Below are 144,179 nucleotides of genomic sequence, written 5' to 3' on the forward strand. Positions count from 1 at the left end.
TGAGTTGTCTGCCTTCAGGTTGGCCAATCACGCGCTTTGTTTCAAGGCTAGCACAGCAATAATACACGGGAGGTAGGGGGCTTCACAGATGCCTGTTTTACAAAGTCAGAGATGAGTGCCCGCTGTGAAAAGCTAAATGTTCTGTGGAATAAACAACAGCAGCATCGTGGAAAGCTAATTGTATTTAGTGGGAAAAGCATTAGAAACCCCAAGGGCTGAAGAAAGTGCTGCGAAGTGGATTAAAGCCATCTGCACCAGACAACTCTCCCTGGACCAGGCAGTGCAAGAAAGCCTTCAAAGTCCCTGCTGATGTGGCCCTGGAACACAAGTGCTTCGAGAAGGCCCCCATGGAATCACCACTAACTGAAAGGCCAAAATACATACAAGACGTCTGAATTGTATGAAAGATCTATCTGTATGGGACTTTCAATTAATTGATAAATTGCACCTCGTTTCCCCACTAATGTGAATAAATTTCACTCATTGATTCCCCCACCTCACTTACTCAATCAATCATACTGTCATCATTCCGGCCCATCGTCAAATTCATTCATACTCATTATTTCAAAGGGAGACAAGGCAGCCTGAAAGGAAGTCCTTAAGTTGAGGGCCTAAACTATAACACAGTCAATTAAAGGCATTGTCCCCCTACTAATGCCAGTTAGTAGTGGAGAGGGTAAATTCCTGTTTCTTTAACAATCTAATCTCGGGCTCAGCAGCTGCACTGCGAAAACTTAACCTGCTGGACCTTTCTACCGATAAAATGCTCCGCTGCACCATGCGGGGCCTAGGTACTCGCGGTACAGCAGAAGCGATCGATATCCCTCCGTTTTTCTCCCTCCCCATCCTGTTATCGGGGTCTGAAAACGACCGCTACAGACAAATGACTCACAATGCACATAACTACTCTCCATGCAGTCTCTTCACCTCCCCCCTCGCTGATGATATCTACCCACCCCCACCCGCCCCGCGGAGATATTCTATCCGTTGGGAATCCGCGATCGCGAATCGGCAGCTTATTAATTGAGACCATCTGCGAATACTACCTATTCATCTTCACCATTTACCTTTATAGATATGTATATAGCGCCGCAGAATACCTAGGCCCCCCCACCCCTTTTGATCGTTTTCTGCACATTTGTCCCTGGTACGAGTTTTTAATCTCATTGTACATGGTAGCTCCGAGATTAGCTGTTGCCAGAGACTTATTACTCTACAACAAAATGCTGGCATTAGTGACAATGTTTAATGTGTTGTTCTGTGGACTGTCGTCATAGGCCCTCAATTTCATGAATGAATGAATGATAAGTAAGTGAGTGAATGAATGAATTTATTCACATTATAAAAGGGTGCAATTAAATTAATTAAAGTCCATACAGATAGATTTTTCATAAATTCAGACGTTATTACCTTTCAGTTAGAGTTGATTCATAATAATAATAATAATGTTTTGTTTATAGGGACAGTGCATATTAATTAACATTTGCATGTAAATATGCGAGATTGTAGCCAATCAGTAGCTAATTCCCTGGGGGCCTTCTTTGTGTTCCAGCACATCAGCAGGGACTTTGAAGGCTTTCTTGCACTTTAATCCACTTCGCAGCACTTTCTTCGGCCTTTTTAATGCTTTTTCCACTAAATACAATTAACCTGCTGCAAGTTTCCGCGACATTTATTCCACAGAACAACACATCGGAATCTCCAGTAAAACAGGCATCTGTGAAGCCTCCTTAGCCATTATGTGTGCTAGCCTGAAACAAAGCGCGTGATTGGCCAACTGGCAGACAACTCAATGTTAAATGTGCTTTGATTGGACTAAAAAATACCCAACATTTTTCCGTTTTTTCTCCAATTTAATAAAAATGTGCAAGTCTTCTTCATATCGAGTTTCAGGGGTGATTTATATAAAAAAATTTACACAATATGTGAAAATTTCATGTAGTTTGGTGACTTGGGTCACAAAATCCTATTTCTAGACACATTTTTGATGCTCGGCTCACAGCCTATAAGGAGCCTGATGTTTCCATGCTTGTAAACTTGTGCCTAGATCAAAATTGGGTTTGTTTTTAAGAAATGTTATCCACTGGAAAAATCCGAAATTAAAACAATCCATCGCTTTTATTACCGTCATCCATTGATCAAAGATGAACCCATCCATTTAAACTTTCCCATCAACTCCCGCCCAGAGCGACCATTAGTGGCGCACATTTTCCTTCAGGCAGAAAAGAGCGAAACATTTTACACATCATGTTGAAATAACGCAATAGGATAACCTAATTTTAAATGTTTCAAGTGCATGTGGAATGAAGATGGATCACACAGGCAGAGGAGATGAATATAATTTAGCATCAAATACAGCATGGACATTGTGGGCCGAAGAGGCCGCTATATTGTTACACTATACTGCACAGTGTGCTATACTGCTCTCTGTTCTATAAATTGCACCCTAGTATACCGTATACTCGCAATAAACGTTCTCATCAGCTTCTGATGTCCGTCTTCCCCATGGACTGACTGCGAGCCTGGTTTCATCCTATTGGTGAACCTCTGGGCGTTGAGGGACCTGAAAAGGCCAAATCCGAATACGTTCCTAGCAATTGAGAAATATTTCTCCTGCTCATGATTTTTGAGAGGAACTCTCTAATCCCATCAGATGTTTAAATATGCCGCCCTATTCATCCCAAAGCGATGATCCTCTTTCTCTGTGCAAGAATAGCAACTTGGCTTTTAAGTGCTGTAGTTCATATGACACATAGAATTTTAGCTATTGTTGTGACCAACCCGTATTTGTTCATTGTTTCATCCAGATGTTTGCAACTTCTATTTGCGGGGAGGTATTTTTTGCCAGACCCTTCTAAAATTAAGACGCGTAGATAACACACAGGGTTAGAAAAAAAAAATCCAATTAGATCAGGTCATATGCCTTAATGCATGCCTTTCTCGGGTAACTTTAACAGAGTTCAAGTCCCAACAGTTTGCTCAGCTGTCCCACTTCTGTTGATTAGTGGGTATGGTCCACGTTACATAGACATAGACAAAGAAAATAGGTGCAGAAGGAGGCCTGATGATGGCTGATCATCCCCTATCGATAACCCGTGCCTGCCTTCTCCCCATATCCCTTGACTCCACTAGCCCCTAGAGCTTTTTCTTACTCTCTCTTAAATCCACATTACCTGCCACTATTTAAAATATTAAAAACGAAACTGAGAATTTTATTAACATTTAGTTTATCTTGCCAGTGAGATATCAGCCTGAAGAAGGGTCTCGACCCGAAACGTCACCCATTCATTCTTTCCACAGATGCTGCCAGACCCGCTGAGTTACTCAAGCATTTTGTGTCTACTTAGATATAAAAGAGAGTCTTGTGTGTTACGCGGCACTTCAGTGTTCCCCAGTGATACCGCGATGTAATCGGCTGTATACCACAGCAAGGAGTGCTGAGCTTGCAAAAAAAACTCCAGAAGACTTCGTGGGCTGCTTTGACAATTACAGAATGGTTTGTACTGAAAACTCTTCCGCCACGCAACTCACGAAAAATGAACGGATACCGTGTGGTTTGTTTAATTTCAAATACGTTTTTATTTTATAAAACATAATCTTCACCTTTCTACATAACAAGATTAAATATAGAATGTTACAAGTTTCCATTAGCAATACAATATAGATTGCTACATAGCTTACTGTAAGTAATTACAATGATGTGTATAACGTTATACACAATAAATACATCAGAAATAAATATTTCATTTGTTAAGTTAACAAAATGTGTTCTTGAGAAAGTATCACAGTGTCCTTGTGTCTTGAGCCCTTTCCTCATCCATCGATTCCTGGTTTCCCCTCGTCACCAGGTTATCTTTCCACAGTTGAGCAGCGGCTCCCTATCTCCTGAAGGAGGATGAAAAGTTCCCCCACAACCTTGGCCTTACTCGCCTCGCCCAGCTGCAATAGATGAGCAGAAATAACAAGAACATCAGTGACATTCATTTAGTGCAAGAAAACTAAGAAACTGTTCTGCGCGGAGCATCGAGTCAGAAGGGTAGTTACTGAATGTCGTGCTGCTGAACTCAGCTGAGGTCAATTTTTTCCTGACTCTTGGTCTTATCGCAATGGGAAGAGCATCGGGGCTTTGATGCATCATATTCCCGTGTGCACAGGTGACCTCTGACTATCAGAGTATCGATATGACTGTTTTTCGCCTTTAATCTGAGATACAACATATGTATTATTATTTCATGTAAATTACCTGGTCCACTTTCTGCTTCAGTCCGTCAATCTTTTCGTTGGCTTTCGTTTTCTCTTCTGTTTCCTGAAAACAATAAAATAATTTCAATGTGTAGGAAGGAACTGCAGATGCTGGTTTACACCGAAGAGACACAACATGCTGGAGTAACTCAGCGGGACAGGCAGCATCACGGAGAGAAAGAAGGGGTGACGTTTCACCCAAACATCACCCATTCCTTCTCTCCAGAGATGCTGCCTGTCCCGCTGAGTTACTCCAGCATTTTGTGCGGATCTTGTATGCTCTCCCGATTTAGTTCGATCACAACAGGAAACACTTACGCAATCAGACATGTGCCGTTTCATCAGGACGGTGAGAAACTCCTTCACCTCGTCCAGGTGCGGGTACTTGGTCTGCAATTCGGCGGAGTTCAGAACTGTTATAAGATAGAAGTCAATCACTTCTCTGAGCACGTAGCAGCTGCCAGATTCCTGCAAAATAAACCAGGGGTCACTCAGGTATTCCCCAAACAACAACATGATGCTGTGAATTGTTAACTTGTGCTCGGTGACATTAATGAGCGTCGCACCAATGCAAGGTTATACCTCTAGCCCTCGGAATAGCTCCTTTCCCACCAGCCTGGTGTCCGTGTCCTCGTCCTGCCTTTGAGCCTGTGGAATGATTGGTGTGAATTAATGTTATTCTAAAAGCACGGAACAGCAAAAACTTCCACACAGAGTGAAAGACAGAAACATCCACTCACATCTCTAGACAACACGTGGACCTTGTGTCTCATCTGTCGCAGTAATCGTTCTTCAACTCGACAAACCGCATTCGTTCTCTTTGAATTCAAGCTCGGGGCACAGTTGCCCAGGACTGCAAAGCAACCAAGGACCAACACAGCTATAGTGGTGAACGGATGCATTCTGAGAGCAGTGTATCAGACAGATCTGGCCCACTTGCAAATCAAAACCGCCTTACGTCCCTGAACCTCAACTAGATTGAGATAAGGCTGACAACACAAAAGTGAACAGGATGCCTCTACGCTACAAACTTTACCCGCTCTATCTTCTATTCTGAATGAATCGCTGGTGAACATTGTTTATATATCCTCCATAGTTAGTTCAGAAATCTCCCTGAATTACCTGATGACGTATGACATTTGCTGGCTAAAGTTCCGCTGTCTTGCAGGTAATTTGCCGGGTTTTCTGCCGAATGTGCAAATTCATGCCTTTCTAGTAAAGTCAGCGCTATAACGTGGTCAGCGCTATAATATGAAATATGAAGATTCAGTTATCGCCTGCAATTATTTTATTGTTCAACGATACTAACTTCCATAGAGACAAGGAACACCAGATACCAGTTTACAATAAGACAACAAGCGCTGGAGTATGTGATGCCAGCGGGTTATTCAGCATATTTATTCTTTATTCTTTGGAGCGCAGAAGGTTAAGGGGGGACTTGATAGAGGTCTTTAAAATGATGAGAGGGATAGACAGAGTTGACGTGGATAAGCTTTTCCCATTGAGAGTAGGGAAGATTCAAACAAGAGGACACGACTTGAGAATTAAGGGACAGAAGTTTAGGGGTAACATGAGGGGGGACTTCTTTACTCAGAGAGTGGTAGCGGTGTGGAATGAGCTTCCAGTGGAAGTGGTGGAGGCAGGTTCGATTTTATCATTTAAAAATAAATTGGATAGGTATATGGATGGGAAAGAAATGGTCTTGGTTCTTGGTTTCTTGGTCCTCCAAAATATTCCAAATGGAATTTAAACTGGAGGTGGTACCTCATGGTGGTACTCCATCTCCCCCCCCCCCCCCCCCCCCACACCTCTCTCCTCCCCTCCCCCACCCTCTCCTCTTCATCCTCTCCCTCTCCTCAACCCCTCTCCCTCATCCCTCCTCCTCTCCTCCCCCCCCCCCCCCCCTCTCTCCCCCCCCCCCCCTTCCCTCTCTACCCCACTCCCTTCCCTCTCTCCCTCCGCCCCTTACCCCCTACCCCTCTGTCCCTCTTCCACCTCTCCCCCCCTCCCCTACCCTCCTCCCCCTCTCTCTCCCCTCTCCCCCCCCCCCCCCCCCCCCTCCCTCCACACTCTTCCTCCTCCTCCTCCCCCTACCCCGTCTCCCTCCTCCCCTCCCTCTCCCATCCCTCCCCCAGACCTCTCTCCCCCATCCATCTCTCCTCCGGTACCCCACCCCTCTCTCCCCCCTCCCCTCCCTCTCCATCTCCCTCTCCTCACTCCCTCTCCCTCTCCCTGCCTGCCTGTGTCTGAGTGCAGGTAGATGGGACTAGGGGAGAATAAGTGTTCGGCACGGACTAGAAGGGCCGAGTTGGCCTGTTTCCGTGCTGTAATTGTTATATGGTTATCTCTGGAGAACATGGAGAGGTGACGTTTCGGGTCGGGGCCCTTCAGACGAGCTTTTTTTTAATCTAGTGTTCTATGAAATACATCTAGTGTTTTATGAAAGTTTGATTTTACATAAAGGATGATCATGTTCATTTATTATCGCGAGTGGACTGGTCGATCGTCTCGGTCAGTCTCTGGAGCCCCCAGGTGGAAATTAAAAACATAATCATCCTCGACCATTTAAATGTAGAAGATATTGTGTCCATGGATCCTTACAGGATTGGTTTCAGAGTCCGCGTGGAGCGCTTTCCCACAATAGCTTTCCCACAATGCAGGAGCAGGAATGTGGACTTCCAGTCTAAAGAAGGGTCTCTACCGAAACGGCACCCTCCTTCTCTGCAGAGATGCTGCCTGTCCCGCTGAGTTACTCCAGCGTTGTGTGTCTATCTTCGATTTAAACCAGCATCTGCAGTTCTTTCCTACACTATAGACTTATGCCACGGCTTGTAAATCCTAGTCAAGAGAGTCGACAGTTTTTATTGTCACATGTCCTGAAAATGAACGATGTAACGAACTCTTACTTGTAGCGGTATAACGGATATGTAAAATTAGTGCTCTGTAAAAATCCATATTAAACAACATTAAAAAAAAATACATCGCATAGGGAGGTACCAAATTGGGGCAAGGCAGCGGTAGACTTGGTGCCCAGAGACCTGGGTTCGATCCTGACTCCGGGTGTTGTCTGTGCAGAGTTTGAACGTTCTCCCCGTGACTTGTATGGGTATCCGTTTTCCTCCCACACTCCAAAGACATACAGTTTGTAAGTCTGAAGAAGGGTTTCGGCCCGAAACGTTACCTATTTCCTTCGCTCTATAGATGCTGCTGCACCCGCTGAGTTTCTCCAGCATTTTTGTGTACCTTCGATTTTCCAGCATCTACAGTTCCTTCTTGAACAGTTTGTAAGCTAGTTAGCTTTGTAAAATTGTAAAGTAAATTGTCCCTCGTGTGGATAGCGTTCGTGTGCGAGGATCGCTGGTCAGTGCGGACTGGGTGGGCCGAAGGGCCTGTTCCCGCGCTGTATCTCTAAAACTAAAAAGGGTCATGACCCGAAACTTCACATATCCATAGAAACATAGAAATTAGGTGCAGGAGTAGGCCATGCGGCCCTTCGAGCCTGCACCGCCATTCAATATGATCATGGCTGATCATCCAACTCAGTATCCTGTACCTGCCTTCTCTCCATACCCCCTGATCCCTTTAGCCACAAGGGCCCACATCTAACTCCCTCTTAAATATAGCCAACAAACTGGCCTCAACTACCTTCTGCGGCAGAGAATTCCAGAGATTCATCCATGTTTTCCAGGGATGCCGCCTGACCCGTTGAGTTACTCCAGCATGTTGTGTCTTTCCCAGATAAACTAGCATCTGCAGTTCCTTGTTTCTACGTGTTTGCGTGGGAGCATTAGGGAGAGCAAATTGGAAGCAGTTATTATTGGGCCAGTGGGCATCTGACATGTGGGTGTCTTTTAAGGGCAGCTGAACAGGAGCGACATGTTCTGGAAATAAACGGTAAAGGGACCTTGGAGAACCGGAGGGGTCATAAATGTAGGCAAAAATAAATGTACCCCACGTCAGTGGTAGGGAAATGCTTTAAAGGATTCTTTTATGTATATGATATACTCACATTTGGAAGGAAATGGGCTAAATAGGAACAGTCAGCATATCTTTGGTCATGGGAGGTTATGCCTCATGAACTTGATTGGGTTTTTGAGGAGGTGATCCACGAGTGTGGGGCAGTGGCTGTTCTCTACTGGATGGTAGTAACGCATTTGATAAATTCCCTTTGATAGGCTGAACAAGAAGATTAAGATGCATATGATCTATGGTAACTTGGTCATTTTGATTCAGAACTCTTACTCATAGAATATGAAGATTTATGGTGGACAGGTATTATTCTGCCTGGAGGACTGTGAACAGTGTGACCTGCGGGGATGTGTTCTGGGCCCTCTGTTGCTTGGGATATACATACAGTTACTTGGGTGTAAATGTAGGTGGATTGTTGAGTAAATATGCAGAAGACACCAGAATTGGTGGAGATGAGGTCAGTGAGGAGAGCTGTCAATATCTACAGTTTTCAGATCAGCTTCAGAAATTGGTGGAGAAATAGCAGATGGAGTTCATGTTGGGTCCAGGTCCATAGCTCCCTGAAAGTGGCAACACAAGTAGATAGAGTGGTAAAGAAGTGAATGTCATGTTTGCCTTCATCTATCAATGTATTAAATATAAGAATCAGGAACTTATGTTGTAATTTTATGGTAAGGCTGCATTTGGATTATTGTGTGCAGTTTTGGTCACCCCAATGAGGAAACTACAGAACAAGTCCATGAGAGGTCTACCAGGATGCTGCCTGGATTATACAATGTCCATATCTTTGGACACCCTGTGTGTAGGGGAGAGGGTAGGGCCATAGCTGCCCTGGTTGGGTTGCTCCTTGGCCTGCCCAAGCTGGCCATCCGCGAGTCACGGCGCCAGGCGATATGTGCTCTGCCCGAGCCAGATGCCTGCCCCTTTTCCGGGTTTGCTTCTGTGCCCGGGTGGTATTAGAGAGGGACTACACGATGTCCACGAGCTCCCTGGGGGATTTCCGGGACCATTGGGCACCGCGGACAGTGGAGTGCATCCTCAATAAGGATGGGGAAATAGAAATTTAATATTCATTATTTAAGAATATTTGCTTTATTTTGTATTATGGTGGTGGGTTTGTTTGTATTTAAGTTGCTGTACATATAGTTGATTAAAATTACTTTTGGTTAAAATATTTAAAAACAAATTTTAATGGTTGGTAGCAGAGATTGAAATTATAGTGACGCTTAAGAGGATTTTACATGGTCACACAGATATACAGGGCATGGAGGGAGATGGATCATGCACAGGCAGAATAGATTAGTTTAACGTGACATCATGTTCGGCACAGATTTCTGGACCAAAGCACCTGTTCCTGTGTAGTACTGTTCTATGTCCTATGTTCTATAACCCTACAAGTGATCTAATGTGAGCTGTGTAGCCATATGTGTCTCTTAGTAATAGGATCAGAAATCTGCTACTGGGACAATGATCATCAGAAGATTTACAGCTTGTGGCATGGACTTTCTTCTCAATGGTTAATTTGAAATGAAAGAAATACTGCAGTTTCTTTCTGCTGCCCATTGCAGAGCTGAGATGTTTCTTTTAGGATCATTGTTCCTGCTCAGCAAATACTTCTCTGTGTGGCACTTTTGAACATTCGGTTGCCATTCCTATGAACGCCAGTATGGCCACTTTATAGCCATATAGCCTCTTTCCTTTTACAGCCACCGCATCACCTGCCCCATCAACAAAACAAAATCCACAATTAGCTCTCAGTTCTTGGAAACTGTTGCCACATCTGAAACGTTCATTCATTTACAAAACTCCCAAAATGTTTTCTGTGTTTTTACCAGCTGGACCTGTTCTCCAGAGTTCATCGTTTCTCTACACCCAAGGTGCAGTTATTAAAATATTCTTCCTCAAAGGAAATTTCACTGCAAAGCTTTCCTCAGTTTCCAAGAGTAAATCATTAAATGTATAATCCCTTCAATTTAGTAGGAATTGTTTGTTCAATTTCACACAGCGCAAGATGACATGGCGCAGCGAAGATAAAAATTACAAATGTAGTTCATGATAGTTCAATGATATGGTTGTACATTTTTCAACAGGTTTCACAATATATCACAACTTGGCCTTTTCTCTTTACAGAGACTAATTAAAATGTTATGTGTTTCCAACATCGTCTTCTTTGCAATACAGACCTACATAATATTATACAACTTAGAGTATGACTGACTATTATAGAAACAATCTATTACAGTATGTAATAGGACACATTTATAGTGCTTCAGAACAACAGAAAACAGTGGAGAAGTTTGTGACTTTCGATCGCCAATCCGCACACGAGGTTGTCTATTGCAGTAACTATCTTTCGACTATCTCTGAACACCATCCAACCACTTTGCCACTTGCCACGTGGTGTTTCAGCCTTGGACTATACTATGCCTCTTTACTAGCACAGACTAAATGTTCTGATAGATAGCCAGGTCTCAGCTGACAGAATGCTCTGTGGAGCACAGAGACTTTCAGCGCATAAGTTGCTGGCCCATTCCTGTCCTCCCTTCACAGCTGGTGAGTCTCCAGTTGTGCCATCACCACCTGCTGAGACTGCCCTGTGGCAAAATGATCATCTTACTTGCTGGAAGATTGCAAAATACTGAGTATAAAATTGGCTTCCACCACACAGTTGCATTTATCACTTCTGAATATATTTGTGAATAAAGACTTCCTTTTGTCTATCTCTCATTTCAATCTCTGAAAATGGCTTCATAGCCCACACCAAAACAGCCACGGAAACAGAACATTTTTTTCTGGCTTTCCAACGAGATCAAATAGTTTCTCTTTAACTATTCAATAAAATTAATTTATTATTGAAACATACATTCTGCACTTCCACAATAACTCTTTGGAGCATCAAACCAGTGCCAGCACTTCAAAGTGAACGATACTACCTTTATGAGTGTTGTAGAGCAGAAGGATCTTGTACAGAGTTCCCTGAAATTGATATCGAAGGTAGATGGGGTGGTAAGAAAGCTTTTGCATGGTGGTCTTCATCAGTATAGGAGTTGTGAAGCAGTTAGGACATTATGTTATAGTTATACCAGACATTGGTAACACCAAAGGTACACAAAAATGCTGGAGACACTCAGCGGGTGCAGCAGCATCTATGGAGCGAAGGAAATAGGCGACATTTCGGGCTGAAACCCTTCTTCAGACTGATTGGGGGGGGGGGGGGAGGGGGGAGGGCAAGGGGAAAAAGGGAGGAGGAGGAGCTCGAGGGCAGGGGGATGGGAGGAGACAGCTCGAGGGTTAAGGAAGGGGAGGAGACAGCAAGGGCTAGCAAAATTGGGAGAATTCAACGTTAATGCCATCAGGACGCAAGCTACCCAGGCGGAATATGAGGTGCTGTTCCTCCAACTTCCGGTGTTGCTCACTCTGGCAATGGAGGAGACCCAGGACAGAGAGGTCGGATTGGGAATGGGAGGGGGAGTTGAAGTGCTGAGCCATCGGGAGTTCAGGTAGGTTATTGCGGACTGAGCGGAGGTGTTCGGCGAAACGATCGCCCAACCTCCGCTTAGTCTCCCCGATGTAGATCAGCTGACATCTAGAACAGCGGATGCAGTAGATGAGGTTGGAGGAGATACAGGTGAACTTTTGTCGCACCTGGAACGACTGCTTGGGTCTTTGGTAACACCAAACTTGGTAAATTGTGTTCAGTTTTGGTCACCCTGCTTGAGGAAATAAAACATTAAGCTGGAAAGAGCGCAGAGAAGATTTACGAGAATTGGCCAGACTCAATCACTGAGTGTTGTGCCTCAAGGGCCTTACCATTTATTGTGTCTATAATGACTTTTTATGGGGCTGCTCAGTAAAGTGGGACTGAAGGAAAAGATTAACTGTTATTTAATTGAACAGTGAGGCAAACTTGTGGGACTTAATGGGCTACCCCCTGTATGAGGGTTCTTCTTCTTCCTCGTGTCCGGCCATCTTCTATATCACGTCTCTCCGGTCGGTCAGTGACGGTTGACGGTTGGTGGTTGCAGAATTGGCTTCTTCAGTCAGTCACTGTAGTACAGTTTCAGTTGTCAGCTTTGCCCGGGATACGCCACGTGGAGGCTTTCGCTTGCATCCCTGTATGAGGGTTATAGGTATCAGTTCAATGCAACTTGCACTTAACTATTTTCTCTTTATTCTTTCCAAAGGTAAAATATTTTAGCGCACAAAGACTGAAATGGAAGAACCTTGAAGATTCACTAAAGTAAAATCATCTTCACAGGTTTTCTTTGGAAGCACAGCAGCCAAATGAGTACTGTACATGTTCATAAGTGCAGTGTCTTTGCAAGTATGTTGCATTCCGTTATGGCACGGCCTAAAGACAGGGGCCTCCATGTCGAATGCAGAATTCAGTAACATTTCACCAACATGTATTTAATTTAGTGTCATGTAGCATAAATTTAGCAGTAATTTACACAATATGTGAACATGCAAGTCTAATTTGACGAATTGCAAAGAGAATTTAGCCAACACCATAAAGCAGAGGACCTGCTCTGGACATGCTGACAGAGTGAGGACCTAGTCTGTCAGGATTGTGCACGCAACCATTATCAGATTGCAAGAACCAGATTGGAAACTAGGAGGTCTGATAGAGATACAGTTCCACATAATTTTCAAATGTTCAGTAATCATCAGTCACAGTGAATAGACGCAATGTTGAGTTAGTGTAAGAAAGCAGTAATGCTCAAAATAACAAGCTGAACAATGCCTATTTACCCCAAACATTGGTGCAGGTGGAAGTCACTTTCAGAAAGTGATGAATTTTTCTTCATCCAACAGTGATCAGGCAATCATAGGCTGATATCTGAATATGCTTTGAAGATATCAGCCTAGTAAATGTATGCATACTGAAACCACACTTGAATGTCACATTATGCAGGTTGTCATTGATTTCTACACCTTCAAGTGCTGAAAGGTTATCACCCACGTTAAGCAACAGAGCCTTTGCTTTGCATCTCCAGGTTTTAGCGTGGGCTTTATGGTAGTGCTTTACCTGCTGAACATAATGAACTCATTGTGCAATTACCAACATCCATAATCCTTCCCATATCTCAGCCTCCAATTTTACATTTTACTCATCCTCTCTGTTCTCCTGATCTGACATCCTTTTGCGTAGACAAAAGTGCTGGAGAAACTCAGCGGGTGCAGCAGCATCTATGGAACAAAGGAAATAGGCAACGTTTCGGGCCGAAACCTTTCTTCAAACACTTCTTCTTGAGTCTGAAGAAGGGTTTAGGCCCAAAACGTTGCCTATTTCCTTCACTCCATAAATGCTGCTGCACCCGCTGAGTTTCTCCAGCACTTTTGTCTACCTTTGATTTTCCAGCATCTGCAGTTCCTTCTTAAACACCGACATCCCTTTGTCTCCTTTTTTCCCCAAGGCTTTGTCACTTACTCCAAAAATTGATGATAAACAAATATGAACAATATTTCATAGGCTCCTGCAAGTTTTGTTGTGTTGTTTACTGTTACATGTGAAATTGACCCTGTTTCCCACCGATCAACCACACCTTGCTGTAAGTACAAGCCATACCTAACTGCTGAAGTATTTAGAACAAAGTTATTCTTTTAACTATGAACTTTGGAGATAGAAGCTCACGTCTAAGCAATGAGATGTGGTGAATCTTCTGTGATTTGCAAATAGCAAAGTAAAAAATTACTCATCGTGCAGTTAACACTTTCCTAGAATTGGGGCTCCCTGCTTAGATTTTAACAGCTAAAACCACGAAACGTTGGCACATCAGGTTTGCACTTTCATATCACTACAGTTGAGAATGCATATGGATGGCATTATGCAGTTAATTACTGTAGGTCTAAACTGCGAAGGAAATGCCTCAGCTCAAATCAGGGGATCTTTTCACATTTCCACTTTTGGCAAGTCAAAGTACAAGTGTCAAGTGCTGCAGACACCTACACCTCAAGAGGAATAAGGAGCCGTTCTTATCTCCACCAAAGATATGACCAGGAATGCAAACCTGAGAGACATGTATGTGACTCAAACTCAAGCCCATCATGATATTTACCTATTAGCAGCCGTATATCTGAATTAGTTAACATTTAGTGCATTTTGCAGGTGCCTTTTCTACAACACTAAAAGGCAATACATCAGTGTGCCTATAGTTATGAATTTAGAAACTAGCATCAAAATTACAACATTGGTATTGAATGCACAGTTATCCCACATATACTAAAGGCACGACACTTCAAGGGGAAGAGGGACATTTCATATTTCCGCCAAAGGTCATTATCCCTCGATCACTGGGACACAATTTTTCTTATTACTTCATCTCCAATGAGCTTCCCATTGGAGTGGAGCCAATCTACAAGATCAATGGGAAAATATTGAAACTATTGTCTATTCTCCGTTCCAACCTCAGTCATCAAACTGCAGTTCACGATGACACTTGTGTATGTACGCACTGGGAGGCCAATCTCTAGTGCATTATTTATTAATTCTCTAAAATGGACAAAGAATGTGAATTGCAATAAACATCCGGTGGGCGGCGCGACTCTGGTCAGCAGCGGCCTCTGCAGTCTGTCCGCGTTTTATTATTTTCTGTCTGTGTTTTTATTGTCTTTTGTTATTTTTTGTTGGGGGTGTGTGTGGGGGGGGGTGGGGTGGGGTGGGGGGGAACGTTCCAACCCGACCTTTTCAGTTTCCGTCAAACTGGAGTGGCCTCACGATGAGACACTCTGGTGTGTGTACGCACTGGGAGGCCAAGTCTCTAGCGGTGCAGGAGCGCTGCTGCTGCTGCTGCTAATTCTGCTGCGGCCCGACCGGAGAGTCGGACAAAGAGGTCTGGGGAATTGCACCGGGATAAGGGAGACCGCTTTTCAGGGCTCTACAATGGCGACTTCCCCCGTCCGAGTTGCGGGGTTGACAGCTCCTGAAGCGGGGCCTACATCCGGCCCGCCTTTGGCCTTGTCTGCGGAAAACCCGGCGTGGCTTTAATGAACATCAACTTTGACCACAAAGTGCAGTGGAGAGATAAGTTTATTGGCCTTCATGGTCATGGAGAAGGTGGGGTCAATGATCCGTATCCTTAGATCCCCTTCAGAGGCATGGACTAATTACAGGAAGCACCTCAAACACCGCACCTCCTAAAGATTCCAAATCCATTGGCAAGTTGACCAAATCAGACCAAAGTCTCTGCAATGAGGTGCTACATTCAGCCTGTTCCACTAGTGGGTCAGATCATTTGTTTTTCCCAGAACCAATACCTTATTCTGACCTCTAGAACAACCAAAAGAAGCAATTCAAGGATGATCTTGGAATAAACATAACATCCAGGGATCCTGACAGTCCTTTCAGGTTGGACACATGTATCTTCTCTAACATCATCCATTGCGTCCTGATGTGGGCTCCTGTACATCAGCAAGACCAACGTGGACTCCGCGATAGTTTCGCTGTGTGCTTACGCTCGGCCCACCCGGCCTACACGATCTCCCCGTTGTCAATCATATCAACTCCCCTTCCCCTTCCCATACTGATCTTTCTGCGCTGGGCCTACTCCATTGCCAGAGTTAGGCCACATGCACATTGGAGGAATAGCACCATATATTTCACTTTGGTAGCTTAAGCGCAGCGGAATGAACATTTAATTCTCCAATTTCAAGTAACTTCTAATTACACTCCCCTCCCCTCCCCTCCCCTCCCCCCTTGCCCCCTTCCTCCACCCTGGTCATTTTACCAGTTCCGCATTTCTCCACATTGTTTCTCTCTTGAGATCACACCTTCCTGAATCAACAATGGGCCCACCAGGCACCGCCCAGCCTGCGGTCATTTGTGACTAACCCTGACTGGTCTTGTTCTTTTCACTCCTGCAATTCTTCACCAACCCACCCTCCCCCACCCCCTGCTCTGTCTGAAGAAGGGTCCTGAAACGTCATCTACATCTATCTATACATAACTAAAATTCTGATCGTGTTATCCTCTGGTTTGCGCGGTCTTTCTATTTGCGCAAAAACGGTTTGCGAGAGGGCTACGATTTTTCGCCAGTTCACTCACCGTTCTCCTGTGCTGCGAGTGCACCAAGTTTAGATCCGATCGGTTGAATCTCGTAAAAGTTAGCGAGGTTTACAAATCGTAGAAACAGCATGTGCGCAGATCGATCTATTCTCCTGTCAGTCAGCGCCGCGTGGATTGGTCTTTTCCCCTGTCAGTCCCCGGGACAGTCAACCCCTTCCTGCGCCATTGTGTCTTTATTGGAGTTGAGGATGGCCAGCGGAGGTTTCCAATCAGTCACAATTTTCAGAGGGACCCGAAGCAGCCCAGCCCAGCCCCAAGCAGCCCAGCCCCAAGCAGCCCAGCCCCAAGCAGCCCAGCCCAGCCCCAAGCAGCCCAGCCCCGGAGAGTCGGAGCCCCAGCCCGGAGTCGGAGATGTCGTCGATGTCGCCAAACGAAAAGCAGAGATTCTGATCCCAGCAGAGGAGAATGACCAGCGCCTGCTGTGAGTCCCCATTGCACCGCCAATTCCAGCCACTACCCCTCTGGACCCCTCTCCCCCGTGATGCCCCCCTCTCCCCCAAAGCTCTTCCCCCGTCTTTTCTCTGAGCTCACTACACCCCCCCCCCCCCCCCGCCCACACACCCCCCCTGCCCACACACACACCCCCATCAGACATAACTCTTTGTAAAACCAAGCCCTTATCCAGGTGGATCATGCTCAAGGTTACTTCCGGATGCTTTAAATTTTTGCAGAATGGATGTGATTCTGATGGGACATTCCAGTATGAAAGCATTATTTATAATATAATAGCAACATTTCTGTTATCCCAGCATAACCTCTAGATTACAACGCAATGAATTATACAAAGTCAAAAGCCTGAATTATAATGTTCCCCACCATATGCTCAAATACCATGTTGAGTCCCCTTTCAGGATTTAGGTTGCATTTACACCATAACTGAAACTTTAATGCAGATATCCATAAATATTAGGCTAGAACAGTGAGATTTGTTTTGCTTATATTTAAATATGATGCAAAATGTTCTCAGTTCATCCAATTATCAACGTGAGTGTTTTCAAATGTGGTTTTACACCTGAATAGAGTTTTCATGCACTGATAGTTTAATGCAGCGAGTGCCTGACTTTGTAATACCAGCTATTTCCTGATTGATTCAAGGGCAGTTTGAGTTGTGCTGTAAGTTTCACAAAGCAGAACTGGCAGTATAACCACACCCCAATGTGGTCACAAAACTAGGATAATTTTACTTTCGTTTGTCTCTACCTTTCAAACGTGTGACACACAGGAAGTGTCAGATCCAGGTTACTCAGCTCGTTTGAGGCACAATCTACTTCCTTGATAAAAATCTACCCTGGAATAAACGTGACCGACCAGAAGTTTCTGACACATTCATCTGTCACATACTGAGTTTTGGTCATATTTTGGGAATGGGAAACTACATGTGTTTGTCAATATTTTCATATTCATGAAAAAACCCAGCATATGATGAGTTCTAGCATCATAAACATTGAGGTGATTTCATTCTGCAGCTTCCTGCTACTGTCAAGACAGGTGAGTCATGAGTGTTTAATTGTCATATGTACCGGGAACTGAAAAATGAGATACTTATTTGCTGCAGCCTAGCAGGCCCATTAATACTAACAGCAAATAAATATACAATCATAAATAGTTTAGTTTTTTAGTTTAGAGATACAGCACGGAAACAGGCTCTACGGCACACCGAGTCTGCACTGATCAGCGATCCCCTCACATTAACACTATCCTATACACACTAGGGACAGTTTACATTTATACCAAGCCAATTTACCTACAAACCTGTACGTCTTTTAAATGTGGGAGGAAACCGAAGATCTCGGAGAAAACCCACGCAGGTCACGAGGAGAACATGCATACTCCGTACAGACAGTACCCATAGTCAGGATCGAACCTGGGTCTTTGCAACTCTGCAACAAGGCAGCAACTCTACCACTGTGCAACCGTGCCACCCAAACAATACAATAAATTATTTGTACTATTATGTAAAAAGGCCATAAAAGTACGTAGTGCAACCAAAACATTGTACATTGATGCTGAGGTAGGGGTGTGGTTAGAGATGTATAGTGTGCTTCAAGATTCCAATGATTAATGGGAAGAATCTGTACTTGAACCTGGAGGTTATGGTTCTCAGGCTCCTGTATCTTCTTTCTTCTGGTACCAGCAAGATGAGGGCAAAACCAGAGTGGTATGGATCTTTGATGAGGCACAGTGCCTCCTGTGGAACTTATTGATGGTGGGGAGGGCAATAACTGTGATTGACCGAGCAATCACTGGGTTCTGCTTTATAACCAAGGGTTATAAAGACTCATTCATCACAGCTCATCCTTCTGAAATAGAGGAAGATTTAAGCAGAAGATTCTGTTTATTTTAGATTTGCTGCAAAATATGGTTTTCATTAGCTTCCATAAACCAACAAAAAAACTAGTCATGCTCTGCAAAGTCCATTACACTGTAGTCTTTACAAATCTTGTATTTCAACACTTAATCCCCAGAATAGGATAGTTAATTTGGTACATGACACAATTTCATTCTCATTTTTATCCTGGTAGATGACTATAATTTTAAACTGAATATTACCATTTAACTATGTGGTGGAAAACCAGTTTATACAGATGGGTGGGTTCTTCATCATTAAGCAGCAAAATGCTGCAGTTTACGTCAGGAGTATGAGTCAGGAGAGTCGTCATGAGTGTTTAACTGTTGTATGCACCAGGAATGGAACAATGAGATTCTTGCTTGCTGCAGATTAGCAGGACCTTTAATACTAACAGAAAATACATATACAATAATAAATAATACAATAATCTGAAAGTAATAATAGGTAAAAGGAACATAATAGTGTAAACCAAAGTACGTAGTACAACCAAACCTACGTCAATAGTAGATTGGTGCTGAGGTAGGGTTATGGTTGGGGATGTGTAGACTGGGAATGAGATGGGCTCTTCAGCCCATCCGCTCCATGCGCCATCAAACACCCATTTATACTAGCCCCTTTTTAATCTCTTCACATTCCCATCAACTCCAATCCAGATTCTACCACCAGTGGTGAATAGTTTTTCTCTTATAGAGAACGGCGAAACATTTTACATTTTACATCTTACCCTGGTCAGGTTGACATTACATTAATCGGATAATGTAATTTTAAATGTTTCAAATGCAGGAACTAAAAGGGTGTGGATCACGTACAAACGGGAGATTAATATAATGTGGCATCATGTTCAGCATGGACATTGTGGGCCGAAAGGCCTGTTCCTGTGCTGTTCTGTTCTCTGTCTATGTTTTGTGCAACGGACTCCATTACATAATAGCAACAAACTTTCTCCTCAGCATCTTCCGCCAAGCGAGCTTGACTTTATCCTTTCGGTGACCCTGTCATTTCTGGACGTTGGGTTTATTTATGAGATGGAGGAATGTTTCTGCTGGTAATGGTTTTTGTGAGGAACTCTCCATCCACATTAGATGTTCCGCTATTCTGCCGTTTAAAGGCCAAAGCGACGGTCCTGTTTCTCCGTGTGAAAAGGCAGTAACTCGGCTTTTAAGTACTTTATTTGACAGAATACGGTTTTAGTTATTTCTGTGTTATTTCTGTGATGGTAAAACAATATGTGTTCATTGTACCGACCGGATGTTTACTACTTTACCCGCGGAAAAGTAATTCTTGGCAGATCCCTCTAAAATTAAGACGTTTGGACGACAACAAAATAAGAAAAAAGAATCAAATCATTCGCCTTCATGTTTGATTTTCTCGGATAACTTCAACGGAAAGTTAAAATCCCAACTATTTGTTAACCTGTTCCCACTTAACCGTGTTGTATTGGTGGGTTTTGGTCACAAGTTACCAGCTGTTAAAACTATTAAATACAAAATAGATAACTTTTTTTTAAAAACCATTTATGTTATCTAAGCCACCGCACCATTCAGATTTAAAGGGGAGTCTAGTGTGTTACGCGGCACCTAAGTGTTTCCCAGTGACACTCGGTTGGCTGTTTATCATAGCAAGCAGTGCCGAGGTTGCATTAAAACACTAGAAGACTTCGTCGGCTGCTTTGCCAATCACAGAATGGGTTGTACAGAAAACTGTGTAGGAAAAAAATCCAGATACTGGTTCACACCATAGATGGACAAAACTGGAGTAACTCAGCGGGACAGGCAGCATCTCTGGAGAGAAAGCATGGGTGACGTTTCGGATCGAGACCCTTCTTCAGAATGTTCCGCACGTCATTCACAAAAAAAAATGAACGAATAACACGTGGTTTGTTTAATTTCAAATATGTGTTTATTTTATAAAAGACAACCTTCAAATTTCTAAATAATAAGTTTAAATATAGAATGTTACAAGTGCTCATTAACAATGCAATATAGATTGCTACATAACTTACTGTAAGTAATTACAATGAATGTGTATAACGTTATACACAATAAATACATCAGAAATAAATATATTTCATTTGGTAAGTTAACAAAACGTGTTCTTGAGAAACTATCACAGTGTCCTTGTGTCTTGAGCCCTTTCCTCATCCATCGATTCCTGGTTTCCCCTCGTCGCCAGGTTATCTTTCAGCGGTTGAGCAGCGGCTCCCTATCTCCTGAAGGAGGATGAAAAGTTCCCCCACAACCTTGGCCTTACTCGCCTCGCCCAGCTGCAATAGATGAGCAGAAATAACAAGAACATCAGTGACATTCATTTACTGCAAGAAAACTAAGAAACTGTTCTGCGCGGAGCATCGAGTCAGAAGTGTAGTTACTGAATGTCGTGCTGCTGAACTCAGCTGAGGTCAATTCTTTTCCTGACTCTTGGTTTTAATTCAATCTGAGCACAAATTTACAGAATAATTAAAGGCATGGACAGAGTGGATGCGGAGAGGATGTTTCCATTTTGGGAGAGTCGAGGACCAGAGGTCAGAGCTTCCGATTTAAAGGGTGCGCTTTTAGAAAGGAAGGGGGAACTTCATCAGTCAGAAGGTAGTCGATCTGTGGAATGTATTGCCACAGAGGGTCGTGGAGGCCAAGTCAGTGGATATTGTTGAGGCAGAGATGGACAAATTCTTGACTAAAACGGGTATGAAGGGTATGGGGTGCCGGCAGGAAAATGGGATTCGAAGGCCGAGATCAGCCATGATTGAATGGCGGAGTAGACTCGATGGGCCGAATGGCCTAATCCTACTACAATAACTTGTGAATGTTAAGGGCATTGGGGTTTTGATGCATCATATTCGCGTGTGCACAGGTGATCCCTGGCTATCAAGGTGTGTTTACGCCTTTAACCCGATATAGAACATGTGCATGACTTATTTGTAAATTACCTGGTCCACTTTCTGCTTCAGTCGCTCAATGTTTTCGTTGGCTTGCATTTTCTCCTCTGTATCCTGAAAGGAACACAATCAGTTCAATGTGTAGGAAGGAACTGCAGATGCTGGTTTACACCGAAGATAGACACAAAAATGCTGGAGTAACTCAGCGGGACAGGCATCATCTCAAGAGCGAAAGAACGGGTGACGTTTCGGCTGGAATATACTACACACTATACATAATATAGTCTGAAGGGTATCTACCCGAAACGTCACACATTCCTTCTCTCCAGAGATGCTGCCTGTCCCGCTGAGTTACTCCAGCATTTTGTGCGGATCTTCTATGCTCTCCCGGTTTAGTTCGATCACAACAGGAAACACTTACGCAATCAGACATGTGCCGTTTCATCAGGACGGTGAGAAACTCCTTCACCTCGTCCAGGTGCCGGTACTTGGCCTGCAATTCGGCGGAGTTCAGAACTGTTATAAGATAGAAGTCAATCACCTTCTCTGAGCACGTAGCAGCTGCCAGATTCCTGCAAAATAAACCAGGGGTCACTCAGGTATTCCCCAAACAACAACATGATGCTGTGAATTGTTAACTTGTGCTCGGTGACATTAATGAGCGTCGCACCAATGCAAGGTTATACCTCTAGCCCTCGGAATAGCTCCTTTCCCACCAGCCTGGTGTCCGTGTCCTCGTCCTGCCTTTGAGCCTGTGGAATGATTGGTGTGAATTAATGTTATTCTAAAAGCACGGAACAGCAAAAACTTCCACACAGAGTGAAAGACAGAAACATTCACTCACATCTCTAGACAACACGTGGACCTTGTGCCTCATTTGTCGCAGTAATCGTTCTTCAACTCGACAAACCGCATTCGTTCTCTTTGAATTCAAGCTCGGGGCACAGTTGCCCAGGACTGCAAAGCAACCAAGGACCAACACAGCTATAGTGGTGAACGGATGCATTCTGAGAGCAGTGTATCAGACAGATCTGGCCCACTTGCAAATCAAAACCGCCTTACGTCCCTGAACCTCAACTAGATTGAGATAAGGCTGACAACACAAAAGTGAGCAGGATGCCTCTACGCTACAAACTTTACCCGCTCTATCTTCTATTCTGAATGAATCGCTGGTGAACATTGTTTATATATCCTCCACAGTTAGTTCAGAAATTTCGCTGAATGACATAATGACCGCGGCATTTACTTAGTACATTTCCGCTTTCTCGCAGGTAATTTTCCGATTGTGCAAAATTTCTAATAAAATCACAATGTCAGCGCTATAATCTGAAATATGAGCATTCGGGTATCGTATGTAATTATTTTTCAATATTGGTCAATAATGGCAACATCTCTGGTTTCTTATGAAATAGCAGCCTTGTTTAATTTTACCCAACGGGAATATCAGGACCATCTATTGTTTAAAAAAAAACGCGCGATGTTTGACTGATCGATCGCCCCCGCCTAATCTATAGAGCCATCCGATGGACATTTAAAACAATCATCCTGGGTTATCTAAATTTAGATGTGGATCCTTGAAAATACTAGAATTGTTTGATCATGTAGTTAAAAGTTCACGCGGAAGGGTTTCCTATATTAGATAATAATAATAATAATATAATAATAAGAATATAATCGATAATTTAGAGGGATGCTGGACTAGGATTACCGACAATGCATTTTGCGCCACTTCTTGAAAAATCCTGGTCAAGACATCACAGGGAAGATGTGTTTGGACTGGAGAGGATGCAGATGAGATTTACCAAGGGAAATATCCTGCTATGGGGGAAAAAATGAGTAATATGTTTCTTTTTCTTTGATACATAGGAGGCGACGGTGGACTTAAAAAGGGCTCATTACTCAAATTAAATTGATTAAAATTATTAAATTGAGGGGCGTCCTGCATTGAGTAAATGGGAAGATGCTTTTGTCCCGCAGCTGAGGATTTAAATTAGTTTTGTTCAGTTTAGTTTATTGTCAGGTGTACCGAGGTACAATGAAAGGTTTTTGTTGTGTGCTGTCCACTCAACAGAAAGACAATACATGATTACAATCGATCCATTTACAGTGTATAGTACATGGTAAGGGAATAATGTTTAGTGCAAGGTAGAGACAGCAAAGTTTGATCAAGGGTAGTCCGAGGGTCATCAAAGAGGTAGACAGTAGTTCAGCACTGCTCTCTGGTTGTGGCAGGATGATTCAGTTGCCTGATAACAGCTGGGAAGAAACAATCGGTAAATATGGAGGTGTGTGTTTTCACACTTCCATAGCTTTTGCCCGATGGGAGAGGGGAGAAGCGGGAGAGGCCAGGGTGTGACTCGTCCTTGATTATGCTGCTGGCCTTGTGGAGGCAGCGTGAGGTATACATGGAATCAATAGATAGGTTGGTTTGTGTGATGGTCTGGGCTGGGCTGGGGGGGGGGGGGGTGTTAGGGGATAGGGGATCTTTCTCGAGCAGTAAGTAGTATAAATCAGGAGACATGATGGGATCTATCCAAAATTGTTGACAGATGTTAGAGAGGAGTTTGTAGGGGCATTGATTGATTACGTTTTTTGTATCTTCTCTAGAGGCATGATACCTGAGGACTGGGAAGAAGCGAATGTTGTTCCATTGCTTAAGAAGAGAAGGAGAAAATCCAGGAAGTTAAAGGCTGGGGAACCCCACTGCAGTGGTGGCGCAACTATTGGGGAAGAATTTAAGGGTAGGATTTACTCCCATTTGGAAGAGAATGGAATAATTAGGGAGAGCAGCATGTCTTGGACTGCAGGAGGTCATACCTCATCAAATTATTTAAGTTTTTGAGGAGATAACAAAGTTGATCCATGAAGGCAAACATAGAAACAGAAACATAGAAAATAGGTGCCGGAGTAGGCCATTCGGCCCTTCTAGCCTGCACCGCCATTCAATATGATCATGGCTGATCATCCAACTCAGTATCCTGTACCTGCCTTCTCTCCATACCCCCTGATCCCTTTAGCCACAAGGGCCACATCTAACTCCCTCTTAATTATAGCCAATGAACTGGTCTCAACTACCTTCTGTGGCAGAGAATTCCAGAGATTCACCGCTCTCTGTGAAAAATGTTTTTCTCATCTCGGTCCTAAAAGATTTCCCCCTTATCGTTAAACTATGACTTCTTGTTCTGGACTTCCCCACCATCAGGAACAATCTTCCTGCATCTAGCCTGTCCAACCCCTTAAGGTTGAGACTGTTGTCTACATGGATTTTAGAAAGGCATTTGCTAAAGTCTCTCATGGTGGGCTGATCCAGAAGATTAAGGTGCATGAGATCCATGATGACTTGGCCCGTTTGGATTCATAACTGACTTTCTCATGGAAGACTGAGGGTTGCGGAGCAAGTGTGTTATTCTGGCTGGAATAGTGTGACAGTGGAGTTCTGCAGGGATCTGTGTGGGAACCTCTGTTGTTTGTAATATATATAAATGATCTAGTGTAAATGTAGAATGGTAAATTAGAAAGTTTGCAGAAGGCATCAACATTTCTGGAGTCGCAGTTAGTGAGGAAGGTGGTCAAACTATAACAGTCAGATCGAGATTAGCTGCAGAAGTGGACAGTGAAATGGCAGCTGGAGTTTAATTCAACCAATTTCTTCTAAAATGTAGGAATTATACATTTAATGATTTATCTTTAGAAACTGAGAAAGGCTTTGCTGAGACATTTCCTTTGACATTTAAATAACATCACCTTGCAATTATATTGCAGCATTGGTGTTGGGAGGCTGTGAATTGAAGCACACTGGAAAACGGGCCATGTAGCTGAAAGCACAGAATGAGGTGTTGCACTTTGGGAGCTCGAATTTAAAGAGAAAGTATAAAGTCAAGGGCAAGACCCTTAACAGCATTGGTGCACAGAGGGATCTGAAAGTGGCAAAACAAGTAGATTGAGTGGTAAAGAAGGCATTTGGTATGTTTGCCTTCGTGGGCAGCTGGGTGGCGCAGCAGTAAAGTTGCTGGCCTGCAGCACCAGAGGCCCGGGCTTGATCCTGGCAACGGGTTTGTGTCTGTACGGAGTTTGTAGTTTCTCCCCGTGACCTGTGTGGGTTTTAGCCGGGTCTCCACACTCCAAAGACGTGCAGGTTTGGAGTCTAATTGGCTTGGTTAAATTGTTAATTGTCCCATGTGTGTGCAGGTTAGTGTAAGTGTGCAGGGACCGCTGGTTGGCACAGATTTGGGGGCCAAATGGCCTGTTCCTGCACTGTATCTCCAAACTAAACTCAACTAAATTTGTCGGGGCATTAAGTATAAGAGTCAGGAAGTCAATTGCTGTTCTTTTTTTCCTTTTACAGCCCCTGAATCACCTGCCTCATCAAAAATAATCCACAGTGAGCTACCTGTGATGGACAATTGCTGCCCCATCTCAAACATCCCTTCATTTTCAAATCGGCATAAACATATTCTATGCTTTCACCATCTTGTCCCAACACCAACACTGAAATATAATTGCAAGTTGCTGTTATTTATATGTTATTTTCTCAAAGGAAATATCACCGTAAAGCCTTTCTCAGTTTCTGAAGATAAATCGTTAAATGTATAATTCCTTCATTTCTGAATAAATAGTTTGTTCAAGATCATAGCAGTGAAGGATGCACAGGGCAACAAATAGAGTAAGATAAAACCTCACAAATGTCGGAAACCTGAAATTCAGAGAAATCTAATAAAAACAGAGGATTATGATGATTTTGCTTCTGTATCTTTCGACACGTCACATAATATATAACTTGGCTTTGTCCTTTGCAGATACTAATTAAAAGGTTACGTATTTTCATCATCCTTTACTTAGTAATGCAGACCTACATAATATTATATGACTCACTATGAGAACCAAACCTTTATTTCATAGGACATATTTTACTGCACATTCTGTAGTGCTTCAGAAATGACAGAAGATTGTATAAATATAGCTAATTTGTCTACAGTGTGGGGAGAACTAACACAGGGGAGAGAATTGTGACTTTCTCCTCACCAATCCACAGATGAGGCTGTCCATCGCAGTAACTTTGTAGTAACTGTCGCAGTAACAAAGTAACTTCTGAACACCATTAAGCCGCCTGAACTCACTAGTGCCTCAGCCTTGGACCATACAATTCCTTCTAGCACAACCTCAATTGGCTTAGAATTGGTTTAATGTACTTGTAATGCTAGATCCCGCTGCACTACAACACTCCCCAGGGCCCAGGAAACAGAGAGACTAGTGGTGTGCCTCAGGGGTCGGTGTTGGGGCGCATCGCTCCTTGTGCTTTAAATCAACGATTTGTAAGAAAATATATAAAGCATGATAAATAAGTTTGCAGATGACACTAAAATAGGTGATATTATAGACAGTGAGAATGGTTATTAAGTATTACGGAGGGATCTTGATCAACAGGGCATGTGTGCAGAGGTATGGCTAATGTCCCTGTCCCACTTAGGAAACCTGAACAGAAACCTCTAAAGACTTTGCGTCCCGGAGGTGGCAGGTGGTTGCCGGAGGTTGCAGTTAGTGGAAGCAAGTAGGGAGACTGACTAAAACCTCCGGGAACTGCACAGAAACCTTGGGTGGGGCACAAATTCTCCAGAGGTTTCCGTTCAGGTTTCCTAAATGGGACAGGGGCATTAGGAGTTTAATTCAGATAAGTGTGAGTTTTTGCATTTAGGGAAGTCATACCAGAGTAGGACCTTCACTGTTAATGGTAGGGCAGAGGGAACTAGGAGTACAAGTACATAGCTCCTTGAAAGTGGTGTCACAGAAAGATAAGGGGGAGAAGAAAGCATTTGGTTGGTGGCCTTCATCAGTCAGGTAATTGAGTAAGGAAATTAGGAAATTATGTTATAGACGTACAAGATGTCAGCGAGGCTGCGCTTGTGACATTGTGTCAAGTTTTGGTCACCACGCTGGTCACCTTGTTATGGAATGTCAGGTTTCTCACCGCATTTAAAAAAATATTTATTGATCAACTTTTAGGAGAAGAAAGTGGACGTGAGAGTGGATTTGAGGAATGTTAGATCAAACACGATCATGTTGAAAGGCATGAAGGGCTGAATTGGCTACTCTTGTTTCTACCTATGTTGGTCTAAAGGGCCTGTCCCACTGCGGCAACCTAATCTGTGTGTTTAGAAGAGTTTGCCCTCGACTCAAACTCGCAGCATGGTCGACACGAGGTCCTAGGAGGTCCTATGAGGTCACTGGAACTCTCCTTCATGCTCGAGGGAATTTCCCAAATACTCGTAGCCTCAGCTAGGTTGCAGGAAAAGTTTCAGCATGTTGAAAATTTTGTGCGAGTAAAATTTGGTCGGCATGGTTCTTTTTGACCCGTAGTGCAGTGGAGTGGGGTCGCTATTTAGTTACAGGCAGTCAAGGGCAGCCGTCGGGAATCTCCTTCGCTGACCGGGCATTTTGATTGGCTCATTGGAGCTTTTAGGACCAGGGAAAACCGACCGGTAGGTAAAATGCCCGCTAAACTTTATTATACTTCTTAAACGTGTCTCCCCCGCCTCCCCCCCCCCCCCCCCCCACCCCCACCTTCTCCTCCTCTTTCCCCTCTCTTCCCCTTCTCTTCCCCCCCCCCCCCCCCCCCCCACGCTCTCTAAAGGACTTACCACCTTTGCAATGTGTGTGTGTGAGTGTGTGTGTGTGTGTGTGTGTGTGTGTGTGTGTGTGTGTGTGTGTGTGTGTGTGAGTGTGTGCGGTCGGCTGATCCAGCTCGCAGTTTCAATGCGGACGGTCGATCCAGCTCGAGGTTTTCCAGGCGCGTGCCCTCGAGCTTGAAGGTCGAAGGCACTCTTCTTAACTCGTGGATTAGGTCGCCGCAGTGGGACAGCCCCTTTAAGAACATCGATATGATCCCAGGACACCATATGAAGGACAAGGATCCCCTAAAATTTTATGTTTCAATGAGATCACCTCTTATTCTTATAAATTCAGATGTCACCACCTGTTCAATTGGGCAATCAAGATCATGGTTTAATGCTTCAAGCCCTGGAGTTCTATAAATTCCGAATCTTGGACAATATTTATCTCTTAATCAATGTTACTAAAACAGATCTATGGGGCCTTATGCTGCGCACATTTTCTGCCAACCTTTCCTATATTAACTTTGACTGCAAAGTACTTCAAGAAATTCTGAGATGCAATGTAATTGCATTAGTTTTGCTAACTGCAAAACATTGCAAATATGGCAGCTTGTCTCACCTATCACAAAGTGCTGGAGGAATATATTGGGTCACACAGCACCTGTGGAGGGAATGGATAGGCAACATTTCTGGCAAGGACCATTCTTCTAACTTATTGTGGAAGGGGTGAGAAAGCTTGAAAAGAGAGGTGGGGGCAAGACAAAGCTTGGCAAGTGGTAGCTGGATACAGGTGAGAGGGGTTTAATTGCTAAATGGGTGGAGTAAGTGACAAAGACTAGAGATGAAAAGGGGACAAAAGGGTGTCAGATAAGAAGAGTGAACTGTAAAGCCAAAGGGAGGTATAGAGGTGGAAGGTTATAGGGGGAGGGGAGTAAAGGGCAGGGTAGTGGGTGTGCAGCCAAATGGGAGCGAGGCACAGGAAAAAGAGTATTACTTACCATTAGAGAGTTCAGTGTTGATACTGTGTAAGCCACGCAAGCGGAATATGAGGTGATGTTCCTCCACGTTACGTATGGCCCATGGCGTCACTCTGGCAGTGGAGCAGTCCTGGGACAGGATGATTGGAATGTCTACTATTTATCTCCAGCCTTTATCACTTACAGGTTCGATCCTGACCTGTACAGAGTTTGTACATTCACCCCGTGAACAGCGTGGACATTCTCCAGGCTCTCCGGTTTCCTCCCACACTCCAAAGACGTACAGGTTTGTAGGTTAGGGAACTGCAGATGTTAATTTTGTTAGTCCTTGCTGTCTCCTCCCCTTCCTCAGCCCCCCTGCTGTCTCCTCCCATCCCCCAGCCTTCTGGCTACTCCTCCTTTTCCCTTTCTTGTCCCCACCCACCCCCGCCCCCGATCAGTCTGAAGAAGGGTTTCGGCCCGAAACGTTGCCTATTTCCTTCGCTCCATAGGCTGCTGCACCCGCTGAGTTTCTCCAGCTTTTTTGTGTAACCTTCGATTCTCCAGCATCTGCAGTTCCCTCTTAAACACTGTGTATACTCTACTGCGTTATCTCTTCAAGATATGCCCACCTTGAAGAAGTTCTCCTCTTCTCTCCGGAAACCCAATTTTGTTAGTCCTTGCTGTCTCCTCCCCTTCCTCAGCCCCCCTGCTGTCTCCTCCCATCCCCCAGCCTTCTGGCTACTCCTCCTTTTCCCTTTCTTGTCCCCACCCACCCCCGCCCCCGATCAGTCTGAAGAAGGGTTTCGGCCCGAAACGTTGCCTATCTCCTTCGCTCCATAGATGCTGCTGCACCCGCTGAGTTTCTCCAGCTTTTTTGTGTAACCTCAGGTTTGTAGGTTAATTGGCTTGGTACAATTGTAAAATTGGCCCTAGTATGTGTAGGATGGTGATAGTATCCAGGGATCGCTGGTCGGCACAGACTTGGTGGGATATGAAGGGCCTGTTTCCGCACTGTATTACTAAACTAAACTAAACTTACACCACCCATTTACCAATCAAATCCCTTTCACCTGTATCCACCTATCATTTGCCAGGCTTTTTCATACCCCTACCTCTCTATTCTAGCTTTCTCCCTCCAATGCAATCACTCTGGAGGGTCCTGAGCAAAAAGATGACCTGTCCATTAGCTCCACAGATACTGCCTGGCCTGCTTTAGAAACAGGCCCTTCAGCCTCTACTGAGTCCATGTTGACCAGCGTTCCCTGTACACTAGCATTATCCTACACACTAAGGACAATTTACAACTTTTATCGAAGCCATTTAACCTATTAAAAAGCTGGAGTAACTCAGCGGGTCAGACAGCATCTCTGGAGAAAAGGAATATGGGTCTTTGGGTCGAGGCCCTTCTCCAGAAAATACCCAAAACATCACCCGCTGAGTTACTGCAGCATTTTTGTGTCCATCTTCAGTTTAAACCAATATCTGCAGTTCCTTCCTGCATATCTAACCTACAAACATTTACGTCTTTGGAGTGTGGGAGGAAACCGGAGAACCCGGGGAAAACCCACATGGTCACGGTGGAAATGTATAAACTCCGTATAGACAACACCCGTAGTCAGGATCTAACCTGGGCCTCTGACACTGTAAGGCAGCAACTCTACTGCTGTGCCACCATGCCACCGTGCCGTCCTAGCCACCCCAGCATTTTGCGTTTTCCTCAAGATTCCAGCATTTGCAGTTCCTTGTGTCAGAATTGACAATAGTTTTCCAAAACCAGATAATGATGATGAGAGCAGGAGTGGATGGAGTGTAAAATTGTGAGTTTAAAGTGATGTGTTATCATGGTGTAAATGTCCCAGCAACTTGTGATGAGTATAAGGTATCCTAAGAGTTGCGAAACATCATGAATTCCATGATTAATCACTTTGCTCCTCACTATTCCCACAATACTAGGAACTTACTGTCATCCTGCTCATAATCAAGAACTTGTTTTAATGCTGCTGTTGAAACTAAGTAAAACCTACCCAAAAAGGAAGCACGATATGCAGAGGAGCAACAAGGAACTGCAGATGCTGGAATCTTGAATAAAACACAAAGAGCTTGAGTAACTTAGTGGGCCAGGCAGCATTTCTGGAGGGCAAGGATGAGGTGGTGTTTTGAGTTGGAACCCTTCTTGAGACTCAAAGATGTATAATGATCAGATTTCTGTTCCTGCAGATTGATTCAATAAGTGGAAAGGTAACAATGGAAGGTATATTCACACATTTAGCAAGGATCTAGTGACTTTACTAACCCAAGCGACAGTCTTGGACCATTCATCCAGATGGAAAAGTAAATACGTCATTAATTAAAATCTGGAATTTAAAAGGAGTTAGTCTGAGTAGTCGTAATCATGAAAGCACCAGATTGATATTTATAAAAAGTCAGATTTCTAAATTTTCTCGATCGCCAACTGCTTCTTCAGTTCGTGGAGTTAGGAATGCACAGTAAACAATAACATCGCCAGAGAACGCCACAACCTAATAAACATAAAAGTGATAGAGACATTTCCCAAGCTAAGGGCATCATTTTTATCACTATCCACCCACAAAGTGCAAACTCCAGGGGGGAACATTATGCTGGACACGGAAAGCAAATGTACAAGGTAACAAGGCTAAAGGCCCTGTCCCACTTTCCCGAGTTACCCACGAACTCTCCTGAGTTATCCTCTTTTCAAACTTGGAGAATTACGGTTAGCCATTCGTAGATAATCTGGGTTATTTTTTTTTACTAGTGGACATTTTTCAACGTTGAAAAAACGTCCCGACTTACCTGATGCCCTGAGTTCCTACAGCTGGCATTACGAGCCGCTACGAAACATCTACAAACTACTACGGCCTCCTACGAGCTCGCTACCGACATTCCCCAAGTTCGAATCAAGGGGAAAACTTGGGAGAGTTCGTGAGTAACTCGGGAAAGTGGGACAGGGCTTTTACACTTTAAGGCTACTTGGGAACAGCTCCAACCAAGACCACAAGAAATTGCAGCAAATTGTGAATACAGCCCAGACACTCACAATAACCAACCTCCCTTCCATTTACTCCATTTATACCTCACGCTGCCTCAGCAAGGCCAGCAGCATAATCAAGGATGAGTCACACCCTGGCCACTCTTCTCTTAAATCCATCAGTGGCTTGTGCCATTTCATGTGGTTGACTGTTAGAGATCAGGGCAAGTTGTGTTGGTGGCAGTAACTGGCACTTGCTATCACAATTGCAGAATCTGCAAAGCAAATGCCTCTACATGAGGTTTCTTCTGTTGTAACTGATGTGCTCGCAAAAATCAATAGAGTTTTGTGTGACCTCAATCCCATTACATTGTACTAATTTAACTTCTTTGTTTATACTTCAAAGATGAATTCCCTCGTCTCCCCTCTCCCATCAGGCAAAAGGTATAGAAGTGTGAAAACGCACACCTCCAGATTCAGGGACAGTTTCTTCCTAGCTGTTATCAGGCAACTGAATCACTCCACCACAACCAGAGAGCAGTCCTGTACTACTATCTACCTCATTGCTGACCCTCGGACTATCCTTGATTGGACTTTCCTGGCTTGTATCTATACACTAAAATGGCTCGATGGTATGTATAGACTGGTTAGCATGCAGCAAAAGTTTTTCACAGTACCTCGGTACACGTGACAATAAACTGAACTAAACCGTATAAACGCAGGCCTTGTTTCTCACTTTATCTCTCAATAACAGCTTCCTACTTGTCACTCTCAACACGTTGTGACGGGTTTCGGCCCGAAACGTTGCCTATTTCCTTCGCTCCATAGATGCTGCTGCACCCGCTGAGTTTCTCCAGCATTTTTGTGTACCTATCCATGTACCTGTCTAACTGTTTCTTAGACGTTGGGATAGTCCCAGCCTTAACTACCTCCTCTGGCAACTTGTTCCATACACCCACCACCCTGTGACGTTGCCTATTAGCTGGCACCTACAATTGTTTATAGTTTAATTTAGATTCTGTGCTGGATGTGTGACTATACCTTCCATTGTCTCTTCACCTGAGTGCATGCATGCATACACACGTTTGTATCCAATGCTGGCTATTGGATATGGCTCTCAACTACACTGGTGGGAACGAAGCCCCAGAACCGCGTGCGGAGTTCCCCGGGGTCCTCTGGAAATGCAGCGATTCCAACCGAGGTTGCTCTAGTTTCGCGGAGAGGGAAACGTCTATGAAACCGAAGCACATCGTATTCAACCGCTGCCCGCAGCTGCTAGAGGAAACGCCGGGGACTAGCGCTGCTTTCCTGGAAAGTTCATTCAGTATGCAAATCTGCACGGTCATGTGCACGAAAAAACACACACCTATTTATTTTGCGAAATTTGCAAGTAAGCGAAAGCGTCAGTTCTCGGCATAATGTATGTTTGCACCTTTGAGCGACTCCCACGTTTCGAATGTAGACCTTGCCTGTAAGCAGCTGCTGCCTGTCTACTTTTGCCAAAAACATCATTCTATTTATTAGAATGATAAAGAATTGGCTGACTCTATTAAAAAAAAAACAGAACTGGTTATCGTTACAGCTAGTTTATTGTGCAGGAAGAAACTGTAGATGCTGGTTTAAACCGACGATAGACACAAAAAGCTGGAGTAACTCAGCGGGACAGGCAGCATCTCTGGAGAGAAGGAATGGGTGACGTTTCGAGTCGAGAATCTTCTTCAGACTAGTTTATTGTTGTCATTTCTGAACAGTGGAAATTAACTGCACTGCACATCATCTTGGCACTAATATTGCAACTTCCAAGCAGTGCCATTCCTGGATGTCAGAATGTAGATGGTGATACTTGTCCCTATACCTCTTCCCTCGACCGTCCTCACAGTCCTTTCAGATGAGGCAGAGCACCTTTTCCAACCTCATCTACTGTATCCGCTGTTCCAGGTGTGGACTCCTATATTTCGGCAAGACCAAGCGCAGGCTCCGCAATCGTTTCGCTGGACATCTCTGCTCAGTCCACCGAAACCTACAACACCTCTACTCAGTCCGGCTAAACTTACAACACTGCTAAACACTTTAACTCTCCCTCCCATTCCCATACTGCCCTTTCTTTCCTGGGCTTCCTCCACTGTCACCAGAGTGAGGTCCAACGGAAATAGGAGCTACATCACCTCATGTTTCGCTTGGGTAGCTTACAACCAAGCGGTATGAATATTGACTTCTCAAACTTCAAGTAACCCTTGCTTTCTCTCTCTCATCATCCCTTCCCCATCCTAGTTCTCCGACCAGTCTGACTGTACTCCTGATTAAATTTTATCTTTGTATGCTTCATTGTCGCCTTCCCTTAGCTAACAATGATCTATTCTACATTTTCATTGAGCTTCGTCCCCTTGATGCCTCGGTTTGACACCTTACCCTTCCATATCTGTGTCTTCCTCTCCCCTGACTAAGTCTGAAGAACAGTCTCGACCCAAAACATCACTTCCTATCCAGAGATGCCGCCTGTCCCGCTGAGTCACTCCAGCATTTTGTGTCTATCTATGGTGATATGAAGTCTTTGCATTTGTAGAATTGTATGACTCTGGGCTTTGGGATAGCTGGCAACAGTTCAAGAAGATTTCCTTCCAAAAGGTTTCACCATTTTCCTCTAAAGTCAATTCCCACCACAAGCCATCACACATTAGATTCATTGGGTTGCTACACGCCAGCAGTCAGTCATATAGTTTCATTTATCCCAATGGCATTTCCTGAACCTGGACAGGTCTTACCTCGGTGACTTTCCCCGGGTTCCGATTCAGGATTTATGAATTTTTGCAAGTTATTGTTATTTGCATATTAAACATGGCTCTCCTCAGGCTTCAAGCAAAATGTAAAAGACATGATTATTCCAACTATTGGTACCCTGTGGCAGTATTAATGATGTGACTTGAATGTAGACATAGTTGTATCAGCAACTTCTAAACAAGTGCAGTGCAATTGTGCTGAAGCAGAATAGCCGTTGTTGCCAATGTTTGTAGTAGTATTGAATCTATAGTAAGCATCAGGTTCATAAAGTGCTTCCATAATTTAAGTGAAGTGACAGCCATGTTCTGCATTGGATTCAATGAGAGTTGACAGGAGTTGCTCTGCACCATGTCGACTGCATTGAGTGTAGCAGCTTTTTCCATCTGGATCAGCAATGGAGTAAATCATGGAAACCATATCTCTGCACAAATATTCTGTGTAGATTGTTATAGCAGTAGCATCAAGCTAAGAATTAATCTTACATAATAATCCTGATCCATAACACAAATTCATCATTCATGTTTTTATTAAAAAAATAATTTATTAAAATTATCCTGTGGAATTCCATTTTATACAGACATTAAAAGTTAGTAATGTTTTAACTTTATTCTGTGGTGCTGAAATTAGGTTGTATTTTGTGAATCTTTTTTATTGTAAAATTTTAGCAAACACCAAAACCTGAAATGTTCTCAGCATCTAAACACACGAAACACAATAAACCAAACGTTTTTAAATAACAAATAGAAGGGAAAAGTGTAACCTTTATCACATCCAAAGCAAAAATGCGAATTCAAATCTGAACAGGATTTAGTTGTCTGATTAGAAAAAATCTCACACCTTACCAAACGCCACACATCTTTCTTGATAAGAATCACTATCTGAAAGTTCATAGGTTCTTGCCCCAGAAGTTATCTCTCCTTTTCTGAGCACGTTCGAGAACTTGAGAGGCCAGTGAACTGGATGCTGCTGATCGTGCAGATATTTGTGACATTCGATCATCTTCTGAAAGAGAGAATAAACCAGGCTTGAATCGCATGTTAACTTTTTTTTTGTACTGGTGTTGAAGCACCTTTACTATCACAAATTCATGTATGACTGATCTTTGGACAAAGTAGCAGAGTCCTAGCTTCAATAAGCACAATGCTGATTTTAAAAACAAAATGTTGGAGGAACTCAGTATATCAGGCAGCATCTGTGGAGGAGAATGGACAGATGCTGTTTAGGGTTGGGATCCTTCTACCGCATGATGGAAAAGGACTGTCTATCTGTCCATTTCCTCGTCCAATTTGCATTGCTTAACATTTCTGGTATCATCCTCTTAAATATTCTGCACGATCCCCAGTGCATCCACAAGATTTTTTATAATGCAGTGTGACCAGAATAATACTAATAAATGTTGAAAATTGACTGATAGCTCAAAATAAAATGCATACAGGAAATATAGAAACTGCTAGTCAGGCAGCATTTGTGGAAAGAGAAACAAAATTAACATTTTTGGTCAAAGGCTTCATCACAACAGCTTGAGGTCTGAAACAATTTTGGCACAACTTTCTTGCATTTTAATTCTCTTGAAAAAATAAATCCTGATGCCTGGTTTAGTTTAATTTGTAATAACTTTTTACTTCTACGTACACTTTTTAACGATTATTGGATTTCTATTTTTGTTTCTATATTTCTCTACTCCACCACACTCGTTCCTTCTGAGTAATAAGCAACCTACTATTTCCGTTACACTTACTGTATTTCCCAGATACTTGTCCATTCTGCAAATTTATTAATGTCTCCCAATAATGTGTTGCATTTCCCCATTAACGTCGGATGATATAATTTGCAATGTGTATGTGATTTCAGTCTATATCATAAATGCAAATTATGATTAGCAATGGTCTCAGCACTGAAACATTTTTATCTATCTTTCATCGTGAATGGCCACCCTTTAAGTTCCTCTCTCTATGGTCTATTCCAAAGTTAGCTCGCAATTCATTCTGCTAACAGAAAACAAAGTATTGGAGGAAATCAGCGAGTCAGGTAGCATCTGTGAAGGGAAAGACAGATGACATTACAAGTTGGGACCTTTCTTCAGACTGATTATATAGATATTAGAGACAATTGATCTTCCTCTGCAAGAGAGAATAAAGAGAGCTTGAATCACATTAATATTTTAGATATTGTAAAACCCACTTACTTTCCCAATTTCATGTATTACTGGTCTAAGGACAAAATAGCAGTCCTAGTTTTAATAGTAAGATTAAACGAGAACTTATCAGTTTGAATTTGATCTGTATTTTATGAGGAGTTACGATGAGGGATTACGTGAAGAAGCCCGCCACGACGCATGCTTGTCATTCTTCAAAGCAGCGGTGTGAAATCACAGATAACTGTAATGACTAAACATAGTAAGATTAGAGAAGAGATACCAGTTAAGTATATGATCAAGGGTGGGAGCGGAGGGCACGTAATCCCTCATCGTAACTCCTCATAAAATACAGATCAAACTTCAAACTGGTAAATTCTCGTTTAATCTTACTATTTTACTTCGGAGTCACGTGAGTGACTACGTGAAGATTTTAAAGCTCTGTGATTTCATGCCCTGGAAACGAGTCCATGCATCACATCTGCCTTGATGACTGTAGGAGGAATTGTGTCAACATATTTTAGACATGAATCCGACATTGAAATCCATGAATTGATTAACACAAATTATAGCCCCTATTTATGGGGTAATTAAATTACAGAACTTAAATTGTTTCTGCAAATGTTCCATGTTTAATGACTGGTTTATGATAAAATAGTTGGAGTGTTTTTTCGCCTGACCATCCTGCTGCCTTGAGGATTTGGTCCATTGGTACATCCAACTGGATGGTGGAATGAGATTTAAAATATTAGTATCCACCCCAGCCTGTGTTAGACCTGTTTCAGCCATCTTGAGATGGTCTGGACCGACACTTTTTTGTGTGGTTGCTTATGGCTGACTAAAAGTGCCTTCTCATTGCCTCAGTTGATTTTCGTTATCTCCATATATAACGACAAATGTTTTACTATACAGAGACGATCATCTGTTAGGTAAGACCTAAATTCGATATTGAGGTCTGCTGATTCCCGTCTGTTCTGTTTCACTAATTCATAAATATGAAACGTAATGTTTTCAGATGAAGAAGTCATGTTTCCAGATCTTCATTTATGTAATGACCGTACCCTTTGTGCCATGACCAATGCCATTAGCATGACTGTTTTTAATGTCAGTCTATGTAGGGACAGAGCTGTTGCTGGAGACCAATTCCTGAGCATCTTCAGGACAATACTCACATCCCATATTTGGGAGTACCTGGTTCTTGGGGGATTGGTATTAAAATTCCCCTCATTGTTACCAGTGGGTGAGTTCCAACAGAGTGACGCTCTGTTCTTTGCCATAGATAAGTCAATAAGGCACTTCTGGCGCAGTTGATGGCACTATAACTGAGCCCCTCATCATAATGGAGGCCTGCCAGGTATTCCAGAACAGACGGGATGTTCATATCTCTGTAGGTGATGCTGTTTTTGTTACAATACATCTCCCACTTCCTGATATAGACCAGATACTGTTTTTTGGTGGACTGTCCTTGGGCCGCCGAAATCATATTCACTGTTCGGTCCGTCAGTCCCAGCTGTAGTAGAGGTATTCTTAAACTCTACAAATTAATAAATTCAAATAGTTATGGCATGGGTGGCTATCCCTTGTTGCGGGATGAACCTACAAGTCTGGTCTATTCGGGATGGTGATACATGGTTTTAATACCATGTTCATTATCACTGGGAACCATGGTTGAGTAGGCCAATCGGGTACTACCAAAATACCAGACGCAGAGTCCTGCTGTATTTTCCTTAATACCCGACTGATGAGGCAGAAAGGAGGGAATGCATAAATAAAAAATTCCCCCCCCCCCCCCCCCCCCCCAATGCAGCGAAAATGTATCTGTCGCCGCTGCCCCAGGGTCTGGTTCCCATGAAACATAATTTGATAACTGGTGATTAAGCCTGGATGCGAATAGATCGATATTTGGTGTTCCATATCGTGCTGTAATATCGGCAAATACTTTTTATTCAACATCCATTCGGTGTTTTCATTAAATTTGCGTGACCTGGTGTCTGCCACTAAATTTAGTTTATCTGGTAGGTAAGTAGCTGATATCCAAATATCTCTCTGGATACACCACTGCCAAATTGTATGTCAATGAGGTTATTGCAAGCCTCATTAGTAAATTAGCCTTTCCCTTTGGCAAAGTCACCGACATGTGAACCGAGTCAATGGTGAACCCCAAATAGTCCATAGTAGTGGAAGGCGTTAATTTAGATTTAACTGGATGGATAACCCGTTTTTCAAATAACTGTTTTGTGGCTGTTACAGTTTGTTTGGCCAATTCCAAAGTTTTGCCCACAATAAGCATGTCATCTAGATATGCCATGACCATGTGTTTTCGTTGCCGTAGAAACGCTAGGGCTGGTTTCAAAATTGTAGTGAACAGCCTGGGGCCTGATGTTAACCCATTTGGCAGCGCTCTATATTGCCAGTGCTGTCCCATCCAGTTGAATTTTAAGTAACATCTGTGGTCACCTCGTATAGGCACTGAATAGTAAGCATTTTTTAATCGATGCTAGCCAGAAGTAACCTTTGGAAATCAATTGTTTAGCAGTAACAAAGGTTTCCATTTTAAAATGAATATATTGTACAAATGTATTCAATTTGGTCAGATACTATGATGATGCGACAACCACCATCTTTTTTGATTTTGGTAAAGATATTGGACACGAATTCTAGCGGTTCGTGTTGGGATTTTTCAATTACCCCTTTGCGTAAGGCCGCTCCAGTTCAGCCTGCGCTTCTGATTTTTCTTTACCAGAAAGTACGAACATTCGGTTTGGTATATGTTGAACAGGAGGGCTGTACTTGTGTATAAACTCTATTGTGTATCCCTGGATACTGCTTAAGATGTAAGTATCGGTTGTTAACATGCTCAATGCATTCAGAAAAGAGTGTAATCTCCCCCCAACCTCCATGCTCCCTATATTTTGTAGGGAACCAGACCCACCTACCTCCATAGTTACCAGTGGCAGGTTTACTTCTTTTTGTAGGTTCTTCGCTGCTGTTGTTGCGCTGGTGTCTGGATTTTCGGTTTGGTTGGCGTTGGAGGTCCCCGCATCTTCCAAGAAGGCCGGCCTGGGCCATGGCCTAAAAAAGACTCATGTTTTGAATACCGGGCCTTCGAGCTTTCACCAGTTCTGCTGGTGGGTGCGTAGGGGTGCTGTCTTTGGCTGTAGTGGGTTTTTGTTGGAGTCCCTTTTATTAGTCCAGTAGGTTCTCTCGTTCCTGCACCCCTTGCACACTTGTCTTTCCTTCTGCGGATCCCTCTTCCAGGTCAGCCCAGAACTGACCCGCAGTGCTCCCCTCTGATGAGGTAGAAGCACTGTGCAGCCCTTCAAAAGGTACTGCTGTGGGTTTATCATAGGGCCCATAGTGACCCGACTCCATCTCCCGGAGTCTGTCACGTTGGAGCAAATGCTCCACACACCGCTCCATCCGGCTCCAGCGCTCTCGGTCGCTGGCCGCCCGCGGTTGTTCAAAGTCGGACTCCTCCGAGTCCACGACCTTGTTTGTTTTTGTGTCTAGCCTTACCGCCCGGCCGCGTGGATCTGGCCGGTGCGGAGGCGACATCGGGCACAGCTGATCCCACTATCGGTGATCCGAGTGCCGCTGGCTGCTGCTGGCTGCCCGCTGCTCCGTGGTCCTCCCTCACCAGCTTTGTCGCAGACCTTGTCTTCTCCACCTGTAATCAGCATGGGAAAACACAAAAAGACCGCAGTTCTTACCTGCAGGTCCTGGTTTAAATTGTCGCTACGGGGGAACGTCGTTCCACCCCGCCTCCTGCCGTTTTCGACTTGTCAAAAGTCGACGGCCCCATTCTGAATAGTCTCCCGCCCGGCCGTGGTGTTCTGGCCAGCGTGGGACCCAAAAGTTGGCACAGCTGATCCCTTACGGGGCTTGTGCCTTCAGCTGCTGAACTTCACGGTCCTCCCCAGCCAGCTTCACTCGCAGCACTTGTGGACACTATTTTGTCCAGTTTCCCCCCCTGTGTAAAACAGCGCGGGGACAAAAACTACCGCAGAGTAAATCACTTACCTGCAGGTCGCGGTTTCAAACTTACCGCTGCGGGGGAACGCTCCACCCCACCTGTCGTTTCGCAAGCGTGAAAGCGATATGACACGCATGCGTCGTGGCGGGCTTCTTCACGTAGTCACTCACGTGACTCCGAAGTAAAATCCTAGTCGAATGAGTCTGAAGAAAAGCCCCAACCCGAAGCATCACCTGTCCATTTCCTCCAAAGATACTGCCTGACCTGCTGAGTTCCTTCAGCACTTAGTTTTTTGCTTAAGATTCCAGCATCTCAAGAACCAAGAGTATTTAATTGTCATTTGTTCTGAAACGAAACAATAACATTTGTACTAGCACAGCATAACAGATCTGTAAAGACAGTACTCAATGACAATAATCAAGGATAATAAAACAAGCAAAAAAAGTTCAATAAATTAAACTTATAGCAAAACAAAAAAGCCCGAATTCCCAGGGCAAACAAGAGTTTGTAGTTTGGAATCTCTTTGAATTTATTTCATACCGTATATATTGAAATATCATGATTTCAAATGAATTCAATAGCTTTCTTAGAATGCTCGACAATATAATTGACTTCAAATTAGTTTAATTTTATTTGATTGCAAAAGAAACGTGAAAATTAAAAATTCACTTGTTACTTTGTTAACTGAACAATGCCTCATCAATGTAAACAAAATAGTAAATAATAAATATGGAACAAATACAATTTATGAATGTTGAAACATATTGTAACCATCCAGTAGAAAATATATGAGGTATATATACACGAGGTATGAGGTATATATATATATATGAGTAAAATATATATATATTGACATGCAAATCCTCAGGAAAAAGTGAAAAATCAGATTTTATTCATTATTAAGCATAAAACAAGTTGGCATGGGAAATAAATGTAAAGGTCTCTATGAAAGATCTTGTTCCTAACCCTAAAATTAAATCCAGAAGAGATGATTAGTAGATGAATATTTCCATTCGAAATCTGTGATTCAAGACTATGGATGTTAAATGTATTATTAATTAAATAAATTGGAAAATGTTTTATATATATTTTACATCTTTCGTCTTGGATTGTCTACAAAAATTGTGTTGTGCTGCCCTCATGAACGCAGTGATTTTTTTTTCATCTCCTGGTGTTTAGGTTATCCCAATCCCAACTCATTGGCCCAACTCACAATTATTGGCAATTAAAACATATTGGGGGAAAAATGAGGTTTAAATGTAACGATAAGCAAACTTATACTTTTGGTGATTTTATTCCGTTATAATATAGATTTCTCTAATTGGCCTTGTGCTCTTTATGATCTAAAATGTCCCTACCTCCTTCGTATATCTCAATGACCTTTGAATAAGGTGGTGTTCAAAGTAAGAACCCTTTCCATTATACTACATCTAACATTATATCAAGTAACCATCTAACTACATCTATATGTTATACTACATCTAACAAGACCTCAAGTAACCATACTAAACCACAAGGTAATTAAGCAAAATTTCAATAAATTGTGCAGTGGGTTATTTATAATCATAATCATATTTTATTAGCCAAGTATGTTTTGCAACGTTCGAGGAATTTCATATGCCATAGTCATACTAATAAAAATCAATAGAACACACAAAATGCATTTTAATATAAACATCCACTACAGTGACACCTCCGCATTCCTCACTGTGATGGAAGGCGATAAAAAGTTAAATCTCTCCATTCTTTATCCTCCAGCGGTCGGGGGCCTCTAACCTTCCGTTGACAGAACGATCTTACTCCCATAGCCAGCGGTGGGCCTTCCTCGTCAGGGCGATCAAGCACCTGAATCGGGGGGGGAATCTCAGCTCCCCCGCACCAGGCGATCTACCCTGGGTCAGGGCTAGTTGAACGTCGTGTGGCTTTTGGAGCTCCCAACGATGGTCTCAACCGAGACTGCGAGCTCTCGATGGTAAAATCCGCAGGCCGCGGTTGGAGCGTCGATCCCAGGCAAGGGATCGGATCCGATGGTAAGTCCACGTCCCCGCGGTGGGGCACAGTCAGTCCCGAGCAAGGCCTCAAGCTCAATATTGAGCATTAATTTTGAACAATAAATGGCAACATGAAAAATGAAATGAGGAATTCATTGCCTAGGAATTGCTCCAGATTCCAACATCTGCAATCTCTTGTGTTTCCACTATAGTAATATGTCCAAAACAGATCTACCATGTCCATGTTTGATAATAAAAAACACTTTTGTTCACTACCTAAATGCAAATAAAAAATTAAATTTCATATTAATTGTTCTTTGAAGTGTGTGCTTGACTATAATAGTTTTCCCTGGTCTATTTCCTTCTTATGCATATCGATCAATATTTTATAATTAACCTGAGATACACTTGTCAAAATAATGGGAAAACTTTCTTCTAGAGTCTTACACTAAATTCCAAAAATGCTGTCATTTAACAATGTGTGTGTAAACACCACCACCCTTTCTTCATAAATCCACACTCTCTGAGGTGGGCAACTGTCTCCATAGGAGCCAACCCGAGGGCGAGCATGCACTGGTAGTAAGATTCTGACAGTGCATGAAGGATCTGATTTGGAGGGCCTCCCTCCCCACCAGCCAAGCGACATCTTGTTGGTGAGTTTTGGCGATGAAACATTTTGCCAGAGAAGCTGGGTAGTCTACTCGGGGAGCCACGTCACTGGATTCATCTAGCTCTTTTCCTGCAGTGTCTGCAGGATGTTCCATGCTGATCACTGCCTGATGGACTTGTGGTCAAAGGTGTTGGTCTGGAAGAACCTTTCAACAAACGACATCACATTAGGGTAATGTCCAGCTGACTGGCACATTGCGTGGCATCTGCTCCAGGCCCATCCTTCGCAACACCGGGAAAATGTAGAACCTCAGCAAGTAGTGACATTTCGTGCCCATGTACTTTGGCTCTACACGCAGCCTGGTGCAGCCACATACTAAGGTGGTCATCAGGTGTGGGGCAACGGTAGACACACTTTTGCCCCCGTTGTCTGCCGGCTTGTGCATCATGACCCGTCAGTCCCGGTCCATTTTTGAACCACAGTTAAACTCGAAGATGGCCCGGGTGATCACCTAGCCATAGGAGCGGGGAACGAGTCATGCTTGGCCAAGTACAGCAGCCCCAAGAGCACCCCACACCTGATAATGAAATGTATACCCGTTATTGAGTGGGAACACTGCATCCAGAGACCCAATTTCTTTCTGACCTTGGCTATCCGCTCCAGCCAATTCCTGTCACATGTCTCTGCCTTCCCGGAGCAGATCCACAGCACCTTCAAGAAGTCAAACGTGATGTTAAAGGGGAAGCAAGACTGGTTAGGCCAGTTGCCGAAGATCATGGTCTCGATCTCCTCGAGGATGACTCTGGCTCCCGATACAGATTCAAACTGGCCGTAGATGCTATTCAATCTGCGGACCGACCCTGGATCCGAGCAGAAGACAGCGACATCGTCCATGTGCAGGGAGGTTTTGACCTGAATGCTCCCACTGCCTGGCAATGTCTCTCCTCTCATGCTCTCATCCTTCCTGATGAATTTGGCAAAGGGTTCTATACAATAGATGAACAAGACAGTGGAAAGTGGGTAACTGTGCCTGACTGCAGACCTGATGGAGAAGACATCCCATTCCCACCTGTTGATTTGGACTAACTACAGACATAAGTGTAGAGCAGTTAAACTATTTTCAAGCATCTGTCTATTGAATAAACTCATCTTTAATTATTTTTCATTTCTGTTAATATCCCTTCTACTTCTTCCAGTACTTTTTAGAATATGGTGAGGAATCACTGAATTACCACTTGGGCGACCTAATTGGCCAGTTTAGGAGAGTTCGAAAAAATGTCATGTTGAAGACCTCCTTCGACTGTGTTGAAGACTAGCTTCAACTAGCTATGACTAACCTCGGGAAAATTGGACACCGAATAGTGGAGAGTGAAGACGACCTCCTTCGATCTCCTTCGACTATAATAAAGACTATCTACGACTACCTTCGACTACCCTCGATTACCTACTATGACTAAACCTACGAGTAAAAAAAGTATAGATTTTTTCCATGGCAACCTTTTTTACTCGCAGGCATTTTTAAACTTGTTGAAAAATACGCCGTGACCTAGCCGAGGCCTCAAGCACACGGGGACTACTCTCAAGCATGAAGGAGAGTTACAAAGACCTCCTACGACCTCGTGTCGACCATGCTGCGAGTATGAGTCGAGGACAAACTCGCCAGAGCTCGTGGATTAGGTCACCCTTTACCCTGTTACACCATGGCATAAATTCTATAATAACCCCATCTAAGACGATATATTAAGCGTGGTTTGAATTATGATTGAAAAACTAAGCAAATACCATTGTCTGCTCCAGCTGCATCTGTTAACTGAAGCCTCAGCAGTCCGGTCCTGGGTCCTCCAGTATTACCTTCATTTGAGTTACAAAAGGAAGTTAATATTTATTCTCATTACACAATTTTCCCCAGATTTTGAAACACCCATTATCCCCCCCCCCAGCTAAACTGTATATTTTAAAAATGATATATCTATACTTATGAGCAACGTTTTTAAGTAAAGTATTGTTAATGCTAGAACATTACAAGAGAAAACAGTGCTTACAGTGAAATATTATTTCCTTCAATAGCATGGACACCTTCAAACCACAACACATCACATTCGCTCTCAATGTTCACAAAGAGAACTTTACAGTCCCAACAGAACTCCACATTAAAGGGTAGAAATAACAAAACTGCAACCCGTTTCGTGCTGGGTCAGTAAACTGATAATTCCAATCTGACAAAGAACAAAGGGACGCACAAAATCATATGTTAAATCTCTCCAAGCAAATAACGAGCTGCTGAAGGAACACAGCGAGGACAAACAGAAAAATGTTTCGAGTCAAGACTATGCTTCAGAACTGAGAGTATAGATGGGAGCTAGACAATATAAAGAGATAAGTGGGTGGGGCGAGGCAGAGGCAGGCAGGCGATAGGTGAACCCAGTGAGATGATGGCTGGTGGACGTCAGATAGAAACATGGAGACAGATGGAGCCAAGTTAGGGGGTGGAGTTGGGAAGCTATAGGTGGAGGCAGGCGCTGGAATGTGATAATTAACAACACAAGAGGCTGGAATCTATTAGCAAAGATGATACATGGTACAAGATAAGCAAGGGTTAATGGCAGATGGAACCAGATAGCTGTGGGTGGGTAATAGACAGAAGGAATAGGTGGGGAGAAGGAGCATAAAATTAGGTAATGGGGTGAGAGAAGCTGAGTGGATCAGAAGGAGAGAGAAATAAATCGAAGGGGGTGCTGGTCACCTGACATTAGAAAATCCAATATTCATGCCTTTGGGTGTCAATCACCCTGTTGGAATATGAGGAGTTGTTTGCATTTGGTGTCCACCAACAGTGGAGAAGGCTGGGAACAGACAGGTAAGTGTGGAGATTGGAAGGGGAGTTGAAAAAGCATGCAACCAGGAGTTCAAGATAGCCTTTGCAGCCAGAGAGCTGGTGCTTTGCAAAATGTTTGCTCAGTCCGTGCTTGGTGTCACCGATGTAGAGAAGGCCACATCGTGAGCACTGAATGTGGTAGAGGTTATATGAGGTGCATATGAGCCATTGGCATTAACTGGGTGGGCTATTTAGGTTCCTGGATGAAACTGAGTGAAGAGGTGTATGGCCAACTGTTTCATCTCCTATGGTTGTAGGGAAGTCAACTAGGGAGTCATAGTCAGAGTTGTCCTTGTGGAGAGCAGAAACGGGTAGAGAGGGGATGATGTGACCGGTGTTGAAGATCCTGATGCAGCTGGCGGCAATAATGAAAGGTGATATGCTGGATGCAGAGGTTGGTGGGATGAACGGTGAAGACTAAGGGAACTCTACCTCAGTTCTGTCCGGGGGAAGGCAGATAGAGAGCAGAAGTAGAAGAAATCCAGGAAATGTGAGTGAGGGATTCATCAACCACGGTAGAGGGGAAACCATGTTTCATTAAGGAGGATGTTTCAGCTGTCCTGGAATGGAAAGTCTCATCTTGAGAACAGATATCTTTCCATAAGGTCAAACAGCTCCATTGCAGAAAACATTGCTCATTTAAAATAGTTACTGCATGTTGCAAATTCAGTCTTAGCTTTCATAGTTACATATTAGTCTCAAATATAAAGATGAATAAGGACCAGGCCATTTGGCTATTCTCATTAAATAAGAAAGCTCAAACTCAATCACTTAAGCAACCAATGAACTTTGAATCCTTTTATATCTTCACAACTTATTTTCCTACCCATCTTTGTACCATCCACAAATTTAACGGACATGCCTTCATCCAAGTTATTCACATAAAAAATTGAGCCCCCATCACCTGTCCCTGTGGCACACCATTCATTACATCTTGTCAACCAAAGAAAAATCCAGTTGCTTGACTGCCAGACCCACTGAGTTACTCGAGCACTTTGTGTCATTTTCATGTATAAAAACTAGCATCTGCAGTTCCATTTATGTTCATCCATTTTCGGTTTCCTTTTAGCCAATCAATAATCTATTCACAACATGTTTCCTCCCACTATGTGTTTTCATTTTCCACAATAACCTTTCATTTTTCACACAGAGGGTGGTATGTATGAACAAGCTGCCAGAGGAAGTGATTCTGGCAGGTACAGTAACAGCATCTAAAATACATTTGGACAGGTACATGGATAGGAAAGATTTAGAGGGCTATTGGTCAAACGCAAGCAAATGGGACGAGCACATATGGGTATTGGACGAATTGTGCCAAAGGATAGTTTCAAGCTGTATGACTCCATGTGATTTCCCCATCACACGTCTCTGGAAATTCATGTACTATATATCATTGGTTCCCTTTCAAAAAGCTGTAAATTGCTAATCATTAAATTATATTGCTTCTCCTCACCTTGCAATTAATTTAATCTACCATGTTTACCCATTTCAATAGTCTGAAGATGTCCCCCTAACAACAAGTTTGACAAGTTACCATTATGCTGAAACTCCGGATGTCTAAGTGTTCCTTGTATTCGATGTGGGAAGCTCCGAGATGGTGAAGCAGTAACTGAAGAATTCTGATCAGAGTCAGGAAGAGACTTCAGTAATGCTTGAACGGAAGGCACATACTTTACATGGGATGGGCTACTGTAATCTCCAGACATGTATTCTTCCCTCAAAGGAATAGGATCACATGTCTTAACACCAGCTGCTGGAGAATGTCGCAGCAGTTCAGTCTAGATAGTAAAGAAAGATGATTATTAAAATCTTGCATAACATTTTATGACAATAGCAATTACCTCATGCACCACCTTCCTTCAATGACTGAGTGGATATGCTGTGACATACTGAACCCCACAGGCCTGAACGTTCCAGGATTGAATCCAGGATCGTTATCCACCTTCAGCCCAAGAAAGAGCTTTAGCACAACTGGGGTTGAAGCTGGATAAGCAGGAAGATGGAAATCATCTGGAATTCCCACCTCTAATTGTAATTGTAACTCTTAATTCTTGCTGGAAGACACCAGTATGTGAAGAATAAAGTTATCTTAGTTTTTTTAGTTTAGTTTAGAGATACAGCGTGGAAACGGGCCCTTCAGCCCACTGGATCCGCACCGACCAGCGATTCCCGCACATGAATACTATCAGATTCAGATTGAGATTCAAACTTTATTGTCATTGTGCGGTGTACAGTAGAGACAACAAAATGCAGTTAGCATCTCCCCAGAAGAGCGAACATAGAATATGAGCAATAAATATATATATACACGTACATTCAGTCGTAGTAGTGCAATTTTTCTGGGGGAAGGAGTGGCCGGGGTGGGGGGGGGGGGGGTGACTGGCAGTCACAGAGGTACAGAGTTAAGTAATGTAACAGCCACAGGGAAGAAGCTGTTCTTGGACTTGCTGGTCCGGCAATGGAGAGAACTGTAGCGCCTCCCGGATGGTAGGAGGGTGAACAGACTGTGGCTGGAGTGAGATCAGTCCTTGACGATTCTGCGCGCCCTTCGCAGACATCGCCTGCTTTGGACAGACTCAATGGAGGGGAGTGTGGAACCGGTGATGCGTTGGGCAATTTTCACCACCCTCTGCAGTGCTTTCCGGTCGGAGACAGAGCAGTTGCCATACCATACTGTTATACAGTTGGTAAGGATGCACTCGATGGTGCAGCGGTCGAAGTTCACCATAATCTGAGGAGACAGATGGACCTTCTTCAGTCTCCTCAGGAAGAAGAGACGCTGGTGAGCCTTCTTGACCAGCATTGAGGTATTGTGGGTCCAAGAGAGGTCATCGGAGATGTTGACCCCCAGAAACCTGAAGCTGGAAACACGTTCCACCTCCGTCCCGTTAATATGGATGGGGATGTGCATGAGGCCCCTAGACCTTCTGAAGTCTACAATGAGCTCCTTGGTCTTCTTGGAGTTAAGGGCCAGATTGTTGTCAGCGCACCATGCTGCTAGGAGCTGGACCTCCTCCCTATAGGCCGACTCATCGTTGTTGCTGATGAGGCCAATCACCATTGTATCATCTGCATACTTGATGATGGTGTTAGTACCATGTACAGGTGTGCAGTCGTAGGTGAAGAGGGAGTAGAGGAGGGGGCTCAGCACACAGCCCTGTGGAACGCCGGTGTTCAGGGTGAGGGTTGAAGAGGTGTGCTTGTCTAACCTCACAGACTGGGGTCTGTTGGTTAGAAAGTCCAGTATCCAGTTGCAGAGGGAGGTGTTGATGCCCAGGTCGCCTACACACACTAGGGACAATTTACACTTCTACTATGCCAATGTATCTACAAACCTGTACGTCTTTGGAGTGTGGGAGGAAACCAAAGATCTCGAAGTAAAACCACACAGTCACAGGGAGAACATGCAAACTCCGTACAGAGAGCACTTGTAGTGTTATTAATTATAGTAGACAAAACAGAGTGCTGTAGCAGGCAGCATCTCAGGAGAACAGATAGGTGACGTTTTGGGACAGGATTCTTCTTCAAACTGAATCAATCTGAAGAAGAGTCCTGACCCAAAAGTCACCTATCTGTGTTCTCCTGAGATGCTGCCTGACCCACTTAGCTACTCCAGTACTCTGGGTCTTCAGTATCTGCAGCTCTTTGTTACTATTGAGTATCGAAGTTGGGATGCTATGCTACAGTTGTACAAGACGTTAGTGAGGCCACATTTGGAGTCATGTATTCTGTTTTGGCCACCCTGCTATAGAATGTTATTAAGCTGGAAAGAGATCAGAGAAGATTTACAAAGATGTTTTCCGGACTTGTGGGCCTGAACAATGGGGAGAGGTTTGGCAGGCTAGGACTTTATTCCTTGGAGCACAGGAGGCTGTGGGTGATCTTTTAGATATATATATATAAGATAATGAGGAGGATAGGGTAAATGCACATAGTTTTTTACCCAGAGTAGAGAAATCAAGAACCAGAGGACACAAGTTTAAGGTGAGAGGGGAAAGATTTAATAGGAAAATGAGGGGCAACCTTTTCATACAGAGGGTTGTAGGTGTATGGAATGAGCTGTCAGAGAAGGTAATTGAGGCAGGTACTCTCATAACATTTAATATAAATTTGGACAGGGACACGGATAGGAACGGTTTAGAGGGATATGGGCCAAACATGGGCAGAGGGAACTAGTGTAAATGGGGTTGGCCTGGGAAAGTTACACCTTAGGGTCAGTTTCCATGTTGTGTGGCTCAATGGCTCTATGAGTAAGGCTTTGTAAAGGAAAGTCATCCATTACCCAAAAGGGAAAGTAAAGCAAATAAAACTGCAATGTGAAACAGTTCCCAGGGCACTAGATGCATCTGATTACTTTGATCAAAAGAAAGTAGAAATAGAATTTGTGGCAGATTACTTAAACAAAGATAATTATAGTCTTTCAAATCCCTCACATAGAATGTACCTTTTTCGATATTCTGCCTGGTGATTCTGATAAATACTTGTATGGCGAATATGCTTTTCCCAATGGAGGCTGACTTCTTCTACGAAGTGGTGATGGTGATCTGACTTGACGAGGAGCAACCAAGACAGCACCCCCTGGTGAGAAAAATTAAAATGAAGACTTAATTATCAAGTGCATGTGGTCTTCTGGGTTTTGCAGGTTGCATTTCAATTATTTTCCTCTATTTTCACCCTGCCACTCATTGCTCCATCCCCCACAACTTCCAGCACACCATTTACAAAAAATATTGACAATTTCAGAAATTATATTTTACACAAAAGCTTTTATAGTTATCTAAAATTCAAGTAAACATTTAACCAACTTCTAGAAGTCATTTCCTCTGCTTGTAATCTCCCATCTCATATCAATTTTAATGTGAGTAAATTTGGAATACTTTAGAAAATCCCTCTCCCTCTTTCCCACATTTCCACTTATTTGGAACCATTTTCTGTATTTTGTTTTAATTTAACCTGATTCTCCATTGGAAAGGGCGTTTAGCAGTGATTGAATTTCGGATAGGACGGTCCCAGCCAGCAAGGATAATCTTACTTGCCATAATATTTTGCTATTGAAAGTAAGATGTTGAAACATGGGGTAAGGAACAGCCACTGTGAGCAAGAAGAAATTAACAAACTGGAACAGGCTCAGAAGCAAGATATAATCCACAGCAGAGACTAACTAAAACAAATTTGAGAATAATATACTACAAAATCATAACCTTTAAATTTATATCGTGCTCTCCGGTCTTCCTTATCCACATGCACATTTCCACAGCTTTTAAAAACGCAATTAAATAAAATATGATAGAATTTTATTTATCCCAGGAGGTCTGCCAACAGTCATAAAACCCAACGTTAGATGAAAACCTGAAATTAAAGTGATGTGGAAAGTCCAGGATTGCGGATGTGCACAGGTTGGGATGGGGGGGGGGGGGGATGGGGGGGGGGGGGAGTCAGTCTAACCCACGACAGAAGGGATGGAGTTGTACAGTTTGATAGCAAATGCAAATGATGTAACATGAACGTGTACACATTACTAAAAGAGGGCATTTGATCTACAGCAAAAAATGGTCCTACCAATGGCTGGTGTGGTCAGATCATGATGAGTTCGTAGTGCTCTGTCAATTGTCTTCAGCTTTGGAGTCGGCAGCCGCCCACCTGCATCTGATCCAAACTCAGACTGCCCATTGGAGTCTGACTTTCCTGTTACCACATCCTCTGCATTTATAGGGGCTACTTCTCTGGAAATTTAATAAGGCCAATATTGAATTTTGTAATAAATATATTTTGATTAACAAGAAGGAAACTTATATATGAAAATAAAACGTTTCAACAATCAGCCCTCCCACATTATGCAATTAAAAATCATGGAAGTAAATAATTGTTTTAATACTCTGCACTAGCATCACAATTCTCCAGCTAAATTTAATTTTGAAAAGCAGGAATAGTGTAATAGGGATAATTTTTAACTTTGAGAGACTCAGTCAAATTTCCACAGAGCGGTATACATTTATTTAAATAGATCTTCCGTATGGTGACAAAAACAAAGTTCACTTGCATGAAAGTTTTAGATTTTACTTCGGAGTCACGTGAGTGACTACGTGAAGAACTCCGCAAGGACGCATGCGTGTCATATCGCTTTCACGCTTGCGAATCGACAGGCGGGGTGGAACGTTCCCCCGCAGCGGTAAGTTTGAAACCGCGACCTGCAGGTAAGTGATTTACTCTGCGGTAGTTTTTGTCCCCGCGCTGTTTTTACACAGGAGGGGAAGCTGGACAAAATAGTGTCCACAAGTGCTGCGAGTGAAGCTGGCTGGGGAGGACCGCGAAGTTGCGGGAGCCAGCAGCAGCTGAAGGCACAAGCCCCGTAAGGGATCAGCTGTGCTGACTTTTGGTCCCGCGCCGGCCAGAACACCAAGGCCGGGCGGGAGACTATTCAGAATGGGGCCGTCGACTTTTGACAAGTAAAAAACGGCAGGAGGCGGGGTGGAACGACGTTCCCCCATAGCGACAATTTAAACCTGGACCTGCAGGTAAGAGCTGCGGTCTTTTTGTGTTTTCCCATGCTGATTACAGGTGGAGAAACCAACGGGCTGCGACAAAGCTGGTGGGCTAGCAGCGGCCGGCGGCACTTGAATCACCTATAATGGGATCAGCTGTGCCCGATGTCGCCTCCGCACCGGCCAGATCCACTCCGCGGCCGGGCGGTAAGGCAAGACAAAAAACCATCAAAGTCGTGGACTCAGAGGAGTCCGACTTTGAGCAGCCGCGGGCGGCCAGCGACCGTGAGCGCTGGAGCCGGATGGAGCGGTGTGTGGAGCATTTGCTCCAACGTGACAGGCTCCGGGAGATATAGCCCACAGTGACTCGACTCCATGTAAAACCCACAGCAGCACCTCTTGTAGGGCTGCACAGTGCTTCTCCCTCGTCAGAGGGGAGTACTGGGGGTCAGTTCTGGGCTGATCCTGAAGAGGGGTTTGCAGAACAGAAATCAAGTGTGCAGGGAGTGCAGGAACGTGAAAATCTACTGGACATGGTGTCCAACTTCATACAGCCAGACCAGACTGACCAAAACCTGGAGGAGACCCGACACCGGGTAAATGTATATCCCGGAATGTTTCCTGTAGTAAATAATTGTATATGGAAACTCCTAAACAGCGGGGATATCAGCTTTCACCCGCACAGTGGATGAGAAGGACATGTCGCAGGACCAACAGGATGCACTGGCACTGCTTTGCAACTCACGGCCAAAGACAGCACCCTTACGCACCCACCAGTAGAACAAGACCTACTGGTGAAAGCTCGAAGGTCCGGTACACCAAACAGGAGTCTTTCTTAGGCCATGGCCCAGAGGCCTTCTTGGAAGATACGCAAACCTCCAACATCAACCAAACCACAAACCCAGACACCGACGCCTCAACATCAACAGATTTACAAAAAGAAGTAAACCTGCCACTGGTAACTATGGAGGTAGGTAGGTCTGGTTCCCTACAAATTGCAGGGAGCATGGAGGTTGGGGGGGGGAGTTTACTCTCCTTTCTGGATGCATGGAGTATGTTAACTACCGATACTTATATTTAAGCAGTATCCAGAGATATACAATAGAATTATACACACGTACAGCCCTCCAGTTCAACATATACCGAACCGAATGTTCGTACTTTCCGGCAAAGAAAAATCAGAAGCGCAGGCTGAACTGGAGCGGCCTTACGCAAAAGAGGTAATTGAAAAATCCCAACACGAACCGCTAGAATTCGTGTCCAATATCTTTACCAAAATCAAAAAAGATGGTGGTTGTCGCATCATCATAGATCTGACCAAATTGAATACATTTGTACAATATATTCATTTTAAAATGGAAACCTTTGTTACTGCTAAATAATTGATTTCCAAAGGTTACTTCATGGCTAGCATCGATTAAAAAATGATTACTATTCAGTGCCTATACGAGGTGACCACAGATGTTACTTAAAATTCAACTGGATGGGACAGCTCTGGCAATATAGAGCGTTGCCAAATGGATTAACATCAGCCCCAGGCTGTTCACTAAAATTTTGAAACCAGCCCTAGCGTTTCTACGGAAACGAAAACACATGGTCATGGCATATCTAGATGACATGCTTATTGTGGGCAAAACTTTGGAATTGGCCAAACAAACTGTAACAGCCACAAAACAGTTATTTGAAAAACTGGGGTTTATTATCCATCCAGTTAAATCTAAATTAGCGCCTTCCACTACTATGGACTATTTGGGGTTCACCTTTGACTCAGTTCACATGTTGGTGACTTTGCCAAAGGGAAAGGCTATAGACTTAATAGAGGCTTGCAATAACCTCATTGACATCAGTAACTGTCCATCAAATTGGTAGCAAAAGTAATTGACAAAATGGTGGCTGCTTTTCCAGCCACACAATTTGGAACTTTACATTACCAAAATTTACAGAGAGCAAAAATACAAGCACTCAAAATCAATGCTGGTCATTTTGACAGACCAATGAAGCTACCAATCAAAGCTATAATGGAACTAAAATGGTGAATAGATAACATTTGGCTTTGTTTCAATCCAATCATTATCAGGAACCCTTCTATGGTGCTACAAACTGATGCAAGTGCACTTGGTTGGGGTGCCACCAATTCCATCTCCAGCTGTGGAGGTAGATGGGCTGCTCAGGAGGCATCATTATTACTAACACTGGGCATAAACTACCTGGAAATGTTGGGTGCATTCTATGGCCTAAAGTCATATTGTACTGGGTCATATCACCAGCATGTTAGACTACAGATTGACAATACCACCGTGGTAGCATATATCAACAACATGAGTGGAAACAAATCGACATCATATGACAATCTGGCTAATACAATTTGGCAGTGGTGTATCCTGAGAGATATTTGGATATCAGCTACTTACCTACCAGGTAAACTAAATTTAGTGGCAGACACCAGGTCACGCAAATTTAATGAAAACACCGAATGGATGTTGAATAAAAAGTATTTGCTGATATTACAGCACGATATGGAACACCAGATATCGATCTATTCGCATCCAGGCTTAATCACCAGTTATCAAATTATGTTTTATAACTATAACTATTTGAATTTATTAATTTGTAGAGTTTAAAAATATCTCTACTACAGCTGGGACTGACGGACCGAACAGTGAACATGATTTTGGCGGCCCAAAGACAGTCCACCAAAAAACAGTATCTGGTCTATATCAGGAAGTGGGAGATGTATTGTAACAAAAACAGCATCACCTACAGAGATATGAACATCCCGTCTGTTCTGGAATACCTGGCAGGCCTCCATTATGATGAGGGGCTCAGTTATAGTGCCATCAACTGCGCCAGAAGTGCCTTATCGACTTATCTATGGCAAGGAACAGAGTGTCACTCTGTTGGAACTCACCCACTGGTAACAAAACCTATGAGGGGAATTTTTAATACCAATCCTCCAAGAACCAGGTACTCCCAAATATGGGATGTGAGTATTGTCCTGAAGATGCTCAGGAATTGGCCTCCAGCAACAGCTCTGTCCCTACATAGACTGACATTAAAAACAGTCATGCTAATGGCATTGGTCACGGCACAAAGAGTACAGTCATTACATAAATTAAGACTGGACAACATGACTTCTTCATCTGAAAACATTACGTTTCATATTTATAAATTAGTGAAACAGAACACAGGGATCAGTGGGCCTCAATATCGAATTTAGGTCTTACCTAACAGATGATCGTCTCTGTATAGTAAAACATTTGTCATTATATATGGAGAAAACGAAAATCATCAGAGGCAATGAGAAGGCACTTTTAGTCAGCCATAAGCAACCACACAAAAAAGTGTCGGTCCAGACCATCTCAAGATGGCTGAAACAGGTTCTAACACAGGCTGGGGTGGATACTAATATTTTAAATCTCATTCCACCAGGGCTGCAGCTACATCGGCAGCTATGCAGTTGGATGTACCAATGGACCAAATCCTCAAGGCAGTAGGATGGTCAGGGGAAAAAACATTCCAACTATTTTATCATAAACCAGTCATTAAACCTGGAACATTTGCAGAAACAATTTAAGTTCTGTAATTTAATTACCCCCTAAATAGGGGCTATAATTTGTGTTAATCAATTAATGGATTTCAATGTCGGATTCATGTCTAAAATATATTGACACAATTCCTCCTTGTCATTAAGGCAGATGTGATAGGGGCTAGTTTCCACGGCATGAAATCACAGAGCTTTGTGTTAATCAACGTAATGGATTTCAATGTCGGATAGTCAGTCTAAAATATGTTGACACAATGTTCGAAGTTTGATCCTAGTCATTAAAGTACGATTGATGGAATACGGACCTAGTTTCCCACGGCATATACTCAACAGGTAGCTTTGAAATCTCCACTATGTTTAGTTGTTACGTGATCTGTGAAGTCACAAATAGTAACCGCTGCTTTGAAGAATGACACGCATGCGTCCTGGCGGGGTTCTTCATGGCATGTTCGCTTTCATAGCAAGAGGATTTGAGTATAGGAGCAGGGAGGTTCTACTGCAGTTGTATAGGGTCTTGGTGAGACCACACCTGGAGTATTGCGTGCAGTTTTGGTCTCCAAATCTGAGGAAGGACATTATTGCCATAGAGGGAGTGCAGAGAAGGTTCACCAGACTGATTCCTGGGATGTCAGGACTGTCTTATGAAGAAAGACTGGATAGACTTGGTTTATACTCTCTAGAGTTTAGGAGATTGAGAGGGGATCTTATAGAAACTTACAAAATTCTTAAGGGGTTGGACAGGCTAGATGCAGGAAGATTGTTTCCGATGTTGGGGAAGTCCAGGACAAGGGGTCACAGCTTAAGGATAAGGGGGAAATCCTTTAAAACCGAGATAGGAGATTTTTTCACACAGAGAGTGGTGAATCTCTGGAACTCTCTGCCACAGAGGGTAGTTGAGGCCAGTTCATTGGCTATATTTAAGAGGGAGTTAGATGTGGCCCTTGTGGCCAAGGGGATCAGAGGGATCAGGGGTAAAAAAGGCAGGTACGGGATACTGAGTTGGATGATCAGCCATGATCATATTAAATGGCGGTGCAGGCTCGAAGGGCCGAATGGCCTACTCCTGCACCTAATTTCTATGTTTCTATGTTTCACGTATTCCCTCAACGTACTCCTCATAAAATAATGATCAAACTTTGAACTGGTAAGTTTTCGTTTAATCTTACTATTTTATTGGGATTTGAACAAAGTCAGGTAAATTTGATTACATAAAAGAATTAACTTGACATATTGGAAGTTTTAACCCAAAGTTTAGACTTCATTTAAATAGTACTGTTTTTCTACTTCCCCTGCCAGCCTCTCTCCCGCACCCTTTCACTGCTATCTGATACACATTTTCATCAACCAGTACTACCTTTCCATAACTGCTTCCACGTCTGCATTCTCTTCAACCACGTTCTTAGTTTCACAAATTTGGACTTGGTCACCTCCTGCTTCATGTGGTTTCTCTTCCTCATCATTCCATGCCAATTTCCTGCTGACTGGAAGGGTAGGTACATCTGGAATACCACTGTATTTTGTCCTGGCCTTTGGTGATGACATAGCGTTTTGTCTTGTGGATACGCTTCTTTTTTTTTGCATGCTGGATATGTGCGTACTTCTGGCCCTAAAAATATGAAGACATTTCACTACCAGGGAATATTCTCTGGGTGTTCTCAATAATATGAAATGACTTCATATCTTGCAGATACAACTTCTGCATGTCATGCAAGCCAGATATTTTCTTGAATAAGGCCATGTCTGTGCAATACACAATCAAGAACAAGAAATAAAATCTAGCTACTCGCAAAAACAAATTACTTTTTTTTGTCAAATGCATAATTCAAAAACAAACTCTAAAAAATTGCCTTTAATTTGATGTAAATATTATTATTATTTTTAATGAAGTTGCCCTGGATCATTCATTTCCTCGAGCCATACCTTGCGAGGTCCAGAGCTTTAACACTTTCACTGACTTCTTCTTCACTATCAGATGTTGAGGACACATCCCACAGCTTATTTTGTTCAGATAGAATTTGGGTGAGGTGATCCCGGGAGAAGTGAGTACCGCGCGCTCTCCTCTTATATGCTTCAGCTTTCTCTCGAAGTTCCTTCACCTGTGACATTAAAATGTTGTTCTTCTTGTAATGCACCAATTACAGTGTAGTTTCAAAATGTACTCAAATTAGGACAGGTAATTTTCACTAATACGAGTCCCTTTCTTCACAGAAAATATGTTGGCTACTAACTTAGAGCAGTTTCTGTTTTTTTTTTGGTGTTACGCTAAGTGTGTATTAGTATAAACAAAAATAATCATTCAAAATTTAATCTAAAAACTAACCTCCACATACCAAGGGGAAATTAGGTTGATTTCAGTTCCCTGTTTAAAAAGAAGTATGGTTTAAAATAATCTGCTAGTGTAAATTCAATGACGAAAATACATTTTAAATTAAAAGCTGTGAAGTAACAAGAATTTGCAGGATACGGTGAGTGAAAAATTGCATGGAAGTGCAATCACAACCTTTACAAATCAGGTTTAAAGGTACATTGAAATTAATTCAAATCTTTACAAAATACATGAATCATTGTCATGAGGGAGGTATTTAAGTGTAACGGCAAGGCAAACTGACTTTTCTAAAGGCACTATTGAATTGCCCATACAGGCATTACAGTAGTGCAAGTGACATTCATGCAGCAAGTCTATGCAAATATTTACTAACCCCTTCAGATCTACATTCTGCTTCTTCATATTTGTACTGAGCAGGAGATCGAAAATTAGTCTTATATTCAGATTTTAAGTTTCTGGAAAAGATACAGCAAAATAATGTTAAATACAGTTTAAACCAATGAATGTGATAAATTAAGTTACACAGGGTATTTTAAATATAAAAGTTGTGTACCTAAGTCTTTTGTTTGAGTGAACAGTTGTTTGTGGATTCTGTTCATTCAGAAGATGTTTGCCCTGGAGCTCCACATCTTGTTTCTTCATTTATATAAAATATAACCTGTGTGACTTAGCGTAGGAAAAGTAAAAACAGACGATGAGAGTTATTTTGTTTTTAGAAATCAGGAAAATAATATTTGCATAGATTTTGTTGATGTATCATAACTTCCAGGATTTTCATATATCCTTGGTCAAACACAAAAGTCCCAGGCTTACTCAGTGATAGCAGAAACCATAATTTTAAGTCACTGCGTTAGGGCCAGAGCTTGGTGAGATTCTCCAGCACTGGAGAAATGTAGCTCTTATACTCTGTGCCAGATCAGAGAGTGTCAGGGTGGAACTTCTCAATGATACCATTTGAGGCAATAGCATTAAGTCTTACTGATTTCTATTATAAGAATAAAAAAGGACTTCATCATTCCAGGTACTCTATTGGCTCCATAATAAATAAGGCTGGTGACCTGTATCTTCCCCATTGCTCTACCTATTGCACTTAATTTTTGACTTCATTGTAATTATGTGTAGTATTATCTGGCCTGATTGGACAGCATGCAAAACAAAGCTTTTCATTTTGTACCATGGTCCAATAATAAATCAAAACCTCATACTGTCCTTTATTTTCATATAAAATATAACCTTTGTGGAGAGAGCGTAAGAAGAAGTAAAAACAGTGTTTCGATGAGAGGGATGTTTGTTTTTAGAGAATAAACAAGGAAAATAATATTTGCATAAATTTTGTTGATGTATCTCCTATACTCTCCAGGATTTTCATATATCATGGGTGGTCAATTATCCAATTTGAGGCAATATAGCACACTAAGCTTTAAGTCTACTCATTCCAGAGCTTGGAAGATAATTTTGCAGAGCAAAACACAACTGACTTGAGCAGTTTCCAGATACAGGGAGTACTGGCTCAATGTAGCTCTTAGGAAGCAAAGCCTAAGCTCTTTCAGAGGTGGGACATTCTTGTTTCTTTATCATATGCATGGGAAATGCATGTGACTAATATGTGCCTCTCCTGATTAGCCAGTAAGCCATCAATTCCATCATTTTAAGGATATAACGCTCAGCCACTTGGAAGCGGTCCACTTTTAAATCTTTGGCATCTGCCAAGGAAGCAGAGGCTGGTGATGGTTAAAGGTTGTTTTTTACCTGGAAGCCTGTGACTATGATGTGCCCGAGTCCTGCCTTCTTCCTGTATCCTTTGACGCCCTCACCAATCAAAAACCTAACAATCTCTGCTTTAAAAATACCCAATGCCTTCACAGCTATCCGTGGCAAGGAATTCCACAGATTCACAGCCCTCTGGCCATAGAAATTCCACCTCATCTCCATTCTAAAGGTATGTTATTTTATTCTCATTGGAGAATATATCACTATGGGGATTGTTTAAAAATAAGGGTGTCATCCATTTAAGACAGGGATGAGAGTTGTCTTTGGAATTCTCTTCCTGTGGTGGATGCGGAACCCTTGAATATTTTTAAGAGAAAGATACTGAAAAGGCATGCATGAAACGTTAGAATTTAATGCATAGTTGAGGTTACACACAAATAGGCCACAATCTTACTGAATTGTGGAGCTGGCTCAAAGTGTCCAGGCCTGCTCCTAATCCATGTTTTTGTATGTTTAACATGCTCGACCAAGGAGTGCAATTCCTGTACCCATGTATTCTTTATTTAAATCAAACTATTTCATCAGGCTTTTCCGAACATCAGCAACCCAAAACAGTCCCGGTTTTTCTATACCTGAAATGCTTTTAAACATTTGCAGATGATAGAAGTACAAATAGAAGGGTATTTGGACTGAAATGTTAACTGTTTCTTTCTGCACATATGCTGCCTGGCCTGCTGAAACGTGCTTGACCAGCTGAAATTTGCCTAACCAAGAACTAGAATTAATTCCGTCAATGTTTCCAGCTGGGGAAGGACATCAGAAGCACAACAAAGTAGACACAAACATGCTGAGAGATTTTCAGATTTTTCTTTTTGTTGACCATTTAAAAAATCAAGCAGGCAATATACAATTACCTTCAGAGGAGAAAGGCTTCCCATTTCACACACTAAAGCTTTCTCTTCAAAATCTTTACGCAAGCGTGGTCCTTTAGGTGGTTGCGTACCTCTAAACTGACTTGAATATTCTGTTTCACAGATCTTCTTACCCTTTTGAAGTGCCTGAGATTTGGTATGAATAATCTGAAGAGGGATAATATTTCTTAATGTTACCAATAATAATTTAGACTGCACCATGTGTCAAGAATTTTTTGAATATATAAACAACATTCATATGCGTAACTATAAAACTTTTGTGGAGACATGAGATAGACTAACTAATTCAAAAGCTGTTGACATAATATCAAATATTTTTTTTGTTTGATCTAATTAGAAAGCTTGACAGAGTCTTCTTCCCTTGTTAGTGCATATCAAAGTCATCACATTATTCATTTAGATGACACAACATGTGTTCTCTTAAGACATTTGTACAGTAAGTCAAATGAAATGTATTGTCATATGAACAACTAGTTGAGGTACAAGTATAATGAAAATCTGGCTTCCTGCAGCATCTGGCACATAACCCAAAAATAGACAAAACTACTTACACATAAATTCTAGAAAAAAATGAATAGAAATACTGCAAAAAAATATTAATGCCAATTAGAAAATAAGGCCACGTTAGGAAGTGGTATGTAGTGAACCTTTGATGAGAGAGGATTAAATTAGAAACAAGGAAATGGCAGAACAGTTAACTGAGTACTTTTGTTTAAGAAGGAACTGCAGATGCTGGAGAATCGAAGGTTACACAAAAAAGCTGGAGAAACTCAGCGGGTGCAGCAGCATCTATGGAGCGAAGGAAATAGGCAACGTTTCGGGCCGAAACCCTTCTTCAGACGTCTGAAGAAGGGTTTCGTCCCGAAACTTTGCCTATTTCCTTCGCTCCATAGATGCTGCTGCACCCGCTGAGTTTCTCCAGCTTTTTTGTGTAACCAACTGAGTACTTTTGTTCTGTCTTCACTAAGACATAAACAATCCCCAGAAATACTAGGGGACTGAGGATCGAGTGGGAGGGAGGAACTGAAGGGAATTCACATTAGTCAGGAAATGATGTTAGGTAAACTTTTGTGACTGAAGGCAGATAACTCCCCAGATCTGGATCCCCGGATAACTCTGGATCCCAGAGTACTCAATTGAATTGAATTGAATTGAATTTCCTTTATTGTCATTCAGACCTTTCAGTCTGAACAAAATTTCGTGCCTGCAGTCATACATACAATAATACAATAATAGACAACAGAACAGACAGTAAACACAAATTAACATCCACCACAGTGAGTCCACCAAGCACCTCCTCACTGTGATGGAGGCAAAAATCTTAGGGCTGCAGTCTCTTCCCTCCTCTTCTCCCTCTGCGCTGAGGCGATACCCCACCGGGCGATGGTAGATCAGTCCCGCGGCTCACCGAGCTCCGCGAACGGGCCGGTTCAAACACCGCGGCCCGGGGTGGTCGAAGCTGCCGCCCTCCAGTCCAGCGGACGCAGCTGTTGACGACGTCGTCCACTGGCCCGCGGCCGAACCCCGGACTCAGGCCGCCGCCGCCAGAACGCCGTCTCAGCCACCGGAGCACCGTTCCAGCCCCGAGCCGGGTCGCCCTCACGTGAGCATCTCAGCCCCGCGCCAGGCCGCCCTCACGGGAGCGCCGTTACCCTCGAGCTGGGCCGCCCCGACGGGAGCGCCGTTCCACCCTCGAGCTGGGCCGCCCTCACGGGAGCGCCATTCCACCCTTGAGCTGGGCCGCCCCGACGGGAGCGCCGTTCCACCCTCGAGCTGGGCCGCCCCGACGGGAGCGCCGTTACCCTCGAGCTGGGCCGCCCTCACAGGAGCTGGGCCACCCTCACAGGAACTGGGCCGCCCCAACGGGAGCGCCGTTTCCCTCGTGCTGGGCCGCCCTCACGGGAGCGTCACAGCCCCTCACGGGAGCGCCGTTCCAGCCCCGAGCTGGGCCGCCCTCACGGGAGCGAGCCCAGGGCGAGTCCTGACAGGCTGCCTCCGGAGCCTCGAGGTCGCCAGCTCCGCCATTAGGCCTCAGCGCAGACGGAGGCAGAGAATGGGGATATGACAAAAAAGTTGCATTCCCCCGAAGGGAGAGACAGCAAGCTCTGTTTCAACCCACCCCCCCCCCCCCCCCCCCCACATAAACACAACCTAAAAAACCAAAAACATAGCTAGACAAAACGAAAAAAACAACACAAAAAAGTAAAGACAAACGGACTGCAGGCGAGCCTCAGCCGTTCACCAGCGCCGCCACTTCCGGATTTGTCCAAGGAAGTGGCCCTAGAAATTATGGATGCACTGGTGATCTTTTCCAATGTTTTCTCGACTCTGGATCAGTTTCTGTGGACTGGAGGGTAGCCAAACTCAACTTTTTAAGAAAGGAGGGAGAGAGAAAACGGGGAATTATAGACCAGTTAGCCTTACATCGGTAGTGGGGAAGATGCTCGAGTCGATTGTTAAAGATGTTATAGCAGCGCATTTGGAAAGCAATGACAGGTTCAGTCAAAGTCAGCATGGATTTATGAAGGGCAAATCATGCTTGACTAATCTTCCGGAATTTATGAGGATGTAACAAGCATAGTGGATAAGGGAGAGCCAGTGGATGTGGTGTATCTGGACTTTCAAAAAGCCTTTGGCAAGGTTCCACACAAGAGATTAGTGTGCAAAATTAGAGTACGTAGTATTGAGGGTAGGGTATTGACATGGATAGAGAACTGGTTGGCAGACAGGAAGCAAAGAGGAGGAATTAACAGGTTCTTTTCAGAATGGCAGGCAGTGACTAGTGAGGTACCGCAAGGCTCGGTACCCCAGTTATTTACAATATATATTAACAATTTACACAAGGGAATTAAATGTGACATCTCAAAGTCTGCGAATAACACAAAGCTGGGTGGCAGTGTGGGCTGCGATGGGGATGCTATGAGGCTGAAGGGTGACTTGGATAGGTGGGGTGAGTGGGAAGATGCAGTATAACGTGGATAAATGTGAGGTTATCCACTTTGGTGGCAAGAACAGGAAGGCTGATTATTATCTGAATGGAGTCAGATTAAGAAAAGGGGAAGTGCAACGAGACCCGAGCGTGTTTGTACATCAGTCGCTGAAAGTAAGCATGCAGGTACAGCAGGCAATGAAGAAAGCTAATGGCATGTTGGCCTTCATTGCGAGAGGATTTGAGTTTAGGAGCAAGGAGCAAGTACTGCAGTTGTACAGGGCCCTGGTGAGACCGCACCTGGAGTATTGTGTGCAATTTTGCTCTCCTAATTTGAGGAAGGACATTATTGCTATTGAGGGAGTGCAGCGTAGGTTCACCAGGTTAATTCCCAGGATGGCGGGACTGATATATGAAGAAAGAATGGGTCGACTGAGCCTGTATTCACTGGAATTTGGAAGGATGAGAGGGGATCATAGAAACATATGAATATTCTTAAGGGATTAGACAAACTAGATGCAGGAAAAATGTTCCAGATGTTGGGGGAGTCCAGAACCAGGGGTCTCAGTTTAAGAATAAGGGGTTGGCCAAGAGAGTTAAATTTAGCTCTTATGGCTAAAGGAATCAAGGGATATGCGGAAAAAGCAGGAACCGGGTACTGATTTAAGATGATCAGCCATGATCATATTGAATGGCGGTGCTGTCTCGAAGGCCCGAATGGCCTACTACTGCATCTATTTTTCAATGTTTCTATGTGCAGGTCAGTTCAAAGAACTTGATAGTTGTAGAAAAGTTGCTGCTCCTGAATCTTTACTTTGTGCCCGAAAGTAACACCAAGAAGAGGGCATGGGCTGGATGGTGGGGATCCTTGATAGCAGATGCTGCCTTATTGAGCCTTGTGCAGATGCTTTCGATGGTGGGGAAGACTGTGCCTGTGATGGATCGGGCTGAGTCCACCACTCTCTGCAGAATCTTGCATTCCTGTTGACTTATTTAAGATCTTTATAAAATCTTCTCTCACCACAAGTATTAACAGTATCTGCATACTTCCCCCTCCATAACTACCCTTCTCTATCTCTCTGCTTTAATACAGGCTTCACTAATGCTGGCTTCCATTACTTCCCAGATGGACTATTCACATTCTCACACTCCTATTCCCAAAAATCCCAAATGAGCAGACAATAATTTGCTGCCACATCCCAATTTACACCTCCAATATCTAATCACTAAATATTCTGAGCTCCTAACCCATTGAAACCTTAAATTTAATATTTTCATGTAAAGTCTCTCCATGGCCTTGACCCCAATTTGTAATCTCACAAGTGTCAGATTCACAAAAAAACAATGTTACATTTAACTTCTTAAGTTTAATTTTTTACAATGTCAACTTGAGTCTCCTCTGCATTCTGCACTCAAATTAGTTTGTCATTGATTGTGACCCAGACTTTAACTGTTTGCACAATGCTTTCCTTACATTCTCCATCGTAGGATCATCCATAAAACCCTTGGGTTAGCATTTGTCATCCTTTCTAAAGTTAACTGGTAACCTTGGACTGATTATACTCTTCTAAGGACTTTTCTCAAATAGACTGCTCAATGAAATATGAGGCAAGATAGCGAATACCTGCTCTGCAGTCAGTAACGGTGAATTATTTATTTGACTTTTCCAATCAAATTGCCGTTGATACTCAGAGCTTCTCCCTAAACTCTTCTGTGGTGCAGTCTTCAATCCTGCTTTCCTCTGGAGTGCATAGCTAACCTATAAATAACAGCAAAACATCTTCAATATTGACAGAACGGTATATAGAAATTCATGAAATTTTATCAGAATTTTATCAGTGAATATGAGTTTCTCATAATTCCTCAGCACATATGGGGAATCTGCTTACTGACATTGGCCCTGAACCAAGTGGCACAGCAGTGACATGAACGTAATTCATTTCAAAGAGGAGGAAATACTAGGTAATTTATATTTTTGATTTGAATTATTTGTTTTAATTGTTCATAGTATTTTGAATTATATATTTTTAAATGTTACTTTTGAACTACTTTTTGCTGAAACAATCAGGACCATCCAGTTTGTCATTAACTTTGACAACCCTCCCTATCTGTTTAAAAAAAAGGGAGTGGGGAATGGGGAGAAATGTGCCAACAGATCTGCTGTAAAAATGATGGATACCTCTCCATCTAGGATTTCCGCCCATGTGAGAGTGGTCAACAAGCCCGGTCCATCACAGTCTCATCATTTCCTTCCTTGCAGTTCATCTTTACAGTGTATTGCATCAGAAAGGCGGCAAGTATGGTCAAGGATGCCTGCCCAGTTTCCCTTTTCTCTCTTTTACCTTCTGGGACAAGACACAGGAGCTTGAAAGCCTGGACCTTTAGGCTCCTAAGTTCTTTCCCATGGGTATCAGAACCAATTGCCTTTCTCACACTCCCTTCCCGGAGCAGCTGCCGCATACTCTTACTCACAACTCTACATTATTTGGATATTCCATTATTTTGTTTGTGCACTTCAAATCTTGCACCATTCTGCTCTTTTGCAATCGTTGTTATATTTATTGCTGTATTTATCTTTATTGTATGTATACCATTTATTCTGTGAGGATCAGGTGAGCAAATAGTTTCATACACCCTAATATACATGACAATAAACTATTCTAAATCTGGATCTGTACCAAACTGTTCACAACTTCTATCTTATTTTTGGCCCTGGGATGAACTTCAGACTACGTATGAATATTATTAAGATTATTTACTTCCATCTTCATGACATAACCCAATTCCACCAGGTGAGGAGGGGCCTGCAGGACCAAAAACAAGACCTGTCAAAGGGCGGGTGAGCTCCTAGCGAGCCAATGGCCATCCACACTTCAGCAGAAGTTGCGATCACTGTCGTACATAGCATTGTAAGGCACCGTGCCCGTTGATGTTTTCAACTATGATGATGGTGATGATGATGATGATGATGATGATGATGATGATGACTAGGACATCAGCTCATCTGTTGTTGATATTTTTACATCTGTGTTTTGTTTCTTTCAGAATCAATAACCCTAAATCATAGGTGGTTGGCCTTGATTTATTCTAAACTGTGAGACGTTGCCACATGTTTGCAAACACACAAATCCTATTCCCAATCAGATCTCTACTCACTATCCTCTATAGCTCCTGATTAAGCAACCTGTGAACTAGACATTTCACCCAGCTTTTCAAACTATTCCTTAGTTTTGCACCTTCCAATCTTTGTCACCTTCTCCACACTTAAAACCCTCAAAGAAGTTAGTGCCCCATCAATTCTAGAATTGGACTATTTCAATTCTGTTCACTCTACTCATAACAACCTTGCTTTCTGCATCCACAGCTCTAATATTTGCATTCTTGCTCAAACTACTTTATCTCGCTCCTCTTTGTATTAAAATTCTAGACAGAGATATTCCTCTTTGATCAAACTTTTGATTGTTTGCCATAACAATCATTTTAGTATCACATTCACAGTCCGCTCTGTCACTTTTCAAATCCCAAAATATGTCATGAGTATAAGCTATTTTCACAAAGCCAGGGTTCCCCTATCACATAATATATTGAAGATGTGGATAAATAAAACCATTTCATCATAATATTGTAAATTATTTTAAAATATGTATATACGTTCCTAAAATATTTTGAAAAAATGTCAAAAGGATCAGAATATGATTACATTTTCATTTTGGCATTCAATGAATCAACTCAATAATCATTGTTTCTACTTACATCAGCACCAACTGCCTTATCCACAACATTCTTCCTACATGATATATTGTTGTCCTTTGTTTTCTGAGCATCTGTAGCCAATTGCTTGTTTGTGGCCGCTGTTGGTTCTAGCACTGAGTGCAAATGACAGTCTGCAGACCACGATCTGGGCACTTTAGGCTTCCGAGGACCATCAGGTGTTTTGCATTCTTTATGGCTCACTTGACTCTTCTCAATTACTCTTTCATTGACTTCAGAAGATTGCAACTTCACTTGTTCACGGAAATTTGGTATTGGTTTATTAAATGTATTGCTTGTTTCACTATTCCCGTCCCATTGAAAAGATTGTGAAACTTGAGGTCTGTAATATGGCACTCGTTTCTTTGAGATAAAATTTGGTTCCCTAGTATTTCCTAAAATACAAATAAAAAAGGTATTTAAAATCCTTTTTACTGTAACCATTTTAAATTATACTATTTCACGCATTACTGCTTAGGCTAATGTGGGACCTGCAGATTCTGCAACGGGTGGGGCAGGTGATGATTGACCAGTCAGGCAGGCAAATAGTTTGGTAACTGGTGTGCTCTTTTGGTGTTTAAATGAACTTATGTCCCATCAATTGCATTCAGGATTCTCAAAGGCTGAATACTACTTCTCCATTGTGTGTGCTTATCGGCCAGGGATTCCTATAAGTCGATGTGGTATTATTCATATTCATGGAAGCTTTGAGAACATCCTTGATTTTTTTCCCCCCTGCCTATCTTGCTACGACTAGCTTGGAATAGAGTGCCTGTTCTGGCGGTCTGGTGTCAGTCATGCATACTCCATGGTTTATCCAACAGAGTTGACTAGGCTCTCAACATTGGGGTTACTGGCCCAAGTCTGAATACTGACATTGTTTGATTAATCCTTCTAATCCATTTGCAGAATTTCACACAAACACTATTATTGGTATGTCTCTGCCTACAGTAAGACTATGTTTCAGAAGCATACACGAAGGCCCAATCACTGCTGCCTGGTATACCTTTTGTGACAGGTTTGAAGACTTAATCTTCAAATACTTTGTTCCTCACAATGATCAAGGCCTGCAATGTTACACTGAAGCCAAAGATAAATTTCATTATCAATGGCGGCACCCAAGTTATGGGAAGTGGTCCATGTATTTGGATTAGGTAAATTATTGTCACGTGTACCGAGGCATAGTGAAAAACTATGTTTTGCATGCTATTTAAATAAATCAGATATACCATGCATAAATACAATCAAGTCAAACTCAAGTACAATTTATTCCTGGGTCTCACTGTAGACCTTTTTGTCAGAGTTGTGCAGTGTTATGTAGTGGGAGAAAGGATACTAAAGAGTCTTTGTTTTGCTGATATTAAGTGTAAAGTATATTTCTCACGTGTCACGATATGTCAATGATGGCTTAGAAAGCGGCCTTCAACCTGCAGCAATACAAGTGTCATCTGCAAACGAGCTCAATTAACAAAGATGGAGTGATCTTGATTCTGGACAAGGGGTGACGTTGGTTGCAGTTTCCCATGTGTCCTACAAATTCGCTTTACTCCTGAGAAGATTACGGAGAGTCGGTTTGTCAAGGAAGACTCTCTCTAACTTCTACAGGTGCACAGTAGAGAGCATGCTGACTGGTTGCATCGTGGCTTGGTTCGGCAATTTGAGTGCCCTGGAGAGGAAAAGACTACAAAAAGTAGTAAACAGTCCATTCCTTCATCGGCTCTGACCTTCCTTCCATCGAGGGGATTTATCGTAGTCGCTGCCTCAAAAAGGCTGGCAGTATCATCAAAGACCCACACCATCCCGGCCACACACTCATCTCCCTGCTACCTTCAGGTAGAAGGTACAGGAGCCTGAAGACTGCAACAACCAGGTTCAGGAATAGCTACTTCCCCACAGCCATCAGGCTATTAAACCTGGCTCGGACAAAACTCTGATTATTAATAACCCATTTTCTGTTATTTGCACTTCATCAGTTTATTTATTCATGTGTGTATATATTTATATTATGGTATATGGACACACCTATCTGTTTTGTAGTAAATGCCTACTATGTTCTGTGTGCTGAAGCAAAGCAAGAATTTCATTGTCCTATACAGGGACACATGACAATAAACTCACTTGAACTTGAACATGGACAGCTTATAAGAGGTAAGGTGCAGCGATCCAAGAGAAGGATTGAGAAAGTTGTTGGGACTAAGACATAGCCTTGTTTGATACCATAGATTAAGATCAAAGCTTGGACAATAAGTTTGACGTGCAAATTAAACAACTGAATCAAATTGATCCTTGGGAAAAACATCATAGTAAAATCTTACCAAGCAGTTCCGAAGGGACACCTGCCCATGCTATTTTCTGTTTAGAATCAGGACTACTAGAGCGTGATCTCTTTGAATCGTTCCACCTGAAGTTACGCTTGTATTCACTTAAACCCTGAAGGAGTAAGCACAAAACACATCTTTTAACTGAAAGATCAAATGTCAGGCAAAGGGAATTCAGTTTCGCTGGACAAAACAAAAATCTCTTTCTCAAATTCAACTAACACAAAGAACCAAACTAAATTAAGTATTGGATTCAAATAACTAAATTAAAAGAGGTAAGTCTTTCAATGACAAACCCTTCAAATATTTGTGCAAGATGTAAAAAACGGAATGAATTTCATGAGTTCCAAAAACGTGGTACAAAAAATTACTACATGGTACAAATAATTAATTTGAAATAAGAGTTAGGATTATTATATCATACCGCAGCAGCTTTCACTCAACATTGTCTCCCAAATGTAGTAAGAAAAATAATCATTTACCGTTTTGTTGTACTGCTGAAGAAATGAAGAAAATGTTGGCCAGGCACAGGAGAACAAGGTTTTTTCCTGGGGCTGACCATATTCGTGAAGGGTTGGTAGCACGAAACATGTCACAATTTGCAAACATTATAGCACCTTTAAAGATTTGTTATTTCAAACATAATTTTTTGTGCTATAGTCTGTGGCACCTTTGCAAAAAAAATTATGGCATTTTAAAAATATCTTAACAGATTTGGCATTGGAAGACTTGCCACTTTTAAATCTATTATTAATAGAGCACAATTGCAGTCCCCATTCAACTTATAAAGACCGCGCTGCTCAGGAAGAAGCACACTGCCCTTTTTCTCCCACCAACCTTGACAGATGTTATCTTAGTCTCACCGTCATCCTGAGAAATGTCCCTGTACCTCCTACCATGCTTCCATCCAGGGACTTCAGCAGTCCTTCCAGATGAGACAGGTCCATGTGCAGTTTCTCTAACCTCATCTACTGCATCCGATGTTCATATGCAAGGGTTTAACAAAACATCGATGTTACCTCCTATTCATCGGCAAGACCAAGCATGGACACAACGACCATTTCGTCAAACACTTACGTTCGGTCTGCCAAAACCTACTGATTCTCATAGTGACATTTCTGTCTTGGGTCTCTTCCATTGCCAGAGTGAGGCCACTCACAAACTGGAGGAACAATTTACAATGTTTCAATTCTTTCTTCTCACATCTTTAGATCTAATCTCTAGCCTTTGATCCAACCAACACGCTACAACCTCTCCCCCTCATTTTCATCCACCTATTACCTGCCATGATTTGGCCTGCCTCTCCTCTCTTCCAGCTTTCTTCTGCTCCCTCCCGCTATCAGTCTGATGAAGGGTCCTGACCTGAAACATTACCTATCCATGTTCTCCAAAGATGCTGCCTGGCCCATTGAGTTACTCCAGCAATTTTTGTCCTTTCATCCGGAGGGATGGTGTTTTTAATTTCCACAATGCCCACGACGGGTGTTTTCAGATTCCCATCCACACCACAGGATGCCTTTCTTATTTTCTACCACTCCCAAAAATCTATCTCCAATTTCTCCACCATCAAAGGAATTGTATTTCTGATATACCTTTTGATCCTGCTACCTCCTCAAGTATGATCTAGACGAATGATGGCTGCACTAAATGCCAATTTTATTTGGTAATTGACATGATCACTCAGCTCCCAAGAAAATACTCTTTACTCCTATTCTTCTGACTGTCCTGAAACTAGTAAATATGTCACTTTACTGCATGCCCCTGTTTCTACAGCTCCTGACCTAATTCTCCATTTGATGATGCAGCTTTATGAAAGGCAATTTGACAACCTAAATCTACTGCATTACCATTTGCTATTCTGTTGCCTTGTAAATTGTTTGCTGATAAATTTGCTTCTACATATGCCAATTTCCTTCCTAATCTGTAGATAAAAACCACCCTGAACCCTCCATAATGCTGATCCATTCATAATCTTGATATCAGTTAGAATAATAACATTTGGTTTTATGGACGATGTTTGTCTTCAAATCTATCGGTAATAAAACTTTTTGTAAATCTGATGTATTCTTCCACCTTTCAGTCATTACCTGATTTAATTACTTAATATGGTATAATGCAAAGATTAAGTACAATTGACATGAAAAATATTTGAGTATAATCGGTTGCAACAATCCCCTTTGGGACAAAACATCAAATTAAAATTATCATCAGACCTGAAGTAACACCAGATGGCAAGTATAAATATAGGTCTTACGCTGCATCAACAGCGTTGAATCCTTTCCAGGCCTCAGTGTAATCCTGAGAGGCTATATTGTAATCAGTTTCATCTATTGAAGCAGAGCTTTGCAGGATTAGAATCAGAATCAGAATCAATTTATTTGTCATTTGGACCCCTGGAGGTCCAAACGAAATGCCGTTTCTACAGCCATACATAACACACAAATAGACCCCAGACACAACATAATTACATTTAACATAAACATCCATCACATAACTGTGATGGAGGCCAAATAAACGTATCTCTCCACTGCACTCTCCCCCCCCCCGATGTCAGAGTCAAAGTCATAGCCCCCGGCTGGCGATGGCGATTGTCCCGCGGCCATTAGAGCCACGCCGGGTGATGCAAGGTCGCACACCGGGTCTTGATGTGGGAGCCCCCGGCGTGCGCTCGCAGAGTCCGCGGCCATTCCAGCCGCGCGGGGCAGTGGTGCTAGGCCCCGCTCCAGGAGCTCTTCGATGATTTGTCCCCTCAACTCGGGCGGGAGATGAAGGGCCGCCGAAACATTACCTATCCAGCCCCGAAAAGCGGTCTCCCTCCAGGGAGCCGTGGGCTCGGCGCCGTCGTCCACAGACCTGTAGCGACCCTCCGACTCTCCAGCAGCAGCAGCAGCAGCATCCTGCAACAACAGCATCATCAGCAGCAGCGCTCCTCCACCGCTCTGGACCCGGCCAGCTCCGCGACGGTGAGGTGAGTCGACACCTGAGTCCCCGGTCTCTTCCTGTTGGAGGCCGCTCCTCGTTACGGCCTCAACGACGACTGAGACCCGACGAGAAAAGGTCGGGTCTCAGTGCAGGGAGAGATTCAAAAAGTTTCCCAGTATAGGTTATTTTTAAAAGCAACAACTGAAGAGCGGCACAGTGTCCCCCACAGCTTGTGGAGTTGGTGCCTCACAGCGCCAGAGACTCAGGTTCAATCCTGATCTGGAGTGCTGTCTGCGTAGAGTTTGCATTTTCTCCCTGTGACCATGTGGGTTTCCTCCAGGTGCTCCAGTTTCCTCCCACATCCCAAAGACAAGTGGGTTTGTAGGAGACTGGGTATCGACTGACATCTATTACAAACTTACCGTCTCCCACAGTTATCTGGACCACAGTTTCCCACCCTGCCCCTTGCAAAGATGCCATTGCCAACTCTCAATTCCTCTGTCTCCACTGCATCTGCTCCCAATATGAGGTATTCCATATTAGGACTTCTGTGATGTCCTCATTCTTCTGGGAATGTGGGTTCCTCCCTTCTGTCATAGATTGAGCCCTCACATGAGTCTCCCCTGTGTCTCATGGTTCTGCTCTCGCTCTCCCTCCCCGCAGAAGCAATGACAGTTTTCCTATTCCTCACCTTTCACCTCACCAGCCTCCGCACCCAACACATTAACCTCCGACATTTCCGTCACCCGTCACCTCCTACGGGATCCCACCACTAATCACATCATCCCATCCCCAACCTTTTCGCCTTCAGCAGAGACCACTCTCTCCACAACTCCTTGGTTCACTCAGTCCTTCCCACTCAATCTACTGCTTCCCCAGGTTCTTTCCCCTACAACCACAGGTGATGAAACACCTGTCCTTATACCTCTGCCTCCTTTCAGATGAGGCAGAGGTTCACATGTACCTCCTTTAAAACAGTTTTTTCCTCCAGAGATGCTGCCCGACCCACAGAGTTACTCCAGCACTTTGGTATAAACCAGCATCTGCGGTTCTTTGTTTGTACACTTTAGAGTGTATAGGTTAACTGGTGTCTGTAAATTGCCCCTAAAGTTCAAGGGGTGGACGGGAAAGTGGAAAACTGTTTTTCATTTCCACGTCAAGAACAGAATTTGTTCTTGGCATTAACAAGAGAGTCCTGCCAACGGTTTGCACACCTAATCATAGCAGGCTCTGGAATTCAGCACAGGTATTTTGAACTGGGATTATTGTCACTAGGTGAGCAAAGCTCTGGCACAGCGAGCTCCTGTGTTTATGCCAAGAACAAGTTCCGTTCCTCATGCCGTGTATTTCTCCAGAGCAAAACCGTGCTGAAATGTCGGTGCCCACAAGTTTAGCAGGGTGTGGAAAGCCGGGATCCGCTTGGATCACTCCTGGTACCTGCAGAGACCCTCACCGGGGACCAGGGGACAGGGGGAGGGGGGGGGTCCGGGGACCTGCGGCCGCCAGGAGGGTAACGATCACCAATAAACAAATGTAAGAGCGGCGATCTTACCTTGAATTGGACGGGCATTGTGGAGGCAGGCTCGCCGTGGCTGCCGGGGTGCAGTGGGTGCTGCCGGTGCCGGGATCACCTCAGCGCCGTCGCCGCAGCCAAAGATCCCACAGGAGCAGCGACTGTTTCCCCGCCGTTTCCTTGGCGAAAGTTTGGTCGCGTCCCTCGGCGCGCGCATGCGCGAAGGGAGAAGCGCGCGGTGACCTCTCCGCCCATCAGCCCCCTGGTCGTCGGGCTGGGAGACCCCGCAGCAGCGGCGGCGCCACAGGGTTGATCGATCAAAGATTATGGAGGAGCAGGTGATTATAGATTATAGATTATAGATATAAAGATTATAGAGGAGCCATAATATCATCTATGGTCGCGGGAGGCGGCCCTGATAACGGAGTTGTGCCCTACGCTCCTCGCCCGCCACACGTCATAGAAATAACGGCCACCACAGCTGTTCATTGTCAATGTGTGGGGAGGAACTCAACTGCAGATGCCAGTTTAAACCGAAAATGCTGGAGTAACTCAGCGGGAAAGGCAGTATCTATGGAGGGAAGGAATGGGTGAAGTTTCGGATCGAGACCCTTCCCCAGCTTTTTGAGTCTATGCTCATAGTCAATCAATGTACTGATGTAAATAACCACTTTTCTGCGAGGTCAGTATATCATTAGATCCGCGACATCAGTTCTAGAGGATCAAAGTGAAAGGCACGGTACATCCCAATTGGCTGAACAAACAACATAAGTGAAAGTTACATTACCCGGGAAGGAGAAAGCTGCTCGTCACAGAGCTCATGCATTAAAATCAGAACTAAATCCTGCAATATGGATACACAAGAGACTGCAGACGCTGGAGAGTAGAGTAAAAAGCATAATACTGTTGAATGAACTTACTTGGTCATTCAACATTTGTGGAGACGAATGAAACATATAAACAGAAAATAGGTGCAGGAGTAGGCCATTCGAGCCTGCACCGCCATTCAATATGATCATGGCTAATCATCCAACCCAGTATCCTGTACCTGCCTTCTCTCCCTTTAGCCACAAGGTCCACATCTAACTCCCTCTTAAATATAGCCAATGAACTGGCCTCAACTACCTTCTGTGGCAGAGAATTCCAGAGATTCACCACTCTGTGTGAAAAATGTTTTCCTCATCTCGGTCCTAAAAGATTTCCCCTTATCCTTAAACTGTGATCCCTTGTTCTGGACTTCCCCAACATCGGGAGCAATCTTCCTGCATCTAGCCTGTCCAACCCCTTTTTTGTAATTTTGTAAGTTTCTATAAGATCCCCCCTCAATCTTCTAAATTCTAGCGAGTACAAGCCGATCTAGTGAGTACAAGCTGAGCATTACTATCGGCATTACTTACCCTTCATCTAAACTACGACAGTCAACAACGACTGTCCATTTTTCTCCATCTATGCAGGGTCGGATTTAGATGAAGGGAGGCTCTAAGCCAGTGGTTCCCAACCTTTTTTTGGCCATGCCCCATTAATCACCTCTAAAATCCAGATGCCCCCTCCCCCTTGCTTTCCCTTGAGAGAAAACGGAGGAAATAGATATTATAAGGGTAACTTAGCAAAAGCTCTTTGAATCGCATTTCTAAATCCAATTCAATAAATAAGGTTCTCCCATGACCTCGCGCGCTTCGTGCGACGTGCATGAAGAGCGATGGCGTGGTGATTATGTAATAACTACACAATAAAGACCTTTTTTACCCCCAAAAAATTATTTACTCAAAATAACATCTGAAACATAAACTACATATGTTTACCTGATGGAAAATCCAAAAAAAATAAAAATCGAAAATTTGGACCCAGACCTCCTCAGGATCGCTCAATGGCCCCCTTAAAAATCAAATCCTGGGGGCGTACGCCCCACGTTGGGAACCACTGCTCTAAGCTATTTCACTTGTGAGGACCCCCCCTCCCAATCCCCCACCCTCACCCCCACGACTAGAGGACCATGATTACCTGACAGTGACAGTGTGACACTTTTAGATCCTACTGTATGTTGTCATTAAACAGTTGGTTTTAAAATACATATTGGATTCACCTGGATCGCCGTTGGAAGCTCTGGAGTATTGGGCCTGCTGCTTCAACATCAAGGAGCTGTGGTTTGTGAATCTCCGCCCAGCTCAGCCTGTGGACTTTGGGAGCCGCGCGGTCTCCAGTAGGAAGTGGCCAATTCGTAAGTCCAAGCCGCTGAGAATGTTCTCCCGTTCCGATGTGGGATGGTGACCCCAAATTTCATTGCACCAATTCGTGCATGTGACAATAAGTGTCTCTTAAATTGAATGTGTAATTTTGAGAAATAAAGAAACTTGAAATTCACTAAGAGCAAAAATGTTTTTTTTTCTAGCCTCCTTCATAGCAAAATCATCCAGAAGTTCACCAAGATCTGTTTGTCTAAGTTTGTCACTCTCAATGCACAGAATGCTCATTGCAGACAACCTCTCTTGAGACATTGCGGACCTTAATTCATTTTTAATTCTTTTGAGTCTTGAAAAAGACCTCTCTCCTGAGCAGTTGGTGATCATTAAGCTAAGAAACAGCTGCAAGATTGCTTCCACATTAGGGAAGGCCATCTGAATTGTTTCCTTGTATATTATTTGATAACGGTCTTTATGAGACAGAGAGTGCTCTTCTCCATGGCTTTGTCTCACGTACGAGTGAAAGTGCAAAAATTCATCAGTAAGTTTCAGGTCAACATCGGCTGGGTATGTTTCCATCAACAGTTCAACACCTTGCTGAATTTCTTGCTTAGATGCGGTCAGATTAGCAAGAAAGGACAATTGTTGTGCAACTTCACTGTACACAGTACCTCTTTTTAAATTGGTTTCAAGTGCATCTAGTATAGGAATAAAGGATTTTATCCTAAACTTATCTCTTGAAGAGAGTTTATCTAAAGCATCAGGACTAGGTGCACTTCCATCATGTCCTTGCCATTTCCTTACTCTTTGTCTCCCTGTGACAGTTCTGTAGTTAACGTCTGGTAAGTTGGCATTTGCTTGTTGCTCAAGCTAATTAAAATCTTCTGTAATTTTGCTTACAAAATCCTGAAGTGAACTGTACAAACTTGCACAAGTACTCAATAATAGTTTGGATTTCTGAATGGCTTTGTTGACCTTGTGGAAATGACCTAGCAGACGGGTCCTAAAATGCAGCATAAACACAAATTCCAGTTCTTCCATTTTCTGCAAAAGATTGTTAACTTGAAGCCTGGTATCACCCTTCACATTAACATCAGAGTACAAATGACTGAGGGCATCAGTGATAGCGCTGTAACTTTCCAAAATAGCTTCTGTGGCTTTTGCATGTGCCTCCCACCTAGTGTCTGACAAATATTTAGGCACTGTTGACTGAGGTTGCAAAAATGATTTTAGAACTGCCCATCTCTTTGTGGAGGATGAAAAGAAGGCATAAATTTCATTGATAATGCCAAAACAATTCACTGCATCAAGGCAGCAATCAACAGCCGAACGGCCCACCAAATTTAATGAGTGAGCAGCGCATGGAATAAATCTTGCAAATTTGTTTTTTTCAAGGATTTTTTGCTGCATACCCTTGTACCTACCAGCCATGTTGGCAGCATTGTTATAAGACTGCCCTCGGAAGAAGAGCTCCAAATCGCGGCAGGCGCGGAACTCATTGAGGTGGGGACGGAGGGGAACAAAGGCGAGGCCTCTGCTGCGGACAGACCGTTCGTAGCAGAGGGGGAGGTTAGGGGGGATGGTGAACACACGACAAGGATGGGGGTTGGGGCCAGAGGAAGGCAGGTGAGTGGATTGAGGCCGAGACGATGTCTGGTGGGTGGTCAGGTAGTAGGGGGGTATGAGGTCTGTAGTGTGGGTGGCGAAGAGCTGGAGTCACATGGTTTGAGGGGAATGGGGAAGACCCAGTGGAACAGCCACTGATGTTACCAGAGGTTCCAGGGGGGGGGGGGGGGACTAGCATCTTGTCCGAACATTACCATCTGGTCAAACTCAGGGGACAAGGAGTCTCTGCAGAGTGGAGACTTCAGGCCCGAATGCACTATGGGAACTTCACTCACCCCCCTGCAGGAACTATACAACAGGAGGTGCAACTCCAGAGCAAACAAAATCATGAGAGACCCCTTCCACCCCTGCAACGGACTGTTCTAGCTGCTACGGTCAGGCAAACGGGTCCGTTGGATGCGGTCCCGACGGAGAGGTTGAAAAGGAGCCCCTTCAGAGGCTGTGGACTGGGTTAACTATAGAAATCACAGAACGTTCTGCCTTCCATTATCCTAGCGGGTGTTATGATTGTGTTTATAATTTGTTTGGTTGTTTTGTTTTTGTCTTTTGCACAAAAGCCGGAGCCTTATCACTTTCTTTCACTGAAGTATGTGTAGGCAGGTAAACGGGCACTTGACAAAGAGCTGGTTCTGACATTTGAGGGGAAAAGACCCAGTGGCAGCCGCTGATGTTACCAGGGTTGGGACTCGAACACTCCTGACTGTTGAAAGGACAAGGGTCAGAAAATACTCAGGGAATATGTCAAAGCGTTTTATACTTCAGGCCTTGGTGCTGAGAGGGCCGGTAAGGCGACAGCCCCCTGGAGGGCGGTGGAGATCTCGGGAGGTCCCTAAGCTTAAGCTTGCTCAGCTTATGCGTAACTATAGAAATGACCATTCTGCTTATCGTAGCGGTTGACAATGTTCGGCCGAGTTCCTCCAGCGTCTGAAGTGTTGGTGGGATTTGATATGTGAAATGTTTTGATGCAAGGTACGTTTGTTGACCAAATAAAGTTTCACATCCGTGGCATGACAATTGGTTATTTAGCTACTTTGTAAATGTTTATAACATTTGAGTACTGATTGCATTGTGTATGGCCATTCTTTATCCATCCAATCAAATGAATAAATGTGCAGGATTAGACTATTTTAAATATTCACAATATAAACATTGGTTGGAATACAATATAGAGTATTCAATATTTTGTTCATCAGGAATATAAATCTGTATAAACTTTGACAAATTAAGTCATTATGCAATAATATAGGAATAATGATAATTCAAACACATGGTACACATTCAAACGTGTACCAAAACAGAAGGAGCAATTAATACCTTAGTATTGGATTATAACAATGAATATTTTAACATTGTACAAACTGGGCTGTTATTAATTTATTATAAATTATCAGTTTGCTCCAAGCTGATATTTATATGTGTAATTGCAAATATATTTCAAGAACATTATTGCTATGAATTTTATGCTTCAATATTTAGTAGTTAGAAAATGCCTATGAATAAAATGTTAATATTTACCTATTGTAGATCAATTCTTCAAAGCCTTTGGCATTGGTTGTGTTTTTCAGTGAGACTGCTTCAATCTGGTTGAAGTGCCATGCAATTGTTAGATTTTCTGGAACACTTCATGAGTCCACTATAGTTTGCACCCCATTGGACCTTCTTCTTATGCAGACTCGGGTTCAAGGTGATTGTTTTTACTCTGGTTCTGCGGGTTCTGAGGTGATTGATTAAAGCCACATGTAGGATCCAAATCTTTGCCACTAGTAGAGAACAAGGTGTTTCATGAGGTGGACGGTTTATGGAAGAGGTGTCCTCCCTATGTCACGTCATCCAAAAAAGGCTTCCCAAAAGGTTCTAGGTTCCCAGTGCTATTCGAGATGCACCTTCTTTATTTTGAGCAATAATGGGCCAAGAATTTCCTCAAGTAACTTTTTTTAAGGCAGCTTTGAGAGTATCCTTGAATTATTTCCTTGCCTTCCTGGTAATCTCTTTTTGTGATAGATCTTGGAATAGATTATCTATTACAGGAGTCCAGTCCCAGGTTTGTAAATAATGTGGTGTGACCATTGGAGCCAGCAGGATGTGATTAGGTTTGGCCTGGGAAGAATGCAGGCATTGCTTCTCTTACCCTACCAGTGAATGTGGTGGATTCTATGGAGATAACATTGGTGCTACTTCCCAGTGGATTACAATGTCTGCTGTAGTTAGTCTTTGTCCTTGAAATGTACAGGCAAGTGAGGATCATTGGTGTTCAGTAGATCATGTGCTCTCTGCTGATTTAAGATATTTTCGTTGGTACACTGGGCATGGTGATTAATTTTGCTCGCGATGCTTGACTCATTGAGAGGAGGCCCCTGGATTACATTTCTTCCAGGACTTCTTCATGAATCTTCTATTGTCTTAGGTTTGTTGGTAGAATATTTCCATTTTGTTGATGTGTGATCCAAGGCCAATTATTTTGCCCACTTCATTGATTGCAGAGCAACGAGTTGGTGCTTGGCCACTGCCAACAGGCAAACCCCACCTGCACACTGAAAATTGGGTAACCATGGCTCTGGAGTGAGACAACATGGGTTGAACGATTTCCCATTCATCTTGTAGTTTAACTCTAATCCAGCAGGTAGCAAAGGGTGCAATATTGTAGCACAAAAGATAGTGTAAACAGTTTAAGCAATCACACAGCATTGAACCTGTCATTAACTGGGATTAGAATTGTGTTGGAGTCATGGATTAGAATAATGGTTTGCAAGCCACCAGTTAGCAAAAGTTTAATGCAGGTGAATTTCTAAGAGCAGCTAATATGGAGCAGCATTTTCCAAAATCTCTTCCGATTTAAAGAATGAAAGTTTTATAAAGCCAATAAAGGACATGTCTCGTTCTTGCTGCAATTTTTTTTTCCTATGTTATTTGGTGTCATCATTTATTTCCATATGGACCAAGGCCCCGTGATCGAGATGGAGGAGGGCAAGGGGTGGGAGTTAATCTTTCTCCACTTAGTTTAAAGATAGATGTATTGGGAGTACATAATCAAGGAGGACTTTTGCAATGAATTCCCCTGCAATTATCACAGCCAGATTTACCTCTGTTCTTGAAGTTGGTTATGGCAACAATGTGTCTCTGAGGCTTCCTCTTACATTCTCCACTTCCCAAGTGCAGCTGTGAATTTGTGACCCGTTCCTCTCTGTCAAATATGAAAACTCGCGGGTCCGGGGGGAGAGACCGCTTCCTGGAGCTCCCGCAACGCGACTTCTCCAGCCCGTGTCGCGGGGTTGGAACGACCCGGAGCGGGGACGTACATAGCCCGGCGTGGCTTCATGGCCGTGGGACATTCCAGCGCCCGCCGGGGGCTCCAACATTGTGACTTTTAGACGGGAGCGGGGCCGTAAATCGCCTGGCACGGCCTAAAATGGCCGTGGGACTTATCGCCCACCTGAGGCTTGGACATCGGGAGAGACATGGAGAACAGGGGAGAGAAAAGACTTTGCCTTCCATCACAGTGGGTTCACTGTGATGGATGTTTGTGTGAATTAAATTGTGTGTATGTCTAGGAAATTGTCTTTGTATGACTGTGGAAACGGAATTTTGTTTGAGCCTCACTGAGGCTCAAATTACAATAAATATTGTATTGTATAACTTCAGCAGGATTAAATGGAATTCTGAAATGTTGATGCATTTCAGGTGATATGTAGACCTTACAATTTATCAGACTGGGATGGCAGCACAACTGGACTAGATTGTGTGGGATGGAATGGAGTCAAGGACACTGGCGTTAAGGACAAAATATTGGATACAAATCTTTTTGATGCTTTGAAGATTCATGAATGTTTCCAAATGTCTGAGATGTAGGAGGCATTCAAATCGGGTTCAGATTGGCTATGTATGAGTTTTAATTAAAAACCCAAGCAGTTCACTATTGCAGATTCTGTACCAGGTCTAAAGGACACAAAGTGCAGGAGTAACTCAGCGGGTCAGGCGTCATCACTGACGAACATAGATAGGCCTAACCTGGCATTGATTTAATGGGCAGTTTCCTCAGAATAAGTGCTAGAAAATTTAGCACGGTTGCGGCCGTCAAACAGAGTCCAGCAACAGATCAAAACTTGGAAATTGGTGACTGAACCTACCCAGCAGGTTTGGGCGTTTGCATTCAACAAGGAGTTCTGAACCTGATGATGCTTATAAACTGCAGCCAGCAGTTCCAAGAAAGTTCCTGCCTTGTCCTGGACCTGTTAACGTAAGGTGTTTAGCTTAGTTTGGTTTGGCTGAGAGTAGAGAAACAGGCACTTCACCACACTGAGTCCAGACTGATTATCAATCACACATTCACACTGGTTCAATGTTATCTCAATTTACCATCCACTCCCTACACATTAAGGGCAAGTTTACGGAGTCTAACTAACCCTCAAACCCACACTTCTTTAGGATGTGGGAAGAAATCAGTGCACCTGGAGGAAACGCGTATTCAGAGGGAGACTGTGCAATCTCCACACAGACAGCACCCGAGGTTGTGGTTGAACCTGGGTCTCCATCTGCGAAGCAGCAGTTCAACCAGCTGTCCCACTGTGCCACCCTTCAATATATTGAGATCAATTACATAATTCGTTCATAAGAGATAATTGCTGCATACTCGGTCCTGATAATTTCATACCGCTGGGGTGTAAACTACCCTCCATAGATGCTGCCTCACCCGCGGAGCTTCTCCAGCATTTTTGTTTACAAGCGAAATATGGAGTGCTGCTCCTCCAATTTGTAGTGGGACTCACTCTGGCCATGGAGGAGGCCTAGGACAGAAAGGTCGGATTCGGAATGGGAGGGGGAGTTGAAGTGCTGAGCCAGTGGAAGATCAGGTTGGTTAATGCAAACTGTGTGGAGGTGTTAGGCGAAGCGATGTTGAGAAGTTGACACCTACAGCAGCGGATGCAATAGATGAGATTGGAGGAGGTGCAGGTGAACCTCTGCCTCACCTGGAAAGACTGCTTGGGTCGAGGTGGGAGGTAATGCGACAAGTGTAGCATTTGCTGCGGTTGCAAGGGAAAGTACCAGGGGAGGGGGTGGTTTCGGTGGGAAGGGACGAATTGACCAAGGAGTTACGGAGGGAGCAGCCTCTGCGGAAAATCGAAAGGGGAGGAGATGGGAAGATGTGGCCAGTGGTGGGATCGCGTTGGAGGTGGCGAAAATGTTGGAGGATTATCTGCTGTATGTGGCGATTGGTAGGGTGGAAGGTGAGGACAAGGGCGACTCTGTCTTTGTTACGAGTGGGGGGGATGGGGAGTGAGAGCGGAGCTATGGGATATAGAGGAGACCCTGGTGAGAGGCTCATTTATAGTCGGAGAGGGGAACCCCCATTCCCTAAAGAATGAGGACATCTCCGATGCCCTGGTTTGGAACACCTCATCCTGGGTGCAGATGCAGTGTAGAAGGAGGAATTGGCAGTAGGGAATAGAATCCTTACAGGAAGCAGGGAGGGAAGAAGTGTAGCCCAGATAGCCATGGGAGTCAGCCCAACACCTCACAGTTCACAATAACCGACCTGATCTCCTGGTTGCTCAGCACTTCAACTACCCCTCCCATTCCGAATATGACCTTTCTGTCCTGGGCCTCCTCCATGGCCAGAGTGAGCCCCACCACAAATTGGAGGAGCAGCACCTCATATTTTGCTTGGGGAATTTACACCTCAGCAGTATTAACATTGACTTTGCCAATTCCAGGTAGTCCTTGCTTTCTCTCTCCTTCCCCTCCCCTTCCCAGTTCTCCCACAGCCTACTGTCTCTGCCTCTTGCTTTCTTCTTCCGCCCACCCCCACATCAGCCTCTCGACCTGAAACATCACCTATTCCTTTGCTCCATAGATGCTGCCTCACCCACTGAGTTCTCCAGCATTTGTGTCTACCTTCGATTTTTCCAGCATCTGCAGTTCTTTCTTAAACTGTTTTGATAATCATCTTCCATGACCATATGTGTGTCATTCATATGTCCCTACAAGTACTTCCAAGTTTGTTGTAAATATTTTATTGGGTTGAAACCCATGAACGGAGAACATGCATTGTCTTGGGCTATTCTGAATGAAATTCAAGAGTGGGATTTAATCTTGAACGTAGTAAACATTTAGTTTGGGAAAACTCTTTGAATATGTATAAGGCTCATGTCTTCATTTCAAGCACCAGCAATGATACCAATAAACGAATTGGAAAGAAACCCCATGCCAATAGCTGGAAATCCTCCATGGAGTCGATACCCAAAACACCCAACTCTGACTCCTTGATTTCTCATGTATCCGACCCCGACCCCAAGGTATAATAATTCTAAATCTGCTATGATGACATCACACAAGATGGCATTTCATAAGAACTACATGAATCGTCAGGCTACCTTTAAAACCCATGTCCTTAAAGTTTTGAGTCTATTGGTTGTAGCTATGCTATTGTGGCTTTTTTTATTGTTTATTCTTGAAAAAGAAAAACATGATTCATTACGCTAAAACAATATATATATCATAAAATACGGGGTTAAAGTATAGTAAATAACGGCGGAAAAAGGTGACATGCTTTACTTATCTTTATTAACATGCTTTAGTCTCTATTCATTGGTAATAATTAAATAATTTGAGGAAAATTGTTTTAAGGGGACACAGCCCCCTGTTAGTTTAGGTTAGCCGGTGTTTACTGTAATTTTACCTAAATAAGCCCTAATCTTTTTTTTTCCGATTTACATAGTCTCTGCAATTTATGTTGAAGCAGGAGTCGAAGTCGGGACTTTTTTACTGACTCCGACTACAGCAGCACCAAAGTTGCTCCGACTCTGACTCCACAGCCCTGGTGGACTACAAATTACCCCAGGCAAGGTGCTGCCTTGTTAGGCCAATTATTAGCTAGGGAAGGTGTGATCCAGGTACATGTGTCGGCAAGGTGGGCAGTGCCTACCCTGACTAAAATTATAAAATGGCAATTATTAAATATAAATAGTAAAGGCATAGGAGAATTATGCCTACCTAAGAGATCGACTTACGTAGGCAAATTCTCCCATGCCTTTCATCCGCAGTACATGTAATGCGCGTAAGTACGTGCCGTCGACGCTGCTTCAAACCTTCAATGACATCGTTCTATAAAGGCAGTTGAAATTCTGCCTTTGCACCGTGGACTGCGTAGTGCGCATGCGCAGCAGCCAACCAAGTTTCTTGGCGGGTTTTTCCAAACATGGATTGTCATTATCTTAAGAGTATCTTAAGAAACAAAGAGAAGAATGGAGTTCGTGTCCAAATTTGGTAAGTACATTTCTTTGAGCTATATACAGTGCAAACAGGAAGTGGTCATGTTTAGACTTTAAATCATTTGCCTTTTCAAAGCCACCACATTTGCCTTTTCAAATCCACCACATTTACCTTTTCAAAGCCACCACATTTGCCTTTTCAAAGCCACCGCCACCATTTGCTTTGCCTTTTCAAACCCACCACCACCATTTGCATTGCCTTTTCAAACCAACCACCACTATTTGCTTTGTACCATTTGCTTTGCCTTTTCAGACCTACCACCACCATTTGCTTTGCTTTTTCAAACCAACAACATTTTCATTTTCAAACCACATTAAGGGCACTCACATGTCAGTATAACCACACTCACAGTTTAGTAGACATGTGTTCAGTGTTCAGTTGATTCACAGCTCAGACAGAGAGCTGTGACCTCTCGCTCCCCCATCTTGCAGTGACTGAGGCACGTCCATACTTCCGGGTTTTATAGTCCCTCCCCCTCCCACCAGAAGGGGCGTGGCCTTCATGGCATGATTGACAGGAGAATCTCAACATTTTTAAAACATTAATAAGTCTTTTATTTTTCATCGATGGGGAAAATCCTGTTATCCTGCACAGCGGAGGGGGACTCTGAGTAAGATGGCCAAAAATCACAGCTGTAAATGGTAGCGTTTGTTCTAAAATCAATATGCAGTGCAAACAAGAGGTGGTCAAAATTTGAGTTTTAGTTATATAGATAGATAAAGTGACCCGAGGACTGTCTTGTAGATTTCTGGGTATTGGATTGAAAGAGGTGAGATATGTTACTGGGGATGATGCAATGAGTCTCATGGTAGACAGTACATAAGCGGGCTTTGGTGCATCTTGACTCCAGCGGCTCCCAGCCAAGGTGATTTAACATATCGGAAACACTTGACTGTCTTGAGTAGTCGTTATAGACAAACCGGCTGCACGCCTCTAAACCTTGTCAAGGGTGTCAATGTTATTTTTCCGGTGAGGGTCCCATATTGTCTGGCCATATTCCAACAGTGGGCGGACAAGTGCTTTGTACGCTACCTCCTTAGTTGGTTTGTCACAACCGGATACGTTTCTCTGGAGAAGGCCCAGTTCTGTTTGCTTTTGTAGCAATCTGGTTTATGTGTCCGTTCCAGGCTAGGCCAGATGTGAGTTCAACTCCCAGGTATGGGTGGTGATCAACTTCTTTAAGCAGGCTGTCTCCCATCTTGTACCGGTTCATGCTCGGCTTGGCTTTATAAGTAACTCATGGAAAAGCATTTGGTGTGATTGAAACCCATTTGCCAAATGGTTTCCCAATTGCAAAGATGGTTTATGTCATTTTGAAGAACCTTGGCATCTTCAGCAGATTTGATTTCTCGATAAACAGCACAGTCGTCTGCGAAGAGTCGCACTTGAAGACATATTTTCAGGCAGATTGTTGATGTAGATCAAGAACAGCAAGGGCCCCAACACCGTTCCCTATGGCACACCGGACTCAACTGGAGATTGTTGTGATGACTCACCGTCTTCTACGACCTTTTAATGACATTTAGACCACTAAGGTGGAGGAAGGGGAAGGGGGGGGGGGGGGGGAGGAGAGGAGGGGAGAGGAGAGGAGAGTGAGTAGAAGTTACTTAAAATTAGAGAATTCAAGGTTCATTCCATTGGGTTGTAAGCTACCCAAGCGAAATACGATGTGCTGCACTGATCCTATTCCCCACTCATTCTCCATTATATTGATGACTGCAATGGGGCTACATCCGGCCTACACTAATAAACCATTCGGAAAGAAACCCCTTGCCAATAGCTGAAAATCCTCCAATGCAATAGTGATGATCTTGCTGAAAAACATTAACTATGACAGATATTTGAGCCCGTTCCCAAAGAACTCATTAACCTCATCACCAACTTCCACCCTCCCTTCAAATTTACCTGGACAATGTCAGACACCTCTCCTCTTTCTTGATCTTTCTCTCTCTCTCCATCAGACTATCAAATGACTCAATTACAAACCTACCAACTCCCACAGTTATCTGGACTACACTTCTTCCCACCCTGCCTCTTGCAATGATGTTATTCCCTACTCTCAATTCCACCATCTGCTCCCAAGATGAGGTTTTTCATGGCAGGACATCCGAGATGTCCTCATACTTCAGGGAACGTGGGTTTCCCCTCCCCCCTCCTCTCCTCTGTTATAGATGTCCTCACATGTCAAGAGAGTCAAGAGTCAAGAGTCAATTTAATTGCCATTTGGACCCCTGGAGGTCCAAACGAAATGCCGTTTCTGCAGCCATACATTACACACAAATAGACCCCAGACACAACATAATTACATTTTACATAAACATCCATCACATAGCTGTGATGGAAGGCCAAAAAAACTTATCTCTCCACTGCACTCTCCCCCCCCCGATGTCAGAGTCAAAGTCAAAGCCCCCGGCTGGCGATGGCGATTGTCCCGCGGCCATTGAAGCCACGCCGGGTGGTGCGAGGTCGCACACCGGGTCTTGGTGTTGGAGCCCCCGGTGTGCGCTCGCAAAGTCCCGCGGCCATTCCAGCCGCGCGGGGCAGTGGTGTCAGGCCCCGCTCCAGGAGCTCTTCAACCCCGCAACACGGGCGGGAGAATTCGCCGTTGCAGGAGCCCCGAAAAGCGGTCTCCCTCCGGTGCCGCCGTCCGCAGACCCGCAGTAGCAGCCTTCGTATCAGCAGCAGCAGCGGCATCGGCAGCAGCAGCAGCAGCAGCAGCAGTGGCAGCAGCAGCAGCAGCGCTCCTCCACCGCTCCACCCGCTCCGGTCTCGGCCAGCTCCGCGACGGCAACGGTGAGTCGGCACCAGAGTCCACGGCTTCTTCCCGTTGGAGGCCGCTCCTCGTTGCGGCCTCAACGACACCTGAGACCCGACGAGAAAAAGGTCGGGTCTCCAGTGCAGGGAGAGATTCAAAAGTTCCCCCCCCCCTCCCACCCCACCCCCATCCCCCCCCACACACACCCCAATGAAAATAACAAAAAACTACATAAAAACACAGACAAAAAAATAATAAAAACGCGGACAGGCTGCAGAGGCCGCTGCTAGCCTGAGCCGCGCCGCCTACCGGATGTGTCTCCTCTGTGTCCCATTGTTCTGTTCTCACGCTCCCTTCCCCCAGAAGCAACAAGACAGAGTTCCCCAGGTCCACACCTTTCACCCCACCAACCTCTCGCATCCAACACATTATCCTCTAACATTTCTGTCACCTCCTATGGGGTCCCATCACGAATCAATCACATCTTCCCATCTCCACTACTTTCTGCCTTGCACATAGACTGCCCCCACCACAACACCTTGGTTCACTCATCCCTTCCTACCCAAACCATCTCCTCCCCGGGTACTTTCCCCAGCAATGCAGGAGATCCAACACATGCCCTAATATCTCCTCCCTCGACTCCATCCAGGGACCCCAGTCCTTTCACATTTTCACATGTACCTCGTCTAACCTCATTTACTGCATCCAGCGTTCTCGATGTGGGCTTCTGTACATCAGCGAAACAAAACGTAGATTCGGCGACCGTTTCACTGAACCCTTCAATCGGTCTGCCGAGGCTTATACTACAGGATTTACTGGTTGCTAACCATTTCACCTTCCCCATTCCCATACTGACCTATCTGCCCTGGGCCTCCTAATCCCACTGCAGAACTAGGCCCATAACCCTGCAGGTCAAGATTGTTGAAGCACAGTTCCAGGCACTGATGAGTTTCTGCCCGCTGCCCCTAACATATATCGAGTTCCAAACCACTAGCAGTCTCCAGGTGAAAATGATTCTCCTCATCTCTCCACAATTTCTTACACAAATTAGTTTCAATATATCATCCAGTCTTTCACACCTCAAGGAGAGGTGTAAGGGGAAATTTGTAAGGGGCCACATGTATCTCAAATAAGTCTCCACTCCGTTCCAAAAAAAACAATCTCAAAGTATCCAATCTTTCCTTCAGCTAAAATATTCTCGTAAATATCCAATGTATTGCAGTCACCAGATAACTGGAACTTCAAATCATCCTCACACAACACTAACCTCAACTATAAACTATGGACTGTCTTGCATTAAATAATTCTGGTCTTTTTGTACTAGTGGTGGGATTGTTAAATTACAATATTGAATTGTATTACCTATTATCTATATATTTGCAGGCCTGCGCTGTTGCAAATAAAAATGTCATTGTTCCGTTGTCGGTAAACATGACAATCAAATACTCTTGACTGTTGAGAACTGTATGTAGTACTTAAACTGCGATTTAGCCAGGAATGAAAGTAATGCCCCTGTCCCACTTAGGAAACCTGAACGGAAACCTCTGGAGACTTTGCGCCCCACCCAAGGTTTCCGTGTAGTTCCCGGAGGTCAGTCAGTCTCCCTACCTGCTTCCATTACCTGCAACCTCCGGCAACCGCCTGCAACCTCCGGGAACCACACGGAAACCTTGGGCGGGGCGCAAAGTCTCCAGAGGTTTCCATTCAGGTTTCCTAAGTGGGACAGAGGCATAACTTAACTTAGCACCTTTTGGTAATATAACCTTTGGTAATATCACATTTAAACTCAGTGATTGCGTCATCCACTGCGTTATCAGTTCGGCATTTCGGCTTTCTTTCGTCTCCATGCTGAATAAATACGTACACAATTCCAGCATAGTTTCAGGGAAGAAACGAAAGCATTCGGTATCCTTATCTAACCATCCTGTCTAATTGTCTCTCTTCCAATAAAGGACATTTGAAACAAATAAAGCTACCCAGCGGCTCTCCAAAATGACCCGTGTCGGCAGATTAGACCAAACAAATTTTTAACAATTCATATTCGGGGGTTTTTCTCGAGTAAAAAATAGCAAAGGTGGGACGTCTCGCCATGAAAGCTCCCATTACTGGTCATTAAATTTATTACATGCCATATATCAATAGTGGGTTTTTTTAAAAGCTTAAAACGCTAAGGCTAAGTGTTTGAATTTGCACAATCGTCAGATAATCAGGAAAGTTACCTGGAAGAAAGCGGAAGTTTACTGAGTAAATGCCGCACGTAATTATGTAATTCAGTGAAATTTCTGACCTACCTATGAAAGATATATAAACAATTCACCCCAGTGACGTTTTCATAAAAGTAGATAGCGTGGTTAAAACTGTAGTTTAATTTATCTTGCTCACTTTTGTGTTGTCAGCCTTATCTCAATCTAGTTGAGGTGCAGGGACGTAAGGAGGTTTTGATTTGCAAGTGGGCCAGATCTGTCTGATACATTGCTCTCAGAATGCATCCCTTCACCACTGTAGCTGTGTTGGTCCTTGGTTGTTTTGCAGTCCTGGGGAACTGTGCCCCGAGGTTGAATTCAAAGAGAAGGAATGCGGTTTGTCGAGTTGAAGAACGATTACTGCGACAAATGAGACACATGTGATGTCCAGAGATGTGAGTGAATGTTTCTGTCTTTCACTCTGTGTGGAACTTTTTGCTGTTCCGTGCTTTTAGAATTACATTAATTCACACCAATAATTCCACAGGCTCAAAGGAGAATAGACAATAGATGTAGGAGTAGTCCATTCAGTACTTTGAGCCAGCACTGCCATTCAATGTGATCATGGCTGATCATCACCAATCAGTACCCCGTTCCTGCCTTCTCCCCATATCCCCTGACTCCGCTATCTTTAAGAGCCCAATCTTGCTCTCTCTTGAAAGTATCCAGACAACTGGCCTCCACTGCCCTCTACTGCCCTCTGAGGCAGAGAATTCCACAGACACACAACTCTCTGTGAGAAAAAGTGTTTCCTTGTCTCCGTTCTAAATGGCTTACCCCTTATTCTTAAACTGTGGCCCCTGGTTCTGGACTCCCCCAACATCGGGAACATGTTTCCTGCCTCTAGCATGTCCAAACCCTTAATAGTCTTATAAGTTTCAATAAGATACCCTCTCATCCTTCTAAACTCCAGAGTATACAAGCCCAGCATTTCCATTCTCTCAGCATATGACAGTCCCACCATCCCGGGAATTAACCTTGTAAACCTACGATGCACTCCCTCAACAGCAAGAATGTCCTTCCTCAAATTAGGGGACCAAAACTGCACACAATACTGCAGGTGTGGTCTCACTAGGGCCCTATACAACTGTGGAAGGACCACTTTGCTCCTATACTCAACTCCTCTTGTCATACAGGCCAACATGCCATTCGCTTTCTTCACTGCCTGCTGTACCTGCATGCTTACTTTAATTGACTGATGGACAAGGACCACCAAATAATGCTATCTAAATCTGCCGCTGTATCATCTTCCCCACCACCGATGTCAGGCTAACTGGTCTAACTGGTCCTTGTTTTCGCCGCCTTTCTTAACAAGTGGGATAACAATAGCTACCCTCCAATCCATAGGCACTGATCCTGAATCTATAGAACATTGGAAAATTATCACCAATACATCCGATGAAGAAAGGTCCCAACTTGAAACATCTTTTATCCATCTCCTCTCAAGATGCTGCCTGACCTGCTGACTTACTCCAGCACTTTATGTTCTACGTAAAGATGTCTAACTGCAATGAAAGAGGCTTCAGGAATATTGTGTACAGATCTGGTCTTCCTATGAAAGGAAGAAAATAGATAGAGTGCAATGAAGGATCACCATATCAATTCCCAGCATGGGAGGACTGGCCTCTGTGAAGAGATAGAGCTGACTAAGCATATGCCCATTCTAGTTCAGGAGAATGAGAGGTCATCTTAATGGGGTAGAAACTTTTTCGCTTGACTTGGTTGGTGCTAGCATGATGTTTCTCTTGCCTTGCGTGTCTGGAAGCTGTGTTTCGCAAGTCCAAACTATATTCTGTATTCATATTTTATGATGCCTGAGATGATGGACATGGTGACATGAATATGGAACAGTAGAACCTGTGACACTTCACATTCTTGCCTTTTGAGCTCAGAAACTAGCAGCAGCATAATTCTGCATGTTGAAAACTGCCCAGTATTTCCTTTATTCGTGCTATATTTTAATATCAGCTCACTTTGGTTCATAATCACGTGTACCGAGGTACAGTTAAATCTTTTGTTGCGTGCTATCCAGTCATCAGATAGACAATACATGATTACAATTGAGCCATTAAGGGAATAAGGTTAGTGCATGGTGAAGCCAGCAATGTCTGATCGAGGGCCACCAATGCGGTAGATAATAGTTCAGCACTGCTCTCCGGTTGCGGTCGAATGATACAGTTGTCCGATAACAGCTGGGAAGAAACTGTCCCTGAATCTTGAGGTATGCATTCTCACACTTCGATACCTTTTGCCTGATGGGAGAAGGGAGATAGGGAGATAGCAACACATCTACAAGATTGGAAATATAGAATAGAATAGTTTCTTTATTGTCATTGTAACATGGACCATGTACAACGAAATTTAAAATGTCAGCCAGTCAGTGCAGCATGGTATGGTGAGACTTATGTGATATGTGAATGAATAGCAACTAAAGATTACTCATTGAGCAGTTATCACTTTCCTAGATTTGGAGCTCGTGGGTTAGATAATAATGGGGAAAACCACAAAGGTTGGCACATTAAACAACCATGCACTTTCACTTTGATAGTTAAAAATGGCAATTACCATACTTGCTGATGTTTCTAGATTTGAAGTAATGCGGTGGTTCAAAAATTAGAAATGGTATAAAACAAACACAGATATAAGAAATGTCAGCCCATTTCAAGAGAAGCTTTCCCATACCTATGGACAGGCAACATCTCAGGTCAGGCCCATTCTTCAGACTGATTAGTCGTGGTGCAAAACGTTATCTGTTAATTTCCCTCCACAGATGCTGCTGCCTGACCTGCTGAGTTCCACCAGTACTTTGGAAAGGCACAAAACACTGGAGTAACTCAGTGTGTCAGGCAGCATCCCTGGGGTAACTGGATAGGTGATGTTTTGAATCAGGACCTTTCTTCACGGTCTCGACCCAAAACGTCACCTATCAATGTTCTCCAGGGATACTGCCTGACACGCCGAGTTATTCAAATATATTTGTGTCTTTCTTTGGTAAAGCAGCATCATTCATTTTACTTAAGATGGCGTGCACTGTTATTGCCTCACAATGTTGGTGCAATTTGCACAACCTTGTTTCATCAATAATTTTAACATCCAAAATTACCTGACAGATAAAACAAATGAAGAAACTTGATTTAAACAGATGATAATTTGTGTTCCATAAGACTGATGCTGGGGGTTTGAGTTTGCTGGTCAGCTGCTATTTTCCTCTGAAAGATTTAACATAATCAAGTCAAGTCAAATTAATTGTCATAAGCATTGTGAGGTACCGGTACAATGAAACTCTAAATAAACAATAAAATAGAGAATAGCAGCACAAAGTGATTCACATAACAAATGATCGTTGTGCTAAAAATGTCAAAAATCATCTCAAGCTCCCATTCCAGGCTACAATACGAGGAGCTATGATGGATACCATAGATCAGTACTAACTATGAACACAAATTCTGTCCTAGCTGTAATACCGATTATGATGAAGTTGCCAATCAATTCATATGTTCAGGAATGTGGATACTGAATCATTATGATCAGGTAGTTAAGAACAACCAGTGTTCATAGACCCAGCATCTTCAGCAGGAGAAAGAAAAGAAAATAATAGATGAAACAAAACTCAAAGCAAATATACTTCCAACAAAATTATTCTATCAGAATTTTTTTTTCCTACATCTGTATTGGTTACAATTATTTTTTCCTCTTAAATGTATAATACTATTAAATTACTTCGACTGTTCCACATGAGAGCATGTCGTTGGGATTGAACTGGGCAACCATGGCATCCATATATTAGTATCATTTTGATTGGTCATAAGTAGCTGGAAGGAAATGTAATGATGATACACATTTTCATAGGATCATAAGGGATAGGAGTAGAATTAGGCCATTCATCCCATCAATTCAATCATGGCTGATCTATCCGTCCTAACCCCATTCTTCTGCCTTCTCCCCATAACCACCGACACCCATACTAATCAAGAATCTATCTATCTCTGCCTTAAATATACCCGCTGACTTTGCCTCCACAGTCTTCTGTGGCAAAGAATTCCACAGATTTACCACCCTCTGACTAAATAAATTCCTCCTGATCTCCTTTCTAAAAGAACGTCCTTTAATTCTAAGGCTGTGACCTCTAGTCCTAGACTCTCCCACTGGTGGAAACATCCTCTCCACATCCACTCTATCCAAGCCTTTCACTAATCTTTATATTTCAATGAGGTCCCCTCTCATTCTTCTAAAACTCCAGCGAATATAGGTCCAGTGCCGTCAAACACTATGTTAACCTACTAATTCCTGGGAATCCGTCTTGGATTCCATGCCACTGGATCCTGACCCAGATCTGTCAACGACCATGGGGTGGCTGTCTGTGCACCAGCCTCCCCACGTTAAACAGTCATGCACAGGCGTCCTCCATATAGGGAATAACACCCATGGTCAGCCATGACCAAAGGGGGCCTTCTTGCATATGGCGTGCACAGCCTAAAGTTGTAGAACAACTTGTTCTATTTGATCTTATTTGATTGTGCACGCCGGGTTGATTGCATTCGTCGAAACAGGGTGGACCACGTGAAGGTTGCAATCTTCCAACCCTGCCAAAGGTGGCCTAAGAACCTAAGAAGAATTCCTGGGATAATTCTTGTAAACCTCCTCTGGACCATTCCCAGAGTCCGCACATCCTTCCTCAAATATTACGCTTAAAATTGCTCACAATATTCCAAATGCGGCCTGACCAGCACCTTATAGAGCCTCAGCATTATACCCCTGCTTTGTATACAAGCTCTCTCGAAATAAATGCTAGCATTGTGTTTGTTTTCTTTACCACTGGGCCAATTTTGGGCCAATGTGCTTTAATTGTTTTATCTCTACTGTACCTACTGCAGGAATGAAGTGTTTTGACCCCGGGTGCAAAGGCAGGTGAACAAAACAGTTGTGACCAATTTAAACTAATTACATCTTTGCAGCTTTCCATCACCATACAAGTGCCAAATGTAGAGATAGACTACTTGTGTATCAATTCTAGTTCAACAGATTCCTCGTTTAAGTCACAGTAAGAAATATGTTCCCTACTGTCTTAAACAAGGTATCTGTTGAACTAGAATAATTTCATGGTTGGCATAAATACATTTTCTGTACTGCAGGCGGGTGCAAAATGTTGATATTTGAAAATGCTGATGTGGTAAAGCTCCAGAGCAAATGCCAATAACTGATGTTATTCATGGGGCCATTTGTCAGAGGTCTAATACTAAAACTGAAATTTCAAGCCCATTCCATTTCATGATCTGGTTCATCGAGAGTGCATGCAGTGTCATTAAAAATAATGGCAGTGGGCGTGCGAGACGACTGCCCCTGCCCCACGTGTTAGTCATTTCTACTTTTTTTTTAGTATATGTCCAAATGTTTGTTTTAGTGTCTCTCGGTGTGTCTTATGTGGGGGGTGGTGTGGGGGGGTAAGGGGGAAACCACTTTCGGTCGCCTCCTCCACGGAGAGGCGACTTTTTCCATGTCACCTCCCTCACGGCCTAACACCAAGGATTGGTGCATCCTTTCCCGGAGTCGGGCCCGGAGCTTCAGCAGCGGGCGCTACATGGACTTTTTCCGATCGCTGGCCCGCGGACTGTTCAGCTTGAAGCCGCGGACTGCAGCGATTCTAGCTGTGAGCACGGCGTCCGGAGCCTGGGATCCCTCATTTGAGATCCGCGGAGAAGAAGAGCTCCGACCCGCTGGCCTACATCATCTTGAAGCCGCGGTCTCCGGTAGGGAAGCACCGATTCAGGACTTACCTTCCTGACGAGAGGGCCTGTACGTCTGGCCGCCCGCAGCGGCGACTGTGGAGGTTCATGGTCCCAACCACGGGGGAACAATGGAGGAGGACTAACTGTACTTTGTGCCTTCCACCACAGTGAAGAATGCTGTGGTGGATGTTTGTGTTAAATTTTGTGTAATGTGTGTTCTTTTTGATTGTACCGCTGCTGGCAAATTCATTTCACTGCATGTGATGAATAAATCTGATTGATTGAAATCTCTCATCATAAACATTGACTATAATATATAGCTGGACTAGTTACGCAATTTATACAGTAATCACATGAATCATAACTCGTATCGCTCCTTAAGGTTCCAGTGTTATGTGTGAGAAGAAAAGTTTCAGATCTGTAAATTGGAAACGATTGACAGAATCAGGGGAAGTTGGTGGCAATAGGAGGAGAATAAAATGGGCACATGTAGAATTACTTTGATAGTTTGTTTGTTGATTGGCATATGTTAGCTCTGTTGCAAATGTCATAAGATTAAATGTATCATAAGATTAATCGTTTCATAAGATTAAACGTTTCAATCATGAAAGAGTAATGTGCCTTCTTGCCTCTTCTTTTGAAACCAGGATAAATATGCTCTGATTCAATTAGACAGATCTAACCCAGAATGAATCCCAGTGCAGGCTGATGTCAGGCAAGCCTTTATCATTGTTCCATCCCTCTTCTGAACCTTTATCATTGTAATGTTGCCCTCACCTCCAACAAACTTCCTAATGTGCAGGTTTGTAGGTTAATTGGCCTGCGAAAATTATTAAATATTTAGGGAGTGGATGTGCGAGTAGGATAACATAGAACTAATGTAAACGGGTGATCGATGGTCAGCGTGAACTTTCCATGCTGTATCTCTAAAACTAACCTGAGACTAAAAACACACATCTGCCTATGAAGTTTCAACTGTGAGTGAATATATGGATCCTAGATCGGTCTCACCAGCCCACAGAACTGTAAGGGAAGCAAAGTATCATGACCCTGGAAGACTGTTGAAGAAGCAAAAATATGTCAAAGTATTGTATAGATAGATGCAAGAGACTGGGGATGCTGGCATCTTGAGTAAAATGTAAATTGCTGGAGGAACTCGGTTGTTCAGGCAACATCTGTGGAGGGAATTATGCAGAAAAAACATAATCTGTCTATTCCCTCCTCAGATGCTGCCTAACCTTCTGAGTTCCTCTCGCACTGTTTTCTTCGCAGAATAATGGGTGTTGTGTTGATAAATATTTGAGTATTTAGTAGTTTTGTATCATGATATAGCATGGATACAGGCCTTTCAGCTAACCAAGCACGTGCCGACCATCATTCACGCATTAGATCTATGTTATTCCACTTTCTTATCCATTCTCTACATATCATGGCCAATTAACCTACAAATCTGCAGGTCTTAGGGATGTGGGAGGAAGCCAGATTACTTGGAGGAAACCCACGCGATCATAGGGAGTACATGCAGACTCCATGCAGACAGCATCCGAGATCAGGATTGAACTCATTCTCTGGCACTGTGAGGCAACGGGTCTATCGGCTTTGCCACCGTCTTGCACCGTGTTAGGGTGTACATGTGTCAGATTATACTTCATTCTTCATTTGCAATAACTATAGTTCAGAAATGTTTATTCACTGTGATGATTTACTTCTTATTATGATAATGTGGCTATAGGTTTATTGTAGAGTGCAAACACGACAGTTTTTATACCGACCCATGGAATGCCCATTTGCATGGCAATGAGATTGATGTTGCTTAAACGGGGACATGGCACCAGGATGGGGGGGGGGGGGGGGGGGGGGGGGGGGGGGGGTTGTTTGTCAGATGGGTGGTACAAAGACCAGAGATAAAAATTCAATAAATAAGAGAAGGAGTTAAATGTGATGCCAGTGGAAAGCATGTGGGTGGAATGGAGCAGGAGGAAAAGGAAAGGGAGACAATAGTGGAAGAAATGGGTGTGTATCTGACTGCGACACATGGAAGAGATGGGAGAAAGGTGTGGGGGGGGGGCTGGGATTTTTACCTAATATTGGCGAATTCAATGCTCTTACCATTGGGTTGTAAACCAACCAAGCGGAATATCCTCCAGTTTGCTTATGATCTGACTCTGGCAGTGGAGGAGGCCCAGCACAGAAAGGTCAGTATGGGAATGGGAAGGAGAGTTCCAGTGGTCAGCAACTGAAATGTAAAGCATGCATTGGCAGACAGAGCGCAAATGCTCTTCAAAACATTCGCCCAGTCTACACGTTGTCTTGTCGATGTAATGGAGGTCACATCAGGAGCATCGAATGCAGTAGGTGAGGTTAGAGGAAGTGAATGTGAGCCTCTGTCTCATCTGGAAGCATTGCTGGCCTCTCTGGATGGATGTGAGTGAGGGAGGAGGTGTAGGGACAAGTGTTACATTTTGTTCAGTTGCAGCGGCAAGCACCTGAGAGGGGGGTAGTTTGGGTGGGATGAGTAAACAAAAGAGATGCAGAGAGCAATTGAGAACAGGGTATGGCATATTTGCAAGTGGCAGGGTCAGAGGAGGTGAAGTCCAGATAACTGTTGAAGTCAATGGGTTTGTAGTCGACGTAGTTTAAATGTAAGCTAAATACTTTTAAATTGGCTTTGGTCCAGATTAAAGTTTTCCACTAATTGATCATTTAAAGCAGGACAACTGGTTTCAAAAATGGTGCAAAGATCGATTCAAGTATAGTTCAAGTTGTGCAGCAACTTTCATCAAGCAGAGTCAGTGGTATAACCACACCCCAATTATGTCACCAAGCAAATAAACTCGACTTTCATTTGTCACCGCCTTCTGAATATTTGACAGGCAGGAATTGTTAAATCCAGCTTTTGCCTCATCTGTTTGATATATAATTTGCTTCCTTCCCCGAACAAATGTGACAGAAATCTCCGATACATTCAACAAATGTAAATTGAGACACACCCTGAGTTAGGAATCAGGAAACTCCTTATTTGTCACCATTTTCAAAAGAAAAGATACAGGCTGTTTTTTAAAAAAAAAACACAGAGGTTGCTTCATTTTGCAATTTACTGCTTGCTGTCACTGTGACTACTCTGATTAAAATAATAAAATTTCCATTACATTTCACCATTGGAGTTTTGTAAAGATAACTACATGAAATAAGTTTCTGAAAAGTTTAAAAGAATATAAATACTTCACATAAAAATATAAGTATTTCACATAAATATTTTCTTAAAAATATTAGGTTATGAATAACTTGGGAGAGAAAACTTTTGTTTTAATGCTTATCAAGAAACAATCAAACGAGAATTGCCTTGCCCTGTTCCTTTTCAACCTGTATTGATGTCAGGACATCAAAGTATCATTGGCACAAGCTTTGATGTATTAAATCTAAAGTTATGCCAACACTCTGGTGAATATTTAGGATTTGAGCGTTTTATGCACAGCTGAAATGTGAAGCCTTTCTAGAATCTGATGCATTGGCCCTATTTTCCAAACATGTCGAGCAGTGGATGCATTAATTCATGCTTAATTGTTTAGGTACATTTTACTTCATGTAATGACTATAAATTTCACAATATTCTGGAACACCAGTCATTTTAAATAAGTGGATAGAATAGCTATCGTATAAGACAACATATTGTTGCAGTCTCTTCACTCTCTGAGTTATACCTACATTTTCTATTTTTGTTTCAGTGTTCTAGAATATCTTGTTTTAATTTCTACAATACTTGATTTTGTGCTTTATTCCTATTTCTTTTGAAGATACACATTAAATGTGGATAGGTTGTGCAGTTCCATTCTTGCAAGCATGGACAAATGCTTTGTTTAAGAAAGAACTGCAGATGCTCGAAAAATCGAAGGGAGACAAAAATGCTGGAGAAACTCAGCAGGTTTAGGCAGCATCTATTCCTTCGCTCCTTATATGCTGCCTTACCCGTTGAGTTTCTCCAGCATTTTTGTCTACCTTCTGTTTATTGAATTAAATCACATGAGCATTTTTGTTGGTTACTAAAATATATTTTGCCATTTCATGTTAGTTTTAAGCTGTGGTATATACTCCTGGCATATGGGATCATTTTCTGTGTATCTCTTTTATAAATCTGCAAAAAAAATGGTCATCTTCAGCAAAGCCCATTGTCATTCAGTAAGTCCATTGTCATTCAGGAACTCTTTAATACTGCATCAAATAGCACATAACCTCAACCTGCAACAATCCTGTATTTAATTTCTTTAATGTTCAGAACAGCATCCTTTCATTTTGTTCATGATTCTAATTGGAGTCAAATCCTCATAGAGTTATATAGAAACATAGAAATTAGGTGCAGGAGTAGGCCATTCGGCCCTTCGAGCCTGCACCGCCATTCAATATGATCATGGCTGATCATCCAACTCAGTATCCCGTACCTGCCTTCTCTCCATACCCCCCTGATCCCCTTAGCCACAAGGGCCACATCTAACTCCCTCTTAAATATAGCCAATGAACTGGCCTCAACTACCCTCTGTGGCAGAGAGTTCCAGAGATTCACCACTCTGTGTGAAAAAAGTTCTTCTCATCTCGGTTTTAAAGGATTTCCCCCTTATCCTTAAGCTGTGACCCCTTGTCCTGGACTTCCCTAACATCAGGAACAATCTTCCTGCATCTAGCCTGTCCAACCCCTTAAGAATTTTGTAAGTTTCTATAAGATCCCCTCTCAATCTTCTAAATTCTAGAGAGTATAAACCAAGCCTATCCAGTCTTTCTTCATAAGACAGTCCTGACATCCCAGGAATCAGTCTGGTGAACCGTCTCTGCACTCCCTCTATGGCAATAATGTCCTTCCTCAGATTTGGAGACCAAAACTGTACGCAATACTCCAGGTGTGGTCTCACCAAGACCCTGTACAACTGCAGTAGAACCTCTCTGCTCCTATACTCAAATCCTTTTGCAATGAAAGCTAACATACCATTCGCTTTCTTTACTGCCTGCTGCACCTGCATGCCTACCTTCAATGACTGGTGTACCATGACACCCAGGTCTCGCTGCATCTCCCCCTTTCCCAATCGGCCACCATTTAGATAATAGTCTGCTTTCCTGTTTTTTTTAACCTCACATTTATCAACATTATACTGCATCTGCCAAACATTTGCCCACTCACCCAGCCTATCCAAGTCACCCTGCAGTCTCCTAGCATCCTCCTCACAGCTAACACTGCCCCCCCAGCTTAGTGTCATCCGCAAACTTGGAGATATTGCCTTCAATTCCCTCATCCAGACCATTAATATATATTGTAAATAGCTGGGGTCCCAGTACTGAGCCTTGGGGTACCCCGCTAGTCACTGCCTGCCATTATGAAAAGGACCCGTTTACTCCTACTCTTTGCTTCCTGTTTGCCAGCCAGTTCTCTATCCACATCAATACTGAACCCCCCATGCCTTGTGCTTTAATATGGTATAGAAACAAGCCCAATGGTCCAACTCATACATGCCGACCAAGATGTCCCATCTAAGCTAGTCCCATTTGCCCGTGTTTGGCTCATCTATATAATTTTTAAAATCTCATCTTAACCACTTCCTGTCTACGCTGTATATTGATTTTAGAAAAAACGCTACCGTGTATCGCTGTGATTTTTGGCCATCTTACTCAGTCCTCCTTCGCTGAGCCACCCCCTGAGGATTTTGCCCTTCGATAAAAAATAAAAAAGTTATGTTTAAAAATTTTTAAAAGTAAAAAAAATGTAAAAAACCTTGCGATCAGCTGATTGGTCCTCTCGCCTGTCAATCACCACAATGAAGGTAACGCCCCTTCCTGGGGGGATGGGTAGGACTATAAAACCCCGGATGCCTGGACGTGAGTTAGTCATTCTGCAAGATCGCGAGAGACAGGCCATGACTGCCATTCTAAGCTGTGAATCAACTGAACTGTGAATCTGCAATGTACTTGCAATAAATTATTTGTTAGCCCTTAATGAGATTGCAATTAGTTGTTTGGCCTGCCCTGTGCTTGAGACTGCAATGCAAAATGGAAGTGAAATGACAATGCCATGAGTTGTTTGGCCTGCCCTGTGCTTGAGTCTGTAATGCAAAATGGAAGTGAAATGATAATGCCATGAGTTGTTGACCTGTCATTTCACTTCCATTTTGTATTGCAGACTCAAGCACAGGGCAGGCCAAACTACTCATGGCATTGTCGTTTCTGTTGTTGCCATCAACAACCTTTGAGGGTGGCGGTTTCTTACTACGACTACTGGCATTTAGCAACAACTGGTGGGTCAGCAGTCACATTTCCATGTGGTTTACCGTGGGTGGGGCCATTACCGAGACGTCTCAGTGTCACCCGTGCCTTCCTGCTGCTGTGTCGTAGGTCTGTGGTTTCTATTAGCTCCTGCCATAGACTGTGTTTTGCCTCTGAGTGCATCCTTTGAGCTGTTTCCCCATCTCAGCTGTTTTGTCCGTGAATGGGTCTTCCTCGAATGTTCTTCGTACATAGAGAGTAAGTCAGCTGTTTCAGCGTCCACGCCTGCAATGTAGCTGAACCGGCAGCCCCACGGAATGGTCTTGCATGCTGCTGTGTGGATCACATCAACAAACTGGTTGTAGTTGTGTGATGAACTTTCTATATCTTGCACAAGTTCATCAGTAGCCTTAGCAAAAGCCTCCCAGTCCGCCTTTCTGAAATTGAATCGCCGTTGGAATACGGGAGGGTGTTTTGGGGTCACTGCGGCCGTGATGCAGATCCCAATTGGTCGATGCGGAGACCCTGGAATTGGCTGTTCAAGCGTTTTGTGGCAATTGGTGATATTTCTTGTGAAGACCAGGTCAGGATTGTAGCTTTCCTTCCATCTACAGCTGTTTGTAGTTCAGCATCATGAAGCAGCGTCAGTCCGTCAGTTTCCACCCACATGCAAGTTGCCTCACCATCTTCATTGTTTTCGCTGTAGCCCCATTGGGTGTGGTGGCAGTTAAAGTCACCAATCCATATTTGGGATGCAGCAGTTGTGACATTCACTGGAGATGGCAGATTCCGTTGGTGGTTTGTACACTGATGTGATGGCCACTGATGTGAAGCTTAATGTGATGGTCTCAATACCTCCTTCCTCGGAGACAGAGGTGCTTAGTAGCTCTTGATTGACGACTGGTTTAATGTAGTCGGCACTTCCATGGTTGTTGTGTTTGCATTCTGCAACAAGCAGCATACCTGGTATTGGTCATATCATCGATGTTTCGGTCCTCGGTGGGTTTCCTGTAGACAGAGAACATCCCACTTTCCATCAGAAACTATCTTCCCTATTAGTGGAGCCTTGGTTCTGGATATGGCTTCAAGTAGTGCGAACCTATTATTAAAGAAGTAGTAACACAGCAGGTAGAAAAAAATAAAGCACTGGAGGAAATCAATATGTTTAAATGTTTACAAGTTCACGAGTCATAGGAGTAGAATTAGGCCATTCGGCCCATTTAGTCTGTCATTCAATCATGGCTGATCTATGCCTAATCCTATTTTCCTGCCTTCTCCATGTAATCCTTGGCACCCGTTCTAATCAAGAATTAGTCTATCTCAACCTTAAAAATATCCACTGACTTGGCCTGACTGACTTTAATAAAATTAAATTATCTGTTGGAATTTTTCTGATGTTGTAACTATCTTTAGAATGATTAAAGTAAACTAGTTGATGAGGTGTCTTAAAAAAAGTGCCACACAAGGGATTAATAAAAATTAGAGTGCACAGTATCCCGGTACTATACTATAGTTGTATAGATTAATTCTGATCACCCCAGCAAGAGAGAAATGGGACAGCATGAGAGAAGGTGCAGAGATTTCTGAGATAGGCCTAGAAGAGTTTTACTTATGAGGAAGTTATTGTTTTCTTGTTTTATACACATAAACCTGAGGGGAGGTGTTAGCTAGATCAGGTAGAAAGGCACATTTCCCATAACTGCGCATCATATACTTATTGAGATTGGCAGCAAAGTTCCAGGGCAGGTTTACGGGGTCAAGACTCATTACGCAAACGGGAGGTGAAGGCAGAAATTGTATAAGGTATTTAAACATATGTTCATATGTTCATTAATCCACAAGGCCAAGAAGCATTCAGCTGCATAGTTATTTTATGGTTGACTTCGACATAGTGGTCAAATGGCTTCTTGCTGTGTCCCAAATGTTTAGATTCCATGATTTAGTAAGTGATTCTGAACCTCGCAGGTCGGAACTCTTGGCCTCGTGAGTCGGAATCTCGTCAGGAGTATTGTGTGCAGTTTTGGTCCCCTAATTTGAGGAAGGACATTCTTGCTATTGAGGGAGTGTAGCGTAGGTTTACAAGGTTAATTCCCAGGATGGCGGGACTGTCATATGCTAAGAGAATGAAGCAGCTGGGCTTGTACACTCTGGAGTTTAGAAGGATGAGAGGTTATCTTAATGAAACATATAAGATTATTAAGGGTTTGGACACGCTGCAGGCAGGAAACATGTTCCTGATGTTGGGGGAATCCAGAACCAGGGGCCACAGTTTAAGAACACGGAGTAAACCATTTAGAACGGAGACGAGGAAACACTTTTTCTCACAGAGAGTTGTGAGTGTGTGGAATTCTCTGCCTCAGAGGGCGGTGGAGGCAGGTTCTCTGGATGCTTTCAAGAGAGAACTGGATAGGGCTCTTAAAAATAGCGGAGTCGGGGGATATGGGGAGAAGGCAGGAACGGGGTACTGATCGGGGATGATCAGCCATGATCACATTGAATGGCGGTTCTGGCTCGAAGGGCCAAATGGCCCACTCCTGCACCTATTGTTTATTGTCTCGCGGGACGGACGTGGAGCCTAGCAGATCGACGAAGCCCGCGGCCATCGGCACCTGGATCTGCGGAGCACGCGGCTGGGTCATGGATCGGCGACACAGAGGCGTCCATAGAGGTCCCGCTGGCGATAGGCGAGAGGTCGGTGCAGCAGCCGATGACGGTGCTGACCAACGGACGAGGGCCGACTATGTGGAAGTGAGGACACCGCTGCCGGGGGAAAGAACTAAGAAGGACCCGGTGTGGGGGGACCGCAGTGACGAGGGGAGAGGTGGGAGAAGAAAGGGGGAACTTGCACGGATCCATTGTAACATTGTAAGCAGCTTTTATGGGTGACTATTTGCCTTGAGTATGCAAGCAAAGAATTTCACTGTGACTCGTCACAGAACGAGGGGTCATAGTGTAAGGATAAGGGGGAAATCTTTTAGGACCGAGACGAGGAAAACGTTTTTTCACACAGAGTGGTGAATCTCTGGAATTATCTGCCGCAGAAGGTAGTGGAGGCCAGTTCATTGGCTATATTTCAGAGGGAGTTAGATGTTGCCTTTGTGGCTAAAGGGATCAGGGGGTATGGAGAGAAGGCAGGTACAGGATACTGAGTTGGATGATCAGCCATGATCATATTGAATGGCGGTGCAGGCTCGAAGGGCCGAATGGCCTACTGCACCTATTTTCTATGTTTCTATGTGACAATACAAGTATTCATTCATTCATTTGTTCATTCATTCATCCATTTTCCACAAAAAGTTTGTACAATTCCAAAATATTCAGATCTCTGGATTGTTTTGCAGATTTTATTTTAAGATAGTTTACATTTTGTTTCGGCACGAAGGTTATTATTGTATGCAGGAATCTGAAAAAGCCCAGTATTTCGTCAGTTGGCTGTTCTTGAGTCATACAACTGATTAAGCAGTGTGAACTTTTCTAATACACTGCACCTCCTGGTGGGGGATCTGGGTATTTTTGTTCAGTTCTTCAAAAGCCACATTATTCTGTCATCTCTAATGTTGTACTGCAATATGATCTGGGATGCAAACATGTGGTTGGAAGTGTGGAATGGGGATATTAAATAAAATGACCCACAATAAACACAGCAGTATATTTCCTAATTAAGCAACTAAAGGGAAATTTGCCACTAATTTGGAACTCAGTTATAGCTATTCAATTTATCCTTGATCAGTATTAACATATCAGGTGCATTAATGACAGCAGGAAAGATGGGAAAGTCTCCCAATTGTTCATCATACACAACCTTGCCGTATTATTTGTGGCACACAGGAGAAATAACATAAACAGCATTGACACAATTTCTCCAGTGTTTCTACCGATTTTCCATTAGAATTACAAAGACGATCAGGAGCAGCCTCTGGGGAAATTCAATCCGAATGAAACCTAGTCGCCTGGGGAACACAATGGACGCCATCTTGTGACACAGGCCTTATTTGGGTGTAAACTGCAACCTGTTGGTGGATAAGATGTTAGTAACAACGTAAGCCTGTGGTGGTCAAGGTATGGAATGCCAGGATGATGTGACCCTCAGGAAATTCCTACTCCCAGCTTCTGACATAACATTAAAACTTGACGAAGCATAGCTTTTCAACTGTTCAAATCCAGCAATTCCTGCCACTAGCAAGAGGTCAATGAAATACTCCCCGGCATGAAGGAAATATGTTGGAGGTGAACGTCAGGCACGGCTAGGGGGCATGGAAAACCTTGGTTAGGGGAGACCAAATGTCAGCTCGTGTGGAATGAGGGAGGACTTCCAATCCTTATAGCCCACAAAACAAGGATTAAACAAAAATACTGGATGTGCTAGGTCTTTTCTGGCTTTGGCCATTGCTGGAAAACTTATCCTAACAAACAGGACTTTGCACGTGCCTCAGGTATAGCTCCCTGAGCCCAGATAAAGGAAATCCAGCATCATTACTTATTAATTATAGTGTCAATGCAATACTGCACAGAAACAGGCCCTCCAGTACTTCAAGCCCATTCAGTGCCTACCTACATTAATCACATAAGGACATTCTTGCTATTGAGGGAGTGCAGGGGAGGTTCACCAGGTTAATTCCCGAGATGGGGGACTGTCAAATGTTGATAGAATGGAGCGCCTGGGCATGTATACTGTGGAATTTAGAAGGATGAGAGGGTATCTTATTGAAACTTATATGATTATTAAGGGTTTGGACACGGTAGACGCAGGAAACATGTTCCCGATGTTGCGGGAGTCCAGAACCAGTGTCCACAGTTTATGAATAAGGGGTAAGCAATTTAGAATGGAGATGAGAGGGGTGAGTCAGAGGGGTGAAAACAGTTGAAAACTGAGGAATTTGCTTTGTAAAGTGGTGAATCAGGCAATTTATCAGTCAATTTAAGCAAGACAGCTCTTAATGAGCAGCAGTGAGTGAGCGGCCTTGTGAGGGAAGTGCCCTGTGAGAAAAGTGTGAGTCTTTGGCTCGATAGTCTTCGGCGAGGAGGCTGAGGAGAGGAGACCACGCAATACGCTTGAGAGGGACAGACGAAAGAATTCTGATTCAGTGCGATGCTTGCAGTATGTGGGAGGTCAAGGACACTGCTGGTGCCTCTGGTTGCTACAAATGCGAAAAGTGCATCCAGGTAGAGCTCCTGAAGGGCCGTGTTGGGGAACTGGAGAAGCAAGTGGATGACCTCCAGTTCGTCCGAGAAACTGAGTCGTTCCTCGACAAGTCCTACAGTACGATTGTTACACCTAAGGTACTGGAAGAGAGAAGGTGGGAGACAGTGAGAAAGGGAGGGAAGCATGGAATGCCAACGTCCCCGGGTGGTGTACCTCTTGTAAACAGGTTCATCCGCTTAGAAGCTGTTGGGACAGAAGACGTGAGTGGCGGACTGGCTTGCGATGCGAATAGGGCTGTTGAGCCAAAACCAAAAAGGCCTAAGGCAGGCAAGGCCATTGTAGTGGGAGACTCCATCGTGAGAGGTACGGACAGGGGTTTCTGCGGCAACAGACGGGATGCAAGGATGGTATGCTGCCTTCCCGGTGCCAGGATCCAGGATGTCACGGACAGAGTGCAGAAAATCCTCAAGGGCGAAGGTGAACATCCGGAAGTGGTAGTGCATGTCGGCACAAACGATGTCGGAAAGAAGGGGATGAATATTCTGCAGCGTGACTTTAGAGAGCTCGGAAAAATGCTGAAAAGCAGGACCTCCAGGGTTGTAATCTCCGGTTTGCTTCCAGTTCCCCATGTTGGCGAGAGCAGGAACAGGGAGATACGGGACCTGAACGTGTGGCTGAGGAACTGGTGCATGGGGCAGGGATTTAGATTCTTAGATCACTGGGATCTGTTTTGGGGTCAGGGGGAACTGTACAAAAGGGATGGATTGCATCTTAACAGGTGTGGGACCAGCTTTGTGGCAGGCAGGTTTGCCACTGCTACACGGGTGGCTCTAAACTGAATAAGGGGGGTGGGGTGTCGAATGGGATAGTGGAGGATGGAGTTAAAGGGAAAGGGTTTCTTAAATGTGTGAGCGTAGAGACCAAGGGGTGTAAAATGAGGGTAGAAGCAATAATTAGCAAGGTGAAAAGTAAAAGTGGCAGGCCGGCAAATCCAGGGCAAAAATCAAAAAGGGCCACTTTTCAACATAATTGTATAAGGGGTAAGAGTGTTGTAAAAACAAGCCATAAGGCTTTGTGTCTCAATGCAAGGAGCATTCGTAATAAGGTGGATGAGTTGAATGTGCAGATAGCTATTAATGACTATGATATAGTTGGGATCACGGAGACATGGCTCCAGGGTGACCAAGGCTGAGAGCTGAACATCCAGGGATATTCAATATTCAGGAGATATAGAGAGAAAGGAAAAGGAGGTGGGGTACGTTGCTGATTAGAGAGGGGATTAACGCAATGGAAAGGAAGGACATTAGTTTGGAGGATGTGGAATCGGTATGGGTAGAGCTGCGAAACACTAAGGGGCAGAAAACGCTGGTGGGTGTTGTGTACAGGCCACCTAACAGTAGTAGTGAAGTTGGAGATGGTATCAAACAGGAAATTAGAACTGCGTGCGACAAAGGCAAAACAGTTATAATGGGTGACTTCAATCTACATATAGATTGGGTGAATCAAATTGGCAGGGGTGTTGAGGAAGAGGATTTCTTCGAATGTATGCGTGATAGTTATCTAAATCAACATGTAGAGGAACCAACGAGAGAGCAGGCTATTTTAGACTGGGTATTGAGTAATGAGGAAGGGTTAGTTAGCAGTCTTGTTGTACATGCCCCCTTGGGCAAGAGTGACCATACTATGGTTGAGTTCTTCATTAGGATGGAGAGTGACATTGTTAGTTCAGAAACAATGGTTCTGAACTTAAAGAAAGGTAACTTTGAGGGTATGAGACATGAATTGGCCAAGATTGACTGGCAATTAATTCTAAAAGGGTTGACGGTGGATATGCAATGGAAGACATTTAAAGACTGCATGGATGAACTACAAAAATTGTTCATCCCAGTTTGGCAAAAGAATAAATCAGGGAAGGTAGTACATCCGTGGATAACAAGGGAAATCAGGGATAGTATCAAAGCGAAGGATGATGCGTACAAATTAGCCAGAAAAAGCAGCATACCGGAGGACTGGGAGAAATTCAGAGACCAGCAGAGGAGGACAAAGGGCTTAATTAGGAAAGGAAAAATAGATTATGAAAGAAAACTGGCAGGGAACATAAAAACTGACTGCAAAAGTTTTTATTGATATGTGAAAAGAAAGAGATTAGTTAAAACAAATGTAGGTCCCTTGCAGTCAGAAACAGGTGAGTTAATCATGGGGAACAAGGATATGGCGGACCAATTGAATAACTACTTCGGTTCCGTCTTCACTAAGGAAGACATAAATAATTTGCCGGAAATAGCAGGGGACCGCGGGTCAAAGGAGTTGGAGGAATTGAGTGAAATCCAGGTTAGCCGGGAAGTGGTGTTGGGTAAATTGAATGGATTAAAGGCCGATAAATCCCCAGGGCCAGATAAGCTGCATCCCAGAGTACTTAAGGAAGTAGCTCCAGAAATAGTGGATGCATTAGTAATAATCTTTCAAAACTCTTTAGATTCTGGAGTAGTTCCTGAGGATTGGCGGGTAGCAAACGTAACCCCACTTTTTAAAAAGGGAGGGAGAGAGAAAACGGGGAATTACAGACCAGTTAATCTAACATCGGTAGTGGGGAAACTGCTAGAGTCAGTTATTAAAGATGGGATAGCAGCACATTTGGAAAGTGGTGAAATCATTGGACAAAGTCAGCATGGATTTACGAAAGGTAAATCATGTCTGACGAATCTTATAGAATTTTTCGAGGATGTAACTAGTAGTGTGGATAGGGGAGAACCAGTGGATGTGGTGTATCTGGACTTCCAGAAGGCTTTCGACAAGGTCCCACATAAGAAATTAGTATACAAACTTAAAGCACACGGCATTGATGTGGATAGAGAACTGGCTGGCAAACAGGAAGCAAAGAGTAGGAGTAAACGGGTCCTTTTCACAATGGCAGGCAGTGACTAGTGGGGTACCGCAAGGCTCAGTGCTGGGACCCCAGCTAGTTACAATATATATTAATGATGAGGGAATTGAAGGATTAAACTGCGGAAGGCATAACGGAAATCAGAGTCGTATTCCCAAAATGATGGAGGTTCCGCTCCGTTGCGTACTACACGTCAGTCCATTGGATTTTGCAGGAGTGGTCTATCTTATCCTTCCATGATCTTTGATAAATGGCTTTGCTAAGGGAAAGAGGTCCTTACTATCTCCCCGATATATGGCCTTCATTAATTTGCACACCTCAATCAGGTCACTCATCAGGCTTCTCCACTTCAAAGAAAACAAAACTGGTATATCGAGTCTCTCCTCACATCTGAAATGCTCCACCCGAGGCAACCTCTGCACTGCATCCAGTTCATTTACATCTTTCCTATAATTAGTGACAACCAAATCTGTACACTTTAGTCCAAATATGACCTAAGAAATATTTATATACGTAGTTGTACCATAACCTCTCTGCTCCTATAAACCCAGCTAATAAAGAACGTACCCCCATATCAATTATTAACCTTTGTTGTTGCACCGGAGATTTGTGAACTTGTACATAAAGACCATAGCCCTAATCATCACACAAACCTAGCTCCCTTCCATGGACTATTTACACCTCAGCAGGGTCACCAGCAAAATCAAGGATGTCGCACCCATGCCACACTCTCTTCTCCCCTCTCCCATCAGGCAAGATGTATAGTGTATATATTATGTTAATTACACGAATAAAAACAAAAATGGTTGCTGTAGTCTAAAAATTAACCTCATCATACCGTGGAAATTACGTTTCTTTCAATACCCCCAAAAATGTAAATTAAAAATCACTTGGTCAGAGTCATACAGCGTGGAAACAGGCCCTTTAGCCCAACTTGCTCATGCCGACGAACATGTCCCATCTAGATCAGTCCCACCTGATTGCATTTGGTCTATCTATATCTGCTTCTCTCCATACCCCCTAATCCCTTTAGCCACAAGGGCCACATCTAACTCCCTCTTAAATATAGCCAATGAACTGGCCTCAACTACCTTCTGTGGCAGGGAATTCCACAGATTCTCCATTCTCTGTGCAAAAAATGATTTTCTCATCTCGGTCCTAAAATACTTCCCTCTTATCCTTAAACTGTGACCCCTTGTTCTGGACTTCCCCAACATCGGGAGTAATCTTCCTGCATCTAGCCTGTCCAACCCGTTAAGAATTTTGTAAGTTTCTATAAGATCCCCCCCCCTCAAGCCGAGTCTATCCAGTCTTTCTTCATATGAAAGTCCTGACATCCCAGGAATCAGTCTGGTGAACCTTCTCTGTACTCCCTCTATGGCAATAATGTCTTTCCTCAGATTAGGAGACAAAAACTGTACGCAATACTCCAGTTGTGGTCTCACCAAGACCCTGTACAACTGCAGTAGAACCTCCCTGCTCTTATACTCAAATCCTTTTGCTATGAATGCTAGCATACCATTCGCTTTCTTCACTGTCTGCTGCACCTGCATGCCTACTTTCAATGACTGGTGTACCATGACACCCAGGTCTTGTTGCATCTCCCCTTTTCCTAATCGGCCACCATTCAGATAATAGTCTACTTTCTTGTTTTTGCCACCAAAGTGGATAACCTCACATTTATCCACATTATACTGCATCTGCCATGCACCTTGCAACCTCCTAGCATAGGTTGGGTGAGTGGGCTCACCCAAGGAGCTGCGCCTCAACACAATTCCAACAGGTGTAGTTATCAAGGGAACCACCAGTTTCTCCGACTTCCCACACCCTGCAGGTGCATTGTACTGCCATCACCACGGCAACTATACCTATAATTAAACGACGAGACTCACGCAAATGAGCCGATTGAACCTTATCCTCCTATCCGTCTCTGAGACTCTCAGCGTCCTCATCGAAGGTTTCCGAGTCAAAGACTTTCACACAGCCTCTCACCTAACACATTGCTCCCAATAGGTCGCTCCGCTACACCTTCCCTTATTTTCATTTGCTACTCAATTAACCAATTTGGGTGCTGCCCCAAGCTGCCACTCCAACTCCAGCCTCAGACTCAAATGCTCAGACACGTCCGAGATCAGGCTTTTTAAAGTTCCCCCACTTGTACTACCCTGGAATCCCTGCTGTAACCAATCAACAGACTTGCTGCTCCAAGCTGCAGCTCCTGTTCCGACCTCAGATCTTCGATTCTTCCTTTTAAAAATTGAATGAACAATATAGGTTCACATTTGAAGCAACAAGAATTGACAGTAGGCATTGATTGAAAAATTGTACTGTAGTGTCACAGCACCCTCTAAAAACCTTTGCTGGAAGCACATTGAGACAAATTTGTACCTTTGAAAGATATGTTCATTGAAGATAAAATAACTTTCATTTTCAGTGAGGTGTTTAAGATGAAAGCAGCAAGATATCAAAATGACTATTAATGGAGCAAATGACTTTCACTTAACTCGTTTATAACTTTGCATTGACAGTCGTGCAGCTATTACTGACTTTATCCAAGTATTTATCTACTGTTATGGATTGGTACAGTTCAAGCTTGATATAACATGGTTCTCAGAAAAAAATCTTTAATACCCATGTAATAAATTATCCACATTGTAAGGGAAAGTAACATTTATCTATATTTTGTCAGGCGACATGAAGTGTATCCAAAACTGTGATGTAATGAGGCATATTACATTGTTTGTACTACTTATACTAAGTAGGTACGTGAAGCCAACAGTTGTGAACCTGGGTTTTAGGATGGACAGTGACTTTAAATTAGATCGCCAAATATGCGCGGTGGTTAAGTCCAGCTTCTTTCACCTAAGGAAGCTGGCGAAAGTGAAGCCCATTCTCGAGCGGCAGCATTTTGAGACAGTAATCCATGCCTTTATTACATCTAGGCTGGATTACTGTAACGCGCTCTATTTTGGTGTTGCTCGTTCTTCACTGGCTCGTCTCCAGTTGGTTCAGAATGCTGCTGCTCGCCTTTTAACAGGGACTCGAAAGAGGGAGCACATATCGCCAATTCTGGCCTCCCTACACTGGCTCCCGGTGCACTTTCGGGTTCATTTTAAGTTACTGTTATTTGTTTTTAAATCTCTGAATGGGCTCGCCCCGCCTTACCTCTCTGAGCTGCTCCACCCATACACTCCTGCCCGGTCCCTCAGGTCAGCTGGTCAGCTGCTCCTGGAGGTACCGAGGTCTAGTCGGAGGCTCAGAGGGGATAGAGCCTTCTCTGTTGCTGCTCCGGCACTCTGGAACACCCTGCCGCTGCACATCAGACAGGCCCCCTCACTGTCCATCTTCAAATCCAGTGTTAAAACGCATTTGTACTCCCTGGCTTTTGACCATGCCTGAGGCTTTGCTTCTGTTTGTGGTGTTTTTGATGTTTCTTTATTTTACATGTCTTTTCCTACTATTTCTTTTGATTGTTATTTTTGGTGTGTATTAACTTTTTTGTCAATGATTAGTGATGTACAGCACTTTGTTGCAGCTATGTTTGTTTTTAAAGTGCTCTATAAATAAAATTATTATTATTATTATAAAAGATAGGCCCAAAATGCTGGAGTCAGCGATATGGGCTGCATCTCTGTAGAGAAGGAATGGGTGACGTTTCGGGTAGAGACCCTTCTTCAACCTATATTCTGGATAGTTTGTACAATATTCTACTTCTTTGTATTCATATGGGCAAAACACCAAAAGCTGATTTTGTATTCAGAATTAATGTTACTGGAAAATGCACCATAATCATGTTGATAATAGATTTAATAAATTACACTTTACAGTTATATTGTGCATTTTAATTGTAAAGTTATGTACCTAAGACTTTTGTTTTACAAAATTATTTTTTGTGGTTCTGCCATTTCAAACCTACTTGCTAAGATTCATGATTCCCGTTTCTGATCTTTTCATGTAGATTTAGCAAGACCACAGGTTATTATTCCGAATAGATTAAAATAAGAAGCAGCCAACCTTGTTTGAAAATAGCATAATATTCCTTTTAGTTTGATGATGAATTTCATTACCATAAAACATGAGCAAAATAAAACATAGGAGACTTCAGCAAAAAATAGAATTAACAGGGAGGGGTGGATTTTAAAGAATAAATAGGAGGAAGCATTAGCCTGAATTTTGCTGGTAAATCTCCCTGTTCATTTAGACAAAGGATATATTTCTCTGAATTACATCATCTTTCCTTACCACCATTACTAATATATTTCCTTGGGGTTAGTTTTTACCAACCAAGACCCAATTGTGTTTGATTGAAGCAAAGAGTTTCATCATAACTGAAAACAAAGGAGCACAGAGAAAGTAGCATTCCTAACTGCCCACCCAGTCTGAAATATTTTCAGTCTATTCCTCCTCCTCCACATCCCTCATGATTCAATCATTATTTTCAACTCTATGCCCTTCCTCTTTCATTTTCCTTCCCTGTTCTGTTCTAAACTTATCTTTGCAAATTCTGCGTTATTCACAACCAATTCTTTGACCCGGCCATCACACAGGGCCTCCTATTTTCGTCCCAGTCACAGACTGCGCTGCCACTTATCGCTTTCTTGAATCTTTCATCGCTCCTTGCAGCACCACTTCCTTTTATCCCTTCCAGGCAGAAATTCTCCACTTTATTTGCATAATGTTGCCATCACAACAGCTGCTTACTTTCATAACACTGCCCCTCTTTCGCCCCCTTCTACTCCCCTTCCCCTCCCCTGTGCCAAACTCCTACCTATTTCTACCCATCCCCATTCCCCCCGCTACTTTCCTCCCTCTGGTTTCACAATTCGCGATTCTTCAGCCCTCTCACACCTCCTGCCTTTATCTCTGGCCGATATTCCAACCATCTGCCTATCAAAAAAACCCTCCTCGCCCGTGTCCACATATTCCCTGCTATGTTTTGTCCTGCCTCTCCCCTCTTCCAGCTTTCTTCTCCCCCCCCCATTATCAGTCAGAGTAAGGGTCTTGACCCAAAACCGGTCCCTGTTCACCTACCACCTATCACACATCCAACAATGGCCTATTGTATGTCCCCACATGTCCTTGATTATCGTTGCTTTTTGCGTATCTTCCATTCATTTCTCCAAAGTACCGTCTATATCTCTCGTTCCCCTTTTCTTCGACTCTCAGTCTTAAGAATGGTCTCAACACGAAATGTCACCTATTCCTCCAGCACCTAGTGTCCTTTTATCCATAACTATCTATCTCTGCCTCCGTCCCAGCTACTTGCTAGTGAGCCCTTTGCTCACATTTTAACATTCAATCGGGCAAATCTTTTATCGGCACACTGCCCTTTCCAAAACTTAAGACGCCTTAAAAGCAGGGTTTGGTATATCGTGTCTTTTTGCGTTTTATAAGATTGTGTAACTGTTCTCCGGTTTGTATTATGTGGGGGTGGGGGTCGGGGGAAACTGTTTTTTCTGTTTCTTACCTTGCCGGAGACGCGATGTTTCCAGGTCGTGTCTCCGGTCACTTTGCGGCCTACCATCGATGGAGCTGGAGGCCTCCTCGGACTGGCCTTGGGCCCCGCCGCAGGGCACGGACTTAATATCGGAGCCGATCCCTTGCCTGGGATCGCTCCAACCGCGGCCTATGGACCTACCATCAATTTTTGGGAGAGGCTAGCCGGGAGCTCCGACGAACACAGATGCTCGACCAGCCCCGACGCAAGGTTCGGTCGCCCGACGCGGGGGATCTAACATGCCCCGATGCAGGAGCTGGATCACCCTGACGTGGAGGGCCCCAAACACCTCCAGCTACGGGAGTCAAGATCATCCCATCAATGGAGGGCTCGAATCTCCGACCACAGGAGAACTAAGGGAAGAGATTGACATTTTTTTTGCCTTTCATCACAGTGAGGAATGTGGAGTTTCTGTGGCGGATGTTTATATTAAAATATGTTTTGCGTGTCCTGTTAACTTAAAAATAACTTTTTAATTGTATGACTGACTTGGCAAATGAAATTCCTCGTATGTTTCAAAACATATTTGGCTAATAAAGTATTATTGTGATTGTGATTGGGATTGTGAAAATTCAATCACTGATTCACCCTGCAGTCTTCCTGATCCCCCAATACTTTAAAATGTAAACATTCTCACATTCAATCCTGCACCCACCCACCTCCTGTGCTAAACTGCAGCTGCATGTTGTACTGTATTGCACATCTGAAATTCCAAAGTTTCAATCCATTGACCTGAACCACTTTGGGAGTATGAACTGAGGTCTCATGTGCATTCTGCACTCCCTTTACAAATCCGTTGCTGACCAGCACCTCAATTAACTTAGATATTACATTGTTTTAAATGTGATGCCACAGCTTCTTTAAAACCCACATTAAAACCTAACTCTTGAGCTACTGTGGACTCCCCAATATTAAGTTTTAATTGTTGTTGAAGTATATTTTTCAATGGCGCCTTGGGATATATTCTTATATTAAATATGCTATATAAATAATAGCTATTATTCCATTCTAAGTAGCTCCATTTTTTAGTTCCACACAATGATTGCAATTTGCAATTATAACTTATTTGTAATGCAACTGGGATAATCAGATATCCCCACCCAAAAACAGCTGGCAGATTTCCCAGAACACATTTTGTACATTTCAACAGAAACACATCATAAGCAGAGTTTGTTCCATCTGACCTGATTTCATGGACAGCTCAACTGGGGGATTGATTCTATTTTTATTTAAAAAGTGCAATGTAACATTAACCAAAATGATTTAACATACCCTGTACTTGAAAATATAAAATATATGCAAACTAATCATTATACCAGGTTAAATTGAGGTCTTTTGAGTTTTCTTGCAACGGTCACTGTTCATCAAATTAATGACATTATTGCTGCGTTACAATTGCATTTATTGAGCAGCTTGTCTATGTAATACAAGGCAAGATGAAAAATATCTGCTCTACAGCCAGTAATGGAGAATTGCCCATTTGACTTTTTCCAAAGGAATGTTTGCTAAGACAAAGGAGCATTATCTTTTCCACAGTGTAGTCTTCAAAACCTTGCATTTCTGGTACATTTTGGTAATCTACCAAATTCACAAGTTATAGGAGTAGAATTAGGCCATTCGGCCCATCGTCTACTGCGCCATTCAATCATGGCTGATCTCTGCCTCCTAATCCCATTTTCCTGCCTTCTCCCCATAACCCTTGACACCCATTCTAATCAAGGACTTGTCTATCTCTGCCTTAAAATATCCACTGACTTAGCCTCCACAATTACAAAAAGATAATTTTTAATGTTAATACACCTTCTTATTTTAAAACATCTATTAAAAATTCTGAAAGTAGAAAATCTGAATTACTGCATAATATAGATGTATTATATATGTAAATTACAACTCTTCCATAAAGTTGATTCGCATTTCAGGATACATACCTTAAAATTGAAATTAAAATCACTCAAGAAACTGATACTATCCAAGGCATTAGTCAAATCGATTGGCATCTTGCCGGATACCCTGGCACATACCTCTTACCATTACCACAGTACCGTCTCCAAAACCATTCCAGTTACTTGCCGAGGTTTCTCCAATGGCAACCCTGGCAGCAAACTATATGATGGGAACAGCTCTCTAAAGTGTGCATCAGCTTGAATTTAAATCATTATAGAACTGCTCCTCCATCATCACTGGATCTAAATCTTCAATCCCTAGTAGCATTGTGGGTGTATCATCATCAATGGCAATTAGGAATAGACAATAAAAGCTGCTCTTACAAAACTATGTGCAAGTAATATTGAGGTAAGTTCATTCAGAAGGGTCTTGACTGGACTGCCACCTTTCAATGTTCTCCAGGGATGCTGCGTGACCTGCAAAGTTACTCCAACACTTTGTGTCTTTTTTAAAAAAATCCAGCATGTGCAGTTACTTATGTCTTCATTCCTTTAAATAGTTCAAATAAGAACAAATCTAAGGACAGCTACAGTGGTGCAGCGCTAGAGTTGCTGCCTGCCAGAGACCCGGGTTCGATACCGACTACGGATGCTGTCTGTACTGTGTTTGTACGATGTCTCCGTGACTATGTGGGTTTTCTTTGAGATCTTCAGCTTCCTCCCACACTCCAGAGGTAAAGGTATGTAGGTTAATTGGCTTGGTGTGTGTGTAAATTGTCCCTGGTGTATGTAGGACAGTGTTAATGTGCGGGGATCACTAGTCGGTGCGGACTCGTTGGGCCGAAGGGCCTGTTTCCGCACTGTCTCTCTAAACTAAACAAAGCAAAACTAAATGGAAATAAATGAAGTGCAATCAGCCATAACATTTACTTAAGTGTAAGATTGGGGTCGGTGGGAAATGAGGAGAAAACAATAAGAACAAACAAGGAACTCAACTGAAGGATAACAGAATGACATAGAGAGGGAAACCATGAGAAAGGAAACCCAAGCAACCATGGAAGGGGTTGATAAGTGGAAAAAGAGTTGGAAGCCAGAACATTATAGTGACAGCAAATCCAGTCATTTCAATAGAGAGGGGTGAAATATTAGGCCCTTCACTTTCTTTAATTAGCTGAGTGGACTTTTATATTTTTAAGTTAATAAATTATTTAAATTAAAGATAATTTATCTGATTTTATGATTCATTTTAATAGCTCTGGAAATTGGTAATGAACACTTCCCTAATTTAGTGGGGGGGTTTTGACAATTAAAGCCATCACATCAACTACCTCATGGTAACTTATTTTAAGGTCACAGGATGGTCCATTATAATGAGCAAGCTTTCAAGTCCGCTAATCCTGATGGACTTCATCATCAGACCTTAAAGGACGTGGCCATGAGGTAATTGACGTGGTGGGTTTAATTTTAAAATTCACTAAATTAGGGGAAGCAGCCCATTAGACGAGCAAACAGCAAGTGGAGCTTGTTCATTCAAAAACAAATGCTCGGTGCTGCAGCCTTGGCATTTGTAATTTTCCTTCCCCCCCCCCCCCTTCCAATTCCTTATCCATTGATATTTCTAATGTATTACTTGTGACCTCGAGAGTAAAGATTGATGCAAAATGCCTCTTTAATTCTCCTGCCACATCTGTGTTTTCCTTACTTCCCAGACCAGTGTTCGATAGCAGCCATTCTCAACCATTTTTTGGCCACAGCCCCCTTAGGAGCTCTTCTCAGTTTCCAGGGCTCCCTGTCAAACAGGAATACAACACAAACAGATAGACAGAAAATCATTTATTATTAGACACCAAGAAAACTTGAACATCTGACATACTGGAAACATTAAAAAAAAATACTGTATGAAATTAAATATATATCAGGCCTAAGGTCCCTGAGCTTGGTGCTTTTCTGCACGTTTCATGATATCAAGCTCCAAATTAGACAATGACAGTCGGAGGTCACGTCTTGTCACGATATCAATTCTGTTTACAGATTTTGTCAAGGAAACTACCTTGCTAAATCCGCACTCAACCAAATATGTTGAGGGAAATTAAGTTCCTGCTTGGTATTTATTCATTTCAGTTACCAGGCCCTCCATAAACCCTTGGGGCTCCTCCTCTCACAGTTTTCAGTCTAGTGAGAATGGCTGTTCCAAAGGACAAACTCACTTAATAAACTCTTTTTTTTTTTAAACTAGCTATAAAAATATCATTTTCATATTTCTGGATAAATTAAATGCTCTTTTTTCCTCTTAAACATTGAAAGTTTTCGTAAAATCCTAAATTGGTTAAACCACAGAGGGAAACCATTTAGCTCATCATGTCTATGTCAGACCTCTCACACAGCAACTCACTCATTTCACAACCAATCCCCAGCCTCTTCTCGATAAGCTTTAAAATTTGACTCATTCTATATATTTATCTAATTCTGTGAAAAATAAATTTCCATATTCTCTTACCCTTTATTTTACACCTGCGACTTGTGGTCTTTGTTCCTTCCATCAATGGGAACTGGCCTCCCACTTACCACTCATTCCAGAGTCCCCATAACTTTATATACTTCTATCGAAACTCCCCTCAGCCTTTATTTGTTCAAAGAAAACAGCACCGGTCACTCTAATACATACTTATAACTAGTCGCACATCCCAGGAACTTTTCTCATAAATCTCCTCTCGACCTTGTCCAATGCCTCCACGTCCTTCCCATCATGATAAACCAGAATTGACAACCAAATGAGATTGTGCTAGCGTTCAGAATGACTTTGCTGCATTTATATTCCTTGCTCCTATTCATAAAACCTACTGCAGGAGCCAGCGAAAGACTTACCTTTCAAACAGGAGAGCATCAGCATGCCAAATAACCGTTGCATTCATTGCAAGGCAGCTCATCCGGAGCCTGAAACGCAGGTTTGGCAAGAATAAGAAATTTCATGATGAATATACATCTTTCATCACAGAAATGATTGACAATGGTTGCCGTTTTAAAAATCAGTAATTTTTTAGTTGAAGCCGGTTGCGATGCTAGTTGACGGTGGTTGCCGGAGGTTGCAGATAGTGGAAGGTAAGACCTCCCTGGTGGAATAAAAATGGGTGGAAAAAAAGGTTAATCTTAACGTAAGCATGTGACCTCCGTCACTCCTGGGCCTAGCAGAGAAATTTTTCCTTTTCTTACAATAAAAGCCTCCCAGGTTTTCTTTTTAATCCATCTGAATCATGAGAGCAGGGAAGGAACAAGCTAGGTGGATGTTACTAAAAATACATCTACTGCTGTCAGTAACAGCCCTTTTGCTTCATCAGCCTTTCATGAAGTAGATGTAACTTGTTCCTTCCCTGCTCTCATGGTTTTATTCCACCAGGGAGGTCTTACCTTCCACTACCTGCAACTTCCAGTAACCACCTTCAACTAGCATTGCAACCGAGCTTCAACTAAAAAATTACTGATTTTTAAAACGGCAACCATTGTCAATCATTTCTGTGAGGAAAGATGTATATTCATATTCATCATGAAATTTCTTATTCTTGCCAACTGCTGCAGGGTCCAGCCCTTACCAACTCACTCATTGGTGTTCTCATCATATTCAGACAAGAACCGGTTGCTTTGACGGCTGATATCAAAGCAATGTTTCATCGTGTCAAGGTATCAGAAAAGCATATTGACTATCTGCGATTCCTGTGGTGGCCCGAGGGTGATGCACAGCAGGATCTTGTTGAATACCGGATGAAGGTACATCTTTTTGGAGCAGAGGTGACAAACACAGTAAAGAACAACTTCTATGTCGATGATTGTTTAAAATCCATGCCTTCGGAACAGGAAGCAGTTCAAACGGCAAGAAACCCGACTTCCCTCTGACAAATGGGAGGATTCATGCTGTCAACGTGGATCAGCAACAGTTGTGCTGTATTGGCATCCATTCCACAAGAAAACAGAATCCAGGAGACCAGAGGGAGACAAAAATGCTGGAGAAACTCAGCGGGTGAGGCAGCATCTATGGAGCGAAGGAAATAGGCAACGTTTCGGGTCGAACCCCTTCTTCAGACTGATGTGAGGGTGGGGGGGCGCGAAGAAGAAAGGAAGAAGTGGAGCCAGTGGGCTGAGGGACAGCTGAGAAGGGGAGGAGAAAGTAGGGACTACCTGAAATTAGAGGTCAATGTTCATACCGCTGGGGTGCAAACTGCCCAAGCAAAATATGAGGTGCTGCTCCTCCAATTTATGGTGGTCTTCACTCTGGCCATGGAGGAGGCCCAGGACAGAAAGGCCGGATTCGGAATGGGAGGGGGAGTTGAAGTGCTGAGACACCGGGAGATCAGATTGGTTATTGCGAACCGAGCTGCGGTGTTCGGCGAAGCGATCGCCAAGTCTACGCTTGGTCTCACCAATGTAGAGTAGCTGATATCTAGGGCTGCAATAGATGAGGTTGGAGCAGGTAAAGGTGAACCTCTGCCGCACCTGGAAAGATTGCTTGGGTCCTTGAATGGAGTCAAAGGGGGAGGTAAAGCGACAAGTGTAGCATTTCCTGCAGTTGCAAGGGAAGGTGCCCGGAGAGGAGGTGGTTCAGGTGGAAAGGGACAAATTGACCAGGGAGTTACGGAGGGAGCGGTCTCTGCGGAAAGCAGACAGGAGAGGAGATGGGAAGATGTGGCAAGTAGTGGGATCACGTTGGAAGTGGCGAAAATTATTTGTTGTATGTGACAGCTGGTAAGGTGAGGACAAGGGGGACTCTGCCCTTGTTACGAATGGGGGGGATTGGGGGGTGAGGGCAGAGTCACGGGGTATAGAAGAGACCCTGGTGAGAGCCTCATCTATAGTAGAAGAGTGGAACCCTCGTTCCCTGAAGAATGAGGACATCTCTGATGCTTTGGCGTGGAACACCTCATCCTGGGGGCAGATGCGGCGTAGGCGGAGGAATTGGGAGTAGGGGACAGAGTCCTTACAGGAAGCATGGTGATGGTGGGAAGAAGTGTAGTCCAGATAGCCATGGGAGTCAGTGGGTTTATAGTGGATGTTGGTCAGTAGTCTATCACCTGCGATGGAGATAGTGTGGTCAAGAAATGGTAGGGAAATGTCGGAAATGGTCCAGGTGTATTTGAGTGCCGGATGGAAGTTAGTGGTGAAATTGATGAAGTCAGTGAGTTGTGTGTGGGTGCAGGAGGTAGCACTAATGCAGTCGTCAATGTAGCAGAGGTAGAGTTTGGGGATAGGGCCACGGTACACCTCGAACAAGGATTGTTCGACATTCCCTACAAAGAGGCAGGCATAGCTGGGGCCCATGCGCGTGTCCATAACTAAGCCTTGCATTAGGAAATGGGAGGAGTCAAACGAAAAGTTATTAAGGGTAAGGACCAGCTCCAGTAGGCGGAGGAGAGTATCAGTAGACGGGGATTGGTTGGTTCTGCGGTCGAGGAAGAAACGGAGGGCTTTGAGACCCTCCTGGAGGGGGATGGAGGTGTAGAGTGACTGGACATCCATGGGGAAGATGAGGGAATGGGGGCCTAGAAAACGGAAGTCCTGGAGTAGAAGAAGAGCCTGTGAGGTGTCTTGAACATAGGTAGGGAGGGATTTAACCAGGGGGGGGGGGATAGGATGCAGTCGAGGTAGGTGGAAATAAGTTTGGTAGGACACCGAACAGGCAGAAATACTGATACTCTCCTTTGCCTCGCGGAGCTGTTCCTTACCAAGAGAAGTGCCACGGGGGCTTCTTATTTTATTCCATTTTAATTTGACTACATTTAAAAATAAATATATACATGGTACATAAATATTATCCACAGCAGAGCAACTGATTATGCAAAAAAAAATCGCAACATTGATACATAAACATTAAAAACTAACTAGATTAATTTACATTGCTCCAGGATGAGGTTCAACCAAGTTAAAATTAGAGGAGTGGAGGACAATTAATATTGAATGTGTTATACAGTTTTCCAATGCAGTTATTTAAAATCAAAGTTGTCCACAGTAATTATAATTACATATAGAGAAAATCTGTTTAGGATTCATATTTAGTGCACTTCTGATAAAGTGCATTACTAAAATTTAACTGAAGCTACCTGAATAAAACATGCCACTATGATTAAAGATCTTAAGGCCTCCACTTTGAATTAATTTTAAGATCATTAGATTTTGTATAAAGCAAATTATTATGAACAAAGGAACAGCCATCAAGTCCAACCACTCTCGCCCTTTCCTGGTAGCTTTGGATGAATGTTACCATGGAAACAATAACATGGTGCAGACAAAACCAATTATCATTACAAAAATCTGGGTTCAGTCATGATGATTCCATGAAATACTAAAGCCCCCATTAATGATGGTGGTCTGGCCTTTAATGTGTATCCTCACCTACCACTCTGAGTGCGTTTTTAATGTCCCCTTAAACGGCCACTCAGTTGTCTGATGGCTGCTACATTGAAAAAATAAAAGCAGATAAACTAACCACATTAACCTAGACATCTAATTTAGAACGAAGAAAGTTACTCCCAGCTCAGTTGACTTTTCAAAGCCTTCTGCATAAATATCTGGTAACTGGGGTTTAAATTGTCCTAGAGAGTAGTCAGGTACAAGGTTGACATTTTTATCCTCGGAGAATCATACTTCACCTTGGGTATGTACTGTCCAACTCCCAGGACAGGCTCATGGATTGGAGAAGCACCCTGACATGCGGCATAAGGGAATGTACGTGTTGATTCCAGCTCCCTTGAAGTCTCCAGGCCTCAGGCCAAATATGGGCAGGGAAATCGTCTACCGATTATGATATATATTGTCATCCTTCAGGTGATGAGTCAATGCTGCTGTGTTGGGGATAGTTCCCTAATCTAGGCGTTCTTTCAGGAAGGCGATGAAGATAAATTGCTTTAGTCAGAGGGTGGTGAATCTGGAATTCTTTGCCACGGAAGGCTGTGGAGGACAGGTCAGTGGATATTTTTAAGGCAGAGATAGATTCTTGATCAGTCAGAGGTTATGGGGAACAGGCAGGAGAATGGGGTTAGGAGAGATATCCATGATTGAATGGCGGAGTACACTTGATGGGCCGAATGGCCTAATTTTACTCCGATTCCTTATAACCTTATGGGTTCAGCACACTGGTCTTGTGAGTGGCAATTGACCATTTCTAAACTTTTCAGAGAAAACGTCTAGTTCATGATCATTTCGACTCCTCCAAACATCACAAACATTCCTCTTGTTCTCTCTGCCCCTCCATCTTTTCAGTAATTGTAAACATCAGTTTTCTACTATTTTCCCAGTTCTGAAGAAAGGTCATTGATCTGAGGTGTTTTTTTCTCTCCATAGATGATTTCTGACCTGCTGAATATTCCCAGTATTTATATTTTTACTGCAAAACTCAAATCTCTTCAGCCATATTATCAGCCATCGGCTTCATTTCTCTACTTAATTCTCTCAAGATTGCAACATTGTCTTAAGTTCAAATGTCACAGTTATAGACACTCCAGCCTCTGAATCAAAGGTTCAATTTAATAGTCACAACAAAAATCCAGATGAATACCATTGCACTCCTCTTCTTGTCAAGAACGTCTTGTACATTTGTCATAATAGAATTCTACGTTGAATAATATCTTTCAGCCAAGATATTAAATTGAGGTCCTCTTTGGGCATAAGAAATCTCCAGGTTCAGCAAAAGCTTCTTTCCAACAACCATCAGACTAATGAAGATCACAAACACCAACTAAACCTTGAACTACAAACTGTCTTGGTTGCACTATGGACTTTGGGCGTTTAGCCTGCTTCCATGCACTATGACTCTATAAAGATTAAAGCCTGCTCTTCTATTCCATGTGATGAAGAAAGCCAAGGTCTAGTGAATTAAAACAAAACAAATAACGAAATTGCTTGGCTTTGAAATAAAGATGTAAAATGCTTCCTTTTTCAATGTTGTTGATAAAAATGAAGTTTCACTCTCAACAAATTTTTAAATCGGTGTTATGGCCATCGCCTATGTTGTTTTTGGGCGCGGACTCGGTGGGTCGAAGGGCCTGCTTCCGCATTGTATCGCTAAACTAAATTAAACTAAAGTATTATGCAATATTTAGATTTGCATCTCTCTTGGCTACAGAACGTATTGTTTGTGGTGGTTTGAACTTGTGAATACTCCCAGCAAGAAAACTAAATAGTGTGATATCCTGTAAACATCCATATTCATTTACTTGAACTAGATGTTTGAAAATATAATTTGTAAATTTGTAAATTTGCATTTGCAAATTAGTGAGCCCGAATTGGCTGTGACTAATCACCAGTTTTTCCACACTTGCAGCTGGACTCAGAGGGTGGGGTGGCGTAAATATAAAAAGAGTTTCTGAATTCAATAACTAATATTAAGATGAAGATTGAGGGGAGGTGGGAATGCAGAAAAATGTCTCAAAATAGGACACAATAGAGAGTTTTGGAACCACTCTGACAAACTGCATTAGGATGCCTGATTGCATCCACAGCTTGCCTGTTCAAAAGTCTATGGCCCAATTCAATATATTTATGTATATATATGTTGCTGCTTCCTCCTCTGATTTTGTCAAGTTCACTAACTTCCAATCTACCCTCATTAACTTTGACCATTTCCACAATTCTCTGCCATTTCTGGATCTCCCCGTCTTCATCTCAGGAGACAAGCATTCCACCTCATCCAACCCTGTGTCTTGCAAGGATGCCATCCCTTTCTCTCAGTTTATTTTTCTTCGTCACCCACGTTCTCGAGATGAAGCTTTCCATTTCATGACATTTGAAGCATTCTCCTTTTTCTGGAAATATGGCAACGCTTCTAATGTATTTGATGGAGCCCACATATTTTTGTCTTCCAACTCCACTCCTATTACTCGTACACCTGTCACCTTCGGCTCACCATCCTTCAAGTCTCCTCAATCCACCCACCCCTCTGGCATTTCAAAAATAGGTCTACCAAAGTATTCTAAACAACACTTATACATGCTCGATTTATTGATACAGTATAATTTTAAATTATGGTAAATGGTAACATAAAAGATAATTGTCCTCCCTTCTGCTGCATGAAATCCAACTGAAAGCTCATTCTGATGTTACTAGTTCATTACTAATTAAATTAATAATTGTATTTTAATCTGAAAGGTATACATTATTTGGTTAAATAAATACTAGTCATAAACATTCAGCAAAAATATGTCAAGTGTAACATGAAATTATCCACATGGGCAAGAAACGTTGGACCTCGGTGACCTTAAAGGTACAGCAAACAATTCAATAAGCAAAAAATCTTAGGCTTTAGTAGATAGATATTAAAGTATATTAGTAAGGGCAACATGCTGCAATTGTATGAAGTTACGTTGAGGACATTCTAGAAACGTTCAGTTTACCAACTTAAAGAGGGTTCCATTTGTTTCAGAGAGAGTACAATAAATTAAGTGTGGCTTCTGTGAAATGCTGTTCCCAGAACTTCATTATTGACAGCACTCTGTACCTTTATTTAATAAACTCACTTAAATTCAGTTGATTGTGGGCCTTTTATGAAACTATATATTGCGTGTATAGAAAATGTTACAAATCTTCAATTCTGATATTATTGAAACAAATAGAAATGATGGTCTAATTGAAATATACAAAATCCTTAAGAGGTTTGACAGGTTGATGTTAACCAAGCTAAGCTGTCTATTACAAGGAATCACTGTTTCAAAATAAAGGAGTCAGCCATTTAGGACAGAGGTGAAAAAAAGATCAACCAAAGATTCTGAATTCACTACCCAAGAGGGCAGTGGAGGCTCAGTCTCTGACTTTAGAGATACAGTATGGAAACAGGCCCTTCGGCCCACCAAGTCCACACTGACCAGGATACACTACCACTATCCTACACACTAGAGACAATCTACAATAAACAGAAGCCAATGAACCTACAAACCTGTACGTCTTTGGAGTGTGGGAAGAAACCGGAGCACCCGGAGAAAATCCACGCTGTCACAGGGAGAACGTACAAACTCTGTGCAGACAGCACCCATAGTCAGGATTGAATCCAGCTTTTTGGTGCTGTAAGGCAGCAACTCTACCGCTGTGCCACTGTTCCGCCCAAAACAGTGAGTATAGTCAACGATGTTTTAGATATTAAGGGAATCAAGGGGCATGGGGCAAATACAGGGAAATAGAATGGCAATAAAAGATCAGCATTGATCGTATTGAATGGTGGAACCGACTGATGGAAAAATGTATGTAACTATTTCCTTGTGTATTCTATCCGTGTCTGCACAAGATTGTTTACTGAAACTGCCTAGGGCACAAGTAATTGACAGATCCCGGTCAGGAGATTAAGAGTCTGTCACAGAACTTGCAGAACGGCTAATCTTGCACCGGTGTAACTTTCCACAGCTAAATGTTATTTCCTTTGAATTCTGAGTGTCCTTGTTCATTACCATTTGTCTGGATGCTTTTTGTCTAAATCAATGTATAAAAGAGATGGTTTTCAGCATTAGCTCAGAGAGGACTCCAACAAACACTTGGGCTCTGTGTGACTCTCTCTCTCACACAATAAAGTTTGTTCAGTTTCTACCTCCGTTTTTGTAATAGAATTTGTTGGAAAATTTCTAACACCGACATAAGCGACTATTTTTTTTAGGTTGATTTAAGGCTCAACATAATGGAATCATACTTATCATAGGGAATCGGGCAATCAGTGGATTCCTTCCAGTGATACAGCTAATGTGAGCAGGCATAAGATGTTAGGGCAGATGAATGTTTGGCAACATAACAGAAAAGGTGCTGGAGGTCTTAAAATGTGTAAAATAGATAAATTCCTGGGACCTGATCAACTGTATTCAAGGATGTTGTGGGAAACTAGAGAAGATGTCCATGGTAGATATATTTGTATCAGAGATAGCAACAGGTAAGGTGCAGGAATGCTGCAAGATGGTTAGTGTTATGCCTCTATTTAAGAAAGGCTGCAAAGAAATGCCTGGGAACCACAGATCAGTGAGCCCAACATAAATGATGGGTACACACAAAAAACTGGAGTAACTCAGTGGGATTTAAAATTGACCGGAAGGTCAACTTTTTCCACAGAGTGTGGTGCAAATATTGTACAAACTGCCAGAGGAAGTGATAGGGACAGGTACAATTATGACTTTTAAAAGACACTTGGACAGGTACAGGGATAGGAAAGGTTTGGAAGATATGGGCCTGGTGCAGGCAAGTGGATTAATTTGGTTAGGCAACTGGTTGGCATTGACTAGTTGAGCCATGGGGTATGTTTCTGTGCTGTACAACTCTATGACTACATGTCTAAAAGTCACAAGAACACATTTTCTAAGTTACAAGAAAAATCTGGATTGATCACAAGTGTTCACTAAACAGTGATGTCATATAAATGTTCCAAATATATTGCTGGGAGGATAAAAATATATCAACCTTTTCAATCTGTCATATACTGTATAACCACAATATCTTGACCTACCAAACACATTATGCTGTACCCTAGAAGAGATGATAAAACAGTACTATTGAGGCCAAATCGAGTTAATGCAATCTGGGAAAATGCTTTCTAAAAATGGACTGCACAAAAACTTCAATTCATGATAAAAACTCACACATTCAGGCCTGGCTGAAATGTTGTTAATGGGAAGGATGAATTGCTTCTGTTTACATCTCCCCTGTGCAAGACCCCAATTTCTGTCTGAATTAGTAGCTCTCATCTTAAATCAGAAGACCATTCTGTTCAATGTTATACAATTTGGACTTTTGTTTTAAATATATACGATTTCAATCTCATCCCAAAGCATACCTAATTGGGGGAAGGAGGCGAATGAAGGACCATAGGTTACACAAAAAAGCTGGAGAAACTCAGCGGGTGCAGCAGCATCTATGGAGCGAAGGAAATAGGCAACGTTTCGGGCTTTGTTCCCTCTTAAACACGAATGAAGGACCATGACAGGTGCCAGCAACCTCCTAAGAAAAGAGCCATCTTCCATTATCAAGTTTTTTTCCGATATATAACTCGAGGTGGTGAATGCCAAGTCTTTTTAATAGAAGCACGAGCTCGGTTTCTATGTTCTGTAACATAAGACAAAAATAAAAACCAGTGGAAAATGTATTTATGACATTTATAAAAGTACTGTTGGGTGTAGGCTTCATCTTGTTGTGATAGATTTTCGGTCAAGACACAGCCTCTCAGGTAGGATGCCTAAATAATTGAAAGAAAAAGTTTGATTGGCAAGAATCAATAATCTCTTGGGAAATGTGTTACCATGTTTACCGAGATCCATCCATTACAGGGGCACATCAATAGAATTCAACAAAGCAGTAAACCAATATTGCATTCATGGATTTATTATTTTTATAGTGTCCTTAAATTTGAAACTGAACCAAAACCACCTCAGCAGCTTATTTAATTCGGATTTACAGAGCAAAGAGATTGTAGTGAGAAATGCCTATAGTTGAGTTAATGTCAGAACTTTCATCTTTACTTGCAGCTACACCCCTCTTAAATGGACACAAAGTGATGCAGTAACTCAACAGGTCAGGTAGCATCTCTGGAGAACATGGATAAGAGACATTTTGGGTCAAGACCCTTCTTCAGACCAATTTTAGGGGGGGGGGGGGGGGGGGGGGGGAAGAAGGGCAGTCACGGTAGAGTTGCTGCCTGACGGCGAATGCAGCGCTGGAGACCCGGGTTCGATCCCGACCACGGGTGCTGTCTGTACGGAGTTTGTACGTTCTCCCCGTGACCTGCGTTGGTTTCCTCCGAGATCTTTGGTTTCCTCCCACACTCCAAAGATGTACAGGTTTGTAGGTTAATTGGCTTGGTATAAATGTAAAATTTGTCCCTAGTGGGTGTAGGATAGTGTTAATGTGTGGGGATCGCTGATCGGCGCGGTCCCAGCCTGTTTCCACGCTGTATCTATAAACTAAACTAAAAGTAAAACTCGAAGAGAGGTATGGGCGGAAATCCTGGGGGGGGGGGGGGGGGGCCTGTCCCTCCCCCCACCCCCATGTTTTGAGAGGTGAGGGACAACCCCCCCCCCCCCCCCCCCCCATGTTTTATGACCTGGGCACTACAGCCAGTCCCGGGTCAGCTCGCTTGCCCCAGGTCTGGCTGTACCGGCCAGGTCGCCTGTGTGGCCCGGGACTGGCTGTAGCGCCCAGGTCGGCTTGCCTGCCCCACACTCCAAAGACGTGCAGGTTTGTAGGTTAAGTACTTCGGTAAATTATAAATTGTTCCTAGTGTGTCGGATGGTGCTGGTGTACCGGGTAATTGCTGGTCGGCTGGCCTGCCCTGGGACTGGCTGTAGCGCCCAGGTGGACTGGCAGGTCTGGCATTAGCGCTCAGGTCAGTTTGCTTGCCCCAGGTCTGGCTGCAGTTCCCAGGCACCTGCGTGGCCCGGGACTGGTTGCATTCCCAAGTCGCAAAGTCGCCGTAGTTTGCCGACCCCTCTTCTGGATGCCTCTTCGGGCCTCATTACGTCCTCCCCATGTTTTAAAAGTGCTTTCCGCCCCAAGGACAAAGCATGGCAGACAATAGTAGGACACAGACGGGGAGGTGGAGGGGGAGTTCTGATAGGCAAGGTTGATGAGTTGCAATTGCAAAGCTAGAGGGAGGAAAGTAGGTCTTAGCAGAGAGCGCAGTAGTGTTCAGCAAAACAGTTCAACACTTGCGCTCTGTCCGCCAGGGCTACTGGATCTCTCGGTTGCTAACCATTTTAGCTCCACTTCCCATTCCCACACTGATCTTTGTCATGAGCCTTCACAACTGCCAGAGTGAAGCCACACGCACACTGGAAGAACAGCACCTATATTCCTATAGCTTATAGCCCAAATGGCATGAACATTGAATTCTCCAATTTTAGGTAACCTCTACAAAACCCCTCCCCCCATTCTCCCCCCCCCCCCTCTCCTCTTTCCTCCTCTAACCCCCCCCCCCCCCCTCCCCCCACCTCCCACTTATTTCTCCCCTCCTGCTACTTTCCTCCCTCGAGCTGCATAACTTTCAACTCTTCAACCCCGTCTCACACCTTCAGCTTTTATCTCTGGCCTTTGTCCCCACCTGTATCCACCCATTACCTCCCATGCTTTGTCCCACCCTTCAAAACTTTCTTCTGCCCCTTACAATCAGCCTTAAGAACAGCCTTGGCTTGAAACATCACCCATCCATGCTCTCCGGAGATGCTGCCTAACCTGCTAAGTTATTCCAGCACCTGTGTGTTTTTGTATATTAACCAGTATCTAGTTTCTTGTTTCTACATTATATCCTCAACTCCCATTTTTCTGTTCTATGCCCCATTACAACATCACAGCTCAATGGCTCCCATTGAAAGTTTCATGTTGCCTTCCTTCAGTTCAATTAAATAATTTATATTAGGTAGACACAAAATGCTGGAGTAACTCAGCGGGACAGGCACCTTTGCTGAAGTGAAGGAATGGGTGATGTTTCGGGTTGAGACCCTTCTTCAGACTGATTTTAATATCAAATTATATTAGGCATTGTGGACCAGATGTCCTTGACCATCAAATTCAAAACACAGGGCTTATGTGTAATGTTGGATACCATAATTGAAAGCATCCAAAGGCTGCGGAAATTTTACAAATAATTCATTGATAAATGCCTGGACCAAGGAAGCATTAATATAAATTATATTGCTGTAACAATGGATCAATCATGGGTCTTCATGTATTTGTTCAGGTTGGCACAATAGCGTGGCGGTAGACCTGCTGCCTTACAGCGCTAGAGACCAGAATTCAATCCTGACTACGGGGGTTGTCTCTACAGAATTTGTATGTTCTCCCTGTGACTGCGTGGGGGACATAGGTTAATTGGCTTTGGTAAATCTGTAAATTGTCAGTAGCGTGTAGGATAGTGTTGGTGTACGGGGTGAGCGCTGATCAGCGTGGGCTCAGTGGGCCAAAAGGGCGTTTCCAGGCTGCACCTCTAAATATTAACTAACAAATAAATAAGCCAATAGGGATATTGTACAACCTAAAAGAGACAAGAACCAGATATTAGGAAATTATACGTTTTCGACTGAGAGCACCAGATCACAAAATCACTTTTCACATTTGAAACAGACATTTTTCACACTGAACAGACATTTTACAAAGGATCAAAATCTCCCTGTTAAAAAAAAGCATGGCAATTATAGTTCATAACATGACGCAAATTTCCAAGGTTATGGCTTGCAGAGTAAAGAAAGTCACACTCTGTTTAACCTCATTTTGCACACTTACCTCATGCAATTAAATTGATTGACTAAAACCAATCGCAGTTAAACATCAATATGAAAAATGCATTGATTTTAAAAAGCAGCAGGCAGTCGTAAATACAATTTTATAAAGGAGAATATTAGTTAAGCCACCATGAGTACTATACGCAAACGCAAAATGGCAACATATTACAGTTTTTTTTAATGTGTGCATTTTATTCGTACAAGCCTAGCTTTTTGAAATACTCAAATTCCAGCATTATAGCTGGATGTGCCAAATGAAAATAACAAGATTGAAATTCTGCAGATTGTAAGTTTCAGAAACCTGACAGAAATATACAGAGGAACCAGGTAATTATTTAATTCCCAGCCTGTAGTTTAATTTGACTTTATATGTATTTGGTTGAATCATTCTCGAGTAGGCTTAGTGAGTCATCTTAACTAATCAGTATGAAATGATATTAATTTACTATCTCTCCATTAACTTACCCCGCAAGATGCCAAATTAAATAAATGCTCTTGTGGAATCATCTAGATAGAAACCAGGCCACAAATTATGCACTAAACATTTTTTATTCTTGGAAATCACAAAATTTGCTTACAGGAGCACTTAAGAGATATACATTCAATGCAATCAGAGTTATCAAGCATCTGAGTTGCAAATCAATAATATTCAGTTACTTAACAAATTGAACAGCCAAGATAAGACTAGCTATTTAGTGAATCACTATATATCAGCACTAAGACTGCAGATTATTAACTATAGCAGTGACTCAAATCCAATATTATAAATTGGTGAGATTATGTTGACTGATGCTGGAGAGACCCAACACATTAACAGCTTTGAATGTTTTCAATTAAACTGCTATTTTTGTGCATGATTTACAGTAGCTACATTACATAATCCTTAAGAGTGGACTGCTTGTGTTTGAACTCCTTTCTTTGCCAAGACGGTCATACAGCACAGAAACAGGCCCTTTAACCCAACTCATCCATGCCGACATAATTAATGTGTTATAATGTTAAGGCAGTGAACTAGATTGAAACTCATTTTTCTCTAACTCTGTCTATTTACAATTAAATGTATTTGCTATTTGTGTTTAATGGGGGCCTATACAGCCACAAAAGGCCTATAAGCCTTTTACAATTGGCACTTTAAAAGATACATTTTACTGATGCAGTCCTTATGCAGTCTACCAAGTCTTTGTCTAATTATCGTAAACAGACTAGGAACCTTTGCCGAAGGTAAAGACAAACTGCTTCCTGATGACATTTCTACTGTTGCCCACTCATATTATCATCAATCATCCTGAAAACGTCAGCAATGAGGCATGGATTGCCAGAGAGAGCAACGGAAGTAATATGTCCCTCACCCACTGACTAGAATGTCATTGCTGTTCCAGTTTTAACTATTTCAAGTCCCCCTTGATATGTTGGGAATGGAGGGATATGGATTATGTGCAAGCAAATAAGAGTTGGTCTTGACATCATGTTTGGCACAGACATTGTGGGGTGATGGACCTGTTCCTGTTCTGTACTGTTCAATGTTCTATAATCACTGCACTTAGTAGAGAACCCCAAATTCTGCCGGCCACACAGCTAAGATGTCTGACAATGAGATAAAGATTAAAGTATGATTCTAGTTGCTTAGTTTTTAAATCCTTTGATTTAGTAAAATTGAGGATGATTTAACGGAGATGTTTAAAATTCTAAAGAAAAGAAATGGGATAGGTGCAACAAAAAGATACTTTGTAATAGAGAATCTAGAAAATGTAAATATATCCTTAAAATATCCCAATGCATTTCACAAACAAAAAATTTACACTTAACGATGTGGGAATATATTTGATTGGATGTCAAGAATGAATTCACTGGATGTTTTCAAGAGAGAGTTAGATTAGCTTTTAGGGCTAAAGGAATCAAGAGAAATGGGGAAAAAGCCAGAATGGGGTAATGATTTTAGATGATCAGCCATGCTGGCTCGAAGGGCCAAATGACCTACTCCTGCGCCCATTTTTCTTTGTTTAGATGTTTCTATGAATCAAAAAAGGACGGTTTTGTAAATGGCAGGATATAAAGGTAGATACAGTGGAGGAGTTTAATGAAGAAAATTCAATATGACATTGGCAACTGAATCACAGCCACCAATGGTAGATTTACTCAAAGTGGCCACCATTATTGGGGGGTACATTGAGCAGGGCATTCAAAAACCCAAATATCTTAAATTGCATTTGATACCCCTGACGTCGGCTATCATTTTCGCATGCTATTCCAGATTCGCATTTCGCATTCCAGAGGGGCAGGGTAGTATGGCAAAACACCTGACCCTACTGTTCACAGTATGCTCCGCAACTTCTCGAACAATGTTATCTGGCTATCTGGCAAAGTTACCAAACCAAGCCTAAAAAACTGGACGAAGTGTCCAAGATATTCGGCATCAAGAGGGCAGGGCCTGGAATGAGCACCACACAAAACCAGACAGCAGTACCTCCACGCGTCCACCAGTAGGCGTCTACTTAACGGTACTGGTGAAAGCTCGGGGTCCGCATGCCAGCCCCCGTAAGCCTTATCAGGCCAGGGTCCAGAGCGGGCCACATGGAAAATGCGCCACCCCTCAACAACACCATCCCTACAGACAAAGAACCAGAAACCGAAGAAATGAACACACCACTAAACAACAGTGAAGACAGATAAGTATGGTTCCTACCATCACATAAAAGGTGAAGGGTTTGTACTAACAGAGGGGGGGGAAATCACACCTGGGTTGGAAGCATGAAGAACTATCACACTTGGTAGTTATATACCAAAAGTATTCAAGGAAAAAAATTGAATTAAGAAACTTGCCACCAGTTCAGCATGCATCCCAAAGGGGTCTACCCTCCCACTAAAAAAGAACATGAGGGACTAGCTAACTGGAGAAGATATACAAAGGGGTCATAAAGAAGTCTAATATGAACCTTTGGTACCAAAAAACCCAAAGATGGTGAATGTCGCACCATCATTGACTTAACCACTTGAGTATTTTCACCAGGTATACACACTTTATGGAAACTTGTAACTGCTAACCATGGATTTCCTAGGATACTTTATGGTAGACATTGACTTAAAAGATGCATACTATTCAGTACCCATTCATAAAAGATTTTCGGAGATACCACAATTTACCTGGATGGGGTAACTGTGGCAGTATAAATTATTGACAAAGGCTAATATGGGCCAAAGCTGTTTCCAAATATTCAAACCAGCCCTGACACTATTAAGGACCATATCGTCATGGCATGTCTCTATGATATTAATGACAGATAAATCCATGGAAATAGCTAAATCAGCAGCATTAGCTACTAAAACTTATTTAGCCTGGGCTCTGTCATACGATCCAGATACATCTACATTGACACCATCCACAACTATTGACTATCTAGTATTCAATTAACTCTATCAACTCCTCTATAACATTGCCATAAGGAGCGTCAGCGTGTGGCACAACCAGTAACAATTAATGGTAACAATCAAGCAACCATTCAACAAAGTGGCAAGAGTAATTGGGAATTAGTAGCAGCATTACCAGCTACTTAACTTGAACCTTTCCATTAGAGCTAAGGTGCTAGTGCTAGTGTTTAAACAAAATAACCCATACCCAGAACATGGTGGCAAATGGACTAATCTGGAGTCGACATCACTATACACACTGGGCATAAAACCTAGTTGGAAATATTGAGTACGTTCTATTGGTAAAAGCATATTGTTCAGTAGTGCACCATTTTGCATGTTAGTTTATAAATGAACAACATCACAGTGGTGGCATATACCAAACTATGGCCTCATCAGTCGGGTATTACGCAAAATACAGATGGACTCTGCTTCAGGTATTTTGATAGTACAGGTGCACAACCTTTTATCCGACGATCCAAATAACGAAAACCTCCGAATAGCGACATTTTTTCGGTCCTTGAAGAAAGGTCCTTGAAAACGTTCACCGAGGGCGGCCCGCAGAGGTGACAGCGGAACCTCCGGTCGGTCCTCGCAGAAAGGGGAACTAAATCCCCATTCATAAAAGAGGTGAGGGTATATTGCGCGGGAGGGTTATTAATTGACAATATGCTGCTGCCTGCCGGCTGGGTTAAAAAGTTCCCACGGTAGACACGATACACAGTGTATCGTGAGTCTTGCATGGGAAATTTTTAACAGCGTGCAACACCAGTAGATTGTCGCTCCCTTCAGTTTCACCCCACCTACACCCCTCTGCTTCCCGGCCATGTGTATGACCCCTTCCCTCCCCTCTCCAGCTCCCCGCTCATTGCACCGGGGCGGGGGGGGGGGAATTGTACTCTCTTCACGTCGCGATTTCTAGCAGCACAGTGCCAGTCACCGGAGACGTCAGGACCAACGGAACACCGATATCCCTAGGCCCACTGCAAGCACGGAGATCCCAGATCAGCAACTCCAGCCCAGCCCCGTTCCAACTCCAGAAGAAAACCGCTCCCCGTCCTGGGCAGAAGCTGATGGTGTACAGCTACTGCGTCCATGTTCTTGGGGTGGCGCAGTCAGCCTGTGGGCAACTGCCACTTGTCGCCCATAGCGGCCCATCGGGGAGCGGATTCCTCTGGAGTTGGAGGGGGAGGGGGGTATTGTGCTGTTTGATCGTCCCCTGCTATTCCAGGGACAGGGAGACAGGACGTTCACCGAGGGCGGCCCGCAGAGGTGACAGCGGAACCTCCGGTCGGTCCTCGAAGAAAGGGGAACTAAATCCCCATCCATAAAAGAGAAGGTGAGGGTATATTGCGCGGGAGGGTTAATAATTGACAATCTGCTGCTGCCTGCCCGCTGAGTTAAAAAATTCCCACGGTAGACTCACGATACACAGTGTAGGCAGCAGCAGATTGTCGCTCCCTTCAGTTTCACCCCACCTACACCCCTCTGCTCCCCGGCCATGTGTGTGACCCCTTCCCTCCCCTCTCCAGCTCCCCACTCATTGCACCGGCGCGGGGGCTTTGCACTGTCTTCAAGTCGGCGATGGCTGCCAGCAGGTCAGTGCAGTCACCGGAGACGTCAGGACCAATTGGACGTCGACCACCAGGCCCACCGCAAGCATGGAGATCCCAGAGACCCACAGCCAACAGCAGCCCAGCCCAGCCCCGCTCCAACTACAGAGGAACATGGGTTGCGGATGACGGGGCGCAGCTCGGGGCGTCGTAGGGGTCCATCGGGGAGCGGGTTCCTGTTGGTCCTGACGTCTCCGGCCACCTGCTATCCTCCGGGAACTGTACCGCCCTTGCAGGAGAATGGGGTTGTTTGCAGTTGCAGAGGGAGGGGGCAAGGGCGTTACAGTTCCCAGTCTCAGCTCCAGTCCAGGGGGGTGGCCACAGACGTCAGGACCAACGGGACAGCGACCCCCAGGCCCACTGCAAGGACGGAGATCCCAGAGACTCACAGCCAGCAGCAACTCCAGCCCAGCCCCGCTCCAACTCCAGAGGAACACGTAGGGGCAGAAGCTGATGGTGTGCAAGGTACTTGTTCTTGGCGTGGCGCAGCTCGGGCTGTGGGCAAACTACCACTTGTCGCCGTAGTGGCCCATCGGGGAGCGGATTCCTCTGGAGTTGGAGGGGGAGGGGGGTATTGTGCTGTTTGATCGCCCCCTACTATCCCAGGGACAGGGAGACACAGCGGCTTTTTAGACTGGTGGGCAATCACTTCCAAAGTTCTGCCCACACAGTCAGTACACCTCTCCTACACTGCATTTCATACAAACATTTATTCTGCAAGAAAAAACGACATTGAAGACTCAAACTCGCGACCGAGTAACTGCCTGGATCGAGGCGCAAACTCGCGACCTTGCGAATATGAGCCGAACACTCTACCACTGAGCCAGCCATTAAAGTCTACGCTAAAAAATTTCCATTCCCAAGACCGACAAATTCTGAATTACGAAAAGTGTCTGGTCCCAAGGCTTTCGGATAAAAGGTTGTGCACCTGTACCCGACTAAACCCACAGTCATGGTTCCCAGTAGTCCTTGACATGGTCATCAAAACCCTAATGATTTTCCCAGTAGCCCAGGCTTATCAACTCACCCAGTTTCAGGCATAAGCCACCCATGCCATGATAAATTAAACTACTGGGTTGCAGATTTGAAAAGACCACTGTTGGGCCTGGGTTGCAGAATTGAGAAGACCACTGCTGGGCCTGGATTGTCAAATGGGCGGAATAAAATCGATATCATGTGAAAATTTATTTAACAATTGGTAACCATATGTCGTCAAACATATTTGACCATCAGCAACTTACCTACCAGGTGAGCTAAATACTGTAAACAGACATATTAAACCAAAATATTTGCTGAAATTACAAAACAATATGTAACACCAGATATCGATTTCCTTGTATTCCAATTGAATCACCACGTATGTCGCATGAAACCAAACCTTGAGGCAGCGGCAATGGATACATTCCCGCTGAACTAGGGGGGGGGGGGGGGGGGGGGGGGGGAATCTAATCTCTATGTTCTCCCCTTTTCTACCTCATCAGTCAGCAGCACTATCGACACGAGGACAGCATCCCATCGCATATCCACTAGGGAACATACTTGGCGAACATCAAGAAGTGAGAAGATACTGTTCAAATACAGGAACTACATATTAAACTACAACAAAACCTGTACTGAAGTTCCTGGCAGGTCTTCACCACAATGAATGACTCGGCTACTGCGCCATCAATACAGCCAGAACTGCTCTGTCAGCCTACTTAACTCAGGCACCAGGACAACAGGCCATAGGGTACCACCCACTGGTGATCAAATTCAGGAGAGGCATATTCAACTCTAATTCCCCCAGACCTAGGTACACCCAAATCTGGGATGTCAGTGTGGTCCTGACGTACCTTAGGGGATGGTCACCAGCCAGGTCCCTCACCCTGGAACAGCCTACCCCGAAGACGGTCATGCTGATGGCCTTGTCTCAGCACAAAGAGTCCAGTTCCTCCATCTACTATGATTGGACAATATGGTTATAACACCAGACCGTGTCACATTTACCATTCAGGGGCTGGTCAAACAGAGCAGACCAGGAACATCAGGTCCAGTCATGGAATTCCGGGCACACCCACCTGAACCACGGTTATGTGTCATGACCCACTTATTGAACTACATCGACACAATAAGAAATCCCAGAGGGAGAGAAAAAGCCTTATGGGTCAGCCACAAGAAACCTCATGGTCGGGTGACGAGCCAAACTATCTCAAGTGGCTCAAGCAGGTACTGGGAGTTGCTGGAGTAAATACTAACGTGTATAAATCTTACTCCACCAGGGCAGCATCCACATCGGTGACTAAGAGGATGGACGTGCCTATGGACCACATCCTGGCTACAGCAGGGGTGGTCTAGGGAGTATACGTTCCAAACTTTTGTAACAAGCCGCTGGCAGAACCTGTATCGTTTGCAGAAAAAATATTAGAATCTGCAAATATATAATTTAAGCCCGGGGGAGCATTTTGGTCTTGTTATTGTTAATAACACCATTATTGTTTTACAAACAGATTCATGGTTGATTACGATAACATACTTCCTCCCTCGAATTACTTCGGCAGCGAGTGAAGTATGAACTGTTACACGGTTTGAAATCACAGAGCTTTAAAATCTTCACGTAGTCACTCATGTGACTCCGAAGTAAAATAGTAAGATTAAATGAGAACTTACCAGGTTGAAGTTTGATCTGTATTTTATGAGGAGTTACGATGAGGGATTACGTGCCCTCCGCTCCCACCCTCAATTATAGAGATCAACTGGTATTTTTAGTTCTCCTTTTCTTTACTATGTTTATTTCAATTATTGTGTTTCCTGTGATTCCACATCGCTGCTTTGAAGTATATCGCGCATGCGTGCTGGACGGGTTCTTCACGTAATCCCTCATCGTAACGCCTCATTAAATACAGATCAAACTTCAAACTGGTATGTTTTCGCTTAATCTTACTATTAAATTTGATAATGAAGAGGGCTGATTTAGAAGAACACAAATATCTTACTAGGTTTTAGAACTTGATAGTATTATGCTGTAAAAGATACGACAGGAAAGAGCAAGATGATGAAAGAATCTGAAAATTAGGTTGATGATTTTAAAATTTAAGCATTGCTTATTTTGGAGCTAGAATAGAGTCAGCAAGGCGTCAGATGGAAATGGTGTGCGCTGGGACATGGGCATCTGAGGATTAGATGACCTCAAGTTTGTAAAGAGTAAAATGAAGGATATTGGCCAGAGCTGTGTTGGAATAGTTAAGTTCAGAGGGAACAGCAGATAGTTTTATCGGCAGATGTGAGAAGGAATAAGGTGTTGCGATGGAAGTAAAAATAGATTGGCTTGTAAATGCAAGCTGTAGCTCATCTCGAGGTCGGAGACCCTACGATTACAAACAGTCCTGCTCACTTTCAGTTGCCAGAGAGAGAAGGATGGAGTCAGTTTTTATGAACGGGACTGAGGAAATGTTGATTCATAGAAATACTTTGTTCATCTAGTGCTGAATGCTGGGCAAGCATAAGAAAAAGTGGAGGGTCAAAAAAACAATGATGAGAAATAGTTGAGTGTTGACAATGCACGTAAAAAGCTGACAGCATGCATTTAGATTATCTCACCAAGGGGCAACATGCAACTGAGAAATAAGATGGTGCTAAGAATAGATCCTTGGACTCACCAGTGTTAACAATGTTAGCGTGGGAAGGGTAGCCTTTGGTTGTAATTCTTGTGTACCTGAATGGAGTTCAATCACACAGCCACTAGATAACAATGGGATGGCATGGAGGAAAATGTTGTGGTCAACCCTGACAAAGCCATAGTTATGAAGTGAAATATGATAAGGAATAAAAAGCCTTTGTAACAATTGCATAACATATCATTGGTAAATACTAGTCCAAGTCCCTGTCACACAGGAGACCTGGTCCCCCAACATAATATTCCACCACTGACCCATTGTCCCCAACTGCGCATGGCGGGCTGATGTGCAACCTTCTTTCTACCCCTATTGTCCTCCATTTCCCCTCATCCCCCAGCACTCCCACACCTTCCTCTTCACCCTCCCTCTTATTTCCCCTGTCATCCTCCCCTCCGCCCATTCACCCTCCCTCTCCTTTCCCCTACCCTCAGTCAGTCCCTCTCTCCTCCCCAACCCCTCTGCTCCCCCCACTCACCTGCCCCCCTCATCCCACTCCCCCACACTCCCTCCTCAACTCCCCCACTGCCCTCCTCTCCCTCTATCCCCTTCCTCTCCCACTCCTTACCTTCCCCCTATTCCACCTCCCACTCTCCCTCCTCACCTGTAGTCCCTGCCTCGGGTCCCGCCCCTCTCCCTAACCGCGGGCCAGCCCCGGGTGCCGCTCCTCTTCCTCCCTGCGGGCTTGCCCCGAGTCCCGCTTCCCGCGCTCTCCCTCCATGCGGGCCCGTAGCGGCAGCCCCCCGCTCCTCCCTCCCCGTAGGCCCAGAGCAATAGTAAGATGGAAGGAAACTTATCCGTGGAACAGTTGTGGCCCCGTTACGAGGCGAGGAAAAAAAGATGGCGGTCTGAAATTGTGCAAAGGCCGCATTGAGGACCCATGGGGTGTCCTTTATGACGCCAGTCAAGTAAAGACGGCAAGTGGGGGCGGGGCAATTAGGGGTACTGTTTTTTTTTTAAATGTCTTAAACGTCAATAACTTGTAAAATATACCATTAATCTGAACAAAACATATTTAATTGCCATCACAGGACAATGGTAAGGTGAGCCAAAAATTGTAGCGCTATCGTGTACCATTTTTGCACAAATACAAACTGGGCAAAGAAACAACATGAGAGGTTTAGTAATATATAAATTAGATCAAGTGGGACCCATTGGGCCCCGTTCCCCCAACGCAATATTCCACCACTCACCCATTCCCCCAATGCAACCCGTATCCACCACTCACCCGTTCCCCCAACGCAATATTCCACCACTCACCCATAGGCCCCAACTGCGCAGGCATGACTCATTTCCCCTCTTCCCCAACACTCCATCCCCCTCCCCTCCTCTTCACCCCCCTTCTTCTCTCCCCTCCTCCTCCACCCCTCCCTCCCTTTTCCCCTACCCTCAGTCACGCCCTCCCTCCCACCATAACCTCTCTCCCCACCATAACCTCTCTCCCCTCCTTAACCCCCTCCTCTCCCTCACCTCCCCCCTATCCTACTAAACACATTGTTTAAATAACATTTCTTCTCCTTCTGCCCTCCCCCACTCTCCTTACAATGTAACAAATCTCTCATTGCACTGGGTGGAACACTGTTGACAGGCAGTTTATGTAAATAAGATCCCATTGTGACATCATATGCTGCTAACTGCCAGTGGAACATGGTGAGGGGCAGTTTATGTAAATGAGATCCCATTGTGACAACATAGCTGCTAACTGACAATGCAGAGGAAAGATTTTTCTCTGTGGGATTTTGTAAAGTTAAAAATGTGAATAACTTGGGAAATATAACATCAATCTGAATGAAACTTGATAAAACACACCACAGGACAATTGAGTAAGGTGGTGCTGTAGCACTATCATGTGCCGTTTTGGCATAGTTCCGGGCATCTCTGAATCACAGACAGACAGACACGCAGAATCACAAACAAACAAGTTGAGAGTTTTAGTAATATATAGATAGATAAGATGACAAGAGCCAACCTGGTACTGCGGCAGGGGCAGAAAGTAAATAGAATCA

General features: G+C 43.4%; 3 protein-coding genes and 1 long non-coding RNA gene across 5 annotated transcripts; 1 reads left to right on the plus strand and 3 right to left on the minus strand.

Moving 5' to 3' along the window:
- Window positions 1–3,646: 3,646 nt before the first annotated feature.
- LOC129706484 (interleukin-22-like) lies at window positions 3,647–5,337 on the minus strand. Its single transcript, XM_055650822.1, has 5 exons — window positions 4,983–5,337; window positions 4,825–4,890; window positions 4,561–4,710; window positions 4,244–4,306; window positions 3,647–3,939 (listed from the first exon to the last, which is right to left on the minus strand). Exons 1-5 carry the CDS (start codon window positions 5,142–5,144, stop codon window positions 3,850–3,852), a joined length of 531 nt encoding a protein of 176 aa, XP_055506797.1. The 5' UTR covers window positions 5,145–5,337; the 3' UTR covers window positions 3,647–3,849.
- Window positions 5,338–19,231: 13,894 nt separating this feature from the next.
- LOC129706485 (interleukin-22-like) lies at window positions 19,232–22,642 on the minus strand. The gene is given in 6 exon segments (XM_055650823.1): window positions 19,232–20,889; window positions 21,553–21,615; window positions 21,923–22,042; window positions 22,044–22,073; window positions 22,188–22,253; window positions 22,346–22,642. Coding segments are annotated over 6 exon segments (531 nt in total). The 5' UTR covers window positions 22,508–22,642; the 3' UTR covers window positions 19,232–20,799.
- A 12,711-nt stretch (window positions 22,643–35,353) lies between these two features.
- mdm1 (Mdm1 nuclear protein) lies at window positions 35,354–75,049 on the minus strand. Its single transcript, XM_055650824.1, has 15 exons — window positions 74,881–75,049; window positions 70,404–70,518; window positions 68,092–68,483; window positions 65,963–66,097; window positions 61,358–61,556; window positions 59,321–59,396; window positions 59,141–59,222; window positions 58,762–58,800; window positions 58,362–58,537; window positions 57,796–58,047; window positions 51,975–52,138; window positions 50,860–50,993; window positions 47,950–48,193; window positions 45,323–45,391; window positions 35,354–35,834 (listed from the first exon to the last, which is right to left on the minus strand). The coding sequence occupies exons 1-15, from the start codon at window positions 74,896–74,898 to the stop codon at window positions 35,719–35,721; spliced, it is 2,211 nt and encodes a 736-aa protein (XP_055506799.1). The 5' UTR covers window positions 74,899–75,049; the 3' UTR covers window positions 35,354–35,718.
- Window positions 75,050–75,085: 36 nt separating this feature from the next.
- Window positions 75,086–83,231, plus strand: LOC129706487 (uncharacterized). Of its 2 annotated transcripts, none has more exons than XR_008725066.1 (3): window positions 75,086–75,179; window positions 78,417–78,524; window positions 80,213–83,231. It is a non-coding gene; the product is annotated as an uncharacterized LOC129706487 (long non-coding RNA). The 2 variants fall into 2 exon arrangements; XR_008725065.1 differs by lacking the exon at window positions 75,086–75,179 and adding an exon at window positions 75,203–75,523.
- The last annotated feature ends 60,948 nt before the right edge of the window (window positions 83,232–144,179 follow it).

This window comes from Leucoraja erinacea, chromosome 19 (genome assembly GCF_028641065.1).
Source record: "Leucoraja erinacea ecotype New England chromosome 19, Leri_hhj_1, whole genome shotgun sequence".
Taxonomy (NCBI): Eukaryota; Metazoa; Chordata; class Chondrichthyes; order Rajiformes; family Rajidae; genus Leucoraja; species Leucoraja erinaceus.

What these genes read in the sequence shown, in the direction of transcription:
- LOC129706484 (XM_055650822.1), bottom strand. Translation starts at nt 5,144, where the DNA reads ATGCATCCGTTCACCACTATAGCTGTGTTGGTCCTTGGTTGCTTTGCA. An exon ending in AGCTATTCCGAGGGCTAGAG is followed by an intron (nt 4,711 to 4,824) that starts GTATAACCTTGC and finishes TTTATTTTGCAG; the next exon opens with GAATCTGGCAGCTGCTACGT. An exon ending in AACGGCACATGTCTGATTGC is followed by an intron (nt 4,307 to 4,560) that starts GTAAGTGTTTCC and finishes TATTGTTTTCAG; the next exon opens with GAAACAGAAGAGAAAACGAA.
- mdm1 (XM_055650824.1), bottom strand. An exon ending in TGTCCCTTCGGAACTGCTTG is followed by an intron (nt 68,484 to 70,403) that starts GTAAGATTTTAC and finishes TTTGTATTTTAG; the next exon opens with GAAATACTAGGGAACCAAAT. An exon ending in TCTGACCACACCAGCCATTG is followed by an intron (nt 50,994 to 51,974) that starts GTAGGACCATTT and finishes TTTTCTCACCAG; the next exon opens with GGGGTGCTGTCTTGGTTGCT.